The sequence below is a fragment of the Notothenia rossii genome (assembly GCF_949606895.1).
Source record: "Notothenia rossii genome assembly, chromosome: 8".
NCBI lineage: Eukaryota > Metazoa > Chordata > Actinopteri > Perciformes > Nototheniidae > Notothenia > Notothenia rossii.
Window position 1 is genome coordinate 45,131,029 of NC_136906.1, and position 109,005 is coordinate 45,240,033.

The following is a 109,005-nucleotide window of genomic DNA, read 5'->3' on the forward strand; positions in this document are numbered from 1 at the left end:
CTAACATTACTTTTTTAAATATATGTTTTTTAGATAACTTTACTGATTTTAGTTTTTTTCTGCAACCAAGATACTTTTAGATACAGTTTGTTGTCTGAAAACTTTACAACAGGTAGAATGTCAATTACTTTGTAACAAATGTATTTTCTTAAAGACTGCGACTCTAAAAGGCAAGTTTATGATTTTAACACTTTTTTACCGACAATAGGCAGATTTAGGCTTTTGTCTCTTGCCAAGATACTTTTTGACACACTTTGAGGTATGCAAAAAGTTAAAACTAGAAAAATCAAATACTTTGTCTAAATAGCTGTTATTTAACACTAGAACTAGCACCCTCTGTTGTTAACAATTGTCAATATGAAGTCAGATTGAAAAAATCGCCAGAAAAATGCCATTTATAACTATATCCGCCAGCGGGAAATATTTACCTCATAGAAAATGCAGCGTAAACATGACGTGTTGCTATTGCAACACCTTTTGTCTACTGCGGTTCCTTATAGATAGATAGATGGATAGATAAATTGATAGATATATTGATAGATGGATAGAGATATAGACAGAAAGATAGATAGTTATAGATAGTGTAACATCTTGGAGAATACAAGATCTTGGATGACTGAGCTCACGTTGACGACGTAATGCATGTGTGCAGGTTACGTGCCAGTTGAATAAAGATGGACACTCGGAATGAGAGAATGAGTCTGCGTCGTCTGTTTATGTAGACAATTATATGTCCATAGAACAGAACATTACAGATAGATCTATAGATAGTTATAGATAGATAGATAGATAGATAGATAGATAGATAGATAGATAGATAGATAGATAGATAGATAGATAGATAGATAGATAGATAGATAGATAGATAGATAGATAGATAGATAGATAGATAGATAGATAGATAGAGAGATTTGTACCTAAACAAAACACAAGTCTAACACCAAGCGTTTAAATCAGCACTGGTAGCAATATTTTATACTTCATGTTATCTGCACTTTTCATATGAAAAGCTGAGAGTCCACAGATTCTATTGGTATAAGTTTCATCCCTGTGCGATCAAAACTCACTGTTCTGCATGATAAATGAAAGAACATTGTACCTTGAAAATCAATAGCGGGTACATTTTACGCGTTGGGGGTTTTAGGTATACAGCGACCTCTGCCGGTTCTAGTGTTAAGAATGTGACTCTTAATGGCAGCTTTTTTATTTAAGTAAGACAATCCAGTTAAACAATGTGGTTTTTGATGACTTTACTGATGTTTTGCTTTTTTCTGCTACCAAGATACTTTTGGATACAGTTTTTTGTCTGAAAACTGTACAACTGGTAGAATGTCAATCACTTTGTAACATTTATTTTCTAAAAGACTGTGACTCTAAAAGGCAAGTTTGTGATTTTAACACTTATTTACTGACACTAAGTAGATTTAGGCTTTTTTCGCTCGCCAAGATACTTTTAGACACACTTTGAGGTATCCAAAACCTTAAAACTAGAAAATGAAGTACATTGTCTGAATACATTTTCTTTAAAGGCACTTTTTGATTTTAACGCTATTTCAGTGGAACAATCCAGTTTTGTTAACATCAATGCTTTTTTCTCTTTTCTTGTGTTACTAAGATACTTTTAGACACACTTTGATGTATGCATCACTTAACAACTTGTAGAATATGAAATACTTTGTAAGGAATTTGGTTTCTTTTAATGGCCGTTTTTTAAACACTTGTTCAGTTAAACAATGGTTTTTTTTTCTGATAACCCTACATATTTTAGTTATTTTCTGCTACCAAGATACTTTTAGATACACTTTGATGTATGCAACACTTAACAAATGGTATAATATGAAGTACTTTGTAAGGAATGGGGTTTTCTTTAATGGGTGCAAAACTTTAGAACTGGGTAAAATATTCATTAATTTGAAATGAATTTAGTTTTTTTATTTTTATTTTCAACATAATATTTGTACACAATGACTTTTCCATATTTATTTATTTTCTGACAAACTATACTTTTGACTTTTTCCGTAAAATCATGACAAACTATTACTTATTCTTACATTTGACCTCTTGCTGCTTGGTTGGAAATGATAGATGAAAAAGCTACAAAGCTTAAAGAACTTTTTTTTAAACTCTCAATTCTACAGATGACTCTCCCCATTCAACGCAATAAGTCCCACCCTCCACTCAGCAAAGCATCTAAAACTAAGGACCCCACTAAGACGACCATTGAAAATTAGCCATGGATCTGAGAAAAACCAAGACTCCCCCCGCGAGTTGCAGCCAGGAACAAACTCCTGGACTACCATCATCACCACCATTCTGGACACCCAAATCTTGCAATACTACTGTTGCTGATTTTGCTCCTTGGGCCAAGACGTCTCTGTTTATGGACACAGTGAAATCAGTGTTGGTTGATATTGTGGAGAGGGTGATACATCGGTACAGAGAAGAAATATGCAACGGATGCCGAGTCAGTCACCCCGGCCAGAGGCAACACGATTGTCTGAATGACATGCCCGATTTTTTCTTCAGAAACAATTACAACGCGTTAATGAAAAGACTCTGGCTCACCGACTTCATTACTGAGATCGACCAGACTCTTATTGATAAAGAAATGTTCACGGATGATTGGAGGATCCAAGGCGCTTCGGAGGCTTTTCTGCACAATCTAAAAAATTGCAGACGCATTTATTTTCCTCACAGACGACAAAAAAAGTCCAACATTATATGATTTAAAATAAAAACAATAATCGTGGCTTGATATTGAGTAAAAACATGTTTTTATGAACCCCACAGCTTCTTCCAAGACCCGAACGGACAAAAAGACGTGCTGCAGGCACGAAACATACTACCGATAGAAATACATTGCTTTTAAAATCGTTCTGTGTGACACGAAAAAAAGGGGAAAATCGTGTTGGTGAACACGAATCAATAGATTAAATGTCGTGACTATAACACGAAATGCCATGAGACTGAGTTGACATGCTACAACTCTTTGTAAACAATCTGATTCACCTGTCTCCACCTCCCCAACAAGAACGAAAATCTGACAGCATGTCAAATGTTGGTTTAGCTGTTCTGCCGGCATCTCCACGGACACTTTGACCGCTACGTACACACAAAAACGGGCGAGATGAGAAACTGTCACACCATTGGCCGAAGGAATAATGGAGCGAAACATGTGAAAATAATACCATGAATCTAAATATTCCCTCTCATTAATCATATATGAAGAATTAATTTGCAAAAATTTATAAAAATCTTACAATGATACAATACATACAACTTGTGTTTTGTTGTGTAACTGTAAAAATGACGAGGTTTATGAACCTTGAATCATGTTCATTTGAGCCGAAATGGGCCTTACCTAACAGCAATACCAGACAAAGACATGGAGATAAATTATAAGAAAGTCTCAGAAATTGTAAAAGTTATTTTTTACTGTCTTGAAAATTCTGAAATGCGATTGTTTACATAATATTACATTTGATATACTGTAGTTCACCACACGTCCTGCTGGGAAGATAAGAAAGTAATACTTTTGTAGAAAACATTTTGAGATATGCATGAAACAAACATCTAGCAATAAATGAACAAATATTAGGCAAAAACTATGCAGAAATAGGATGAAAAAAAGATCAATGTCATACACATATGCAGAAGAGATATTCGGAATAAAGTCTGTGGTTTAATTAAATTTGAGTTTAAATAATAACAGCAAGTTCAGAATGAAATGCTATAAACATTGTGGAGAAAAAATAAACGAAAAGCAGTCTAAAAATAACCTAAAGTCTGCTATAAACAGTCATGCCATTTTAATGTCATTAAAAAAGATACATTGGAATGAAGGCAACAGATGTGATTTAATTGTAATAAAAATATATATTTAGGGGGGAGAAAATATGTAAACGCTGTCGAAGTTCCTCATATCAAAAAAGGCAATTTTGGTTCTGAACAGCATCTAAGACTTGTAACTCATTTGGGTTAGTCGAGTCACGCTGCTGTGGTGGAGGAACAGGGCTCTACACATTTACAACATCTGAGGTAGAGGAAACACCATGGACTCACAAAGCTCTCCACAATCATCTGCCAGTCAACACAGACACTACGCCAACAGCATTAACACTCTTTCATTCCACTACATTTTGGTCTTCACTAGAATAAATCAAGGCTTTAGGCAAATGCCCGTCAATTACAGCATGACATTCTCCACAGAAACCAACACATAAATACAGTGTGAAAACATAAAACAAATCCCTTTCTATTAACGGCTAGAACCTGGCACAGAGATAATGATTAACTGCCTTCACTGACTGATGGTCACAGTCAATGATTAGTCACACTCATGTCCTCACTTCCACTTATGCTTCAAATGATACCATACTGTAAATGTGTGATGGCCTTTTTTAAGGTGGTATGTTTTTTGGTCCTTAAAGAGGACGCGAGCAGGTGATGACTTGTATTGACCTTGACAGTGTCATCTACAGAGCAAACTTCATGTTCTTTATACAGTCCCCTCCAAAGCTATTGGAACAGCGAGGCCAATTGCTTTATTTTCGCTGTACAATGAAAACAATTGGGTTTGACATCAAAAGACGAATATGAGCCAAAAGGTCAGTATTTCAGCTTTTAACTCCAGGTATTTACATCTAGATCTGTTAAACAGCTGAGAAGAAAGTACCTTTTCTTTAAACACACCCATTTTCCAAGTGAGAAAAAGTATTGGGGCAGAGACTTCAAATAGTGTGAAAAGTGAATAATACTTCGTATTTAGATGCAAATCCTTTGCTTGCAATAACTGCATCAAGCCTGCGACCCACTGACATCACCAAACGTTTGCATTCTTCTTTTGTGATGCTTTTCCAGGCTTTCACCGCAGCCTCTTTCAGTTGTTTGAGGGGGTTTCTCCCCAATAAAGCTATTGGCCTCGCTGTTCCTATAGTTTTGGAGGGGACTGTATACCATGAAACATATGAGACTTTACAACAAAGGCACGACATTGTGAATCCATGTCACACGATGAGACTGTAAACTAAAATTGTACTAAATTACAGAGAAAAAACATTCAAAACAAACCTCAACACTGGTGGTTAACAAAGAAATGCTGCTTAATGTCAATACTACAGCCAATGAATAGACATAGGGTGTTTCTCAATGTCGAGTGCGCTTGCTTGGTAGCACATGTCTTCCGAGTCACTTGCTTCAGAAGCGAGGCAAGAATACTTCCTGGCATTCGGAAAACGAAGAGTGGAACAGGCGAGCAAGTGTGCAGGTGTGCGTCATATGAGACATTTTCTGCCACAGATTTGGGGAAATTGGTCAGTGCGCAAAGCATTGTGGGGATTTTAAGACCGCGGAGTCTACACATGTGCAGCCTCGAAATTTCTCCAAACGAAGTACGCCGGGCTCGGTAGAATTTCAAGTATGCTGGAGATTGGAACAGTACTTCGGCGGCACTCGATGACGTAGTATGCTTGAAATAGTGGCTCTGGAGCAACTTTACTCGAGATTGAGAAACACCCATACAGTCTACACAAAGAAAATGCCAATATGTTTCCAATGAATTCACGTTCATATCTGAACGCTTGGGTGTGTGCACTGGACAAGAGTCTTTATTGTTAAAGGAATGGTTTTAAGTATGGGGAAATGAGCTTACCTTTGCTCCTCGCCGAGTAATAGTCCGGCACTTGAACCTCAGGAACATCAGCACTAACATCTTTACATTCATTTTGAGATCAGACACACTGAGCCTTAGAGAAGTTCCTCCAGCTGTTCCCAGGCTGTTTGCTAAGCTAAGCTAACCTTCTGGCTTTATATAATAACATATAACAGAGTGGTACTGTTAGTACTATTGTGGAAGTGTTTCTGTTGAGCTTTCTCTGTCACAGTCAGGCCCCCTAAAACCTATGTGGGCCCCCCACTCCCTGTATATTGGGTTGGTAATAGTTAATCATTCGGTTATGCTTATTCCATATATCACAATATGATATAGGAATAAACACCATATAAGCTTGATATAAACTGAAATGATGAGGTCACACACACTGGGGGACATCATATATTAAGACTCTTTAAGGCCCCTATCATTTCAGTTTATGGCGTACATACACAATTACCAAACTAATGTGAAACGAATTACAACAAGCTAACTGTGACATGGTGAACGCTGAACCTTGAGGGTCTGGGGCCCCTGAGGGTCTGAGTGGGGCCACACATAGCTACTGGATCCAGTCAGCCCCCACCCCACACACTCTGCCTGGCCCTTTGAATTCTATGACCACATCAACCCCAGTATTAAATGTTGGCTCTAAGACGTAGTTAACAGGAGATGATAAAGATGGCGGCTTCAGGACAAAAAGTGTTTTTTCTTCTAAAAACTGATTGTAAAGAATGGCCTGAGTCTGCCTTTCCCTTAAGACTGCCACATCTGTTTTTGGTAGATACAGTGTCTTTAAACTTTGACATTACATTCGTAATAAGCACAGCATGCCTTCTTTCCCTTATGAAAATATGAAATGAGCAGTTTTCTCAAATGTTCTGTTGTTAGACTAGCTCAGTCAAACGATCTAATGCATAGTTCTTCAGGATCACATTCATGTGGAATTGGACTTCACCTTGGATTCTTTCTGATATGGTTCAACACTTTGGTATGTTTTGGTGCTGATCCAGCGGTTCCTGTGTCTCTGTCAGTCTGTCAGTGGGAAACTTAGAGGACAGACTCGCCAGTTTTTCGTCTTGCCTCTTGCTCCACCTTCTCAGGCTCCATCATCCTCTGAGTGACGTCCTGCTCTTTGTTCAGGGCCTCCTCCTTCTCCCTCCTCTTGCGCCTGGCCTCCACCCAGGGTATCAGACACAGCATGGCCCCTCCAACGATGGGGGGGATACCTGCCAGGTAGAAGGCCACGTCGTAGCTGCCCAGTCTGTCCCTCAGGAACCCTAGAGCAGAGACAGAGATCTTCTTATGACTACTGAAACACCATAGAAAGAGCTGCAGCAACACACTGCTTCTTCACTGAGTGTAGCCTGTACATGGGTTATCTGCAGGGATACGTGTGTCTCCGTTTAATTTATATTCAGCATCCTGGAGTTAGGCCTTGTTAGGACTGGCTCACTTTATGGCGCGTTTCCATTACAGTTTAGGAACTGGGGTAGTATCTATAGTAACGCATTGTAGGCGGAGCCGTGACATCATCTTCAATGAGAACCCCAGAAAAACAACATCAGCGTGGAAACGCAACCAAAAACGGGCCCCGCACGGCTCGGCACGCTTAAAGCGAGCTCCGCGCTGTAGTGGAAATGTGCCATAAATGCACTAAATCCCCACACTTGAATTACACATACAGATGTAGCACTGAATTTCAGACTCCAGCTTACAGCTTCCTGCCTACGACCTGCCTAAAACCAGTATAGAGAAATGTTAAGCCCTCCCACTATTTTCCAAGAGGGCGTTGCCAGATTTTCAATTTCAGGTTTTAACCAGGAGATGGCGCTTCATTCACAAATACAGAAAGACAAGTTTCATGGACTTTCAGTTGTGTTTGGAAGAGCATTTGAACACATCAATATTTTAGATCAACTAAAGTATATCTAATCTTGTAATTCAATAATATATAGTCTTTATATATTAAATAATCATAATTATAATGTAAATGTTTACATTACACTTCTTTATTTGTTATGCTCATACTTTTACCTTTACAATCGTTTGCTTTAAAATGCAGTATATTTTTTGTATATTTTTGTGTTTGGATCCTCCTGCTCCCTTTCGGACAAATACTGTATGATTTATTATTATTATTAATATGAAGATATTATCAAGATAAGATAAGATAAGATGTTACTTTATTGATTGAACATTTTAGTTTAGAATGTGCTGTCCCACGGTAATTCAGAAGGCTCACATGTCACATTCCGACCATTATTTAAAACAATAGGTGCTTTCACACCTTCTACAGTTTGATTTGTATAGAGGGAGCTCTGTGGCTGAATGGCCAGCGATTAGGTGCGGCGCATTTATCATAGGTGATCAGAGCTAACTGCCTGCCGTCAGATTTCATTTAAAAAACAGATCTGATTTTAAGACTACTTCTGCGCTCATAAAGAATGATAAGAATAAAAATAATGCGTATTGAACTGGTTTCATTAATTAGTGAGTTTATTTAACACTAGAACCGCCAATCGGGTCAATTTGTGTGATGTGTGTTGTGTGTGAGCAATGTAACTTTTTTTCAATAAAATATTAAAGACTCCCAGTCCGTGACTTTTCCTGAAAGTGTGTTATCTAGCACCCTATGTTGTTAAAAATGGCATTCTAATAGCGGGATTTGAAGGTTTTAGGTAGGCCTATACAAAAACCTCTGGCGGTTCTCGTGTTAAGGTAATTAGGTACAGTAGAAACCCTTTTTTATCAGTAACGAATTTAGCAGTTGAACATAAAAGTCAACTAACTGAGGGTCACTTGCAATGACAGTGTTGTGTCTAATTGTAAGCTTGTCACTCAGAGTAACCTACAGTTAATTTAGCTGCTGGAGAAGAAAGATCAGGGGGGGAGGGGGAGAGAGAGCTGTGGTTGATGGGCCATTAGTTGTGTAAATACACAGCTGAGAGCTGCCGTTTCATTCAGACTGTTTAAAAAACTGTAACAACGGACAATTTTTCTTAGCGGATGCATGTCAATTTAAATCAATACAACTATTTTTTAAATCAATACAACTATTTTTTAAATCAATAAAAACATTTTCTAAATCCATAAAAGCATTTAAATTAATATTGGGAGTCATGTCGTTACTTTGTTGAGAATGTGGCAGTGTAATAAGCGGGATCATTTGCAGCGACTTGTTCCTTATGGGGAAAATAACACCCGTCATGTGTGTGTAGTAGAGGTGTGTGTGGTTAAAACACTTTCATGAAGTGAAGGAATTTCCTTCTATAAAACAGCTGTGGGCAGCAGTGAGTGTCACGGACATGAATTCATAGATCAAGGCAGACATGGTGCACACACTCTCCTGTCCTGCCAGGCGACACGCCCGTTCTAAGCCGTGTCCCTCACTCCTCACATCCCAAGCTGCATCCCCACAAGTGTATTATGTTGTTACATCGTTTCAGATGTTATGTTTCAGTTGTGCTCTGTCTATGTTCAGTGATGCAAACTTGTCACCTTTCAGCGAAATTCGCCGTTTTGAATCCAAAATAGGTCGTTTGTGTGATTCATGTAGATCTGCGATAAAAATATTTTTAGGGTATGGGGGGGTCTGGGACCCGGAGTAATCTGCGGCCGTGAGCTGTTATGTGCCATCATGACACGCATGGTGTTCTTTTTTATATATATTATAATGAAGTGCGAGCTATGTGCTCGAGTCTTCCTGCCTGTCGGGTCTGCTCATGGTGGATGTATAATAAGGCTCTGCTGCTCCGACATGATGGTCTAGCTTCAGCAGCTACATTACCTACGGGTGCGTTCGTTAATATTAACTTTGCGTCCGGAGTCACTGTGGCACAGACTGGACCGCTGGTGAACAGCTGTTAGAACGGGCCGTTCAGGTGTTAAGAGCAGAGCTCCCTGTTGGAACGTCAGAGCGTGATGTGAACTGAAAAGTTTTTCTGTGGCAATATTATTTAAGGAATCGTTGAGCTAGCTAGCTAGCATACATTGTCACTATCTGCTAACGTTAGCTTTAGCCTTCTGTTTCTAATAGTTTTTTTCATAGGCTATAAACAGAGGTGGTATAAGTATATAAATTGTACTTGAGTAAAAGTAGAAGTACTCAGATCTTGTACTTGAGTAAAAGTAGAAGCACATAGATATTGTACTTGAGTAAAAGTAGAAGTACTCAGATCTTGTACTAGAGTAAAAGTAAAAGTACTCAGATCTTGTTCTTGAGTAAAAGTAGAAGTACCAGAGTGTAGGAATACTCTGTTACAGTAAAAGTCCTGCATTCAAAATGTTCCTCAAGTAAAAGTAGAAAAGTATTCTCATCAAAATATAGTGAAAGTAGCGACAGTAAAAGTAGTCATTGTGCAGATTGGTCCATTTCAGAATAATATATATGATATTTTTTATAATGATTGATCATGAAAGTGTTCTCAAAGCTGGTGAAGGTGCAGCTAGCTTGAATGACTTTGTATACTGCAGGGTAGCTTGTGGATTTGCTCCAGGTGGAACTAAAGTCTGAATCAACACTTGATTATATTTCACATCATTCATCCACATCTGTAAAGTAACTAAAGGTATTAAATACATGTAGTGGAGTAGAAGTACACCATGTACCTCTGAACTGTAGTGGGGTAGAAGAACAAAGTAGCAAAACATTGAAATACTTAAATAAAGTACAAGTATCTCAAAATTGTGCCCAAGTATAGTACTTGTTGAGTTTATGAACTTAGTTACTTTACACCATGTGGCTATAAAGATAGAAAGACTAAGCCTTGCACAGAGGCATGAAAAAACATTTTCAAAATGCTCAACAGTGCTGCCAAAATTATAACTGACTGCTACACAATTTAAAATAAATGCTTTTATATATTTTTATTAGATGTGACTCTTTGGCGTTTCTGTTATTATTAACACTGCTGCTTTAGTTGTTCTGACTGCTAAAATCCTCTGTCATTCCGTGGGGTGGGGGAGCCGGGGGCTCGGATCCTTGTCACCTTTTTCATACCTGACGAGTTTGCATCCCTGTATGTTAAAAAGCCTCAGTCACCTTAATTCATGTAATAAAAACATCTCAGGTCAGTAACACTCATAGTTATGTGCAATACCATGTTCAGCTATGTTACTATTTATAATGTTATTGTTGTTACATCAGAAGATGTACATACAGATGTAGCACTGAATTTCAGACTCCAGCTTACAGCTTTCTGCCTACGACCTGCCAAAGACCAGTATAGAGGAATGTTAAGCCCTCCCACTATTTTCCAAGAGGGCGTTGCCAGATTTTCAATTACAGGTTTTAACCAGGTGATGGCGCTTCATTCACAAATACAGAAAGACAAGTTTCATGGACTTTCAGTTGTGTTTTGAAGAGCATTTGAACACATCAATATTTTAGATCAACTAAAGTATATCTAATCTTGTAATTCAATAATATATAGTCTTTATATATTAAATAATCATAATTATAATGTAAATGTTTACATTACACTTCTTTATTTGTTATGCTCATACTTTAACCTTTACAATCGTTTGCTTTAATATGCAGTATATTTTTGTGTTTGCTTCCTCCTGCTCCCTTTCGGACACATACTGTATGATTTATTATTATTATTAATATAAAGATATTATTAAGATAAGATAAGATGTTACTTTATTGATTGAACATTTTAGTTTAGAATGTGCTGTCCCACGGTAATTCAGAAGGCTCACAGGTCACATTCCGACCATTATTTAAAACAATAGGTGCTTTCACACCGTCTACAGTTTGATTTGTATAGAGGGAGCTCTGTCAGTTTTCGAATTACCCATTTGCTTTCGGGGAGCCCTATTTTTCAGAGTACATCCTGCTACTAAATATGTCACACGCACGCTCTGTTGACGGCGCAGCAGCGCGGATGCGATCAATTGCTATAAAAACACTCTTCTACTAATACAGATGGTGTCACTATGACGGCGGATGTGGCCGTTGTTGAAGCCTCTTCAGGCTCCGCATCGGCAGGCCTCTCCCTCGGTGTGGAGCTGTCAAGCTTGACCCTAACGCCGCTTACAGCCGGCCAACTAAAAGTTGTTTTCCGTTCACGTTGTCATTTTTAGACTCCTTCGCTTCTTTGCTTGTGAATCCAAAAGCTGTGACGCTTGGCTGTTTTCGTTTTGCCATATTTTTTTATTACACAGCCAGAGTTAAAAAAATATCAATATGAACATTTCAAATACCGCGCCGGCATCACCGCCATAACCATAGCAACGTAAGTAAGAATGCAGCGCCGCCACGTACAGATGGCAACACTCAGACATATTCACAAATATAAAACAAATATTCAGAAACTGTAATGAACAATAACTATTATTTATTTCAAGAACTGTTATTTACAGAAACTCAACATTTCTAATCTGTGTGACACAAATATGCACGATTGTTTTGGGCTCCCCCTATTTATCTCAAAGTCAGCCTTCAGGGGAGCTCCCTCCCTCTTCGGAGGAGCCAAGCTCGCCCTAGCTCCCCCCCATTTCGAACAGTGTCTGTGGCTGAATGGCCAGCGATTAGGTGCGGCGCATTTATCATAGGTGATCAGAGCAAACTGCCTGCCGTCAGATTTCATTTAAAAAACAGATCTGATTTTAAGACTATTTCTGCGCTCATAAAGAATGATAAGAATAAGAATAATACGTATTGAACTGGTTTAATTAATTAGTGAGTTTATTTAACACTAGAACCGCCAATCGGGTCAATTTGTGTGATGTGTGTTGTGTGTGTGCAATGTAACTTTTTTTCAATAAAATATTAAAGTCTCCCAGTCCGTTACTTTTCCTGAAAGTGTGTTATGTTGCACCCTATGTTGTTACAAATTGCATTCTAATAGCGGGATTTGACGGGTTTAGGTAGGCCTATACAAAAACCTCTGGCGGTTCTAGTGTTAAGGTAATTAGGTACAGTAGAAGCCCTTTTTTATCAGTAACGAATTTAGCAGTTGAACATAAAAGTCAACTAACTGAGGGTCACTTGCAATGACAGTGTTGTGTCTAACTGTAAGCTTGTCACTCGGAGTAACCTACCATTAATTTAGCTGCTGGAGAAGAAAGATCAGGGGGGGAGGGGGGGGGGAGAGAGCTGTGGTTGATGGGCCATTAGTTGTGTAAATACACAGCTGAGAGCTGCCATTTCATTCAGACTGTTTAAAAAAAACGGTAACAACGGATTATTTTTCTTAGCGGATGCATGTCATTTTAAATCAATACATACAACTATTTTTAAATCGATAAAAACATTTTCGAAATCCATAAAAGCATTTCAATTAATATTGGGAGTCATGTCGTTACTTTGTTGAGAATGTGGCCGTGTAATAAGCGGGATAATTTGCAGCGACTTGTTCCTTATGGGGAAAATAGCACCCGTCATGCAGATCAGGATCCCTCCGCCACGCTTTGGGATCCTGATCTGCCGACGAGGCTCCATTAAAATATAAATATTTTTAGTGAATTAGTGAGTTTATTCACGTTAATAACGTTTTAATGAAGTTGAATACAGTATATTCATATGTGTCAGTAATTTCATGTCAATTCGGCGAACATAAGCATAAATTATCGTGGTGAAGATGATGATTAAATTAGGATTAAAAATCGAGAGCCGGGCTGCATTTCCTCCCGTTCGTTTTTTTCGACTAAACAACATTATTTTGTTAAATATCAACATGGTGATGTTTTGTAAATGATTACATGTCTCTTATTTAGCACAGTAGTATGATATCCCTGACATATGGATCTTAACAAAGTTCCGCTGTACATCCAGCATACTGTATCTCACTTTATTTCACATGAGCTCCAGTGTGGAACCCCACTGCACCCCCTGGTGGATCAATGATCCATTGCAGCTGGCTTCATTATAATTACATGTATCTATCACGGGGGCAGTCTCAAGTCAAGCTGGAGGTTTTCCCTTGAGCGAGGGCAGATCACGTACCAATCACGGCCCTCGCGTTTCAAACTGTCTGAAATGAATCGCTACATCTGTAGTGGATAGTCAGTGTGCTGTGAGTATTTACTGTATATCATATGCAGGGGGTTATAGAGCATTAACACAGTTTTAGAGTATTCCTGTGTTACCTGCGATGGGGGGCCCCACAGTCATGGGCACGGACATCAGGCCCAGCAGGAAGCCGATGGCCTGGGAGACATCTTTGTCTCCGACCAGCTCAAAGGCGATGGGGGCCATGATGCAGATGAAGCAGCCGTCAAACAGTCCCATCAGCAGGCACACGGCGATCAGCCCCCCGAAGATGTTGCACAGAGGAATCATCATCGACATGAGGCCGATGACAAAGAACGAGGCCACCTGGAAGGACACATTCTTACTCCATTATTCAATGGTTTATTTCTCTTTATGTAGGACATTGACATTTATTAAGTGTCCTTGAAAGGTTGCAGTTTCATTTCAAGTTCAAGTTAGTTTGGATTTCAGTGAGTTTTAGTATCACATGACCTTCACAAGTTTAGTTTTAGTTAATAGTGTAATGTAATATGTAATCTTCAAATAGCCTTATCAGTTGGTGAGTACAGAGGTGACCAGCTCGGCTCGGTGTGTTTCCCTCACCTGTAGGTACACTTTGTTGACTCCGTTAACGTAGTCTGCCGCTCTGCCGAAGATGAGACGGCCCACACCAGATGTGATGCCGATGCACATGAGCAGAACTTCTTTACTGGCCTCCTTTCCAAAACGCTCCTCCACATGCTTCATCTGGGGACAGTTAGGAGAAGGATGAGCACAGCTGTGGCATGGCTCTAATCCAATGTGACACTTAAAACAATGTTAGAAGTGCACAAAGAAACACCACAGGGCTGAAGACAAACATTCAGCTTCATATGTTTGTATTTGTCTTAAGATGTTAAATATCTCTGGATAGCTGGGTAGTAAAGCATTAGAGGTGAAAACACAGGTAAGATGAGCCTTTTGGAGTGGCAGCAGCATGAGCATGTCCATGAAGAAGAACGTTGACCAAAAGAACTCAACATCGGCTCTTATTCCTCTGCAAGCTGCGGAGGTTCAACAGGGACTCCAGGATACTCTGCAACTTCTACAGGTGCTCCATAGAGAGCATCCTGACCTTCTACAGGTGCACCATAGAGAGGATCCTGAAGAATCCTGACCTTCTACAGGTGCACCATAGAGAGGATCCTGACCTACAGGTGCTCCATAGAGAGGATCCTGACCTACAGGTGCACCATAGAGAGGATCCTGACCTACAGGTGCTCCATAGAGAGGATCCTGACCTACAGGTGCACCATAGAGAGGATCCTGACCTACAGGTGCACCATAGAGAGGATCCTGACCTACAGGTGCACCATAGAGAGGATCCTGACTCTACAGGTGCACCATAGAGAGGATCCTGACCTTCTACAGGTGCACTATAGAGAGGATCCTGACCTACAGGTGCACCATAGAGAGCATCCTGACCTTCTACAGGTGCTCCATAGAGAGGATCCTGACTCTACAGGTGCACCATAGAGAGGATCCTGACCTTCTACAGGTGCACTATAGAGAGGATCCTGACCTACAGGTGCTCCATAGAGAGCATCCTGACCTTCTACAGGTGCTCCATAGAGAGCATCCTGACCTTCTACAGGTGCTCCATAGAGAGGATCCTGACTCTACAGGTGCTCCATAGAGAGGATCCTGACCTTCTACAGGTGCGCCATAGAGAAGATCCTGACCTTCTACAGGTGCACCATAGAGAGCATCCTGACTCTACAGATGGTGGTGTAAGCTGCACAGAACATCACCAGGATGGAGCTGCCATCCATGGAGGACCTCTACTCCCAGCGGCTCAGGAAGAAAGCCCTCAGGATTATCAAAGACCCCCATCACCCCAGCCACAAACTGTTCTGTCTGCTGCCGTCTGGCAGGCGGTACCGCAGCATCAGGACTCAAACCACCAGACTCAGGGACAGTTTCATCCCACAGGCCATAAGAAACACCTGAGCTTGCAACTTTTTTATTGTTTTTTATTGTTGTTTTGAAAATGTATACATATTTTTTTAACTTGTAAATTGCAGTGTTGAGGAACCTGCAATCTGAGTTTTTCATTCATTACATAACTATACCGTAGTTGTCTATATGTAATGACAAGAAACCTTAAAATCTTGAATTTGAACCTCGTTTTTCTGCGCTGATTGCCCTGTATAATATTGTAATTTTATATTTGGTTTGAGGGCGTTCAACATGATTTAGTTTTGTGAAGGAAGCGGTTTTTCTCAGATTGTACACAGACCCACATTTGACATTACAGTGCATGCTGAAGACCATTCTCTTGCATGGATGCTCACTGTTTTGCATGCATTTATCAGAAGACAGGCTGTTTATGTCTGTGAGGTCTTGAGTGTTTGGAAGTGTGAGGGCTGTGCTGTGGTGTGTCCGGCAGCAGTGTGTTGTTATCAGAACTGTTATCCAACACATGCCACCTTATCTCCTCTGTGTGCAGCCGCTGTTAGATTCCACTGCAGGCTGTTAGGAAGGCAGCCCAGATGCTTTTCACATGTTACTTGCTGTATGTGTCTCCAGAGTCCCAGTCTGAGAGGCCCTGAGTTTGAGAGCCAGTGAGAAAAGAAGGGCCCGCTTTGTGGAGCTACTTCTAGCTCCAGGCAGCAGCATCAGGACACTGGTTTTCTCAGAACTAAGCTGGGCATTTCTGCAACACTCACCCACTGCATACATTTCCCATGAAACCATTGAGCTAAAGTACACGCTTGAACTACAGTGACAGTGCTTGTTGGTAGGACCTATCCAATGTTGGTTTGGGTCTTTTTTAAATGATAGAATTTGACAAGAGTTCTCTCTCCGCGCAGTCCAACACAGGTGTAAACAGTGATATGATATACACATGGGATTCTCCTACTGTGAACTGTCAGCAGTAAAGAAAACCTGTAGTTGCTGTGAAACACACATAGAAAAAAAACGAAGTCAGCAAATGGCACATGGCAAATATACTTTTTTAGGCTGCTTTAATAGTGTGTGTTTTGGGGTTGATTAATTTCTCTTTCAGAGCCCCACTGTGCTGTTCTCTCTGCTTAGCTGTTTAATGGTCACTGAACCCCCCACCGACTCCAGCCTGCCGGGGCTCCTCACTAAACACTGAAACAAAACCTCTCGAAAGAAGAGGCAGCTTTCTAAAACAATACCGTTCTGATTACTGATACAAACTGACTGAAAGAAGGGCGGAATGACGAGCTCATGTGCCGTTCTTCAACATGTGAGAGGTGTGGCAAGGCCCTTCAGTCTGAACAAGGCCGTACCTGAAGGCAACATCTTAGATCAGCAATACTCTGAAAATAATGGGCAGGTGTGTGTGTTTGTGTGTGCAAACAACCTAGATTGGACTTTACACTTTTGCATTCTTCCCATACGCGCTGCTTGGTTCGTAAAGACCTGTGTGGGGGGGAAGCCTCTAAAAGGCTGCACTCAGCATTTCTAATGCAGAGAAGGCGTGAGCAGTGCACCCAAACAAAGGACAGACTTCCTGAAAAGCAGAACAATATGCTGTTTGACACCACATGTTATTTCCTTCTTCTCCTTCCCATGCAGTGTCACAAGACAGAGGCCAGGCCTGCAGGGGTGGGGCTGTGTGTCGGGTGCTGGAGCTATAAAACCATGGGTGGTGTTGAGGCTGCAGCTGAGGCCCTGTGGTGTCCCAGTCTGAGTAGCAGACACATGAGAAGTGTCGGGAAAACACGTCTTTGGGACCATAACAGAGTCATCATGTCCAGTTAAACAGTCACCTCCTGAGCCCCCCAGCTCGGCTGCCCAGCCCTCCCAACATGTCTCTCCAATATCATATGTTCCCATCCAATGGGCCAAATGAAGGGAGGTTTAGGGAAAGTGACACCTGTTTACAGAGCTGGGTCCTGGCTGCAGGTTGAGCCTTCCTGTGATATTTGGTTATTTGATCAGAAGAATACAGATCAGTACCTGCTGCTGCTGCTGTGACGTAGAAACACTGAGACTCATGAGAGGCCTGCAGGCTGAGCGTCTGCACACTGTGAGGACATTAGGTCACTTCAAAATGAAAACTGTTTCGGGTTATTCAACCCAAATTAAACAAATGCTAACGGACATTGGCACAGAACTCAAGATAAAAGTACCTTTATTACTTATCGTAGTTGCACATACAAGATATCCAATTAAAGCTGAGGTTCCACAGATTATTTAGGTATATAGTATCATCACTGAGTGATCCGAACTCGCGACAGGGGAAGCAAAGACAGACATCACAAAACGTACCTTTAAGTAGCTTCTAGGGAGATCGTCTCACCGTAGCTGTCAATCTGATCAAAAGACGTGTTCAATGGCATTAAAACGAGAAAAAACGCGGTTAATCCATAGGTTTTTAACGTCTCTCTATAAAAAAATTATTTCATTAGATTCCATTGGCTCTGACGGTTAGAAAGATATGTCACATGTCAAAATCCAGCAAGGGGGGCCAGAGATATGGAAAATCCATCCAAATGGCCCCAGAAGAGTTTTTTTTGTGCTAAATCTGTCTAAAAAGGTCAAATATCACTTGTTTTGCATCAATTTTGATACAGGGTACTTATTATATGTTGTACTTTGGATTCCTAAAGCTTTTAGTCTACTAACCCATCATCCAAGGGTAGTTTTCACTATAAGTAAAAAATACTTTTTGGACGGACACTATAATTTACAGTTTTTTACCATGTTCAATCTGAATTTTCTTTAAAATAAAAAACATCTATATTTATTCTGACTTTTCTACATCCAACTCACAGGTTTATCATTACTTTGAGAAAAAAGATTATTAATTTAACCCTTTTAGAAGGGAAGATATGGTCATTTGTTCTGGGAATGTCATTTTCGAGCCTGAAACCTGAAAAACAGGCTCGGGGTTTAACAGGTTAAAATGTTATGTAAATGAAGTTTGTTATCTGACTATCAGCTCATGAAATAAGAACAGGGGTATCATGCTTTGTTGTTTCTTGCATAAAAGATTTCAAAGTGTCTTTTTCTTACAAAGTTGTTCCTAATGGACAGAGACTTTCCCTGAATTCTGAGGTACACGTCTCATGGTAACACTCCGTACCATGGTTGAATGCCAGCAGGCTGGGGCTTAGACTTCTCCTCCTCTCATCTTTCACTTTCATAAATCTCAGGTTGCTAGTGTGGTTTTTTGACATCTGTGTTGTTGGAGCTCCCTCATTTGGTAACCCTAATTCCTTCCTTGTGCCAATAAACACATCCAAAAGACGGGATAAGGATACTGAGAAATCACACCATGGTATTCCTCTGTTGGCATTGATCTGCTGTTTTTCATCATCAGTGACCTTTAGCCCAGAGAGTGTGGCAATGATACCCAGCAACAACACAGAAACACACAGTGTGTATGCAGCACAGAGAGAGGAGAGCAGAACAAACTCACCAGGTGAACATAAGGCACAAAGTAGCCGTAGAGGGCTGCTGGGATACCGAAGGCCCAAATGCGATATCCCAAAGACTTCCAGATATGAATGTTGAACATCTTGCTCATGGGGGGGAAGCGGCTGCCGGTGCGGGTGTTGCCTGGTTTGACGGGCAGCAGGGGCCTGTAGGTGAAGCCAGCCAGCATCAGCACAAACATCAGGATGCAGAGGACCCTCATGGTGTTCTGCAGGCCAACCCGCTCCAGCAGACCTGACAGCACGAAGGGCAGCGTGATGGTGAAGAGGCTGCTGCCCGCCGTCACGATGCCGTTCACCAGACCCAGCCGCTTCTTGAAGTAGTGGCCCAGGATGACCAGGCTGGGCTGGTAAGCGAAAGAGCAGCCAGAGGCGAACACAATGCCATAGGTGAAATACAGGGGGCCCAGGGACCTGTGGGGGGACAACGACACACACACAAGTTACATCACTGTCTTAGCAATTTTGATTTTAATAAGTGTTCCTCAACAAGTTGTCATAGCTGTAACAAACAATGATACATGTTGGAAAGGTCAAAGACTCCAGTGTGTGTGCTCCAGGGAAGCTCCAGCATCAACATTATTAAGTCATTGTTTTATTATGGTTTGTCCTTGCTATTTCATTATGTGCACAATCAAGGGCTGTATAAATTTTAGGCCGACAAAACTGAGGCTACTGCTTCTTTCTGAAGCTATTTAGTGCCAGTCCCCAGGTGGTTGATATAGGTGTCCCATTAATATTAACATTAGGCCCCCTGCTCTTTACTCTATACAGAAAAAAGAAAAAAATGTTCCAAATGAGCACAGCAATGTTTATTTAATACTGACAATAACATCTTGTATGCCATCAACCATTCTGCAGATTAGAGCTTTGTAAATGTGTTTTCAGCCCTCTATAACTGAATTGTCTTTTGATGTAGTAAAAGGGGATTTTTATCTGAGGAAGACTTCCTGAAGACATGAATCTGTAACTCTGCCAGCAGGAAGCCCGTTGATTTCACGAGTGTGAATTTTGTCCACTTAGCTTTTCAACAATGGCAAAGGACATTGAACAGCAAATAAGTGATTTGGGTCTGATGGAGAAGGTCCAAATAAATACAGAGTGGTGGGTTCAAGTGGTTACAAAGTCCTGTTAGGGGTAAATAAATCTTAGCAGTGAAATCACATGACTAAGAAATGTTGCACCTTACCCGCTGCAGAACTGTGAGGGGGTTGTGAACGCTTTTGACAGCAAATTGATAAGCAGTAATTAAACCGCTTTATTACTTGTTTATTGCACCTACGAGTGACAAAGTAACGGTTGAACACTTGCAGCCTTGTTGGGATCACACATTTCTGTATGTGAGTGTGAGAGTGTGTCCTCACGTGTAGACATAAGGGATTCCAGGAAATGATGAACAACTAAGTGTGAGGTGCAGAGCCTCTTACCCACTGAGACTTGATACAAGTATGAACACATGCTCAGCAGCAAACAGCAGACACACACACTCACAGACTGGCTGGAGAAGCAATAAACAGCTAATAAAAGGTGATAATATGTCATATACGAGTGTCTCAAAACGGGACCAAAGTTTAAGAATCAGTTAATATACAGTATATAGGAACTAAGAAGGATGACATCAATCTGATAACCGAAGTTACTCACTTCCCCATAAACTTGAGGGAGTGAGGGTCATGTATATTTTATGAAGTGAGGACACACATTTGAAAATCTTAATTTCTTCCTTACGTGACAAATGAGCTGGCCAGCAGGCCAACCAGCCCAACAGCTGCCCCCCCCACTGCCGTTACTCTGCAGCCGAGGATGTCGGTGAAGACGCTGACGATGGGAGAGCAGAAGAAGATCATCCCCATGGAGAGGGAGCCCACCCACGCTGCAGGAGACACACACAGTGAGGGGTTATCATTTCATCACGCGCTGCAAAACTAATTCACTGTTTGGATTGCATCCACATGTCTTAGAAACATACTGTGCATGTGATCAAGCCTTGAATCTTTGAGTCTTGACTCTTCGAGCGAACAAAATAGATTGTTTTTATTGCGTCTGAAAAAGAGAGCTGGGGCCTCATTTATAAAAGGGATATACGCTCAAAAAATGGCGTACGCCAGTTTCTACGCAATGTTTGCGATTTATAAAATACTAACTTGACGGGAAAACGTGTGGTCCTCCACGCAAACTCTAACCCATGCATACGCACTAAGCACAAAAACGGGAGAGACGAGAAACTGCGACACCGTTGGCAGAAGGAAGAATGGAGAGAAATATGTGGAAATAATACCATAAATAAAATGTTACCTCTCATTTATCATAAATGAAGAATCAATTTTTCAAACATTGATCAAAGCCAAATGATTAAACAAACGCCTGTTTGCGACTCCTCAGTGCACACAAACACATAACTTGGATAAATAAATAAATACGGAAATGTTATTTAAAACTACCTCGAATATGTTGTGTTAATGTTATGAAATGTTTTCTCATAAATGATGCGGTAAGCAGGAGGACAGAATTACGTCTAAACTGACGCCGTTTTGCATTTCTATAGGTTGTAGATACGAGCATGGTTTTATATACTATCATGTTTCATCATGTTTTACGCCGTTTGCTAAGACTTGATAAGTCGCTCATAAAACACAGGAGGTATGGAAACTAAGAACACCATACGTATGTGGTAAATTGTACAGCTAATATAACACAACACATTACTTGTATTTCCTTTAACTGGTGGATATAGAGTTGCTGCAGTGGAGACGCTGCGCACAGCTGATCGACAGCTGGGACACAAACCACCAAATACGAAAACATAATTCAGATCCAGTCGTCATGACTCCATTCCGGAGGGATTCCCCGATCATTTCTTACAGTTTCTCATCAAGGGGGGGGTCTCCTGTCCCCGGTACAAACACACTGCCTGAGGAAGGTTAGGCTATGTGTATTTATTTTGTCATTAACCTTTTTCGGACCACTTATTTATTTATTTTGGTGACGATCCGACCTCCATGCTGCTACTCTGGTCCAAACTGCATCCACCAAACAATATGATTTATCTCGACCTCCCCAAAATAACCAAAATCTGCCCACAAAAGCTGCACCGCATTTCGAGTCGATTGTGATTTATAAAGGGAAACCGGCGTAGGAAGTGCCGTACGCACTTTCCTCGCCGGTACGCAATGTTTGGTGAATCGGAAAATGTCTGAACATTTCTGTACCTATTTTTTGGATTTCTACTATGTGAGCAACCTTCCCACGTGAATCCTATGCATGGCGTTATAAATGAGGCCCCAGAGCTGCTCTGAGTGCTTCATGCTTACTCAGCAGTCTTCTGTGAGGCGAAGGTTAAATACTGCAGCACACCTCTAATGTATGTTCAGATATTCAGGACACATTTACAGCAATCCAGATAGGGATTCTGAGATAGTAATAGACTGCTTGATCATTGTGAAATCTATCAAACCAAAGTAGAGGGAAACAGGGTAGATAACTGGAGGTCAGTTGTGCCTTCAGTTATCTACACACTCTGTTTCCCTCTTATCACAAGTTCTTTTCAGTCCCTTACACAAACAGGCCGGCACGTATGTGCTGACATGCTGGGAACACCACATGTCTCTGAACAAATGAATCATAAATAAAAAGCTTTCAGATACATTGTTTCCGGCTTTATTCTTATCAAGAAAAAACAAGCAAACATGAAGATGTGGAGTGGAAAACAGGTAATTATGCTTACAAAACGCACAAGTACACCAGTACTGCACGCCCTTGTGCCTGTTGACCAGTCAGACTTTGGGACCACTCATAGGTCTCCAATCAAATCACACATCCTATCCTAGATAGTATCACAACTCAGGTAGGATTGAAACTCAGTGCATGTGACACAGAAGATGTGTATTCTCAATGCTGCAGCAAGGTCAGAGGAAACCTGTGGGAAATACACAGCAGCTGCAGTTCGAGTGTATTGTAATCAGTTTTTAGGTGAGTAACAGGAGACCCCTGGATCAAGTTACAGTGTTCTGTCTTTATTCTCCCTGAATCCTCCTAACCCCCATGCTGGAAGAGTATTATAGCTTTCAGAAACCCCCCTGCTACCGTGACAGGATCAATCCGACTGCAAGCAGCTCTCCCTGTTTACAGCTGGATACCTTTGTTTTAGTGTCGGCACACATTTCATATGTTCACATTGACAATATGAACATGCTGATGAACATTTTCAGCATTTCAATGTGTTAACTTTTGCTAGCATTAGGAACTACACATGGGGCTGATGGGAATGTCATTATTCATGGCATCATCAAAGTTGTAAGAGATTATCATAAAGGGATCATGAATGTCCAACTTCCAGTGCAAACCAGGAGTTGTTGATACATACGACATACACATGTCAGCCTGCTGGTGGAAAGGTGAGTGGGTCACCAGCTCGTACATCATCTGGGTGCTTGAAAGTCTGTACATCATTTCACAGTAATCAATTGAATATTTGGCATTTTATACAGAATGTGTTTGTAGGTTTGTAGATCAAAACCAATGCCAGTAAAAGTATTTACAACTGTTAATTTCAGGTTTATTTGGAGCTTTCCCAAACCTCTCTTCTCAGGTTTATTGATCTGAGTTTTATACAATGCACAGATGATAACGTTTCAGTGGTTGGATACCCACTGGTCTAATTTCTTTATGGTGGATATACACCGATGAGCCAAAAGTTATGACCACTGACAGATGAAGAGAAGAACAGGGATTTCCTTGTTAGAATGGCACCTGTCAGTGGGTGGGATATGTTAGGCTGCGAGTGAACACTTTGTCCTCAAAGCTGATGTTTTGGAAACAGGGTAAATGGGCAAGCGTGAGGATGAGGGGACTTTGACAAGGGCCACATTTGGATGGCTAGACAACTGGGTCAGATCATCTCCAAAACTGCAGCTCTTGTGGGGGGTTCCCGGTCTTCAGTGGTCAGTACCTACCAAAAGTGGTCCAAGGAAGGAAAATCGGTGAACCAGCGACAGGGTCATGGGTGACCAAGGCTCATTGATGGGCGTGGGGAGTGAAGGCTGGCCCGTGTGGTCCGATCCAACAGAAGAGCTACTGTAGCTCACATTACTGAAACAGTTAATGCTGGTTCTGATACAAAGGTGTCAGAAAACACAGTTTTCCTGCTGTCGCTCAGTGCCTGCTCTGCTTTAAGCCCACACTCAGTCAAAGCCTCTCAGGATCTACTCCAGACAATGCAGTCAGAAAAATGTCCCAAATTCAATGGGGTCCACTGTGCCTGGCCTCATCTTTGTGGGGATAACAGCAAATATGTAGCTTTAAGCGTAAAGCTACATATTGTAATAAATGTCAGTGAACAAGAAGGGCAAAGATTCCCTCAAGGATAACAGGAAATTGCGGTTTCATCTGCTGGCTCTCTCGATTTAAAGGCATTTACGCTTCAGACAAAAAGGAATTCCAGATTGAAAAATGTAATATCAGGATTCTCTCTGTCCCAATGACATCCAGCGCTGGCCCCGGGCCTGGACTCTGACAGACGAGCAGAGAAGCCCTAAGTCGTCTGTCTGCTTTGTTAAAGACTCATTGTTGGAATCCCCTCCGCTCTGAACCTGCTCACCCCACAGTGACTGAACCTACAGCCATGAAAATAAAAGCAAGGAAAGTCTGACAAAATGCAATAAAGATGACAGCTCTGAGAGTTGGAGTTACATTTCGTTTAGGTGTCCAGGAGCGAGCAAAAGTCCTGTCAGCTGAAATCCTGCTGTTTGAGTCTTATCCCAAAAAGCACTATCAACTGTTTCATTTGTCAAATCAAGCCAAATATTCATTTATTTTAACCAACTATGGTCTAGAACCACTGGCTAAAAACATCAAATGAGTATGTGAAGAAAAGAACAGCCCTCAAGGTTCCCTGATGACTTCCCTTCATTGAGTCAATAAAAGAGGGCTGCATTGAAGCAGCTGGTGGACAAGTTAGCTATTAACCAAAGTGAATGGAAAGAACTCATGGACAGGACAGGCATACTTGGATCGTATTGCAGTGGTGTGACCATTTTCCTGGCCTGGTCAAACAAACAGCTTGTCCCTGCAGCATATTCCACCGACCTGTTGAGCAAAGATGCTCAGGCCAACGTCTAGCTCCAACAGGGAGAATAAAGTCAGGCTCCATTTCATATCAGAGACCACTTTAAACTCTGGCTGTTACCCGAGAACAAACACAAAGCAGGGACGGAAGCGTGTCAGTAAATCAACTGCTCTCTGTCAGGATCTCGACTAGGGCTGTGCATCTTCACTGGTCTCACGATTCGATTCGATTACGATTATCCTGTCAACGATTCGATTCAATTCAATATCCCGATGCATCACGATGCATCACGATTCATACCAATGCGTTGCATCCTCAATTTTCTATATTACTGCACATGGCTTATTTTTCATCAATGCATACATGCAGTAAATACATAATGAACTCTCTTTTTATTATTTAGAAAGTGCTTCAGAAATCAATAACATAAATGTCTTGACATTAATTTATAAACCAAAATAAATGAATTGTATAGGTCTAGCCTCCCTATATCTGTGTGTGAAGTTGTTCCATCCTCAAAAACAAAAAAATAATGCTTCTGCAGTCTAGCTGCAGCTTCTAGCAACGGCCTTCTGTTAAAAAAAGGACACTGAATGTCCTGAATGTGGCATCACACACAGGACTTGAGTCTGAACACAGCAGACAACAGGAGTATTTACAATAGCATATACAAACAAAAATACTGCATGTGGGTGCACACTTACATTCTGTCTTACTGTTACATAAATCCCATGAATGTATGAGATTAAGTTAGCTTCATTATATCTCAGTGATTAAGTGAATAATAAAGTTTCTATCAGGTTACTATCAGCCTGTCACTCATTATTTTCAGGAAGGGGGCGGGGTTTGGAGGAACGGAGAGGAGACGGTGATCGCGGAAGCTTTTTTCCTCCGGCCTTCACAAACTTTACACATGTATATATCGTCTGAAAATTGCTAGAGGACATTCATACTAGACCCTCCAGAAAAACGCGATCGAATTTACCGCATAATCAGCAAAATGGCGCAGATTTTTAAAAGGCCGCATATTTATCAAAAGGCCGCATAATCCGCGCATTTTTCCACACAAAGTTGAGGGAAAAAAAAATTAACTCGTGAAGTAGTGATGATGATGATGATGACGCAACGTCATCAGCTCGCGCATCACAGAAGGTAAACAACACCGTAGAGTGAACGTGTGGAACTCACACGAGAGAGAAAACACCAAGATGAAAAAATCTGATCCATCTCATTTACCGACGAACATTTCTGCTAAAGACCGGGCAAAGCAGTACCCCGATGTCTTTCACAAAAGTTGGGGGAGACTATTCTGCACCCCGTGCAACTGTGTGTTGGAGCATAAGTCTTAGAGAAAATCGACGGTGACGACCCACTTTGATTCATTCAAACATTCAAAAATGCTTTCTGCTGCTGCGGACAAGAAAGCCAAACAACTCACGTTCACCGAGGCATCAACCTCCAAAACCCTTTCGAGGGCCACAAGAAACAAAGTGAGTAGCCTACAAGATTGAAGCTGGTCAGATAACGAACGAGTGAATGAAAACAGAATGAGGCGGAGAAGTGTGTGTGTGTGTGTGTGTGTGTGTGTGTGTGTGTGTGTGTGTGTGTGTGTGTGTGTGTGTGTGTGTGTGTGTGTGTGTGAGTGAGAGTGATTACAATAGCCCAATTGCTTTTACAATAAATAAACATTGAATGTGTTTAATTGAATAGGAAAGGGGTTTAACGTTAGTGGCAGGTTTTCTGTGAGAGAGAATAAATAAGACAGCCCAATATTTAAAAAAAAATCTATTCTTTTTCGCAACTTTCCGCATATTTCACAATTTCACCGCATAAAATCACATAAAAACCCTGCATGTTTAATCGCATAATCAAGGACTTTAGCCCGCATAATCAAGGATTTTAGCCCGCGTTTTTCTGGATGGTCTATCATACTCTGCAATCCAAGACTTAATTAAATCCACCAAAAACCTGACATGATTGTAACGCGATTATTTTTGAAAAACATAAATCCCTGTGTCTCTGAGCCGCAACGACACGGAGTGAATCAGAGCGGGTCTTTCTGCTGTTGGTTCTGGACTGGTGTTCTTGTGTTGGTGGATAAAGCAGACTGCTCCGTGTTTGGTATTGCTGTGCCGCTGTCACGTCTGTTCCCTGATCTCTGCGTCACCGACCGATTTGATATTAAAGTGACAGAAAAAAAAACGTTATAGTAAAGCCGTGGCCGGAAAATCAGGAAGCAACGTTACTACGCTATAATCGATTATCTTCCGTCACTGCATCGATACCGAATCGTCCACGTCCGCATCCCAATGCATCATAGAAACGATTATTTTCAACACCCCTAATCTCGACACAAACTGATGAACCCAAATGCACGACCCAGAGACAAAGTCTTGAATTTAAAAAAATGTAATTTTAATTTCACAGATCAGGTAATCCTTCTTAACAGAGTAGGTACTGGAAATAACAAAAGATGCTCACAAGGAGGAAAAAACTAGGCATAACAAAAAGAGAACTTAAGAAAAACTTAAGCCTACAAAATTAACAAAAGAAACAAAACCTGACATGAGTGAAAGCGATCCTTTCTGAGCTGAGGCTTGGCACGACCATTCGGAGAAACAAACAAGAGAAACTGACACAGGACAGAGGAGAGACAGGACTATTTGAACATGAGGTGAGTGGGAACAGGTGGAAACAATCATGGGTGGGGCAGACACTGATGATGGCGGGAAAAACACACAAGGGGAGGAAGAAACAGGGCCTGAAATGAAAGACAAGAGGTAAGTAAAAAATAAAACAGGAAATGGAAAACGAGACATGACAATAAACACAGAGACTGACTAGAGATGAAGAACCTAAATAAACAGACATGACCAGACATGAAAAAACATGAAAATGACAGACATAATACATGAACATAACTAACACATTTGACGAGACACAACACTCTCACTGCCAACAGCCCGGAAAAAGGTGCCACCACTTTTACACCAAACATTCTGCCATCACCTTCCTATAACAATAATGAGACTGACTTTTTAAATGATGTCTTGCATTGTACATACTGGTAAAATATTTGTTTAGCTTAATATCCATTAATGCCAAAGCTTTGCCTTGCAACCTATGTCTCACAGATTGCAGTTTTGAGCAAAGAGACAGACAACAGAGCTTCCTTCAGTAGACTACCATGAGGAAAACCTCGCCCTAACCAGGAAGTGAAACTTCTAACGAATGCATTTTTAGGTTACACCATAGGCATTTTTTTAAATAGTTATTTTTTATATTGTATTATTTATTTAATTATTTATAATCTGACATTCTAAACATGTTGCCATGGCAGAATCCTTTTTTTATATTTGACCTGACAACTTAATTAAGCCAAACATTTACATTTTATCTATTGTATTGTCCCATTTGAACTGCCTCACCATCTGTCAGACAGACGTAATGATTTGAGTGCTGTCAGCCAATTAGAGTAACATAGGAGACAAAGAGAGCAGCTAGAGGAGCACAGCTTCTGTTAGCCTCTAGAGATGTATCTTCTTCCTTTTCTTAATCAGCAACAGATGACACATTTAATATATAATCCCAAAGCTACGGTTTTGCTCTGACTTCAGGGCAACGGGGCACAATCTAAACTAGGGCTGCACGATATTGGAAAAAACTGACATTGCGATATTTTTCCTTCCCTGCGATATATATTGCGATATGAAAAAATAAAGGAATTGAAGAAAATACCGTTTTTTTTGTCCGCAAACCATCCCTTCTTGAACTTTAATGCTATACAATTGGTATTTTTTTAACGATATTTGACCGGATGAAGGATTTTAGTCATGGACTTCTGGATCTTAAGTTATCAGAGCAACAAGCTGAGCTAGCTCGGTTATCCTGCTGTGATCTGATCAAGAATGATTGTGATTGGTGGTTTGCTGTGCATGCAGAGCCTGCATGTCACTCACTCAAGTACCTTTTCCTTTTGTAGCAAGCAGCAAAATAATTGTAACATGACATGTTTGAGTAAATTTGCATACTTAATATCGCACGTCCTAAAACATTTTGTTAAATTGACGCACGTCCTGCGATGTGAATATCGCGCATGCGCATAACGCGATTATCGTCACGACACGATATATCGTGCAGCCCTAATCTGAACACATGTAAATGATGAAAAGGAACTGTCGTCTAACACAAGGGAATAAGGAGCAGAGGAATTGGAGAACCTTGGGTTCCCCGACTGGCCGGCAACCTTGTTTCCAACTGCTCGTCTCATAAAACGAAAAATTGAAACCGCCCTTCTTACAAAAAACAAAGCAGAGCGGGCGGCAGGGTTATTGGGTTTACAAGCTGTGGCCCACGTTAGGCTGAACATGTTGGGCACAAAGCTGGGACTCATTACTTTTTTTTGGTACATTTTCATATAAAAGAAAAATTATACCGAATGTCATTGAGTAGTCAAATACATACTGTAGATGACTACTCTTCTGCCGGGGGTCCTGCCAACCCTATGTCCTGTGCCGTCGGAGGTCCCGCCGACTACTCTTCTGCCGGGGGTCCTGCCAATCCTATGTCCGTGCCGTTGGAGGTTCCGCTGGTGGTCCTGCCAACTCCATGTCCTTTCCCGTTGAGGGTCCCGCCGACTACTCTTCTGCCGGGGGTCCTGCCGACCCTATGTCCTGTGCCGTTGGAGGTTCCGCTGGAGGTTCCGCTGGGGGTCCTGCCAGCTCCATGGCCAGTCCCGTTGGGGGTCCCGCCGACTGCTCTTCTGCCGGGGGTCCTGCCAACCCTATGTCCTGTGCCGTTGGAGGTCCCGCCGACTGCTCTCCTGCCGGGGGTCCTGCCAGCTCCATGTCCATTCCCGTTGGAGGTCCCGCCGACTACTCTCCTGCCGGGGGTCCTGCCAATCCTATGTCCAGTTCCTCTGGGGGTCCCGCCGACAACTCTTCTGCCGGGGATCCTGCCAACCCCTTGTCCTGTTCTGTTGGAGGCCCCGCCATCACCTGTCTCGCCGGGGGTCCTGCCAACTCCTCGTCCTCTTCTGTGGGGGATCCTGCCGAAGCCTGTCCCTCCGGTTCCTGTTCGGCCGACACCGGGTCCTGCTCGGCCTCCGGAGCTGTCTGGTCTTCACCCTCGAGCCCGGCCCCCTGAGAGCTGCGGTCTTCGCCCTCGAGCCCGGCCAGCTGAGAGCTGTGGTCTTCGCCCTCAGGCCCGGCCCCCTGACTCTTCCTGCCGCTGCCTTCGCCCTCATGCTCGGCCCCCTGAGTTCGCCCGCTGTGGCCTTTGCCCCACCTTGGACTCTGCCTTGCCCCCGGGCCGTCCGCCCGAGTCCCCCACCTTTGACTCTGCCTTGCCCCCGGGCCGTCCGCCCGAGATCCCTTCCGGGTCTTCCGCTGTGCTCCTGGGCTGTCAGCCCAAAACCCGTCCTCCGGACCCCCTCCACCCTCCCTGCTTGAGGTTTTGGACTTTTGTGGGGGGTTTTTTAGGGACGTCCCTTGAGGGGGGGGTTCGGTCAAGATTCTCATGTTATGTCACGTTTGTAGTTTTGTATGTCTGGTTATGGGTGTTTTCCTCATTGTATATTGTCTGGTCCTCCTTCTTATGTTTTCCCCCTGTCGTTAGTTTCCCTGGTGTGTCTAATTGTCTAATTGTGTTCACCTGTCGCCCTTGTGTTTCTCCTCCCCTGCCTGGCTGTTTCTCGTCTTGTGATTACCCCTCTCTGTATTTAGTCTTTTCTCTTCCTGTGTTCAGTGTTGGTTCATTATTTGTCGTTCCCCTTCATGTTGGTCACTGTCACCTTTGTATTGGATGCTACCTGGTACCTGTTTTTGGATTCTTGTTTTTGTTCAGCTTTTGTTGAATAAAGCTTGCCTTTTGTTTCCTTTTGAAACCAGCTTCCTCCTCATTCTGCATTTAGGTCCTATTTTTCCCCAACCCTGACACAATCTTCTTTAAAGAGTTAAAGGGAACCTATCATGCAAAATGCACTTTTTAATGATGTGGTTTTCAGAACAGGATGGCGTTTTATCACAACCACATTGTTTTTCAAGCTAAGGACCCAAAATCTGCATTTATCTAACAGGGCTTCAAAAGAGGGGTTTGAGCAGTATGAGGGATCTACAATGGGTGATCTGTTTGGTATTTTGAAAAAAAAACTTCACAGACATGTTTTTTATAGCTATGGTCCTACAATATCATTTTCCAATATAGCATAACAGGTCCACTTTAAGTCCAGCTTGCACTTCTCCACGTGTGTGATCAATGGCTGCAAGGCCTTACTGGGACTCATTACTAATGTCCCTCCTGGGGGGGCTGCAGGTCCAGAAGACAACTCCAAAATCACTTTGGTCTGCCCTGAAGTTTGCATGACTTACCAAAACAGAATGCTGGCTGGAAATGTATAGTCTGGACTTGAATGTGACTGAAGAGAAACTTTTTAAAGAAGCTTTGAAGAATTGACATTGGTTTAGTGATTCTTTGAACAATAATTCAAGTGTAAAGTAAGTGACAGTTTTAGAGTGGGGGATAACAGTTACTGACACAGGTCTATGGTTTCAGTAACATCCACGTCTTTCAAGTCTGATAAGATTTGGCATGAGGGACTGACATTATTTCAGCCAGAGTAGATGCCTGTAGCTGAAGCCTGACTCCTGAGCCTGGAAGCACCTGAGGATATTCTTGCTACTATTCTAAGCTCAATCTCCAGCCCCTTGACATTCTGTAGACTTAATGTGGCCTTACATTACAACAAGCTATCCTGTTAAAATATGAACTTACAGCTGTTGCAAGAGGCCCGTCATAACCTTAAGAGGGCCTCATGGCACTGCAGATACACATCTGGCTGGACCATATAGAAGCATTACGATACAGCAGCTGGAAGACGTTTATACTAGGCTGCTCCATTGGAGGCCGGGGGGGTCAAGCGCACGCCAATTTGTGTGCGCTTGCCTCCCATGTTCTACTTTTTATTTATTGACTTACAACGAGAACCAATACAATTACTATGTTCAAAATACAAACTCAGGTTTTTAAAGAATGTATAGAATAAATAAAACAAGGCAAAATTAAACATGCTTTATTATATGACCTAAATCCAAAAGCACTTTTTTCTGCTCAGGAATCCAAACTCATGTCCTTCTTGTGTTTTGTGGTCACACAGCACAGGAAGTGAAACCTTATGCCTGGCATATGTTCTCAAAAAACAAAAGTTGGGTAGCAGCCAGAGTAATTTATGGGTTTGCCTAACACAGAGAAACAGATGCATGTGTGGAATGGTTTCTCTCTGCAGCCGATAAAACAGATCTGTATGAAAAATGTTAAATGAGAATTGTGGTGAGCTTGTGAGGAGAGGGAATGGGGTGTTGTGTCAGGCTGCTTGGTGATTGGGGGAGCTCTTCGTCCACCCCCTTTCTAAGTGCACAGTATAGGTGGGCTCCCCGCCCACATACGCCTCACATTTTGATTTTACTCAATTTCTGCATAAGTGTAGCCTGACTGGTATCTGCCTTAAGAATTGAGAATAACGCAACATCAAAGATTTACACACATTTACCAACTATAGACAAAACATGACTTTAGATGAAGACATTTCAAATAATTTCTTAAACATGTTCTCTTCACAGATCCTTATTGAGTATGTGTTGCTAAAGAAGAAGCATTTAGCACCCTTCAGTGTTACCTCATTCACACCAACGCAACTCCGGTTCAAGCTCCGTGCTAGAGCTTTTCAGTTTCAGAACCGGTTCTTCGGTTTAGCTCTGGCTCTTTTCACACCGCCCAGAGTCCGACTGGTAATGCGTCATTGCGTCATCGTTTGCGTCATGACGTAACCGTTTGCGTGCCTGCTTCATAAAGCTAAACCGCGCGGATGAAATCAGTTGCATTAATTTCTAATGGCTCTATCTGCAGCTTTTCCGGAGTCATTTCTGTGGTTTGGATTATATTCCTATAAAAAAAAAGTGTACTCGTGTCAATAAAGGTTTTTTTAACACAACTGCTTCCGAGGTCGGTCTTATTTCTTAAGGTGGACTGAACCATGAGTGTGGAGTAACGTTGTATCTTTCATTTAAATGAACTGTAACCTTCACCCAGGTATGTAACAGCTGTTTTCAAATGAACACGTGAAGTAAAGTTTAATATTTATAGTTTTATAGATTTATAATGAGTTATAATGAGAGGTGATCAACGTGAATGCTCAGGTTCCACCTTAACACGCAGACACGTTGCTTCACCATGAGCAGAAACCTTTATATATACAGTCTATGGCAGAAACACTGAAACTCTGAAACTCTTGTTAAGTTTCTCCATCGTTGTGTACAAACTGGATAAAACGCAGGCTTTTTGTTGTTGTTCAGGAGTTGATCCTGTTTCTGCACCCGCCTCGACGTAAGCGTGACGTATGCGGTGCTTTTGCTTTGGCCGGACAATTTTTTGCGGTGTGAAGAGGAAAAACCTGGTGCTTTTCAAGCTCCAGCTCTGAACCGGCCCTGAAACACCGTTGGTGTGAATGAGGTATGAGTGTGCTAAACCAAAACCCCGAGCTGCAGTCAATTGATGATTCTGAGAGGTCATCACTTTGTTACCATAAAGATATTGACAGAGAGCAAACAACTGTGTATGTGTTTATGTCTGTAAGAAATCCGACAACTACCATAACAACTGAAGCTTATTAATAACATGCTGACAATAATGTGAAACGGCACACCCACACTCAACAAGTAAAATAAGTGTTAATAAGGCATACAGATGGTGTCCAGTGCAGCATTGTGATCCCGCTGCATCTTGTTATCCTGTCAGTGTGTTTTCATATGCTGAGCTCTAACAGTGGAGAGGAACAAGGACAGTGCCAGCAGGAGATTCACATAATACATATATTTCATTCCCACTGACTGTGGGCTGTGGGCTCATGTTAGTGCTGCTCTGCCTCCATCATGCTCTTGGCTTTATCTCCTGACAGCCTTCACCTAAACTCAGGTCGAGGCTCACAGGCCTGTGATCAAATACCCTGTCAAATATTGACCTGTGTATGCTAATTACTTTTCAAGGTATTAGGAGCGTTTGAGCCATGTCTTTTTTTTGTCTGATTATTTTACTATTTGCCGACGCAAGGTGGCTGTTAGAGCTCCTAACTCAAATCTTTAAAGCCAGTGTTAAGATGTAATGGTAAATGGGCTGTACTTATATAGTGTTTTATCCAGTCTTCAGAATGCCTCAAAGTGCTTTACATACTTTACATGTGCCACCTGCTAAGGGAAGCTAGCATTCTGTTGTTCAAAATGTTTGTTTTTGTGTTTAAATCTCCTCATGGTTTATCTTAAAGAAGCCTTTCATCGCCCCAACCAGCTAAGAGTTAGGTAATTAAATAACAGTGAGCTTAGTGGGCATTATAAAGTCACCAACTGCCTTACCAGTACAGGAAAATAAGAGTAAACTATACAAACTACATGCACTTCATATGATGAATTATAAACTAGAAACTTCCCCACCCAAAGAGACTGAAACGTTCCAGTGCCTAGTAGGAGTATTGAAAAGCTGTAGCTGTCTTGTTGAGGTACAAAGGCCTAATACAGTTATTTAAAAAGAATATGCAGTAACTTTAGAATGACTTAACTGATCCTGTTTACTGCTGCTTACATTCTTTTACACTTAAAACTCTGGAATCTACAAGTTGATCCAACCCTTAAGAAGTAGGTGAAATAGACCTACAATCTTATCTAACCATTTAATGATACAATTATGTTTGGTGGATAAGGATTTCATGCATTGCATAACTTGAATGTACAAAATGTCCGTTTATATCATAAGTTATTTTTTTTTTCATGTGGAGGTAGTCTATGCAGATAGTGATCCACAGCAGCACGTGAGTTTGGATATGAGAACCAGAGGCGTGTTGCAACATGTGTGTAGGTATGTCCTCTGGAGCTCTCACACAAAGCGGTTTTCAGCGTGTAACTGTTAAAGTCGCACCGCCAGACAGCACTGGTTCTCAAACTTTTTCTGTCAGGCCCCCCCTTTGGAGAAAAAAAAAAGTCGACCCCCCCAACATAAATAGTCATGTAATGGGCCAAGTTAACATTTATTAAAATACATCAATATGAACGTGAGCATTCCTTCAAAAAAATGATAGAACAGTGATAATAAAACAATGCTCCATAAGTCTGTGTGCTCAAACAAATAAATACATAATACAATTGTGCAATCCCTTTGCTAGAACAATAAGTTATAATACTTGTCCACCTTGCAATCTGTGCAAAAAAATGAAAAGAAATAAAATGCTGATATTTGGCAGAAAGTGTGTCTTCTTATCACAGCATTAGTGGCTGCAATGAGCCTGTTTGGCACTGCACATTTCTTCAGAACGGGGTTGCAGGCTCAGTGGCGGCGCCAGAGATTTATTTTGGGAGTGCTGTGGGGTAGCTTGACGTTTCATAGAGGGTGCTCAAACATTTAGGGTTTCCCATTAATGTGCCAGTCGCTACAGTGGAATGTTCTACTGCAACACTCCCCACGCAAATACACAGTGTACCCGCGACTGTTACAATGAATTATGATCTTCAGTCATAATTCAATCAGTTAACTATTTTTAGGGTGCAGCTATATGTTTTATTTATTTCGAAGTGGGCCCATTTTAATTATATTCATTTTCTTGTAATGTGCAGAGGACTCCCCAAGTGCTGTGTTGATTTATTTTAAAGTATGCCTTTTTTTATTTTTAGAGGTCAACAGTTTTCTATAATGTAATAAATTATAAATGCAAAGAAACTGTAGTTTTTGTTTATGATGTAACAATAAATACAACTTTATAAGCTATCAAGCTATCAAATATGATTTGCGGCTCCAGACAAAAAAAGATTGGTGGAAAAGGGGGAAAATGGCTCTTTTGGTGAAAAAGGTTGCAGACCCCTGAGTTAGGGCCAAAGCGGTTTCATATCTTAAGAGCAGACCGACCATCCGACATGTCTGAGATAAAGACCCAGGGTGAGGGTTAATGTGCCAAAAGCAGGCTCCTAAAGTGCCCTTGGCAAAGATCACCACACTGACACTCCTGCTTGGGGAAGAACAGTATCTGCTCTTCAGGGGCTCTTCATTAACATTAGTTCCTACTACATTACCCAATGGAGTATGATCAGAGGACGGACCCAGGGTCTCAAGGGTCTTTCTGTCTTAAGATTTCTCAGAGTCGGGATGCTGGATAGCTCAGTGGTTGGAGCTGGAGCCCATATGCGGTGAACGCTGTCGAACATTATTAATGTCCTCCCCTCTATCCCCTCTGGCCCAGAAAATATATTTAAAAAAATAGGTTGGGCTCCAAAAACACACGATTCTACATTTCCCATGATGCAACATAACTAGAGATGTCCCGATCCGATCACGTGATCGGGGATCGGAGCCGATCACGTGATTTTCAAAAGATCGGAATCGGGAGAAAAAAATCGGGGATCGTGATTTTCTTTTTTTTTTTTTTTTTTAAATACTTTTTTTAAAATTTTGTATTCAATGTTACAAAACAAAAATGACGATGTTCAAGTCTTAAAGTCATCCTGAGGCCTTAGTTTTGGTTTCAAATTACACAACATCATGTATGTGTTGCTTCTTTGGGGCTTGTTTTCATAGACCTGGTTGCTTATTTCTCTCAAATCTGGCAACAGAGTGGGCAGGGCGCAGTGTCTAATTGTAGCAGTAAGCTAACGAGTACTGAAAGCTTTATTTTGTTTTGATCCAATGCTGCACAACTGAACTGATCCAATGCTGCTGTGAAAGAAAGAAGCTATATCCATGTTGGATAGAATATCAAATTTAAATAAAAAAATAACCTTAAGGGACAACTTGAATGCTTTTTTTTTTTTTTTCTCTTAATGCATTGCATAAAGATCGGATCGGGAAAAATCGGTATCGGCAAATTGTCAAAATCAAATGATCGGAATCGGATCGGGAGCAAAAAAAGGTGATCGGGACATCCCTAAACATAACCTTTCATTAGACCTTTCCTAGTAATTGCTCTTATCTTTCAGCTCCACAGCACCAGTCTGTCTCGTCATGAATATTGAGGGTGTGATTGGAAACCCAATATGAAGCACTACACTAGAATGAGGGACAAAGCTGTTGTTCCAAGAGTTACATTTAACAATCTGTTGGTTCAAATGAATGAAAGAATAATATTCCCATCAACATTTAATATGAAGATGATCATGTTTTTTCCACAAAAAACATTGACAGTGGTTAGGCACATACCCAATAAAGATTATGATTGTCTCATTCAGTTCTATTAGTTAAATATTTCCCGAATGAAAGGGATCCATTTTAAATTCATGATGTTTATCAAGCCTTTCTGACATCTCCTGCCTCCTTTGCTTTTCCTATACACCGGAGCCCAACTTCAACAACCTGATTAATGCCCCCCCTCACGACAGGAAGACCTGCTGAACACCCTGGTCATCTTCATAAGCACATCATGTTCTCTGGGAACACACAAACAGGTTCGGGAACACACGCAAACTTATGTGCGCTTACATCAGGAAAAAACAGGGCAGAGCAGGAAATGCATGTTATTGTCATCAGAAGAGCAGGCTAAATGTAATAAACCTGTGCCTTTAAATCCTATACACCCTTCTTAGATTTTAATCCATCTAACACATTTGATTTACATAGCCCAATGTCACACATTTGTCTCAGGGGGCATTAAAGTGTGTTCCTCTGTCCTAAGACATGTCCTAAGACACCCCTGCACTGTACAAGGAAAAACTTCTGAAGAAAGCCCACAATTAACGGGGAAAAATGTTAGAGACCTCGGGGAGAGCAGGAGGGGGTCCCCCTTCCAGGACGGACAGAAATGCAATAGAAGTTGAGTGTAACGTTTTAAAATACATTTGCATAGACAATCCAACTTATAAAAATGATGATGTGAATAGACATTCAAAAGTTGGATCCGGAAGGATGTTATAAACCTTCCAGGTGCCAACAAAATGGATAAGGTAGCCTTCAGGCAGGACCACAGCAACAGGCACAGCCACGACTCCTGATCCAGAAGTTCCCTTTAACTGGTTCCCTGCTAGAAGAGAGACACAACACTGTGGGGACCATGCTCAGGATGGAAGGCAGTAGCGTGATAGAGAGGACATGAGAGGAAATAGGAGGAAGTCCCCAGACAGTCTAAGTCATAGGAGCTGGTTCAATGAAAGCCTGGGCCAGCTCTTACTATAGTCCAGAGGCTCCCAAACGTTTCAATCAGGCCCCCCTTGGGTAATTGGAAGTATTTTCGAGCCCCCCCTAACCCGGGTCCCACCTAGATTGGTAGGATTAATTGTATATAGATCCAACTATGTTTTTACATGTTATTATGGATTGAACATGAACTAAAGTGCTTGTATTTGCAGATGTATTTGTATGTGCACTGCGAAATATTTAGGTCTGATTGAAAGTAGTAGGCCTACTTTGTAGTACATTTTTCAATTGAAATCTTTTATGAAATATATTAGTCTACATTAACTACTATTTGTACTGCAGGTTGCAAATAATCACTTCATTATTTCATTCCTATTCCACACATAGCCTACCTATCAATGACTTTTGTGTAGTGGTTAGTATCGTGAAGATTTTACTCGATATACTGCTTATCGATCCGGTACTTTAACCATATATTTGAATCTGTACTTTTTGCTATTTTAAGGGAAAAACTAAAGAAATTCAGGTTCAGGTTCTTTATTTGTACAAGGGATCCATCCTGACACACTCTAAAAACAAACACAAACAACAGACACATCTCTAATAAAAGGACTAATAAAAAGTAAAACTACACCCCGCTCCTTCAAATCTCAAAATATTTCAAAAATATTTAAGAAGAAAAACACTAGTACAAACACTAGTACAAACATGGACATTCAAAATTCATAATTAAATCAATAAATCAATAAATAGGCCTCTGTGGGACACTCCTATGATGTGTTAATTTGTGCAATAGCTGCTGGGATAAAACTATTTTTATACCGCTTCGTTCTACTCTTTGGGACAACTAACCTCCGGCCCGAAGGAAGAAGCTTACATTCTGAATGCAGAGGGTAGGGGTCATGGTCTAATATGGAGCTGGATAACCGCTGTAACTGCCTGAGGTACAGGGTCTCCAGGTTTAGCTGTGGCTCACCTATCAGTCTGCTGGACCACTTCACGATCTGACTCAGAGAGTTTCTGCTCTTTCAAGTCAGGTTACCAAACCATGACATTAAAGGTCCCATGTCATGGCCATTTCTACTGATCATAATTCCATTGTTGAGGTCTACTAGAATAGATTTACATTGTTCAATGTTCCAAACTCACATTGATTTCTCATACAGTATCTCTGTATAGTATGTGTATTCACTCTCTGTCCTAAACGGCTTGTTGGAGCTCCTGCTCCCCCCCCTATGAGCCCACTGTGCTCTGATTGGTCACTGAAAATCAATGATCGTGTCCTTGGTTTTGCTTATGTTCAGTTGTAGATAGGACTCTCCACACCACCTGACAAAGTTGTCGATGACAGGGCCGTGGCTGGTCTCATTGTCCTGGAGCCTACTAACAATTACAGAGTCATCTGCATACTTTAAAATAGTCCTATTTTCCCACCTACTTTGACACATATTAGTGTAAAGTGTAAATAATAGTGGCGAAAGGACACATCCTTGTAGGGAGCCAGTAGAGGAGCTGACTTGATCACCTCATTTCAGACTCCAGCTTACAGCTTCCTGCCTACAACCTGCCTAAGACCAGTATCAAGGAATGTTAAGCCCTCCCACTATTTTCCAAGAGGGCGTTGCCAGATTTTCAATTTCAGGTTTTAACCAGGAGATGGCGCTTCATTCGCAAATACAGAAAGACAAGTTTCATGGACTGTCAGTTGTGTTTTGAAGAGCATTTGAACACATAAATATTTTGGATCAACTAAAGTATATCTAATCTTGTGATTCAATAATATATAGTCTTTATATATTAAATAATCATAATAATAATGTAAATGTTTACATTACACTTCTTTATTTGTTATGCTCATACTTTTACCTTTACAATCGTTTGCTTTAATATGCAGTATATTTTTTGTATATGTTTGTGTTTGCTTCCTCCTGCTCCCTTTCGGACAGATACTGTATGATTTATTATTATTATGAAGATATTATTGAGATAAGATAAGATGTTACTTTATTGATTGAACTTTTTAGTTTAGAATGTGCTGTCCCACGGTAATTCAGAAGGCTCAAAGGTCACATTCCGACCATTATTTAAAACAATAGGTGCTTTCACACCGTCTACAGTTTGATTTGTATAGAGGGAGCTCTGTGGCTGAATGGCCAGCGATTAGGTGCGGCGCATTTATCATAGGTGATCAGAGCTAACTGCCTGCCGTCAGATTTCATTTAAAAAACAGATCTGATTTTAAGACTATTTCTGCACTCATAAAGAATGATAAGAATAAGAATAATGCGTATTGAACTGGTTTCATTAATTAGTGAGTTTATTTAACACTAGAACCGCCAATTGGGTCAATTTGTGTGATGTGTGTTGTGTGTGTGCAATGTAACTTTTTTTCAATAAAATATTAAAGTCTCCCAGTCCGTGACTTTTCCTGAAAGTGTGTTTATGTAGCACCCTATGTTGTTAACAATTGCATTCTAATAGAGGGATTTGACGGTTTTAGGTAGGCCTATACAAAAACCTCTGGCGGTTCTAGTGTTAAGGTAATTAGGTACAGTAGAAGCCCTTTTTTATCAGTAACGAATTTAGCAGTTGAACATAAAAGTCAACTAACTGAGGGTCACTTGCAATGACAGTGTTGTGTCTAACTGTAAGCTTGTCACTCAGAGTAACCTACAGTTAATTTAGCTGCTGTAGAAGAAAGATCAGGGGGGGAGGGGGGGGAGAGAGCTGTGGTTGATGGGCCATTAGTTGTGTAAATACAAAGAAATCAGAGCTGCCGTTTCATTCAGACTGTTTAAAAAACGGTAACAACGGACTATTTTTCTTAGCGGATGCATGTCAATTTAAATCAATACAACTATTTTTTAAATCAATAAAAACATTTTCTAAATCCATAAAAGCATTTCAATTAATGTTGGGAGTCATCGCGTTACTTTGTTGAGAATGTGGCCATGTAATAAGCGGGATAATTTGCAGCGACTTGTTCCTTATGGGGAAAATAACACCCTTCATGCTGATCAAGATCCCTCCGCTATGCGTTGGGATCCTGATCTGCCGACGAGGCTCCATTAAAATATACATATTTTTAGTAAATTACTGAGTTTAGGCACGTGTGTGTGTGTGTGTGTGTGTGTGTGTGTGTGTGTGTGTGTGTGTGTGTGTGTGTGTGTGTGTGTGTGTGTGTGTGTGGAGGTGTGTGTGGTTAACACACTTTCATAAAGTGAAGGAGGTTTTCCTTCTATAAAACAGCTGTGGGCAGCAGTGAGTGTCACAGACATGAATTCATAGATCAAGGCAGACTGGTGCACACACTCTCCTGTCCTGGACAGTAGGCGACACGCCCATTCTAAGCCGTGTCCCTCACTCCTCACATCCCAAGCTGCATCCCCAAAAAGTGTATTATGTTGTTACATCGTTTGAGATGTTATGTTTCAGTTGTGCTCTGTCTATGTTAAAAAGCCTCAGTCACCTTAATTCATGTAATAAAAACATCTCAGGTCAGTAACACTCAAAGCTAAATGTGCAATACCATGTTCAGCTATGTTACTATTTATAATGTTATTGTTGTTACATCAGAAGATGTACATATTGGAATGATTTCTTAGCTTACAGTAGGCTATGTTTTACAATGTGTGTTGGAAGGATTTATTAAATTACTATGAATATTGTCATTGTTGAAGGCTTTTAGAGAAGGGTGAACTATAAGCCTGAATTACATAATATTTGATACCTAAAAACATAAAAGCCACAATAAATAAATCACAATTATTCTAGTTCTTTTTACCTCCCGTATTGCTTTCAACCCACCAGCTTTTATGGTGTTGTTACGTCACTAACTGTAAGCTTGTCACTCAGAGTAACCTACAGTTGATTTAGCTGACGGAGAAGAAAGATCAGGGGGGGAGGGGGGGGGAGAGCTGTGTAAATACACAACTGAAAGCTACAGTTTCATTCAGACTGTTTAAAAAACGGTAACAACGGACTATTTTTCTTAGCGGATGCATGTCAATTTAAATCAATACATACAACTATTTTTTTAATCAATAAAAACATTTTCTAAATCCATAAAAGCATTTCAATTAATATTGGGAGTCATGTTGTTACTTTGTTGAGAATGTGGCCATGTAATAAGCAGGATAATTTGCAGCAACTTGTTCCTTATGGGGAAAATAATACCCTTCATGCTGATCAAGATCCTGCTCTGCCGACGAGGCTCCATTAAAATATAAATATTTTTAGTGAATTACTGAGTTTAGGTACGTTAATAACGTTTTAAGGAAGTTGAATACAGTATATATTCATATGTGTCAGTGATTTCATGTCAATTCGGCGAACATAAACATAAATGATCGTGGTGAAGATGATGATTAAATTAGGATTAAAAATCGAGAGCCGGGCTGCATTTCCTCCCGTTGTTTTTTTTGACTAAACAACATTATTTTGTTAAATAAAAACATGGTGATGTTTTGTAAATTATTACATGTCTCTTATTTAGCACAGAGTATGATATCCGTGACATATGGATCTTAACAAAGTTTCGCTGCACATCCAGCGTGCTGTATCTGACTTTATTTCACATGAGCTCCAGTGTGGAACCCCACTGCACCCCCTGGTGGATCAATGATCCATTGCAGCTGGCTTCATTATAATTACATTTATTTATCAAGGGGGAGGTCTCAAGTCAAGCTGGAGGTTTTCCTTTGAGCGAGGGCAGATCACGTACCAATCACGGCCCTCGCGTTTCAAACTGTCTGAAATGAAGCGCTACATCTGTAGCACAGATAACATACCTGCAGTGTACACAACAGGAAAAAATCTATTCCAAGCCTGTCTTTGAAAATTCTGAGCAGCAGCTGACCACGCCCCCCTGCAGAAGAGGGGGGTATGAGCCGGCGAGAGTCACGTTACCATGTTTGCTGTGATTACGAGTGTGGAATAAACATGTCATCTCAGAGCAATGCATGTGTTCAAGCATATTATCAATTTGATCCAGAAACTGACCCTGAAGCAGCGGAGGTTTTGGTGGAGGTGCAAACATCTCGGTTGCAGCAGGACGTTTCTGAATGGTTAGTTGACAACATACTTGTCAACCCTCCCGATTTTCGCGGGAGACTCCCGATTTCATTGCCCTCTCCCGGTTTCCTCCCGGGGTCATATTTCTCCCGCATTTCTCCCGATTTCTGACAAAATCAGATTTACACACGACTGTTTCCGGTTTCCACTCGGACTTTAATACAGCTACACCATTGTTCGGTTTCCATGGTAACACGTCTCTTTAGTAGCGCGTGCAACTCAAAGTCTGAGAGGGTGAGGCAGATATTCACAGAAAACAGAACAAGAATCGACAAATACTCTACTCTCTGCTCACTCCTTTCCTGTAAAATACAGGTCCAGCCCACACATATGCTCCATCAAGGACGGTGCTACAAGCCGCAAGGCAGTGCACCTACAACTACAATAAGCATGTTAATGTTAATCTAACAGCTCCGGCGATCCACTAGCACCCCCCCCCCCCCCCACCCCCCCAATTTTGCATTTTGAAATGCTCCCGATTTCTGAGGTCTAAAGATTGGCAAGTATGGTTGACAAGCTGTTGTCCCTCTCTGTTTGTTACGATGCTTGCTACTTATTCCGTTCATATTTTGGCTAATTAGCAAGAATGCAATGTGTCCAGCAATAAGTCTCTGAAAGGCGGGGAAAAGTTGTTTGGATAGAGGCAGAGCGCAGCGGCAGGCAGGCAGAGAGGAGCAGGCTGCGATACATGTTGCATGATAAGTAACTCAACTCTTCAATCCGACTTTAGTTCCACCTTGAGTAAATTCACAAGCTACTAATCTCTGCTACTTTTACTTGTACAAGCAAGCTGTGAGTACTTTTCCCACCTTACAGGTAATTGAGGCAACAGAGTTCCTAGTTAAGGCAGTGGAAAAATGTGCATTTCTCCAACTGAATATGATGCCTTTTGGCCTGATGTTTGGACCGATTGCCTGTGTTTCCGCACTTACGCGAAAATGCTTATGTCAAATGAGCATTGTCCACACACTTTTGAACGCTCCGTGCTCTCCATTAGCGGCAGATCTCTGTTACCTCATTCACACCAACGCAACTCCGGTTCAAGCTCCGTGCTAGAGCTTTTCAGGTTCAGAACCGGTTTTTCGGTTTGGCTCCGGCTCTTTTCACACTGCCCAGAGTCCGACTGGTGCTGCGTCATTGCATCATTGTTTGCGTCATGACGTAACCGTTTGCGTGCCTGCTTCATAAAGCCAAACCGCGCTGAAACCCCTCACAGCTGACACCGACAACAACAACAATGGCCGATTGTGCTCCAGCTTCCTCTGTACCTCTTCAGAAGACCAGATTCCCAGTGGTCTCTTCAGTGGACCACTGCTGCTTGCTAAGTTTCTCCATCGTTGTGTACAAACTGGATAAAACGCCGGCTTTTTGTTGTTGTTCAGGAGTTGATCCCGCCCCTGCCCCTGCCCCTGCCCCTGCCCCCGCCTCGACGTAAGCGTGACGTATGCAGTGCTTTTGCTCTGGCCGGAAAACATTTTGGTGCTCGAAATGAACCGGATTCTGGAGCTAAGAGGCTGCTCCGCTGCGGTGTGAACAGGAAAACCCGGTGCTTTTCAAGCTCCAGCTCCGAACCGGCCCTGAAACACCGTTGGTGTGAATGAGGTATGTGTGCACGGTGCTGCAGAGGCCCGCCCCCCGCACACAGACGAGAGAGATATTTTACATATTCGTATTCTCTGTATACTGTACATATTTGGTCGGTTTTTAATTTTTTGGGGGAATCTCGATAATTTGGATTAATCAGATTACTTATTCATTTGAAAAATAAATTTCCATAGTTTAGGCAATTATTTTCCCCTTGTGCTTTCTATATCCAATGGTCGCAACATTATTCACGCTAGTCGAAATCAGCCAACCGAGGGTACAAATATGGCCACTTTATGGTTAAAACTGCTTTTTCCTGAAAAAGTCAGTAATTGATTAAACATCCTTGATAACCCTTTAAACTAGGGATGTCCCGATCACCTTTTTTTGCTCCCAATCCGATTCCGATCATTTGATTTTGACAATTTGCCGATACCGATTTTTCCCGATCCGATCTTTATGCAATGCATTAAGAGAAAAAAAAGCATTCAAGTTGTCCGTTAAGGTTATTTTTTTATTTAAATTGGATATTCTATCCAACATGGATATAGCTTCTTTCTTTCAAAGCAGCATTGGATCAGTTCAGTTGTGCAGCATTGGATCAAAACAAAATGAAGCTTTCAGTACTCGTTAGCTTATTGCTACAATTAGACACTGCGCCCTGCCCACTCTGTTGCCAGATTTGAGAGAAATAAGCAACCAGGTCTATGAAAACAAGCCCCAAAGAAGCAACACATACATGATGTTGTGTAATTTGAAACCAAAACTAAGGCCTCAGGATGACTTTAAGACTTTGAACATGGTCATTTTTGTTTTGTAACATTGAATACAACATTTAAAAAAAAGTATTTAAAAAAAAAAAAAAAAATCCTGATCCCCGATTTTTTTTCCTCCCGATTCCAATCTTTTGAAAATCACGTGATCGGCTCCGATCCCCGATCAAGTGATCGGATCGGGACATCTCTACTTTAAACCACTCCAAAACTGGCCAAATCGGCCAAACCATTTTTAAACTACTGCCTGCAGACTATAAAACCATTCATGTAAATGAACGCATCTTATGCTAATTGTTCAAATTGCCCAACATATGCAAGTTAGAATCCGGCAGTATAACATTTGGGGTACTCAACTTTCCGCGTTCACACTGCTGGCAACTAGACTAATAAGCTTTATGGAAAAGAAAAGTCTTAAGCATACTCTTAAAAATTGAGGGGGTTTCTGCCGCCCGACCACAAACTGGAAGCTGATTCCACAGAAGAGGAGCCTGATAGCAAAAGGCTCTGGCTCCCATTGTACTTTTAGGAGTGTAGGAACCACTTACAACCGTGTGTTCTTGGAACACTTAGTTATGTATAATATATGTATTTCAGAGGGTACATTAAACAAACAGACCCATGGAAACAGCTTTGTGTCCAAACAATTGCAGAGTTTTATAACCAGGCAGGGATGCCATTGTTCAGAAGAGAACGTTATTTTATCATCTCCTAGATTGTCTCACATAAACAAAGCCTTGCAAAGGTATGCAGCGAGTTGAACAATGAGGGAAACTTGAACGCCACCACCCCACTGATTACAAATCCTTCGCCTTCAGTCTGGAAGAATACCATTCGTGAGAAGCGAAGCTGGGGGCTAAAAGATATCGGCTGCTAGTTGACAGCTTTAGGTGATGCAACTTTCACATTGGATTCCACGCATTCACGTCAAACAACCGTAAATGATGACCTTTTATAGAACTTCCATAAGTCATAGAGACAGGACCCAGAACCAGAAGCTGCAAACACAGATGAGACAGCAAAGTGTTGAGACATATGAAAGACTCTGGTAATAAGCAGGAACAACAACGTTCTTCTATTGAACTGTTCTGGACTCTATCCTGACTGGGCCTGATATTTGAGCAATTGTCACGAGTGATTAAACATGTTCTGACATATTCCAGCTGACTCAAAACCCTAAACAGAGCTGCAGTCAAGAGCGTGTTTGTCCAGATCAAATCAATTCCAAACGAACCAGGTTCAAAGGTTTGGAGGCCCCTAAATGATTACATAACCAGCTGATCTGAACCAACTGCAAAAAAGGCACACTGCGTTCTTTTTATGGCAAAACCACCACTCTGCATACTACCTGAAGTTATGACATATTACACTTTTTTACTTCAATTGCGTTTTTCCCCCTCATTTTGCTCATGATCACTGTGATTCTAGGTTCACAGGATTAAAATAATCATGTTTAAAAGGGTCATATTGTGCTTTTTTTTTTGGCAAAGTGGAGCTCTTCCAATGGGGGGAGGGGTTATTCCAATAAGCCTACATGTGACATAGAAAAATTTGCCAAATCTAAATGGCATGTTGAATCCCAGGTTTTCAGCAAAAACTGTGGGTGGTATTTTGTCACAATTTGAGGGTTAGTAGGTATGAAACCAATCAAGACAGAGTTAGTTTGACATGATCTGTCCCCTAAAAGGCAAGGAGAGATTAAGGCCTTCAAAATTTAAATTCAGTCCGTTTAAAGAGTACAGTTATCACTTGAGAACCTGATAACCCTCAGTGGAAGCTGCATAGGTGGCCTCAAATCCATCTGCCATGCCTCCTCCTCCTCACATTCCCATGGCCCAGTTGTCTCACTTAGGGGAAGACATCATTCATCAAGACAGACTGCCCATGAACTCTGGACTTCGGAGAGGTGGGGTTAGAGTCTACATAGTATATCCATGTCAGCCAGAGTTATAAGAGCAGCCAGCCATAATAAAATAGTTGCATGTGTTAAACAGTAGGTAGATGTTGTAGACTGTGAACAAAGTTCAACACAAGGGGCAAAGAGTGCCTCATAGCCAGAGTGGGGTTAGTGTAATAATATTACTTTTGTCGGTAACGGAGTAATGTAACGTGTTACTTTTAGAATTCAGTAATCACACTACAGTTAGCCTACTTACATAAAGAATTACTAGATTCTCCCTTCGACAGACAAGCGGGATTTCTGCCGCAGGTTTATATTTACGTAAAATGTGCGAGTCCACATGCAAGGGCATAAACATGGCTGAGTCAACAGCGATAACTTTCGAGGGGTGGAGGTATGCCCATTATTTTGAGTTTGTCCGAAGAAAGGACAGGAATGTGACGGTGAGGTGCAAACTGTGTCCAGGCCAGAAGCTGTTATCCACTGCTGCAAACACAACGTCAAACCTTAACAAGCACCTGCGAAGACAACATGCTAACGTGAAGCTAATAGCTAAGGAGGACCTCCGAATCCAGAGAGAGGATGTCGAGTAAAGTAACGAGTAACACTGTAGGTGCGCCGCATTTGCGCTTCAGATGAGGCTCCCTCCGCAAATTAAGCACCCTCCGCAGTCTGCGTGATCTGCCTGTAGGGAGGGGCGGCCCTGCGAATAAAGTAACGAGTAAAGTAACGAGTATGTAATGCGTTATATGTATATATATTACTTTTTTTTGAGTGACGACAAGCAACAAGCAACAAGCTTTAATTTGTCTTGAAATGTAACTTCTTTTTTTTCTTTTTTTTTTCAAAATCTTTTTATTGGCTTTTTGACAGACATCACAGTTGCAATACATTAGATACACACGTAGAGAAGATGGTCTGTAGGAAGACTAAATAGTTACCCCACCCCCCCACCCTCGCTCACCCTCACCCCTATGGGCTATGATCACATTATAAACAAGACATCAATCAAAAAGTTACAAAACACCAACATAAAAAAAATAATAATAAAAAAAATAAAAGGGGATAAAAATGACATGAAATACGAAGACCAATAACTGAAAATTACATAAAAATACAGATGCTTCTTCATGTTATTAGTCAGTAAAAATAAATACCAGGGAAATAATGGTACTGCAAGTTACATGAGGAAACAGAGAAGACAAACAAAGCAATGGTCGATATATTAGGGAGATAAGGAAAGGGGGAAGTGAAGATCTCTTCCCCCCCCCCCCCCCCACCGGGTTCATTCACAACTCATCAGCATCAGGGTTGATTGTCAGGTCATTGATTAGCAGTAGTAAGGGAGTCCAGGTCTTATGAAAGAGTGTCAGGGATCCTTGAAGTGAAAATCGTATCTTTTCGAGATTAATACACTGTAATAGTTCCTGTATCCACCTGTCATGTGTGGGCGGGGAAATGTGCTTCCACTTCAGAAGAATGGAACGCCTGGCCAGCAGGGTTGTGAAGGCAATGACCCGCTGGGTCGTGGTGGGCATGTTCTGTGTTGGGAGGATGCCGAACAAGGCAGTTAGAGGGTTAAGGGGTATGGGTGTGTTAAGGGCCTGTTGAAGGGTTTTGAAAATACTAGACCAGAATGCATTCAGGCTGGGGCATGACCAAAACATATGCGTGTGATTGGCAGGAGATTGCTTGCATCTGTTACAGGCATCGCTTCTAAGAGGAAATATTTTGGCTAGTTTAGCATTGGTAAAGTGAGCCCTGTGGAGCACCTTACACTGCATTAGACCGTGCGAAGAATGTCCCTCCACTTACTGTCAGATATGTCTACACCCAACTCACCCTCCCAGGACTCTTTTACAGATGTAGTAGAGGCTAGGTCAAAGGAGGCAAGTTTTCCATAAATAGTAGATACCAGCCTTTTTTGGTCACAATCAAGGGTGAGAAACTGGTCAATTCCTGACTCGGGGGGGCGGTTGGGAAAATGGGGAAATTGCTTTTGAGCAAAATGTCTAATTTGGAAGAAGCGGAAAAGATGACTATTTGGCAGGTGATATTTGGCTGACAAGGATGCAAAGTCAGAGAAAACCCCATCCTTGTAAAGATTACTGATTGTGACAAGCCCGTTACCAGCCCACATACGGAAGGTGGGGTCCGAGCAGGATGGGGAGAATGAGGGATTATTTAGTATTGGAGCTAGGATTGAGGCTCTGTGTAAGCCATGTTGCCTTCTGAATTGAAGCCAAATCTTAATAGTACTGGTAACAATTGGGTTGACTGAGATTTTGTGCGTCATTACGGGAAGTTGGGAGCAAATCACAGAGTGTAAGGAGCTAGAGGAGGAGGAGATCTCCATGTGAACCCATGGTGGGCTGGAGTTAGGAGTCTTGGGGCCAATCCAGTAAAGGAGTCGGTTAATATTAGAGGCCCAGTAGTAGTGACGGAAGTTCGGGAGTGCCAAGCCACCCTCCGACTTGGGGAGCTGAAGAATTGATTTTTTAAGACGGGCGGGTTTATCATCCCAAATGAACGCATTTAGTTGACTGTCAAGACTGGTGAAAAAAGATTTATTGATGTAAATTGGGATATGCTGGAAGAGATATAAGAATTTCGGCAGAATTACCATTTTAATAAGATTGACACGGCCAACAAGGGATAAGGGAAGGGAAGACCACCTAGATAGATCCGATTTGCATTTAGCTAAGAGTGGTTGAACATTTTTGGGAAACAGATCTTTAAAGGAGCTGGTGATGGACACCCCCAAGTATCTGAAGCCATCTGATGCAATATTAAAGGGAAAAGCGGTTGGGGGGAGTGTCTTCGCCAGTTGGTTTACAAAAAATAGTTCGCTCTTTTGGAGATTTAATTTGTAGCCTGATAAACGACCAAACTGCTCAAGGATTGACAATATAGGAGGGAGAGAGGACACAGGATTGGAGACGTATAGGAGAAGGTCATCCGCGTAAAGGGAAAGTTTGTGAACTATACCATGACGAGTGATGCCCTCAAACCCATTATGGCCTCTGAGCCATATAGCTAGAGGCTCGATGGCTAAATTAAACAATAGGGGAGAAAGCGGGCAGCCCTGGCGTGTCCCACGTTGGAGAGGGAAAGCAGACGATTGAATGCCATTTGTGTTTACCGATGCAGAAGGTGAGGCATATAAAAGCTTAACCCAAGAAATACATTTTGAGTCAAAGCCACATTTTTCTAAAATGAAGAACAAGTAGCTCCACTCCACCCTATCAAAAGCTTTTTCCGCATCGAGTGAAACTATGACTTTGGGGACATTGGACGGGGGCGAGAAAATAACATTAAGTAGCCTCCTGGTGTTGAAGAAAGAGTGTCTCCCTATCATAAAGCCTGTTTGGTCAAGCGGAACTATAGAAGGTATCACGAGTTGGAGGCGGAGGGACAAAATCTTAGCCAGTATTTTACAATCAACATTTAGGAGAGAAATTGGTCTGTAGCTGCCACAGAGAGTAGGATCTTTATCCTTTTTCAATAGTAGAGAGATGGATGCCATGGACAGGGTTTGAGGTAATCTGCCTTCTTTAAGGGAATCATTATACATCCTTGCTAGAATTGGGGCCAAAAGAGACGAATATGCCTTGTAGAATTCGACTGTGAAGCCGTCCGGACCAGGGGATTTCCCATTTTGCATAGATTTGATGGCTTCCTGTATCTCTAAAGTGGAAATGGGGTCCCCCATTCCGCCTGCGTTAACTACGTCAATTTGGGGGAAAGTTAAGGAGTCAAGAGGATTTGGGTTTATTGTGCCAATTGTGGGGCATTCAGAAGTGTACAAATTATTATAAAATTCAAAGAAAGACTTGTTTATTTCAATCGGGTCAGAGACTAAATTGCCTTCGGGCGACTTTACTTTGGGGATTAATCTGGAAGCGTTAACTGCCCGAGCCTGTTGAGCCAGAAGCCTCACAGCCTTGTCCCCCTGTTTCAAAAAAGCGCTGCTTAGTTTGCCTCAGTTGTCTCTCCACTACGCTCGTCATTAAAAGGTCATGTTCCAAATGTAATAATATGCGTTTTTTATATAAGGTTGGTGAGGGGGAGAAGGAATACGTTTCATCAATTCGGAGAAGTTCTTCCAAAATTGCTGACAGCCGAACCCTTTCATCCTTTCTTAGTTTGGAAACATACGATATAACCTGCCCACGAACATAGGCTTTGAGAGCCTCCCACACTGTTCCACAACTTACGTCAGCAGTGTCATTCATTTCGATATATAAACAAATCTGAGAGTTAACAAAGTCCTTAAACTTGTCATCTGACAGCAGGTGGGAACTGAACCTCCACAACTTAGCGGGAGTAACACTAAGAGGGAAGTGGATGTCAATTGATACAGGGGCGTGATCTGAGGTGGCTATAGGATGGTATTGACACGCGCTGGCAAGGTGTAGCAAGCTGTCATCAAGCAGAAAAAAATCTATTCGCGAGAATGTGTGGTGGACGTGTGAGAAAAAAGAGAAAGCTTTACTTTGAGGGTTTTTAAATCTCCAAGGGTCTGAGATTCCTAATTGTGCTGCATAATTTGAGACTACATTGGCGGATTTTGAGAGAGTGCCAAGTTTAAGGGATGACCTGTCGAGATGCAAATCTTGAATCAAGTTAAAATCTCCACCCACGATTATGCGATGATTGTCTGCGTTCGGGATTTTAGCAAAAAGGTTCATAAAGAATTGGTCATCATCCCAGTTGGGTGCGTAAACAGAAACCAATTACAGGCATGCCCTGCAAGACACCTGAAACTATGACGTAGCGGCCATTATTGTCGAGAATAGTATTTGTTGGTAGGAACATCACACTCTTGTGAATAATAATGGCAGCACCTCTGGCTTTACTAGAAAATCTTGAGTGGAAGTAATGGCCCATCCACGCCCGCTTGATGCGAAGGGTGTCAGACGTTTTAAGGTGTGTTTCTTGTAAAAATATAATGTCCCCTTTAAGATGTTGCAATCGAGTCAAGACCTTACCAATTTTAATAGCTTTGTTCATTCCTCTGGTGTTCCAGGAGATCAGGCACACACTTCTGCCAGCAGTCGTCATACTGTTAGTCATATGGGGAGTCTAATGAAGGTGGTCTGAAAACGTTGTGCTTCCCGAGGACTGAGGGGAGAGGAGTGGTGGGGGGGAAGAAGAAGACCGGGGAAGGGAAAAAACAGTACAAAAAAAAAAAGCGAAGGCAAAAATAGACAAACCATAAACAAAACACAACCCATAAACCCAAATGTGACCATACCCGGAGCATCGCAAATACAAACCCTGACTGAGCGCTATAGCTCAAAGCTCAACAGCAGAACTTATCTTCCGGGGTCCCGTTCCCTATACTAAAAGCGGGAAGCCCATTGTAACACGGAAGAGTATCAAGTGAACAAACAAAACAAAAAAAAACTCAAGTGTATATATATATATGCATAAAATAGCAATTATACTAACATCCATAGATAGGTAAACAGCCTACCAATATAAGCATAGCAGGGGGCAATAAGGCACTGACATAGATCTCAAGTAACATACATAAATAAAATAAGGCCCAGAGATCAAGTAAAACAAAATAGAATTGCACTTTAAGGGTTAAAACCCATAGAAGGAATCAGTTCAAACAGCATTCAGAACACTCCAAGTACCTGGGTCCCATGTAGTGTAAACAGTAGCAGGTACATTCATGTTCATTGCAATATCAGCACTAGGCTTAAACTATCAGTGCAAATACCAGAGCGGCCAAAGTGCATGTACAAAAAGTGTCCATGAAAGCAGAATACAAAAAAAAGTAATAATAGTCTCTTACTAAACGTCCCATCAGACGCGTGAGACTGATTCAGCGTCAGGACGAATGGATGCTATGTAGCATTTAGCCTCTGCCACCGAGGAGAATCTCTTCTTACCTCCCTCCTTCGATACGATGGAAAGCCTCGCAGGGAACAGCAGGGCTGGCTTGAGCCCTAGGTTGTAAAGCTCCGCCATCACCTCTCGGTATTTGTAGCGCTGTTCCATCACTTCGGGTGCGTATTCCTCGTAGATGGCGATGGGCGTACCTTGGTATTGTAGCTTGCCTCTCCTGGCCCGGGCCTCACGGATAATATTCTCTTTCTGCTGGTACCTGTGGACGCGGATGATGACCGGCCGTGGCCTCTGTCCCGGCTTGGGCTCTTTGGTGAGTGAGCGGTGGGCCCTGTCGCACTCCGGCGGCGAATCAAGGACGCCCTCACCAAGGACCTCCATCAGCAGCTTCGGGAAGAATGTCGAGGGATGAGGGCCCTCAATGGATTCTGGCAAACCGACAATTCTTATATTGTTGCGCCGGCTGCGGGACTCGAGATCAGTGACCTTGGCCACCAGTTTAGCATTGCTGTCCGTTAGCGTAGCACAAGTAGCCTCCAGGGCTAACATGCGTTCGTCCTGCAAGTTAGCATTGGACACGAGCGAAGCAATTGTCTGCCCGTGGTCTGACACAGTCGCTTGGATTCGGTCTAGTTTGGCTTCAAGTTGAGATGGCAGACTTAAAGTCGGCAGAGAGAGCTCTACGGTGGTCTTCAAGGAGGCTAGCCATGTCCGCCATGTTGAGATCGTTGCTAGCTAGCTCGGGGCTATCGGTCCCGGTGGTTTTTTCTTTTTTGTTGCTTTTCGCCGATTTGGGCGGCATACTATGGTGGCGTTGTGAGCGGAATAATATTAATGTTCACTTGAATGTAGGTTAAAGAAAAGTTATGGGCTTCAGAAAAGTTACAGCACAAAAGTTTGCGGGAGCAGAACTACGCACGTCTCTACTCCGTCATGCCCAACCGCTTGAAATGTAACTTCTAACCCACAGGAACGTTAAGGTATCTTGCAAAACAAGTGAAAGGAGATGGCACAATGGTATACATGTTTCTGTAAAAAATGTGGCTATATTACTTTCCACCACAAGTCAAGAGGATGAATGAGCAACTTATGTCAGTGTTGCTGCAACTTGTGTGGTGGCCAAACCAGGTTCTGATGATGTTGGCTTATAGGGACATTATCTTAAGAGACTGAAGAGGCTGTAAGTCCATGGCAAGTCCAATAACCATTTCACTTTGCTCTATTCCCTGGTTATTTGGGACATTGGGTTCATGTCATGAATGATAGCATTTAAAGGTAGACAAGCAGGAAAAACACAAAGGAAATGCAGACATCTGTACTGCATGGTCTAAATTGACAAAGTAATATCTGTCCCCTAACTTAACACCACCGACTGAATCATGAAAGAGCATTTTCGTAGTCTAAACATGGTACCTTGAACTGTTCAGATTGTATACGATTTAAAAAGGGTTTCCATGCAGTTCTACTCCAACTGTTCATCACACACACACACACACACACACACACACACACACACACACACACACACACACACACACACACACACACACACACACACACACACACACACACACACACACACACACACACACACACACACACACACACACACACACACACCGAAGAACAGATAAGGATTCTCCATGTGACCTTGTCCTTCACTCTGAACTCATGTGTGGTCAACAAATGTGACTTAAAACAGAATGAGGTATCAATGATGTTAACCTGTCACGTCCTGCAGCGCAGCACGAGGCAGGAGGACGTCCAACAGTCTGGTCAACAGGAGAGGAACCTTCCTGAGGGGCAGGGGGAGATAAGTGCGGCAGCATTGTGAGGACCCTTCCTGAGGAGCAGGGGGAGATAAGAGCTGCAGCATTGTGAGGACCCTTCCTGAGGAGCAGGGGGAGATAAGTGCGGCAGCATTGTGAGGACCCTTCCTGAGGAGCAGGGGGAGATAAGAGCTGCAGCATTGTGAGGACCCTTCCTGAGGAGCAGGGGGAGATAAGTGCGGCAGCATTGTGCCCTACTCAGGTCATTCACAATCTCTGTGCTCTCTGAACACATGATGCAAACTGCTGGTCTGGCCACAGGACAGCAATACCACCCAGAACATAATACAGCCCGGTCATACCGGTGTTGTGTCAAATTATGCACGTCCCCGTCATGAAATGCACCCTCTGGCCTGCCTTAAAAAGCACCCCCCCCAAAAAAGATGCTTCTATTAATCCCACCCTCAAGCACTTTGGAGGGTATAGTTGTAGGACTAGTACCAATAAATGGAGCATGTGTCATGTATGTGACACGTTTATTGTCAGAGAGAGCAAGGGGTGCATATCGTTGCAACCAGGCTATTCATAAAAAGCACAAAATAAACACACCCCACACCCCACAAAATAAAAATAAATTATATTAATCCCACCCTCAAGCACTTGATGTAAAAATCAACAATACATTGTAAAGCACAAGTACAAGCAAAACTATGCAGACAGGACGTCACAATTAAATAAACATATATTAAATAAAAAATTAACTGAAAAATAAGTGACGAATGAATGCAAAATCCAACCCAACCCAACCATCAAAAAGACGACATAGAATAGCGGACTTTACGTTCAAATGCGCGTTCCCGTGTCAAGGGGTGCATTTCACAACGGGGTGCATAATTTGTGCACCTGTACCAGAGTCCTGCACGGGTCTGATTTTCAAGACCCGCTCCCGCCCCGCACCCGCGATGTGCAATACCGAACCCGCCCCGCTACCCGCACATATTGCCAATTAGTTCCGCAACCCGACCCGACCCGCCGGCACAAGATCCGCAACCCGACCCGAACCCGCATATATAAGCAGTGAAAACGTGCAATTATTAACACACGCAGTTGCATATTTGGCTCAAAAAGCCTCGGATGTTGGTTATTTTCTGCATCTAGGATGACACCAAAAGCCTCCCAGACGTTGGATTTCGCTCTTGAGGAAGAGTTATTGAAAATGCTGTATTCTCCGCTAGAGAGTTTCACCTCAGCCATTCAGAATGTGGCGCGCTCAGCAGCAGATAGATGCGCTGCAGAGGTTATGAATATGCTCAGTCCCGCGGGGGAGAGGTCTGAGGATTTAAACATTAAACTAAATTATTATTATTTAAATATATTTATTATGCAACACACGCAACCCGACCCGCATCATCTTTGTTTTACCCAGAACCGAACCCGGAAAAAAGCGTTTGAAAAAATACCACCCGCAAATCACCTTTTTTGCGGGTCACCCGTCGGGTACCCGCGGATACCCGACCCGATGCAGGACTCTGACCTGTACACTCATGGTGTAGCAGAAGCAGGAGGGGAGTCCCCGCACACACTCTCTTTTAGTTGATAATTTCCTCTCTCACCAGGAAACAGTATATTGTATGACTTGTAGCTGGCGTTAGCTAACTCGCACATTTAAGCACACTTACTTATGTGGCACAAACGCTATTGTAAAAAGTGCACAACAATGCAAGATAATTTATTAGTACACAAGTGTTCTAGCGTGAGGAGGTTAAACGCCCCCGCTCCCCAAAAAAGGGTTTGGCGTTGGTCTTCGCTGTAAGCCCCCTACCAGAGGACTTGTTGAATGGCTATATGTTTTAATACACTGAGGCATGCTGAAGTTAAAGCATTGCTCGTGGAGGTTACACCGCCTGCGTTGGTGGCCCTGGGAGGGGGTCACTAACCTGTCTTGAAGCGGAGGTCAGCGTCGTCCTCGGAGCCGAACTCCCGGAGCAGCGAGAGGAAGAGGATTCCAAAGGCGTTCTGGATCCCGAACACCGATCCGTTACACCACATTGCGGCCAGCATCACCACCCAACCCCAGCCACCCTCTGGGTGCACGAACTCCACCTCCTGAGCCCCCGCGCTCGGCTCCGGGACGGTCACCTTGCTGTCCCCGTTCTCCTTCCTCTCCTCTGCTAGAGCCCCGGCGGGCTCCTCACCCCGCTCCGCTCGGTCTTCTCCTGGCATGTTGTCGCCTTCTGTCATTGTCTTTACGTCGGGGAACTTCTACTGATGATTAGTTAAAGCGGACGTATGGGCTGAGCTCAGGTAGAGTCACAATGGTCCGGGCTGTGCTGCAGGAGCCGAGTCTGCTGTCAGTGCTCAGAGCTGCTGTTGCATTATTATAAATAGACGGCGGGGCGGGGCTCCAGGGAATCCTGCAGCTGATTGGACGCCGTCATTCCACCGTGGCAGCCGAGTATTGAAGATACAGAGGAAATGTGGCTGTAGACATACTGTATCTGACGTGAACGACCAGTAATACAAATGAATATAATGTACAGCATAATGTCGTCCCCTTCGGCAGCTCCCCCACTGCAGAGATGAAACTCCCTCCCCTCCGCTCTCCCTGCTATAAATAGACTCGCCGATACAGATGGACATGAGAGGGATATGTGCAGGGAGATTATAAAACAAACGTAACTGGAAACCAACCCAAGTTATTTGACAAATATACACTTTTTTTTAAAAAGTTGATACAATTACATTATATGTAATAATGACATCAAACAAACTAATGATTTCAGTTATTCGACATAAAAAAAGGAACTGTTATTAGGAGGAACAGCAAACGGTGGTGCTCATCTGATTGACTTTGGCCAGAGATTTTCTTTTGGGGGTTTTGAGGCTGACAAGTGAGCGGCCCGACCAAAGTAAGGAGGCAGAGGCAGAACGTCCAAATACAACCCGGTGAATTTATTAATCATCGGAACACGATTCACAGTCGTATTAACCAGTAGCATTTCCTCCTGGAGGCCAAGGGAAGCCAGGCTTGCCCTGTTTTTTCGGACAGTAGTTATCATTTTAATAAATGTAAAAAACACTTAGTTTTGTTTCGGTAATTATTCTATGATGTGTGTTGCTGCCACCTCGTCCCCATTCTCAGGCGCTTTCACACCGCAGTACTTTTCCCACAAAGGTTAATCAGAACTTAGTTCATGAGAACTCTTTAGTTCTTGGCGGGGGCGGCGGCAGGGGGTGTGTGTGTCTACAGAAGGTCCAGTTGTGATAGACACGGTTCGCCACTGGCATATACAGTAGGGATGTGCATCTCCATCACTGAGGCCGATGCGATGCGCATCTCGGTACGTTGCCACAATACGATACATTGTGTGTGTGTGTGTGTGTGTGTGTGTGTGTGTGTGTGTGTGTGTGTGTGTGTGTGTGTGTGTGTGTGTGTGTGTGTGACTGTGTGAGCCTGTCCCACAGCCTGTCCCCTCCCCCCTTCCTGCCATCTTATCAGTAGACAGAGGGGGGATGGAATTTAAAAACAGTTACCTTACACTTGTATTGTTCTCTCTAAAACACATTGTCTGTAAAGTTCGGGGAGACTGTCTCCCCCTTCCTGCCATCTCTCTGTGTTTGCTGTAATGCCAGTAGACAGATTGGTGGAATTAGTTTAAAACAGTCACCTTACACTTTAGTTGTCCTCTCTAAATTAGATTTAAGGTTTTTAAAATGATTAGTGTCAATTAAGGGCTATTGTTATTTTGGTTTATAAGGGGATAGGAGTTCAACTTTAAAAATGCACAGGATCATTCTAATAAGAGTGAGAGGGCTAATGAGCCAGCACCATACTTCCTCTCTGCGTTTTCTTGACCTGGATCTGATCTTGAAAAACTCTAAGTACTTTTTATTTTTATTTTATAATATCATGTAATTGGTTAATGTTGCTTGGTGTGTGTTAAACAGGATGGGTTAAAAGCAGAGAACACATTTCACTCTGTGTGCTGTGTACTCTGTGTGACCATTAAAGAGGGTTTCACCACCCCCCCAATTCTTCTTCAACACCCATATAACAGAACTGTAAACATATTTACTTTTTCTTTCAACATTTATTTGAACAGCAAGTTGTTAAATATGTTCTTTATTCTCGCGTCCAGGAGAGAAGCTTTAAAATGAGACTAAATGGAGTCTCTGAAAAGATTCAAATGGGATACTTTAATTAAAAAAGGCGCGGTAGTGTTACAGACAGAATATTGTTCCGTCAGACAAACAGCTGTGATCTGGTTCTCCTGAGCAAGAAGACAGCGGATCTCTCCCCCGGCGCTGCTATATATATCCTCTGCTGGCTCCTCCCCGCCAGCCGGCTCACCTCGTCTCCAATGTCCGTTATTGCATTTAAACAGAGGATAGGTTCTTTTCACATTCAATATATGCTTAACACGCCGTTTCTCCTCATATTCTCTTTCATCACTTTTCATTTAACACATTCTAAACGCTGTAATCAATACTCTAAACAATACTTCTCGGCTCGTTTGGTTGCCGGTCATTCCGGATGTTGTCACATGCTACTCTCGTCTGTAAACAATAATGTATTCAAATAAACTGTACTTTCATTTAATATTCAACATGGTAGTATCTCGACATCTATCGTTGTAGTGTTAAATCAGTAGGTTCCGGTTTTCACCACACCAAGTCATTTCGCTCCTCAATTCACCCCTTAGGAAATCGTATATTAGCCACATGCTACATGCTAACCGGAGATGTAGGATTTTCAGAATAAAAGCTTAACTGCTTGTGCACAAGAATTTCTGGTTTTTCAGTATAAAAGAGCGTTTAAACTGACGGTATGTTTAAGCTACATTATACCATCAAAACATTGATTTTAATTTCTAACAGTCCCTCCTTACACACCTAAAAGGTGTGTATAATACTGAAATCAATGAGTTCTTCATCTGAACTTTGCATATTACATATCTCATATTAACAAACATACAATCAAATGGAATGGTTTCACAGCCGGCTTTACAAAAATACATAATAAATTCTTGTCTGTGTTCAAACATAAAAGTTTTCCCTTGTGTATAACTTCTAGTGTTTACATTCAATATCATTCTTCAAAATAGCAGCAATGGCTTGGTATCAGAACATTTCTTCCTCCCTCCTTTCACAGAAACCGTTCTCATACCACGCTCAGTGTTAAGGCACTTGTTTTTACAAAGTGAAAAGAAACAAACCATTTTAGAATAGCAATGACTTATACAACATGAAATCTACCATATTAGAATAGTATAAAATAATAATGTCAAATACAATGGACTATCTTAGAATAGTGTAAAATTAATTGGAATAATAAAAATATACTATCTTGGAATAGTATGAAGTAAATTGAAATGGATTCACTCCATTTTAATTTTGCTCACTTCTTCACATGATATCATTTAAAGAATCACATCGGCTGGACATTCATTGATCAATCTCATCTCCGAACATCCATATCATTTAAACTAACTCATCATTGTCATCCACATCTGTATACGGGGTGGGTCGTCTTGTTCTGCTAGCATTTGTAACTGTCTCCTCCTGAGAAATTTACCCTCCCTCCTTTCATACCATTTAAGGTATGAAAGTAATATGTTCTCTAGAAGGGGCCGTTGTGCGTTCTACTCTGGGGTACGGCATTCTAGACAGTCATTTCTGGGAGAAGATTTTGGTCAGTTACAACAGTTGTAGAGTTTCATCACTTAAAAGTTCCTACTCAGTACCTTTGGGTGGTCTGTTCTAATGCAGTGATAAAGTCCCTGAAATGGTGTGAAAACCGGTGGAATATCAATAACTCATTATACCAATTTATTTTCAATTATGGTCTACTTAAATAACTATGCTAACCCCTTTTACAGTGTGTGGAACCTTGGGTGCCCGAGCATGTGATAATTACTCCCTCCTTTAACAAGGATTTTAAAAACAGAAGTCATTTCATTAATGGTTTGTAGTTTAATTCAGGAATTTACACCTATGGCAGATATGTTTCTCCTTTAAATAACATCTCTAAAAGTCAGGTCATCTGGTGAATGGATGACCTTTAGGAGCTGGTGGCGCTTGTCTTTTAAAACTCATACTCTGGTGCCGTGCGCTCCCTCTGAAGCTGCAAGTAAGATTTAAAACATCTGCAGGGTGGGTTGAGCGACCCCTTCTCCCTAAACGATGTTTGTTGTAACAAATATGTACCATCACAATGAGTGATCCAAGGCCCCGCATGTATTACTCCCAACTACATTAGTTTTTTTTTTAAATTAAACTTTGCTTTCGCTCTTTGCCCAGTGTCATTTTAAAACTCTACATCTTGGACGAAAAACAAATGTTATTTCCACCTTAATCTTCCCTCCTGAGGTAATAACCATGCTACAATGGAGAAATCAATACTCTAGATTGGAACACCATCTTTGGCTTGGTACTAGCTCTACCTTTAACATTTTCCATACAAATAAAGATTTGTTTGCTTTTATAGAGTGGTTACTAAAACCATCCCTTTAAACTGTAGGTCTATACTGTAACAAATTAAATCTTACCCAAATTCACACATGAATAAAAAAAACTCTTAAAGAATAATTTGTTCATATGATGAAAAGATTGAATAATCTGTTCTACCCTCAGTGTGTTTTTAGGGTTATTTAATAGTTTCCTCTTTTTTCTTTATAAATTCACCAATTTATTAATTCATGGCTGATAAATCTTTTTCTTTACGTATTTCTCGTTGGTGAATAAGTGTGTTTATGTGTAAACTCACTCACTCCCGTTTTCCCTCTCTCCCCCTCTGGTTGTCAAGCCACGACCCCCTCACATTCTGCCGGACCATGCCAACTCCTCCGTTCTTTCCTCTCCTCCGTCCACCTTCTCCTCAGTCCATCTGCTCTTGGATCCTTCCGCTGTAACTCTCTTCAGTGTCCCATCTGCTTTGCTTTTCATCTCCTCCTTTACAGTCTCTACTTTGTTGCATGGAGGGCGTATTCCGCTCTCATGTCCCACACTCTGCTCTTGTGCCCAAATCTTGTGGCTCAGCTTGGAACTTCATGTCCTGTGGGGGACCGATGAGAGTGTGCCTTTTTATGTCACCTGGTTTTGGTTCTTGGTGCCTCAGGTGGAGATAGTTCTGGATGCAGCGTTGGAGTTGTTGGTTCAGCTCTGGTTCTCTGTCTGTTCTATGGAGGAGGAGGAGTCTTCCGTGGTGAGGTCTTTTGTCTGCTTGGACGATGGGGTCGTAGCGGTCTGACAGGCGGAGAGAGAGAGAGAGAGAGAGAGATCTCGGGAGGCATTACGTATAGTTAAATTCTAACACACTGAGGTAAAATAAATCCAACCTTTTCCACTCTATTTTCCTAATCTTACTATCCATCTTAGTTGTTAAATGCCATCTAAACACAATTCATGTCTACTAATAATTTTACCATATCCCTAAACATTGCCTTCACCCACTGTAACATGTTTATTCCAATTAACTCTTTCAGGAAACCATTTTCTTAAATACCTAGATGTTTCAAGCACCACATATTTCACACTATAAAAGAACGTCTCCATATTTTCTCCATCACTTTAAATCTCACTGTTATTTAGAACCGTAGTAACTTTTGTGACTGGACATATCTGCAATGTCGCCACTATCTGCTGGGGAATCTTGTTCATAGAGTTTGTACGTACAAAGCTTAACTTGTGGGTTAGTAGCCTGTGTCTAACAATCATTTTCAATAATTGTGCTCAGGTCACCGATCGGTTGTTCATAGCTTAACAGGGGGTGTTTCTGGTACAGACTAAAACATGGATCCAGTGTATTTAGAGATTCCCCTAATCTGTAAATCCCCATCACTTACATATCCCAATCACTTAAACCCATCTCATCATTTGATACAAGAACTGCATATAAGGGGGTGAATCATCTTGATTATAACCGCCTCTTGTTTGGGACCGAGTATTTCTAACTCCTCCTCTTGTTGCTCAGCTGATCTTTTGGCTCTGAGGATAAGTGAAAGTCTCTGAAACACAGCTGGAGTCTTGTTAGTGATGTGGGCATTCTATGAGTGAACTAATGGATCCATGTCTTACATAATATTGTACTCCCCTTCCAACCAGAAAGGTGCCAAGTGTAATGAGCACAATCAACAATGCTATTCTGACTCTTATCCCTAGGGGACCCCACAATTGGTTTGGCTTTGTTCTCATCATCTCTATTTTAAACCTGGTTGTGTCCGTTACAGAATTTAAATAATGAGTACAAAAATAACATAACAAATTGGACTCTTTTTACAGATGTAAAACAAAAAATAGGTATTCACATTAATGTACAATCTATAAAAATCTATAGACAATTTGTCTTTTGAGCTGTTTCTATCTTTATCTTATTTCTATTTATTGTTTTGTTCCAGCTCTGCCAAATCAGTCCTAACTCCCAATAATGTTCTGGAAGTTGCCAGTGAAGGGTGACAATGTGTGAGGTGGTGTGGTTTTTGCTCCTTTTTCTTTACCTTTAAACCGGAGCGCGTGTGAAGTTTGTTACAACCTTTCACGCTTCCGTCCACCGGGGATCAGCCCACTGTCTTTTGTGAACTTTCACCCTCACCCAATCACCTGGCCGAACAGGAGTCTCTTCTGGTGTCTCGTCTGGTATCTCTGTAGTTTTCCTAGCCTGCTGTGTAGACAAAACTTGCATAATATTACTCAGAGTTCTGACATATTCATCCACTTCTATTTGTCTAATATCTAAAACTGGACCACTCCCTCCTTGGAGAAGGCCCGAGCTTCGGCATACCTCTTGTTGACTACATGTTATTATTTATTAACTACAACGTCACTGAAATCAACATATCTGTATAATCATGACACTCCCTCCTTTGAGCATAAAATGCTCAATTAATATTGCAATGATTACCCTATTCTGTACAGGACATGTAAAACTCATAACGTTGCATTAAATAAATATAACTTCTCTGTGTACCCACAAGGGGTACAAAAATATTGTATGATTTATGGTTTTCTGATGGTATAAATGCATATTCACTATAAAAAAAATCAGCAATTAGCACTTCTAATAGTTTACTTGTTTCAATAATGGCTTTTGTAATGGTATTATGCGTCATCGTTGCTGCGAAAAACAATACCTCTGGTGTCGCTAACTCTAGGATTAGAGGATTGGTTGACACTGCTGAACTAACATATGATAAAATAATATTTCTCCAAACTGGAGGGAAAATATGAACTATTCTCTCAGAGAGTGACCTGCATGAAGGGCTGGTGCCCCTCACTCAAATGAGATATTGCCTTACGCACAACACCACAAATCAGTAAAGTTACTCAAGAATAAATAAATAAAGACTGATTCTTGAAACTGTTGATTGACTGGAATGACATAGGTGTTTGTAGCATGTCTCGCTGAAGTTGTCTATCTCTAGGCATAGTTCTTAATGCTTGCATTTCGGCTAATCGTTTGTGTTCCTCCAGCAGCTGATTTGATTGAATCGTGAGCATTCTTACTCCGTATTCCAATTCTTGGAGACTTCTTTCTGTGGGGACTCCTTCCAATTCCAATACTCCTCCCGAAATACCAAAAGTTGGGGCTTGTATTGAGGGTTGAAGGAGAGTTTTATTATCTGAAACGTAGGGAGGAGGTTCTTCAACCAAGTTAGGATAGAGCTTTGGAGTTTGGATTACTGGTTCTTCCATTTTTTTTTTTTTTCTTCTTCTGCTTGCGAATTTGCTTCTTTGGCGACGCACATGTTTGCCATCCCACTAGCAGAATACTTTAAATGGAACATCAGACTTGTAACTTGTGCTTTCCTTATTTCGGCTTTGTTCATAGCAATCTTTGCAGGTCCATACCAAGAGGGTTGTCCGGCTTTGATCCATGCTTGTTGTTCTCGCAGGTATTCTCCATTTTCATGGTCAATTACTGCTTTTCTATGGGCTTTCGTTGGTGCTGGTTGATCATCAGCTGGATACAGTCCTCTTGTTTGCCATTGTTCCAACAGTTTCTCCATGTGGTTCCATGTTTTTTGTCTAAGATTTGGAGCTGTTATGGCATCTGATCTGATTTTTACCCTTTCCTTGATATCTGCAGTTGAGCCTGGCCCTGCGTCTAGTCTCAACTTAGTTTGTTTTGGTGACATGTTCTCTAATTATTTATTAACCTATCAAAGATGAAGCACTAATCTTCTGACTAGCACCTTCGTTGCTGTTCGTTTTTTTTTTTTTTTTTTTTTGCTCAAAGTTTTATTATTTTTATAGATTTTTTTTTTTTTTTTTAAGGTAAAATATTAATAAAGTTAATTAATATATAAAAAATATGCAAAATTAAATATGAAATGTTAAAATAAAGTTGTACCGTGTATGGTTTTGACTTTGAAATATGAATTTGGTTCAAAATCACAATGTTATGGTGTTTCCGCTATTTGGGTAATAATTCTGTACTACCACCAGAGTGCGCTATTTTAAATTCCAGCTTAATCCACTAGGGAATAGCTGTTTCAAAACTGACTCGTTTTTGACAAAGGAGAAACGTAGTTTCCTCAAAAATATCTTTAAAATAGGAATTTACACTATGGTTAAACAACACAACACATAACCGCCAAAACACATTTGCAAAGAAGAATATTCACAATGTTATGGTGTTTCCGCTATTTGGGTAATAATTCTGTACTACCACCAGAGTGCGCTATTTTAAATTCCAGCTTAATCCACTAGGGAATAGCTGTTTCAAAACTGACTCGTTTTTGACAAAGGAGAAACGTAGTTTCCTCAAAAATATCTTTAAAATAGGAATTTACACTATGGTTAAACAACACAACACATAACCGCCAAAACACATTTGCAAAGAAGAATATTCACAAAACCGCCAATACACATTTGCCAGCAGAAGTACTTCCAATAGTTCTAACTCTAACAAGAAGTATGATGTTCTTTAGAAGATGGAATGCCCAGCCTCAGTGTGTTAAAGCAAACAGAGTACTTCAATTAGCATTTCATGAAATGGTGACTGCCGTGGCTCACCGTGAACATGAGGTCAAGACAAAATGGCAACTGGTTTTCCAACCTTTGACCTGAAGAACAAAGGGATTTGAGAAAACACCTGGAGTTGAAATTGGTGAGGTGATATTTTGTCTAGTAAATTCAACACACAACACTGTAGTTTAAAATAACATTTCCATTTAGTTTACAATGATAAATGGGCCTCATACCCTTACGTCATAGCCCTCTACCCATGTACGTAAATGTTTTGACTTTAAGAGCCAGTATGGTCATTTCTTCTGTTTAAACACGCTATTTATGGGACAAATAGGACGCTAAGCAAACACAATTAGAAGAATATCGTCTATCTAACGCACGAATGTCGCACTTCCTGCCGTAATCCACAACGCAATGTCTTGAAAAACAGAATGGTGTAACCACTGAGAGCTTCAAACTACTCAGGCCTTTCCCTTGAAATAGGACTTTTTTAAAACAGCCTCACGCTGTTGTTACACAAAACACTCACTCCAATAACCTTAGCTTCAAACTTTGGCTGTGTCTTTGCCTCAAGCAGTCCCGACTGCTTAATGGCCTAAAACCATTCACGTAAAACGCCACAAAAGATAGTGATTGGCCTCTAGCCGACATGTACTAACAGACAAACGAATAGCATGCAGGGTTAAATAGAAAAAAAGAAATTGAACTCACCCTGCCTGTAACAAAGCAACGCCACGTGGTAATGCTACCAATATTTATCAATTTAGGCTTGTTTTAACTTAAATTGCACAGCTATTTTCAGGATCCGCTGGCCGCCATCAAACACACAGAACTAACATTGTCCTACATTAACTATTGAAGAATTCGATATAACAGGTTTCTCCATACCTAGTTGATTTGAGCTCTCTGTGTGCTGAACGGATGCCAGCGGGTCCAGCAAGCAGCCTGCTGTAGTCTCTCCCGGTTTTGCGAGATCCTGGGCTAGCTCGCCAATTGTTAAATATGTTCTTTATTCTCGCGTCCAGGAGAGAAGCTTTAAAATGAGACTAAATGGAGTCTCTGAAAAGATTCAAATGGGATACTTTAATTAAAAAAGGCGCGGTAGTGTTACAGACAGAATATTGTTCCGTCAGACAAACAGCTGTGATCTGGTTCTCCTGAGCAAGAAGACAGCGGATCTCTCCCCCGGCGCTGCTATATATATCCTCTGCTGGCTCCTCCCCGCCAGCCGGCTCACCTCGTCTCCAATGTCCGTTATTGCATTTAAACAGAGGATAGGTTCTTTTCACATTCAATATATGCTTAACACGCCGTTTCTCCTCATATTCTCTTTCATCACTTTTCATTTAACACATTCTAAACGCTGTAATCAATACTCTAAACAATACTTCTCGGCTCGTTTGGTTGCCGGTCATTCCGGATGTTGTCACATGCTACTCTCGTCTGTAAACAATAATGTATTCAAATAAACTGTACTTTCATTTAATATTCAACATGGTAGTATCTCGACATCTATCGTTGTAGTGTTAAATCAGTAGGTTCCGGTTTTCACCACACCAAGTCATTTCGCTCCTCAATTCACCTCTTTAGGAAATCGTATATTAGCCACATGCTACATGCTAACCGGAGATGTAGGATTTTCAGAATAAAAGCTAGTTAAGCTTTTAAGCTTGTGCACAAGAATTTCTGGTTTTTCAGTATAAAAGAGCGTTTAAACTGACGGTATGTTTAAGCTACATTATACCATCAAAACATTGATTTTAATTTCTAACAAAGTGGAGGCAAAAGTGACTGCACCCAAAACAATAAACCTGCTAGCTAACTAGCCTAAACTCAGTAACAGAATGTGGGCAACACGTTCTTCTCCACAGCCGCGCGACCTCTGAGCCAGACGTCACTTCCTCCTTTTCTATCCTATGGGTACAGCCGTACAGCCACTCCCCCTGAACCCTGTTTCCCTGCCAACCCCCCACTACTAAACACCTCACACACACACTACTGAAAATTAAGCCTCACACACACACTACTGAAATACTTTCACATTCACTACTGAACACCTCACACACACACACTACTGAAAATGAACCTCACAAACACGCAACTGAAAACATTTTACTGAAAGGTTCTTAGTAGGGAATGTGTTTCACCTGTGTGTGTGAGAGGGGGATTCTTGCTGTAACGGAAGTCATTGTAATGAAACGGAACTAACACAGAACAATGCTGCAGTGATACAGTGGCGATAATGCTCGTCTGGTTGCAAGTTAAAGAAGATGAAGAAGAACGAAACAGAAGGTTCAACTCAGCATGGATTTATAGAGATACGGCACCGCAGCCGTAGGCTGGACCCCGGGCCGAGCGGTCCACAAACTGAGACGGTCTGGTCTATGGAGGTGTTCTTGTTTACATCACCTGGCGCAGCTCGTGAGGTGGCCTAGCAACCCGCTAGCAACATGCACAGCTGCAATAAGCTAACTAAGCCGAAATTGAGCCAGAACCTTTCCTTTTTTTGTTTTACCATTTATTGAAGTGATTGATATTTCAGGCTGAGAGGACAATGGCCTGTTAAATATGGTTGATTAAGCTGTGTACTTCTAGCCGACAGTTATGTTAGCATTAGTTAGTTAACAGTAAGTAAATATAAGACTAACCTATGTACTCCAGCTAGCCGGCTAACCTACATGACTAACCTGTTGCTCCCGGTCTGCACGTTTTACGTTGCTTAAGGTAAGTGAACATGAAACTATTCAGCAAAACTTTCTATAATAATCTAAGATATTGAATTTTGGGATATTACTTGCATAAAAATCTATAAATGCCTTCAGGTTTCTAAAATACACAACATGTGGTCAATGCAACAGTGGATCCAGCAAAGTTTCACATTTTTGCATGATTTTAGTTATTGATTTGTTGCTGTTACTTAATTATACTTGTAATAAATTGAAGTCAAGCTTAGTTAGATGAAATGGTATCTAGTTAGTGCTCTTACCTGCGTGCCTCCTCCACAACCAGACTGTATTAAAACTCTTAATCACCAGTTATATCTACTTTAAACAATTAAAAAGTCAAAATCAACTACATTTATTGATATACCAATCTTTATTTTTTCGGGCCTCTTCTTCTTCTAAATTAAACTTTCCGACGTGAGATATTGAAATACAGTAATAGTTTTGTCTATTTAAAAAAGAATGAGCCACCCAACAGTTAACTTCATATTTCTTATTGTCTAAAGCATTTATTACACACGTTTTCCCCTCTCATATTCACATTGTGGATCAATTGAGACAGCGTGGTGTCCAGAGAGCTGCAGAGACTTTGGGAGAAACCTCAGTGTGAAGGATGGTCTGTGGGTTTGGCTGGAGAGGACTGGAGAGGCAGTTGGAGCGGTCTTTCTCTGGGAGGAGGACCAGGCCTGATGGAGGAAGACCAGGCCTGATGAAGAAACCCCCTAACTGCATCTGTGAGCCCATACTTGGCACAGCGGTCACAAACAAATGATGGTCCTGTTTGACTTTGTGTTCACAATAGTAGTTGCTTAGTGAATGTCCTGTATTGGTCTTTAATCTGATATCAGCTTTTCATTTTCTTCTTGCCCCTCTGAGAAAACGGTGAGGCAGTTGTGTCCTTCAGGTATGTCCTTTCCTAACAGAAATTACACGAAACATCAAACATATGACATTATTGCAGAGCAAGTGTGTTATTTATGAAAGAGGTTTGTTTATTTAGCGGCTGTAGAAATAATGTTTTTAGTTTTTTTTATGTGTTTTTTAAATTCATCACTTTGTACTACAAAGATAATCAGATTATGAATAAACAGTCTGCACTTAATCAACATTAAAATTAGTGTTAATTTCGTCAGCTATTTTTTTATTTAGTTTTAGTCTTAGTCCTGTGTTAAATTTCCTTTTTAGTCATATTTAGTCACCTTCATCCTGTTTTTATTTAGTCTTATTTTAGTCAACTAAAATAGTTACTATTTTAAAATAGTAACTATTTTAGTCAAGATTTAGTCGACTAAAAGTCTGAGAATTTTTGTCATATTTTAGTCAAAGAAACTCATTATTTTAGTCTACTTTTTGTCAATGAAAACTGTTGAGTCTTTTTTAGTCATCAGATTATATAGAACATTTCAGTCAAACTAGTCTAGCCAAAACCAACAATTTGTCATTTTAGTATATAAATAAATAAGATTATATCTTGTCCTTATTTGATGAAAAACACAGGTTGAATGATTAAGAATGCAGCTTTGCAGAGAGTATCTGGTCAGGTTTGTGGTGTTTTTACCACCTGTGTTCTGGCCACATTGCTTCCCTTCCCAGGGTATATGCAGAAATCCTGGGGTCAAATTTAATCCCTTTTAAGACCTTTTTTAAGACCCTTTCCATACATTTTAAGACCTCATCGCAACTTTGAGTTCTAACCGGTTACATTGGCGACACACTTTACCTCACATTGACTATATTGATTGTAAGATAGCACAACTAAACAGTGCAGACAGACCACTGAAGCCTTCTCTGCACATGAACTTCAACCTCTCTGTGAAGGTCAGGTTTAATGCAGTATAATGCTTTGTTGCTTCTGTACTCTGTGCTCTTTCATTCCAGTAAAACTCCTCAGAAAACATTAGAAACCAGTATTTGAACAATAAACAAAACAATTGACAAAACTTTGAACTATGAAATATATTAAACTTTGGTGAGCTTTAGCGGGGTAATGCCATATTGGGGCTCCCTCACAAATACCCAGGGGTTAAATTGGGCTGGGGCTGTCCGGGGCTAAGCCCTGGCACATAGGACGATGCTCTGACGTCATCACCCTCACACATTTGTCATATGTTTACAAAAAATGATATATGTTAAGACTTTTCTCGTTCTTAATATAGACTATATTAGGGTCAATATGTGTTTACTTTACTTTAAAATAGCAGATCTCTGTGACCGGATATAGTTTGGCTTAGACCCCGCCCCCGGCCCCCTTGAGGACGCATACGGTAAAACGCATACGCAAACGCAAAAAAGTCTTCCGTTCACACGCATTCAATTCATTAACGTGTCCGTTCACACTAGACCGCTGCAAACGCTGTAGTACATATGCCAGGCCTGTAAGTGGCGCTGCTGCCGCCACAAAATACACCAAAAGCAGCGAAGAAGACCCCGGAGCATGGTTGCCATGGTTGCCCTTCTGTTTATTCTCCGCGGTGGACGGCGTGTTCTCCTGCTGTATATCTCTCAGGTAGTCCATGATGAAAAACACCCACCTCTCCGCCTCTTCCAAGGAACGAGGGGACCGTGCGGCAGAGTTTCCATTAAAAAAAAAATCCGCCGGTCAACATGTCCGTTAAAGTTGAAATCTTCCGTACAAAATTCGAAAAGTGCCGATCAGAGGTCTTCTTTGTTAATTATTGAGCTTTAAAACAAATTGATAACGACTCTGTTCTCTGTATAATAATTTGTAATAAACGGTGCCTGTCTCTCTTTTCATCCCCCTCTTCTGACAGCCCAGCAGCAGCAGGAGACGTGGGGAGAGGGAGGCGGGCTATTTCATCGTTATCAGAAAATGATCATATAGGGCAGGGGTCGGCAACCTTTTTGATATGAAGTGCCATTTAAAAAAAACTATGTTATCAGCGTGCCAACAATTGGGGAAGCAGTGTGTGGACCTGTCAGCGCAACTTACATGATGCCGAATTTAACAAACACATTTAAATAATTGGTTTAAACGGCATAATAATAAGGACGATCGTCCGTTCTGTGATTCTCCAGAGCACTAGGGATGTGCATCTCCATCACTGAGGCCGATGCGATGCGCATCTCGATACGTTACCACGATACGATACATTAACGATACCTTTGAAACACCAGGCGATGCGATACGATACGATTCACCCCTGTTGCGATACAGTTCGACACGATTTGATTCAACATTATGCGATTCGGGGCGATACGATGCGATTCAACACGATGCAAAAATAATGATACTTCAATATGGTACGACAGAGGATTTTTGTTTTATTCCTTATATGCAGCAAATCATACATTAACAAAAAAGTGCTTTACATATTTGGTACTGCACATCCCATCATGCCGTTTATTTTTTTACCTTTAAAAGCTCTCCAGAGTACAATTGTATAACACCTCACAGTTAAACAATGTAAGGATGCATTGCTCATGATTAACAATGTGCAAATAACAGCTACCATAGAGCAATGCCCATACAGCTGCCAGCCTGATGTGCTTAACACTCAGAGGCTAACACACCAGTGAGCAGAACGCATTGGTTTCTATCTGAACAATAAAGACAACAAATAACCTTTCACAAACAGGTATTTCATAACTGCTTACAGTAAGGAAGACATTTAAATTATTATTGGCCGTCACAGGCTACTGTAAGCTAAACACCTCTCTCTGACAGAACACCTCACTGAGTGATTTAACTCATATGTCTCACTTTCAGGTTTCTCTTTTCAGCCGCAGACCCCATGTCGCCTCTTTATGTGCGTCGCTAAGTTCCTCGTACTACTTGTGTACTTTAAAGCGGCTCGGCATCGTTAACAATTTGCGAGTGATTTTTCAAGTTGACCGTCTGTAGTAATAGTGCCGCGCACATATACCATCAGGACGTTACTGATGGGGTGCGGCTGCGGAGTGATACTGTGTGTATGCAAGTCCGCATCTAGGACGGATCTATGTATCATGGCTGTAGACCTGTTAAGTAATAAAGATACCTCATACAAAGGTCTACGGATACCTTATTACTCTCCATGACCTGCGGTCAACTATATAGCATAAATGACTATTACACCGTCTTTCTTGAACAATCCGAAGTGTTGCCAAACGTTTGATTTGTAGGTATTTTTCGCTGCGCTGTGTTTCTCTTTCTCCTCAACTTCCGTGTGTGTTGATAACTGAGACTCTCGTTCTCCGTAGTGGCGAAGCAAATATCAAAGATCGTCTCTGCTGAACGTTGACAAGATAAGGGGATTTTATATGAATGAATCGGTTTTTTACCGATGCAAAGACGCTACCCAATCGATGCATCGCGAGTTCAACCCAAACTGTAGCCGATGTGCACTCTTTCAACCGGTGCACTCGCATCTTGAACGTTTATGCCGGTGCACCGATGCGAATCGGTGAATCTTAACATCTCTACAGAGCACACATGTTATGATATTAGAGAGAGAGAGAGAGAGAGAGAGAGAGAGAGAGAGAGAGGTGTGGCTTGTGCATGTGTGTGTGTTGATGGCAGAGCGAGAGTGAGGGAACGTGTGTATGTTTCTGGAAATGAAACGAGGCAACAGAAAAACTGAGGTCTGTGATGTATTTTGTGAAACAGAAGAACAACTAAATAAATGCAACGGCATCCCAAGAAGAGCTCGCCACTCTCCAGTCATTTAAGCTAAAGTGGGTTATTGAACCTGAAGCTTGTTGCTTCTGCCCTCCTCGACTACGGTCTGGGAGCCGACAGGAAAGTTCAACACACAGATGGCCAGTCCGCCCCTTTGTAGCATATTATTTCGATGAGAGATGAGCAGGTCGCCACTGGGCTTTCAACTAAAAAAAAAAACTGCGGCATTTGTACAGCTCCTTATGGGTAGTGCAATTAGTGAAGTGCTTTCCTCCGTGGTGAAACGAAACCACGGAGGAAAGTGGCAGAAAGTCACCTGGAGATAAAGAGAGCGGGGCTGCGTTGCGTGCATGGCTTCCTTCTGCAGGTAAAGGGGAGACGTGCTCTGGCGGTGGTCTCGTTCAGGATCCGAAAATACAATTTAAATATGTTGCACTTATTCCACTTATTCCTAGTGTGCCACTGGTTACGGTGCCAGGGGTTGCCGACCCCTGATATAGGGCTTACACACGGAGCCGTTGGACCCCCAGAGCGTTGCGTATATGGCGGTCTACCCACCTTGGGACCCCCCCACCACAGAGCGGAGCAAGGCAACGAAACTTAAAATAAGAAGCTGCATTTTACGGCGCGCTATGCATGGGGCCGCCTTGAGGGGGTTTCCCGACATGTCGTTTCAGTAAATTAAAGGGTGTTTCATGTTGTCGTTGCTGTGGGACTTCTTAATACCTTGGAAAATGCCGTTTAATACTTTTTAATAGCCTTAATTTTCGCTAAATTGATTTATCAACTTTTAATACTTTTTAAGACCCCGCGGACACCCTGCCTTCGGATGAAACAATGCATTCACTTTTTTTTCTACGCCTCATTGTAGCGAAAATAGGCCCATATATCACAGTTTCTTTCCATAGCCGTGGGAACATGTTTCAAATGGGGGGTGCTGTGGGGATGACACCAGGGCCGGTTTTGACCAATTTGCTGCCCTAGGCAAGATTTTAGGTGGCAATGAAAAACCTCTACAAAAGACTAATACACTACAAAAAGAGAAACGTATTGATATGGTGGACAGCTTATATAAAAAGGCTTCAAATGTATTTAGTATTGCATGAACATGTTGAATTGGGGGGTGGACTTCAGATCCTCTAAGGGGGTCCGGGGGTGTCCCCCCGGGAAGATTTTTTTAACATTTTAAAGTAAAATACTTCAATCTGGTGCACTTTGAGCGCCCAATTACTAGAGACTGATCTAGGGGATACAACTCTAAACACCCATGTGAAAAAGATCGGTTTATATGTGAACTTAACCAATAACCTACCATAGCCAATAACAAATAAATGTAGGCTAACTTGTTTTATTTTTGTGGTTCATTTATATCTTATTTTACCAGTTAACATTTATTTATGCATATTTTTAAATCTCTCCAGTTTTAAACAATATTTTTGGTTTACTGTCCTATAGTATACATTGGAATGATTTCAAACCTGTTTTTATTTATCCTAATAATTATAAAGGTGTCCCTTTGAAGTATTTGCTTACATAAATTGTGATCAAAACGTTTGAGACCCACTGAGATAACTTAGACTAAAGTGAACTATCTAAACCCTCAGAGTCCTTTACCTCACTGAGCCTCTCAGTCTGACAGGACAGAACTCTCTCTCCACATTATTGTAGAAACAGCTTCTTATATCCGTTAGCGCAGCAGAAGCTAACAACAATCCCCGCCGGTACATCTTGTGGAAGTGCAGATCCTCTGTCCTCCACCAGGGGGTGCTGCAGCACCCTCAGCACCCCTACTTCCCACGGCCCTGTTTCTTTCTCCCAAGCAGTGGTGGCTTTAGACTTTTTCGTTGTCAGTCATTTTGACGGACAGGATTGTAACATTTCCGTCATAATCCATTATTCCCCGTCGAGTGCACAATTTATCACTCACTCGCGCTGACGGGGGGGTATTCGGTTAGCGCGAGTGCGACCACTGCTCCCAAGCCCTGTTGTTGCCATTTTATTTTTTATTTTAAATAAGGTTAGTTAGACCATGAGTTAGACCTGAGTCTTCCTGACAGTTCACATTGTGCCGCTGCCCGTTGTAATTCAAATGTACCGCCGCGCGCAGCACAGAGACACACACCTGCTGCCCTGCCGCAGCACCGGAAATAGAACTGCTGGGAGAAAAACTGACTATCAGAAATGTAACGTTATCTTTGATAATATTTCGTCTCCTCATTTTTCGTCAACGAAAGTAAAGTGAGATTTTGGTATAGTTTTTATTTAGTAAACTACATTTTCATCTCGTCACTTTTTGTCAACGATATTGCATGATGATTTCGTTGCAGTTATTGTTCACTGCCGTCGGTGCCGTCTCGTCATCGTCTCGTTTTCGTCATGGAAAAAAAGGTCGTTGACGAACATATTTCGTCATAGTTTTAGTCAACGAAATTAACACTAATTAAAATATCTTATTATTAAATAATATTCAACTCGGTTATCTCACTGCAAGAACCACTTTTACCACGTCTTTTACGGACAATATGTAGAGACAAATGGTAGTAATTCTCACAATGTAAAATAATAATTGCCTTAAATACATCGAAATGTGAAAGCTGATTATAGTTGTTTCTCAATTCTTTGTACAGTATGAAAGGAATCTTTGTACCTTTGAGTCCATGCTGAAGTTCACTGATGTTAGGAATAGGTCTGTCTCTCGTGGTCAGCATCCTCTGGTTTGTCTGCATCACTGCATCACCTGGACACTTTAAACCAGGGGTCACCAACCTTTTTGTCACCAAGGGCTACTTCAAGGGTACTGAGTAATACGAAGGGCTACTTGTTTGATACAAACTTCCTGAATAACATAATTGCACGGTTCACCTTTAATGATAATATTATTATTAATAATAATCAGAATACATATTAATTTACTGTATGTGAAGGACTGTCTGATCACATGTTAATGTTAATTATTCCTCACAATAATTATTAACAATGATTTACCATTGCTATAGCAACCCCATTGTTTTGTTATGAAAATGTATCTATATTTATACACATTCTTGCGAGATCTATCAGGGGTCGTTGTAATGCTGCGTTCACACCGGACGCGACTTCGCTCTAATCGCTCGAGTTTCACCGCTGCCGCCAGCTGTGTTTACTCGCATCTTTCAAACAAGACGCGCTGGCTCGGGAGCTACAACCAGTAGTCGAGTTGAGGGGGGATGGGGGGGATGGCATCCCCCTTAGGTATTAAAATGGTCAAAACCATCCCCCTTATGAAACGGCCATCCCCCCTTCCCATCCCCTGTTATTTGATCAATTAATGTGGAAATATTGCCAATGTTTAATTTTCAACATTCTACATTTTATATGTGCACGTCACGTGCCCCTCGTCCACATTATTTTAGCCGCTAAAATACTGTTGACGAGGGGCTCGTGCACATATCACGATCACGAAATTGATGTTAAGTCAGTCAGCGTCAACGATAGCAGCGCAGCCTGTGCAAGCATCATGGCCAGTAAGCGACAAGGACAGCTTGACCTGAGGGACTACTTCGGCTTTAAGAGGACAAAAAGTACCACTGAAGGTAAGTCAAGAATACTTTTGATATGTCACCAAATGTGTAATCTCTGGACAGAGGCGATAACAACAGAGTTATAGTTTGGGAGCTTACGTTTTTTTTCTTGTTAACTAGCCTAACGCCAGGCAGCTAGTACTAGCTGCTATAGTAACCAACGTCAGGTTAGACCTTTCTTATATTCACAAAGTTAATGTCAGATTTGATTTCTTTTTCACATGGAATATCTCGCAGGGTTTCCCACAGCTCTTTACTGCTTAGGCGACCGCATAAGCAACACACTTAACTAGACTAGACATGTTCAGTCGGGGGAAAAAATTAAATGTAATTTAGGATGAGGCAGAGCAAGCTAGTGTACAAGCAGAGACGACAGGGGCAGAAGAACACAGAGAAGAACAGGTGTCGTTGACGGTTCCTGAAACAGCCGGTGAAGTTCAGTTAAGGATGGTAGATAGTCCAAGTTTGGGATTCTTCAGTATGAAAACTGGTTCCGAAAGAACCCATTTGAATTAAGGTTCCTGGAGGATCTTTAGGCTGATTTTGTGTATCAATTCGATGATCATGTATCCACTAGTGATTTAAGCACTTTGTTTGATAAGCTTTCCATTCATTTTAGTGAGATCATATAATATAAATTAAGTGTGAAAATTGCACCTTTAGTCAATGTGAGCGACCAAAATGTATTACTTAAAAAGCTTTAAATGTGATGCATGCCTCCGAATCGTGTGATAGCGGCTTCTGGTGGTTGAATGTCATCGCTCTTATTTTATATGAAAAAAAAACACAACTTGACAGTAGGCCTACTTCACTGTCTGCTCATTCTAACAAAACCATAATGCCGTTGTTTTCTTCATATAGAGGATAATCATGGCGAGGAAGCAGGAAGGAGAGCAGAGGAGACTAGAGCTGGAGAAGGAACAGGTTTGATATTTCTAAATAGACACTTTTCTTTTTCGAAGAGGGGGAAATGTAGCTAATCCTACCAAGGGGGGGTTTTAACAGATTTTATGTTTTTGTGGTAGAAAAAAGAAGAGAGGAGGAGGCAGAAGCCTAGAGCTGCAGAAGGAACAGGTTTGATAATTCTAAATAGACACTTTTCTTTTTCGAAGAGGGGAAATGTATCTTACCAAGTGGGGTTTTAACATAGATTTTATGTTTTTGTGGTAGAAAAAAGAAGAGAGGAGGAGGCAGAAGCAGAGGAGCCTAGAGCTGCAGGAACAGGTTTGATCATTCTAAATAGACACTTTTCTTTTTCGAAGAGGGGAAATGTATCTTACCAAGTGGGGTTTTAACATAGATTTTATGTTTTTGTGGTATAAAAAAGAAGAGAGGAGGAGGCAGAAGCAGGGCGAGATAGTGTCGATGATTCTGACCAAAATAACCAGGGAGATAATGAGCAAGATATCCCTGAATGCTGGACATCTACCAAGTTCAGGGAGAAAAAAAAGTATTATCCATGGCTAATATGTCAAAGCAAAAAACTTGGCTGCCTAACCTGCCAGAAAATGAAAGTGGTTGGGCCAAGTACAGGTGGGAGCAGCCAGTTGCATATTGCTGAGGAGTGGTCCAACGTTAAGGTTACAGCCTATGGTACAAACCGAGCAGCACAGCTGCAGTCTCTTCGTAAGAAAATACACAAGCATAAAATGTCAGACTATCACCAAGCAGCTGAGAAAACCATGGAAAAAGCAAAAGAAAAGACATTGGAAACATTGACTTCTGAAATGCAAAGGGATCACTTCTTAACTACTGATAGGGTATTTCGTACAGTTTACAAGATTGTGAAATCTGGAAGGCCTTTCACAGATCTACCGTCCGATATTGATCTGCAAGTCTTGAATGGACTAGACATGGGAAGAACTTTACATTCAGACTATTCCTGTGCAACAATCAGCCAACACATAGCAAATGAAATGCGAAAGAGAGTAGTTGGAAAGGTCCTTCAAAGTGGAACAAAACTTTCTGTTATGATAGATGAAGCTACAACTGACAGTAAAAAATCAGTATTGATCATTTATATTAGAGCGAGCTTAGGGATGAGTGAAGAGCCCCTAACATTCTTCTTGGATCTAGTTGAGCTTTCTGCTACCAATGCAGGTGAAATCTATCAAGCTCTAATGAAAAATCTGTCACATCATGGCTTCTCTGAAGCTATTCTGAGTGAACGCTTTGTTTGCTTTGCATCAGATGGAGCTTCTGTAATGCTTTGAGGTAAAGCAGGTGTTGCAACCAAAATCGTAGAAAAGTTTCCAAACGTAATGGTGTGGCACTGCATGAACCACCGTCTTGAGCTGAGTGTTGGAGATGCTGTTGAAGAAACTGTAGGGATGAATGACTTCCAGTTTTTCTTTGACAAAGTGTACAGTCTCTATCATGCATCGGCCAAAAACCGCCGTGAGCTCACTGAATGTTGTGAGGAACTTGCTTTACAGTGTCTGAACATAGGGAGAATTCTCAGCACTAGATGGGTGGCATCCAGTTACAGGACCATTAAAGCTGTATGGCAGCAGTACCCTGCAATCCACAAGCACTTTTCCAATGCCTCAGTTGATCCTAAAAGAAGTTCAACAGAGAAATGCATGTTCAGTGGTTTAATAGATCGCCTTTCTAATGTCACCTTTGTGCACAATCTTGGAATCATGTATGATGCTTTAGAAGAGTTGTCTGAATTCTCTCTCTCTCTTCAAGACAGAAACATGACGCTCCCCAAGGCTGTAGCAATACTCAGTCGGCAGGTCCGTGTGTTGAAGTCCATGGCAGAGCAGCCTGGACCAGCGGCAGAAGTGGCTCAGACTGCAATCGGTTTGAAGCTATTCAAAGGGGTGCCACTAACAAATAATTTAAGACACAGCAGAGAAATAAACCACCAACATTTTTTTCATGCTTTGGCTGCTAAAATTGAGACAAGAATGGGATCACTGCCTGGAAAACAGAGAAGCAAAGAAGAGTACCAGAGCTTTCTTGACAATGTCAAAGTGCTGCAGCCATCAAACTGGCCAGATGTGTGTGGTGTTCGTTATGCCGAAAAGGAAATACAGGAACTCTGCTCCTTTTTCAAGCTTGATGATGGCAGACAAATTCAGAGAGGAATGAGGGAATATGTTGATATGGTGAAACTCAAAACTGTTGATGAAATGACACCACAAGCACCAGAAGAGCTAAAACCCCTCCTTCAAGCAGTGAACACACTGGTCATCTCCACAGCTGAGTGTGAGCGTGGGTTCAGTCAGATGAACATTTTAACCACAACTAGAAGCACGCTAGAGGTAAAAAGTATGTCAGCCTTGCTTTTCATCAAGTGTGTTGGCCCTCCACTACAAATGTTCAAACCAGAAGTTTATGTCAAGTCTTGGCTTCAAAGTCATAGCTTGGCTAATGATCTGAGAGCAAGAGCCCGGAAAGTTGTCATTAAAAAACATGATTATGAAACTCTTTGGAAGATCCTATGAGATACTACAGTATAGGGGAGAATTGGGTTGGTAGCCATTGAATAAAACTGTTTATTTGTATTTGTATATCATATTATATGTATTATTTTCAGATTTTGTAAATAGTATATTTGTTTAATCCATGTTCTTGCACTTGAATTAAAATGGACTTGACTATAGAGGATTCATGTTCAATGTTTTGTGAGGTTTTGTTTCAACATTTAATGGATGAATTCCCAGTAGATTTATAGGTATTGTGAGTGTGAAGTTGAAGTTGAAGTTGCACTTGCACCCGGTGGGAAAATGTGTCCTCTGCATTTACCCTAACTATGTAGGAGCAGTGGTAGCCATGGGACCAACTCTAATTCTGAGGTGCCTTGGTCAAGATCAATGACAGGAGTATCTGACACGTAATATATCCATAGCATGCAAGTTGTTTTACAGTAATAGAATATAATAATTATCTTTGTGCTTAAACACTAATCAAAAGGGTACAACGTTGGTCTCCCACCAAATGCGCTGTCATCAGATCAAATTAAGGGCCCTTAAGGCAGTCAGCACCAATCAACTACCCTGAATTGCAGGTTATTTTTTGTTTTTAATCTCCGGGGGGGGGGGCATGCAGATCCACCATCCCCCCTGGCTTTTTTTTTACAACTTGACCACTGGCTACAACTACAACAAAATGAACACATTTTACCGTGATTAAATTGTAATACACGTTTCTAAATGATGCCGAAGTAACCGGTTAGTAAAAACCATGAATTAATGCTTGACAAGACTGCAGACAAGACGGCAGGCGAAAAACCTTTTTAAAATGCTTGTTTTCTGAATGGAGATTGGGTCGACCAGGCTAAGCTAACGTTGTATATGCTCATTCCACACTCATAACAACGGCCTACAGACATAAATAAACCAGCGACTGTATTCGCCATGACACAGACAGTCTGTGGTTTGTACTTGTTTAACTTTTGTCCAGTTTCTGAAAAGATATGAGGAGCTGTGATCTCTGTTTGCTAACTGCTAACAGCTAACTGCTGCTGTTTCTGGTTGAACGTCAGTGGCAGGCTGAGATCCTCTTCTTCTTCTTCTTCTCTTGCTTTTGGCGGATTGCAAACAACTTAAAAGGTGCATACCGCCACCTACTGTACATGACTATGCATCATCACATCATTCCAACTCATTAACCTATGTTCTAATAAAAATAAAAATAAAAATAAATTAATAAAACCATTAAATAAATAAAACAAAACAAAACAAATCTATATTCTTTCCCGACCTAATGTTAAATTCTTTTTCCTACCCCAGTTTCACTCAAAAATTTAAAAAGTGCCTTTCTGGTAGCTTTTACTCCCTCTCCTTTTGTTCCCAAAACACCAACCAAACTCCACTCCCTCTCTGCCTCTAAGACTTTAGCCTTTAATTGTTCTCTTTCCGCTTTATAGATGTCACAATTTAACAATATATGTTCTACATCTTCTTTTACTGCACAGTTCCCACACTTGTTACTGTCACTTTTCCCCATGATATACAGCGTACTATTCAAAGCCGTGTGATTTATTCGGAGTCTAGCCATCATGATTTCCTCCCTTCTGTTTCTTTCTTTATGAATATTAATTGTAATTGTATTTTGTACTTTGTGATAGTCCTTGCCATTCTGGTCTTTCTCCCACCTTTTCTGCCAGATCTCCATCCCTTTCTTCTTAATGACTGCTTTTCCTTCTCCTTTACCAAGTTGAACTGGTAATGTTATTTGCTTTTGTAGTGCACTTTTTGCTAATCTATCAGCACACTCGTTCCCTTTCACCCCCTCATGTGCAGGCACCCAGCAGAACTGCAGATCTATGCCGCTTCTGTGCAGTCTTAACAGGCTATGATTCAGTTCTATGAGAATGTCTTCTCTAGTAGTTGTTGTTGATTGTATGCTTTGTAATATGGACAATGAATCTGTACATATAACCACCCTATCTGGTCTGACCTCTTCAACCCACTGCAATCCTATTATTACAGCAAGCATTTCTGCTGTATACACTGATAATTGATCAGATGTTCTTTTTAAAATAGATATTTTAAAGTCTGGGATGTATATGCCAACTCCAACACGCTCTTCCTTGTTCTTAGAGCCATCTGTATAAATGTGTAGGTAATTGTAGTACTTTTCGTTCAGATACATACTTGTTTTAATTCCCACTTCATTTATTTGCCACTCTTTTTTCCTTTCTATGATATTCATATCTATGTTAGCTTCTGGGAACAGCCATGGGGGAACACTGCTAAATGGAGTTGCTTTGGCAAACGTGATATTCTCCACTCCATATGCCCTCGTTCTTTCCTTACTCGTCCAGCCAAACCCACGTCCCTGGAATTTTGCATATTCCCAGCAATCCTGTAATATTCTGTTTGAAATATTTTCTTCTCCACTACCTTGTAGTCTGACCCAGTATGACAGAGCAAGTTTCTCTCTTCTGATCTCCAGAGGTGTCTCTCCTGCTTCTATCAGAACTGCATTAATAGGGGATGACTTTATTGCTCCAATACACAGCCGCAATGCTTTATATTGTATTCTGTCAATTTTTAAAAGCGATGTTTTTGCTGCTGCTCCATATACTATACAACCGTAATCTATTGTGGACCTCATAATTGATCTGTAAATGTCTATTAATGCTTGTTTATCTGCGCCCCAGTTGCATCCAGCTACAGCTCGCAATAAATGTAATACTTTTTTGCATTTTGTTTCCACTTGATTAATATGCATTTTCCATGTGTATTTGCTATCAAACCACAGTCCTAGGTATTTGAACTCATTCACCTTTGTCATTGGACGCTCATATAGTGTTAGCTGTTGGCCATCAATCTTGCGTTTGTTTGTAAATACCATGTAGCATGACTTGCTTTCTGACATTTTGAATCCCCAGTTATATGGGCTGAGATCCTCACCACTGCTTTGTTTGTGTGTGTGTGTGTGTGTGTGTGTGTGTGTGTGTGTGTGTGTGTGTGTGTGTGTGTGTGTGTGTGTGTGTGTGTGTGTGTGTGTGTGTGTGTGTGTGTGTGTGTGTGTGTGTGTGTGTGTGTGTGTGTGTGTGTGTGTGTGTGTGTGTGTGTGTGTGTGTGAGTGTGTGTGTGTGTGTGTGTGTGTGTGTGAGTGAGTGAGTGTGTTTGCGGTGTGGTGATGAGGCCCATGATCGTAGCTGCTCATGCTAGCTTGTCTCAGCTAAAGGTGGAACGGAGATTTGGTGCGTGGAGTTCAACTCTGAACCTATCTGAGTTCAATTTCACGCACCAAATCTCCATTTCACTTACATATGTACATACAAAATGTGTGCTTTTAAAATGTTATATTCAATATTGTCATTTTAAAAATAAAAATGTATTCAATAATTTTTTTAGACGGAGCTCCATGGTGACTTGTGCTATTTTTAGAACATGCACGCGGTCGACCAATTTCCCCCCTGCGGGCGACTTGGTGCCCGCGGGCACCGCGTTGGCTACCCCTGCTTTAAACAAACAGAGATATCAAATATAACATATATATATATGTAAAGTAACAATGTGTTGGTCACAGACTTTTTTTACACAAATGTCATGTGATAATATGGAAGCCCATTTCCGCCACTTGAACAAAATAAAATCCCCATGAAAAGGCATAATGATGAGATAAAAAAGTCGAAATAATGAGATAAAAAGTCACAATTATGAGATAAAAAGTCGAATTAATGAGATAAAAAGTCATAATTATGAGATAAAAAGTCGAAATAATGAGATAAAAAGTCATGAGAGATAAGAAGTGCGCATGCGCTGCAGTGGCGCTGTCTTCAAAGGTCCCTTCATCACCTTGCTGCTCTCCACCATGCAAACGGCATCTAGTCCTAAATAAGGTGTAACTACTCTGGTCTTGAAAGAACATTACAGTACGCATCGAACCGATGTCCACAATCACGTTTATTCTCTTCTTTGCACAATCATGAAACACAGTGAAAACGTGTTTGCCTAGTAGACCAGCAATAGAATTACGTTATCACATCGTTGACACTTTTACCGCACCCAAACACAATATAAACATCCGGGGCAAGAGGTCACATGACTTCCGGAAAGACAACTCTTATCATTTTTACAAAATAAAACCACACAACAAGTAAGCCCAGATCAGAGGCATCTCTTCGACGAGAGCAGAGGATGGAGCTCAAGGAAGACCAACAAAGACAATCAGAATGTGCAGAGGCTTTGTTGGATCTACTGCAGACAACCGAGAGCCCAGAACCGACGCAACCCCCGTCTGACAGCCCACAACCAGAGGACACCAGTGGGATATTAAATTACCAACAAGGTAAATTAACCACCAGCATTATTATTAAATATTACAAATGTGATTGTCAGAAAATCAGTGCAAACTTTGAATTAGGTTTAGGTTTAGAAAATAGAGTACTGACTTGAGAATCTGCAATAATTGGAACAGAGAACTTGCATGTGTGTAAAAAGGTTGTCAAAAAGATAACTTCACAACAATTCACATTCATATTTGACTATTTTAAATAACTAATTATACTTGCTACTGCTATATTGTATGCAGATGCAGGATGCCAGACTGATTTAACGATGGAGGACATCAAGAGGATGGAGGATGTTCTGAGACAGAACACAACAGAGCTGGGAGATCTTCGGACAAAGGCACTGGATACAAAGTTCAACCAGGAGTCCTTTGAGAACAACGAAGAGAAGACAAAGTTTTACACCGGGCTCCCCAACTTCTTAGTTTTACTTCAGGTTTTTCAACTGTGCGAGCCCTACATCACCTGTGGCCCTATGTCTGTGCTCTCCAAATTTGAACAGTTCATTTTAGTTTTGCTGATGCTGAGACTAAATCTCTGTCTGAAAGATTTGGCTTTCAGGTTCAACATCTCTCTCTCCACTGCTTCTAGAATTTGGCATAAGTTAATTGACATACTTCATGAGAGTACAGAATTTATAATTGAGTGGCCAGAGCGACATGTACTTCAAGCTACAATGCCAATGGGATTCAGACAGGCATTTGGATGTAGAGTTGCTGTGATTGTTGACTGTTTTGAAGTTTTTATTGAGAGGCCCTCTAATTTACTAGCTAGAGCACAAACATGGTCCAACTACAAGCATCACCATACTGTTACATTTCTGATTGGTGTTGCTCCCCAAGACTATGTCACTTACATATCTTGTGCCTGGGGAGGAAGAGTTAGTGATAAACAGATCACAATACAGAGTGGGCTCCTAAAAAACCTGTTACCTGGAGAAATTGTCCTAGCAGACCGTGGGTTCGATATTGGCGATAGTGTGGGATTTTACTGTGCTTCACTAAAGATGCCTGCATTCACCAGGGGGAAAAGTCAGCTGTCAGCATACCAGGTGGAAGAGACAAGAAAAATAGCTAAAGTGCGTATTCATGTCGAAAGAGTCATAGGATTAGTCAGAAGAAAATATCAGATTCTGCAAAGCAGAGCTGTCAATCAATCAATCAATCAATGTTTATTTATATAGCCCAATATCACAAATGTTACATTTGTCTCAGTGGACTTCACAGTTTGTACAGAATATCAGTATGACAATACGACACCCTCTGTCCTTAGACCCTCACATCGTACAAGGAAAAACTTCCAGAGAAAACCCCACAGTTTAAAGGGAAAAATGGGAGAAACCTCAGGGAGAGCAACAGAGGAGGGATCCCTCTCCCAGGACGGACAGACGTGCAATAGATGCCGTGTGTAAATTGAAAAGATAATACATTTGCAACATAGGTAGTCCAAATGTTTTGAAATGCATGTGTGTATAATAAGAAGATGAATCCACGAGGATATCCATCCAGGACTTATGATCCAGGACCGCAGCCACGACTCAAGATCCAGGACTCGCAATCCATGACACAGGACCGCAGGATCATCCATGACTCCGGATCCCGGCGTATATAGACACCAAAAAGAAAGAAATTTGGGGAAGCTGGGTTAATCGGAACATGAGAGTACACAGGTATAGACAGAGAGAAGGAAGAAGTAAGATGTCCCCCGACAAACTAAGCCTATATCAGCAAAACTAGGGGCTGAATCTAATCAGCCCTAACTATAAGCTTTATCAAAAAGGAAAGTCTTAAGCGCACTCTTAAAAACGGATAGGGTGTCTGCCGTCCGAACACAAACTGGAAGCTGATTCCACAAAAGTGGAGCTTGATAAGAAAAGGCTCTGGCTCCCATTGTACTTTTAGAGACTCTAGGAACAACCAACAACCCTGCATTCTTGGAACGCAATGCCCTAGTAGGACAATAGGGTATAATGAGTTCTTTAAGGTAAGATGGCGCCTGCCCATTAAGGGCTTTGTAGGCGAGAAGAAGAATTTTAAATTCTATCCTGTGTTCTATAGGGAGCCAGTGTAAGGCAGCCAGAACAGGAGTAATGTGGTCCCTTTTCCTAACTCTGGTTAGTACACGAGCTGCAGCATTTTGAATCAGCTGAAGCGACTTGACTGACTTCTTGGTACACCCTGATAATAAGGAGTTACAATAATCCAGCCTTGAAGTAACAAATGCATGGACTAGTTTCTCTGCATCGTTTTGAGGCAAGATATGCCTGATTTTTGCAATGTTACGTAGATGGAAGTAGGCGGTCCTTGAAATTGATTTTATGTGGGCGTTAAAGGATAAATCCTGATCAAATATAACACCAAGATTCCTTACAGTCTCACTGGAGGCCAAATTAATGCCATCCATAGTTAATATATCTTTAGATAATTTGTTTCGTAGATTCTTCGGGCCAAGTACAATAACTTCAGTTTTGGTCGTGTTTAACATCAAAAAATTTAAGGTCATCCACGTTTTTAAGTCCTTGAGGCAGTCTTGAATTTTATTTAGATGATTAATTTCATCAGGCTTGATTGATAAATATAGTTGAGTATCATCCGCATAACAATGAAAGTTTACAGAATGATTCCTTATAATATTGCCTAACGGAAGCATATATAGGGTGAACAAAATAGGTCCAAGCACTGAGCCCTGTGGCACTCCATGGCTAACTTTGGTTTGCATGGAAGATTCATCGTTGACACGTACAAACTGAGAGCGTTCAGATAGATAAGACCTAAACCAGCCTAAAGCAGTTCCCTGTATGCCAACTAAGTGCTCTAGTCTTTGCAATAGGATATCATGGTCGATAGTATCAAATGCAGCACTAAGATCGAGTAAGACAAGAATAGAGACAAGTCCCTTGTCAGAGGCTATTAGAATGTCATTTGTGACTTTAACCAGAGCTGTCTCTGTGCTATGTTGTGTTCTAAAGCCAGACTGAAAATCTTCAAATAAATCATAGTTTCTTAAGTAATCACACAGCTGTTTTGCGACTGCTTTCTCAAGAATTTTTGAGAGGAACGGAAGATTAGAAATAGGTCTATAGTTGGCTAAAACCTCTGGATCGAGGTTGTGCTTTTTAAGAAGCGGTTTTATCACTGCTACTTTGAATGATTTTGGAACATAGCCTGATAATAAAGACATATTCATAATATTTAATAAAGAAGTGCTAATTAATGGAAAAACTTCTTTTAACAGCTTAGTTGGAATCGGGTCTAAGATACACGTTGATGGTTTAGAAGAGAGAATCATTGAATTTAATTGTTCAAGGTTTATGGCTGAAAAGCATTCTAGTTTACTATCTAGTGTAATATTATTAGAACTTACGTTTCCGGGAGCTGTTGATAACACTATACTGGTCAAAGGCAAGAGGTCATTGATTTTGTTTCTAAGAGTAACAATTTTATCGTTAAAAAAGCACATAAAATCATTACTACTGAGTGCTATGGGAATAGAAGGCTCAGTCGAGCTGTGGCTCTCTGTCAGCCTGGCTACAGTGCTGAAAAGAAATCTTGCATTATTCTTATTCTCATCTATTAATGAAGAGTAGTATGCTGCTCTCGCTTTACGCAGTGCTTTCTTATATTCATTGAGAGTAATATGCCAAATTAAACGAGATTCTTCAAGTTTAGTGGAACGCCATATCCTTTCAAGTTGTCTCGACTTTTGCTTTATTTTGCGGGTTTCGGCATTATGCCATGGAGCTAATCTATGTTGTTTTATTTTCTTCTTTTTCAAAGGAGCAACAGAGTCTAATTTTATTCGCAGCGCATCTGTAGCACTATCAACAACATGATCAATTTGGGGTGGTGTACATTTTGTATAAGTTTCCTCCCCTACATGCAGACATGCTATCGAGTTAAGTATTGGTGGAATCTCTTCCTTAAATTTGGCTATAGCACTAACAGATAGGTTTCTGCTGCAGGAGCTTTTGGCTAATGCTTTGTAGTCTAGTAACAGTACTTCAAAAGTTACTAAGAAATGGTCGGATAAAGCAGGATTATGCGGTTCGACTAATAGTTGCTCAATTTCAATACCATAAGTCAGAACAAGGTCAAGAGTGTGATTATAGCAGTGGGTTGGTTTATTTACACTCTGACAGAAACCAACAGAATCTAATATAGAGTTAAATGCAACAGTAAGGCTATTTTTATCATCGTCAACATGAATATTAAAGTCACCTACGATAATTACTTTATCTGTTTTAAGTACCAAAGCTGATAAAAACTCAGAGAATTCTGATAAGAATTCTGAATAAGGACCTGGTGCACGGTACACTGTAACAAATAAGATTGGCTGCAAAGTTTTCCAGGTCGGATGCGTAAGACTGAAAATGAGGCTTTCAAAGGAGGTATAATTTAATTTTTGTTTAGTATTGATAAGTAAACTTGAGTCAAAGATTGCTGCAACTCCACCTCCTCGGCCCGTGCCTCGGGCAATATGAGTATTGATATGGCTGGGTGGAGTGGCCTCATTTATGCTGACATATTCTTCATGTCTCAACCAAGTTTCAGTGAGACAGCATATATCAATATTATAATCTGATATTAAATCATTTACCAGTATTGCTTTAGATGCTAGAGATCTTATGTTTAAGAGACCACATTTAATCTTCCTGTTTTGTTGCACTGTAGTAGTTGTTACATTTACTTTTATTAGGTTATTATGTATGACACCTCTATTAGGTTTTACCTTAAATTGTCCTTGGGCAGACACACACACCGTTAATATTGGGTATTTTATTGGGGTCGGGATTCCTATGGATGACTGCCTAGGAGAGAGCGCAGAGAAGCGTGTAAGACTGCGACTCTGCCTCCTGGTCTCAACTCCAGTTTGTCATGGATTAAGTCCACAGAGCCCTGAAATGTTTGCCGAAATGAGATTTGCACCTTCCAAAGTAGGATGAATGCCGTCTCTCTTAATCAGACCAGGTTTTCCCCACAAGGCTGTCCAATTATTCACGAAGCCCACATTGTTTGCTGGGCACCACCAAGACAACCAGCGCTGAAATGATGACATGCGGCTATACATGTTATCATTGATCAGATTGGGGAGGGGACCAGAGAAGATTACGGTGTCCGACATTGTTTTAGCATAACTACACACCGACGCCACATTAAGTTTGGTGCATTCTGATTGGCGTAAACGAACATCATTACCACCGACGTGAATAACAATCCTACTGTATTTACGTTTATTTTTAGCCAGCAGTTTAAGATGCGCCTCAACGTCGCCCGCTCTGGCCCCCGGAATGCATGTGACTGTGGAGGCATCGGTCTCTAAATTCACGTGTCTCATAATAGAGCTACCAATAACCAGAGTTGGCTTCTCAGCGGGTGTCTCGCTGAGTGGGGAATATCTGTTAGATACGTGAACGGGTTGGTGGGGACCTGCGGGTTTCGCGTTATGCCCCTTCTGAACAGTCACCCATTCTCCCTGCTGCTCGGGAGTTGCCGGGGGACGGCTAAGAGGAGCTACCTTTTGCCGGTCCGCACCGGCTAACATGGGCTTTACTGTAGCTGAGTTATTGTCTAAGATGCGGAGCCGGGCTTCTATGGCTATGATTCCCGCCTCCAACCTAACAACTATACTACATTTAACACATGTATCGGTACCAGTAAAGGAGGTAGGGGAGTAACCAAACATGAGACAGTTAGAGCAGGAAATAGCACCCGAGGGTGGGGAAAGAGCCATGGCTAGCTATCAAGCTAAAGTAGCTACCGTTAGCAAACCCGAAAAGAGTGTAGGCAACTGTGGAGTTACAGTCGCTAAGAGAAGGAGAGTTTGTGAGTGCTTAAGCTGTAGTAACGTGTGATTACAACGTCAGGCAGTTGCCGTGATCAAGAGTTTTAAAACGATCGATTAAGTTAAGATAACAAGCTATCAGCAACAGAACAGGCACACGGGATACCCGGAGATGACAACAACAACCGGAAGTTACAACATGCTTACCGCAATAGTGGTCCGTGTAGCTGTGACCATAGAGCACATGCTAACAAAACCAGGTGAGGCACTAGCATTAATTGACAAGATTGGGGTTATTTGCTGTGCCTTGTCTAATCTGTCAGTGTCTGTCGTCCCATTGGAGTAAAGTCATGTAGCTGTAGTCTTGTAAATAAGAAACCATGTATTATTCAGTATCATTTAATCTTTTCAGTAAACATCTTTTTGTGTTCAAACATCTTGTGTTCAAGTCTTTTCAGTAAACATCTTTTTGTGTGTTGTAAATTGTGTAGCCCTAATCAATATACAACTTTCATCTACATTCAGGCTTAATTCATTCAACAATATTCTAGAGATGACAATTGGTCTGGTGACGCTCCCATGTATGGCCATTGAGGGTTATTGTAAATAAGAAACCATGTATTATTCACTCTTCTTAGTATCATTTAATCTTTTCAGTAAACATATTTTTTACAATAGCAATATATCACACAGCCCTACTTTCTCTAGTGAGTGTGGTCAGTGAATATGAAGGTACTGTAATGCAGGTTAAAGAGCTGCCACTGTGCAAATAATAATGCAACAAGGAGAGAACGACAACTTCCGCTCACAACAAAGTCTTCTGTCACCATGGGGCAGCCAATCAGATCCAAGGAACAGATGAATGGTTCGGAGGTTTTTGGATCTATTCCGGCGATCACAGGCTCGATGTAGTATGGCCCAAACCTGATGCATGACATATTTACTATTTATGCAGGTATTTGTGCCTACTGTAAGCAGCTTAAATGTGGACATGGGTCTATATTAAGTTCAGTGCACTCACCTCTTCTTGTACAACAGGTTGGACACCATGCTCATGAAGGTCTTGGGTTTGATCTGGCGACCCTCCTTCAGCTCGTACAGGTTCAGTCTGAATTTAAGCCTCTGGCATCTACACACAAGGCAAAAACGTCCATCAATCCTCAGATATTTACATTGAATTCAGTCATCACAAATCTAACTTATTTCAAAGCTATGGATAGCAGAATTTCTAATAACGTTTTCTCCCCTATTTATTAGAATGCATAGTAATAATATTCAACTAAAACACTTTTGTTGTTGGTATAAACATTATAGGTGTAGTATTGTACTTGAAACTCCAGGCTTTCTCTAAATGAGAAGTCTTACTTCGTCTAGATCTGAGAGTTGTAGCTTTATAGAGTTGTAAATCAATCCTGTCATCATAGTACCCTGGTGTTCACAACTGTTTAGTCACTTTGAGAGAACAAGGTGGAGGTCTACACACTCACACTGTCTGAACATCAGTGGCCAGTCCTGCCAGCCCAATATACAGCTTATCTCCCATGGGGAAGATCTTCTGTAAGTCTGTGGTGACCATCTGAGCCTGGATGCCAAACCTCCGGTCCGCTGCTATCGCCACACAGCTCTTCCCTCGCATGGCCTCGCATGGCCCCTTCGCATGGCCCCTCCGTTATAGGACATAATAGACTGGATGAAGAAGGAGAAATGTAAGAAGAGTTAAGTTAGTCAGAGCTTAAACCATTGATAGATCAAACAACTGATTAAAGAGACAAATCAAACTATTTAAACATAAAGCTAATTTTTAAGCACATTCATTGAAATAAAAATTAAGTTTAAGTTGAGGCCCTTCTATACAGCATAACATGTAAAGAATATCCTAAGAATATTTATTATTTGCAACATGCAAATAAGATACTGAATAATGTTGTCCTCAAAGTAAATGACTGAAATCTACGTATTTCATTTAAGGACCAAAAACATGACTCAGGGTTATTTCCAACCACCCAAATGTGTAAACATGGAGCATAACGTTCATCTAAAATCATTTCAACGATCAAAAGAAATAAAAGTAAGATAAAAATAAAAAGTGTAGTTGTAGAACATTATTATTGAACCAAAGTCTTTATTATCCCGCGTTATACATGTTTAAATGTAATGATGTATAGTGAAACCTTGTTGCTGGGTTGGTGAAGTTGTTGCAGTTGTCTGCTGTCAGTGGACTCACATTAACAAATTGCTGACTAGCTTAGTAGGTTGAAGCTTTAGCTAACCAAACTAGCAATGTCTAATTAACCAAACGTTAGCTGATGTTGACCCAAACGCAACATCAGCCCTTTAAGTGAACCGGATTTATTGAATCATAATGCCATTAAAGTGAGTTCGGGGAATGATTGTAAAAGTTAAGTTAGCCTACAAGACACAACGTTAGCTCGTGTGCAGCTAGGTAAGCTAAGTATTTAGCATTGCAGCTATGCCCCGGCTACCATCACAATGAAATGTTTTGTATAATTAACTACAACATTGAATATATTGAAACGTTTAGAGTTGTGAGATTGAAGTTACTTGCAACCCCAAACTTAAAATATGTTTTCATTGAATATTTGCTAAGTTTAAGCAGGACGGAGAAGTCTATAAGCTAGCTGGCTACCAACATTAACTTAGCCATCTCTTGTAACTGTTACCCTTAAATACTAGTTACATTTGACCATTTACCTAAAAACACATTGGCATGTGATCTAATGTCTGGTGCTCTTACCATTGTGAGTGTGTTGTGATTTTTTCACGATATCTGCGGCGTGCAGGTTCATTTAATTGTTTGACATAGTCGGTGTCCTCCATGATTCCTGCGTTGATGAATGATTGCGTTTTCACTTCCTGACCTCCACTTGAATTTCGCGCGTCATAGAAGTCACGTTACTGAAACCAAGCTATTGTTCTGCACGGACATTTGAGTGAGCCGGACTTCCTGTTTCCGCCGGTCTTCGCTTCCCGGGCTTGAAGTGTTTACATGTGTTTGCAGATGCTTAATAAAAGTCTAGCTTGTACCTTCGATACCCCGCCTCCGACTCCCGTCTCTCGGCACCACAATGCAATGAATAAGCTTAATTGTCACAGAAGCGCACATAACGTCATATATCTAATATTTAAACAAATCATTTCCTTGTCCCTACAGCATTGGCTACGCTACTTTTCGTCCTTAAATGCAGGCATTAAATTACATGTTCACGTTCTGCTGCCACAATAAGTCGGTTTATCCGGCGTAATGATAATAAAATGCTTAGTAAGTATTGGTAATAATATTAATGAAAAAAACAACGTTTGGGTTCGTTCGTTTAATATGATGAACGTTAACCAGTAAGCTTCAATAATCAACTCCAGCTCAACAAACCATATTGCAATATCTACGTTAACGTTATTTCTGGAACCAACTGGAAATGTGAGATTCATATTTTTCAGATACACAGATCTTATAGTGAGGTTAATCTCATACAGTACTCTGCTCTTCAACACTAATGTGACGCTAGCTGTCTGCATCATCGAGCATAGCTATTTTAAATTAACAATAACAATGCATACAGTTACCTAACTAGCAAACTAACTAATGTACAAGCATGACCTTATTTTACCAACCTCACCGAGAAGCCTTTTGTTCTACAGTATAATCCTTCTTAATGTTTTACACTTCTCTATTATGTTTTAACTTGTATGCTACGGATAGCATCGTTAGCAAAGATGTAGCTTCATCTCGCTTTTTAACTGAATAAAAAGACAAGTAAGAAATAAAGTGCTTGAATTTCACTTACCGAATAAACATTCATGGACGGTCTGTTTGAACCGCAGAGCCATAAGATAAGTGCGATATTTCAATGAAGAATACTCCACCAGGCATCAACACAACAAACACGTCCGAGTAGCAGCCTGGAGCTAATGAAGCTAACGGGGCTAGCAAAGAGACCACTAGCAGAGCAGTTTGGTACTTCCGTTTCATTACAATTACTTCCGTTTTTATTACAATGACTTCCGTTACATTACAATGACTTCCGTTACATCAAGAATCCCCTCACACACACATAGGTGAAACACATGCACATTCCCTACTGAGAACCTTTCAGTAAAATGAATGTGAGAGTATTTCAGTAGTATGTGCGTGAGGTTAATTTATAGTTGCATGTGTGAGGTTTAATTTTCAGTTGTGTATGCGAGGTGTTCACTAGTGAATGTGAAAGTATTTCAATAGTGTGTGTGTGAGGCTAATTTTCAGTTGTGTGTGTGTGAGGTTAATTTTCTGTTGTGTGTGTGTGAGGTTAATTTTCAGTTGTGTGTGTGTGAGGTGTTCAGTATTGAATGTGAGAGTATTTCAGTAGTGTGTGTGTGAGGCCAGATGTTTTCAGTAGTGTGTGTGTGAGGTGTGCAGTAGTGAATGTGAGAGTATTTCAGTAGTGTGTGTGTGAGGCCAGTTGTTTTCAGTAGTGTGTGTGTGAGGTGTTCAGTAGTGAATGTGAGAGGATTTCAATAGTGTGTGTGTGAGGTGAGTTTGAATTTTGGCCTACACGGCCCTTCATAGAAATCCATACCTCAGCTTCCCTAGCCAGGAGGCGGTCTAGCGCTCCCGAACCTCCGCCACTACTACTGGGCCTGCAATATGAATAAACTCCTCTACTGGGCTTGTAATATGAATAGACTCCTCTACTGGGCCGGCTGCAGGTCTCCTGACTCCTACCCAGTGTTGGGAAAGTTCACTTTCTACATGAACTAGTTCAGTTCACAGTTCACACATTTTAAAATGAACTAGTTCAGTTCATAGTTCATAATTAAAAATGTTGAACTAAAGTTCATGGTTTCAACAATGAACTAATTTATAGTTTATAGTTCTTTTTTCAATACGTTGCTGCGAGCTATTATTTGTCAAAATGATTGCCACAACCCATATAGAACCACAGACAGCAATCAAAATACTGGCATTTCCATAACGCTTTACTGCCGCCCATTCAGTCCACACTAGTAGCAGCTGCAGCTTTCATCTCTACAGTATATTTTCAAAAACATGAGGAAAAACGTGTTGCTTGAATGTTCTTTATTAAGTATAATAATCTAAATATACTTAAAGTACCAAAAGTGAAAGTAGTCATTGTTCTCAATGTGCCGTTTAAGGTTTGCTGTCGACGTCGTCGATGTACGGACTAGCTTCAAACCGGGCGGACACAGTTTACAGGCAAACGTTAGATTTTTTCCGTCTGAGTCAGTACTGACTTTAACGTAAAACTCTTTTAAATGCTCATACGCCGACGCCATAGAGTCTGACTCTGAGCGAGTGCTGCTGCAGCTGCTCTCGGCTTCGTCCATACTAATTCATTAATTCATTCAATGCTCGCCGCTTCCGCGGTTCCACATTGTTTGTTGTGAGGAGTCTGATGACATATATTTAAGTGCGACAACCAGGGGTGACAGGCGCGTACGCGTCACTGGCAGCTTGCTGTTGCCAGATTGGGTGGTTTTCCGCATTATTTTGAAGCCTGTTTACGGTGTGTTTTAACTGGGTTTTCGGCTGAAAGGCATATGAAATCTGGCACACTTTTGAACGCCGTTATAATACAGTGCTGAGAATGAACGCACTTTTGAACGCCGTTATACAGCGCCGAGAATGAACGCGTTCTCAATTACGTTCATCTAGCGGAAATACAGTACGTTCAGTTCACGTTCGCCCAAAATATGAACGCGTTCATGAACGATCGTTCATTGAACGCGTTCAGGTACATCACTGCTCCTACCCACCATGGGTTCATACTGAGACTTCCTCCTCCTCTGGTTCCTTACACTCTGTGATTTGGTCTCAGCTTCCCACAGTAACCCACAACAATGCCCGACTGTTTTGGACATAATATGGTCTTTGTTTACATTAGCAAGCATGCTAACACTCAGAGCTAACGCAGTACTGGAGAGAGCACATGTGTTTAAAAAGCAGGAAATAAAAAAAGAAACTCACCTTCTGGTAAAGAGAGAAAAAGCATTTGAGCCTCAAACTGTTTCAGAAATAATTCTTGATGTGGTTTGGAACATGATGGCTTTAATCACGGGAGCATTAAGCTGAATCTGCTATAATTCTGAGCAGGCATTTGCTCCACCTTCTCTTTTTTTTTTTTCAGGCTAAGGACACCAAACCTGCAGTTCTCTAACAGGGCTAAAACAGAGGGATATGAGGGATGTCTAAAATGCCGACCCAGTCTCATGGCCTTTCGTGTTATAGTCACAAAATTAATTTAATCTATTGATTCTTGTTCACCAACACGATCTTTGCATTTTTTTCGTGTCACACAGAACGATTTTAAAAGCAACGTATTTCTATGTTTTGTGCCTGCACCACGTCTTTGTGTCCAGTCGGGTCTTGGAAGCTGTGTGGTTCATAAAAACATTCTCTTACTATACCCTAACCCTAACCCTTTTATTTTAAATAGTATAATGTCGGAGTTTTTTTGCCGTCCGTGAGGAAAAGAAATGGGGCTAAACCTAACCTCACTCTCCCTCCTGTCTCATCTCCCTCTGACCCTCACCTCATTCTTTCTTCTTCTCCTCCCCCCACCACCTTACTCCCCACCTGGCCCAAACACAAACCTCCCACTAACCCCCCTCTAAACTGACTCCTCACCTCTCTTCCTTCCCTACCTCTCCTCCTACTTCCTCAGGCCTCTGTACGTCGGGGGGGGGGGGGGGGGGGGTTGTGGCGGGGGGACCCGAGGCACTTTCTCAGTCCCTGCCTCAGCGCACTCTCAGAAGCCAAGTGCAGGTTGAGATTCATTTGCTCCCCCAGACCGTACTTGACCATCTGGGAGACGATGGGGCTGGGTCCTTGGTCTACCCCTCCGTCTTTCCTTCCTCCCCTCCCTATTTGCCACCCTCCCCACAGACAGCAGATACCCCCATAATACAGACACCTACCTTCCTCTCCCGTCTAATTTCCGTCTCTTCACCTCCCTCTCCACCCTCCATACAGCCACACAGCAATGTTGCTCTCCCCTGCAGTAACACTATCTCCTCTTTTCCACCTCCAGATCCACATAACAACCAGCAGAGCGAGCCAGAGCTGTTTGCTGTGGAGACCCTGCAAACCACACTGAGCCCTGAGGTGGATGTAAACTTAACATCAGTGCAACAAGTCCTCCAACTCATACAACCAAATATACCGATTGTTCAGGCCCAATTATGCCGATTGTTCAGGCCCAATTATTACGACCAAATATGTCGTTTGTTCAAGCGCTTAATAAGTCCATGCTCCCGTTGAATGCAAACGTTACATATGGTCGTTTGTTCACAAATAACCCTCTCTGTAAAATCCTAAATTGTAGGATAGTTTGGCCATTAAAACGCTTTTTGATTAGATTTCTAGCAAGAAGTGTATATTGTACTTTTAGAATCCACGTGCAGTCGATATGTAGGATCTATAGTTTGATAGATATTACGAAGATGATTTGAGGTATGCGGCAGCCTCCATGTAAAGTTACGGGTTGAAAACAGTATTTCCGGTCTCGACCAGTGTTGGGCAAGTTACTTTAAAAAAGTAACTTGTAATAGTTATAGTTACTGCTCTCAAATAATTAACTAGTTACTTTATTAGTTACTAAATTATAAAAGTAACTAGTAACACGTTACTTTACTTTAAAAATAATAACAATACAAATACAAGTTTTTGTGTTGTTCTGTGGCACTTCATTATGAAATGTAGTAGAATAATAAAACACAAAAGATATGTTTAGACATTTTGACAGGCATCTTTATTGTAGCCTCAACAATCAAGTTGACAATGCTTTCTGCACTCTAAGAAACGAAATATGGATGTTGTTTGCATTCATTGTTTTTTTATATTGAAACTACTAAGTAAATGCACTTTTTACAATTAAATCAAGGGACTTTAATTGCATTTATGTAAAAGTTAAACGTTTTGGGATTACATTACCATGTTGTGTTGTATTTAAATGGTAAAGTTATTTAAAACGCACTGATTGTCCCAAAGTGCTTGCCGTACTTTCTCAGCACATGCGCTGTAAGACCGGGGACATGCGTAATTTGGATCCTGTGACTTTGAGATGTGGCGGACAGAACCGCATATCTTTCCCTTTCCTGTGCCATCCTGCGATTTCATGGTAAGTTTCTTAAATATTAACATATATTAAACACAAACGGTCCCTGAAACACAAAAGTTGATGTGTATTTTTGATTTCCCTGCTACCAACTGTATACTTTGATGATAGATTTGAAAAGCGGTGCAGCCTAGCTAACAGCTAGCTTAACGGTCTCTTTTTAATGATGTTCCCTTGCACTTAAAAGTGTTAGAATATGTCACAAAAGAGGTGGAATGTCAAGCTTTGTCTGTAGAAGTCTCAATCGTTATGTATTTAATGATTTTAGCTTGATGTGGTTTTAATTAGTAATGTCAGCTTAAAGGTGGGGTAGGTAAGTTTGAGAAACCGGCTCGAGATACACTTTTTGTTATATTCCATGGAATGCTCTTAACATCCCGATAGCAATGAATATCTTAAGTGCTTTGACAAAAAATCCATAAAAAAAATTAATCTGTGGGACCCGTAATACTGTAAAAAGTACAACCAATCCGTTTAGGATTGGATTACCGCCCTGTCTGTCAGCCTTCCATCTCGTGCACGCACAAATGTATCTTGTGCCCTCATTGGTCGTGCCGTCATTGGGCGTGCATTGCAGCAGTACTTCAATGACTCGCCAGCAACAGACGGCCACTTTCAGCATGACAGAGTTAGGTTCAACATCGTCTACTCGTCGCAAAAGAAAAAATTTAACGGAGCAAATTAAGAACAAAAAGAAAGTGGAAACTAGGAGAAGTCAAACCAGAGTCAATATTGGAGTTGCTTTTGAACGATGGCGACTACTGATGCAACACACAGAGTTGAAATCTGACGCCATGGTCGCCCTTTTTCTCTTGGACAGGTAATTATCTGTTTTGTATGGTTTACAATTCCCCTGAACTATATAGCCAACCTAAGTTTTAGCAGCTCATTTGTAAAATACTTTAAATTGCCAACGAGTATGAATTGTGCTATTTTTAAATACACTTAGCTTGCCTCGCCTTGCTTCTCGCATAGACATAGAACGTTTGTTTTTTATACATAAAAAAGTAAGTGAACATGTAGGTAGCAGCCAGTAGTTTGTGAATGTATATGACAAAATGCTCGTCTTTATCAGTTTTGAACAGGACGTGTGGTAATGTAGGTTTTCTATGCCTTTCTGTAGTTACGAGAAAGATGTATCAAGTTCCACACCTGTGAAACCTGGATTCCCGAGACACCCACCCCCCGCCGTTTTCACCATTTTGTCGGAGGAACTTTCTGACCGTTAAGTGTAAAATTATGCTTATTCTAAGGGAACATCACGTAGGCTAACTGTTTTCATTGATCGGCAATATGTAAATATTTGCATATGTTTTGTGTCTAGCTCGTTTGTTTACGTGCATAGCGGTGCTCCTTGGCACAGATACATTAGGAAAAAACACATGTTCACAGCTCTACATCATGGCATTGCTCATACACCTGGGGTGAACAAGTAAAATCAAGGTGTGAGCAATAGAGAGGCGAAGTCACGCCCATCTACTTCCGGTCCATGGGACCCCGGAAGCGAAAAATTATACATTGAATTCAATGGAGAGAGAAAACGTATCTTTTGATCCCGTTTGAATTGTGCCACGAACTACACATATGATGTTTGTCAATCTTAAATAATCATTTCCATTAGGCTTGGGCGGTATGACGGTATTACGGTATACCAGGGTATTTCGAAATACCGTCGGTATGATTTTCAATACCGTGACGTCACAGACTGTGCGCCAAATCACAGATGCGTTTCATTCTATTACACTGACACGGAGTTTTGACAGGGACGACATTGGTTGTAATGCACAGCACGCGCCAGCAGAGGGCAGGGGAGGGCAGTCCGTCTTTCCCGCTCTCAGAGCTCAGCACAGAGCTGAGCTGAGCAAGATGGCGTCAGTATTTGCCGGCCCCGAACTCGGACAACTAGTCGAAAAGAAAAATGCCTCTGCGCCTGTTTGGGACTATTTTGGGTTTACTCGTCGCCAGTGACTTCATCCAGCACAACGAGAGACAGAGGCACTTCTTTGGGAATGTTTAAGACGGGGTGAGTGAGTGTTGACATTTTTTAATCCTATGCAACTGGTTGATGGTTTTGTAGTCGAGGTCGGACGGTTCTAAAAACGAAAGCATTTACGTGCTAAACATTCACGCGAGTAATCCAATTAATCAAATGGAAATAAGGTTTTTAACACATGCACGGAATAATATTGCCAAACTAGTTAGTGAATATAGCAAACTTTATTCAATAAGTCAAGTATTTACTCCCGGAAAATGTTTATGTATGATGATATATTGTTAACTTAGCTCACTATGGAAACAACGTCGGACATCTACAAACGCGTCCTATATCTCAAAATGTGCCATTTGCACAATGTGTCATGTATGCAGCCCTTGTTTTGCACCTACGCGCACGTCGCGGCACTTTGCGAGCGTCTACCGGCTCGGGCTGCATTTTACACCGAACATATAATATACCGTTCGAAACATCTATTTGCCCCGAACGCCACCTCACTCAAGTCGACCCAAGTCATACCGTCAGTGGCGGCTGGTGGAAAATATTTTTGGTGGGGCTGCTGATATAGTGAGTAAAACATTTTTTTGGGGGAGAAATTACCCCTTAAATTGGGACTGATACCGTCATATACCGTATACCACGGTATAATGTCAGCAAGGTATGACGGTATGAAAAAAATGATACCGCCCATGCCTAATTTCCATGTCAAAAAAGTCACATTTTGTCGTAAAACTGTTGAAATATAAGACTATGAAAAATACGCCACTACAAAGACTACAAATCCCAAATCCCATTCTGGGTCGCGTATGTGATGTCACAGGCGATAATGCTCCAAGTGGTTGCGACTCGTAAATTAAAGCGAAGAAGAAGATTTCATAACTGATTTATTCCCTCCAATAAATATAAGAGATTGCTCAAATAAATTCACTTTTACAAGATGCCTGTGTGCTTTGTACCATGTTGTAATCACAAAAGTGATTATACCACTTGCTCGTTCTATCGCTTCCCGTCTGAGGAAAGGACCAGGAGTCGCTGGATCAGACATATCAGGTAATATCATATGTAATATACATGTTGTGCATGGAACACAGTCAAGTTCGCTACCTAGCTAGTAGCGACGAGTAGCGAGCACGTTAGTTAGCATTACATTACTTAGCCTTGTCATTTTTAGTAGCCTTACCATGAAGTTATTATTTTATTACATGAAGTACACCAAAATGTTAAACAGTAAGAGTAGTCATCATGGTAAGTATTTTGTGAAACATTTGAAGAGTAGCCTACTGCGCCCTCCACCGGGTGCTAAGGAAGCAGTTCAGGGAGAGTCGAAGGAAGGCAGGCAGGCAGGGAGCTTTGCATGACATTCTTCTGGACGTGTGTCATTGTGATGACAGTGAGGGTGAGTCAATCTGTTTGTTGGAAAGACAGTAGTTGAGTGATTACTGAGAGAAAATTATTAAGACAGATAATTATTCAGTGTTGTTACTTTAAAGTGTTGTTACTGACCTTTTTCTCTTTTATTTTCTTTACCTCACCTGTAACTGCTGAGACCCTGAGGAACATGCACACTGACCTGCTCTGGCAACCTGGTTTTCACTGTACGTAATAGTATTTTGTTATGGTATATTATTTATATACATCAAAGGCACAATGCATCCCCCAGAGACACACATGTATTGAGTGTGATATTTTGCATTGGTCATGTGAAATCATCTTTACACACTAGAAAACTGTAGGAGCGGCAACTTGTTTTGAAAATTGAATTTGTAATATTCGATAATAAAGTTGATCTGTTGTCTTTATTCTTCTCTCTTCCCAGCTCCATCCATCACCGTTCTCTGTTCCTGCAGGTCCTGCTTGCTAATCAATGCTTTATTTTTTTACACAATTACAAATAAAGTCAATGTATTGTATGACATGAAGTTGTGCTTCATTCTGAGTACAATAATACATTCATTCTGCCTTCAACTGCAAAATGATTGTGGACTGCACCGACATCCATGTAGCTGCCCCCCAGTAAGATGAACCAAGCAAAGCTGACACTCAACATACAGCTGTGCTCTTAAGTTGACATGAAGAATTTGTGAAATATTGGTAATTATTTGGAAAAAATGACTGACGATGCAGAAAACTTTTTTTATTTAGGAACAGTGGTCAGGTGAAGCATTTATCACTACATATGTGTCACACTTAAAAGGCCAAACACACTGTTTGGCCTTTTAAGAGCTCTGTCTCACTTCCTCACTCTTGGTCCTCTTCTACCTGGAAATAAAGACAACTAAAACACACACAAGCTGAATGTTACAAGTGCTTCACAAGATAAATAGAAGAGTGCAGACTGTTTAAACTATGGGTAGGGGGACTATTTGGCAGGTTTAAATGATTGTTAGAAATGAATTATATAATTTTCTCATTGTAGACGAGCAGACAGGGAGCCAGATGAGAAAAGCAGAATATGCAGCTGCCATTTTCCTCATGGAAAAGAGAAAGGGCCAACTGTATTTGAGTGGACCAAAGGGAAAAGGAGCTTAGCGGTTAATCAGTCCAGCGACCACAGCTACAGCAAAGGGCCTGAGTCTGCAGAAACTGACCCCGAATTCTCCAGCGTGCAGGCCGCAGACACCGAACCTGGAACCTCCAGTGTGCAGTCCAGTTGTTCCGCAGACCTGGCAGGGGATACTATTATATTCAGCAGCAGGCTTACCTGATGATGTCATCCGTATGGAAACAGGGCTTCCTGATCAGGCCATGTTTAAAAGGGTGGCGGGGTTGGTGGAGCGCTTTGAGGGCTCCATTGTGTATTACGCTGGATGGAAAGTGGAGTGCATCCTGCTGGCAGACCAGGTCTTCATGGCCATGATGAAGATCCGGCAGAATTATCCTCACCTGCACCTTGCACAGCTGTTCCACTGCAGTACCGCAACAGTGGGTAATGTGGTGAACACCATCGTCCATCTGCTCCACAGGTTGCTGTTCGAAAAAATGATGTCCACTGTGCCCAGTAGTCAAAAAAACCAAAACAGCATGCCTGCTGCTTTCCAGTTCTCTGCCTTCAACTGCAGAATGATGGTAGACTGCACCGACATCCACGTAGCCGCCCCAAGTCAGATGGACCAAGCCAAACTGACGTACTCCTCCTACAGAGGGATAAACTCCTTCAAAGTGCTCATCTCTGTGGCCCCAAATGGAGTCATCAACTTCTGCAGCCAACTCTTCCCGGGCTCTGTGTCTGATAAGGCCATTATGCAGCATTCAGGCATTCTGGAACATTTAGTGGCTGGCGACCTTATCCTGGCAGACAAGGGATTTTTAATTTCAGATATTGTGCCTGCGGGTGTGATTGTGAACATTCCCCCTTTCCTGAACAAGGGTAAGTTCACAGAGAGTGAGGTGAGAGCTACCAGGGAAATAGCCAAGAACAGGATCCATGTGGAGAGGGCAAATGCCAGAATAAAGGAGTTCAGGATTCTGGACCTGATTCCTTGCCACCTCAGGAACACTGCAAATGTGCTGGTACAGCTTTGCTGTGCCTTGGTGAACCTGCAAAATCCCCTGATAAAGGAAGTAGCCATCACCCTCACCGTTGACTAAGCCAGGGGTTCCCAAACCTTTCAGCCTGCGATCCCCGGGGGGAGCATCCAGCTGGCCCGCTGCATCCGCGGAGAGGGCTTAAACTGCTGAGACCAGCCCAAAGTCACACAACGGCTCTTTTAAGAGCCACCTACACCTTTTTTAAAGAGTTACAATCCTAAGTTATTATAATGATTACACTGGTTCATATTTTCCTCAGTTTACTGAACTGTGATGCATGAAACCAGAAGGGGAATTGTTGAGGTTTACTGAAGTTACAAAGACATTAATAGATATGAGTATAACAGGTCAGTGTAAAAACAAGCTTATGTCAGTCATGAATCATTCAAACTATTTATATAACCATGTAATACAGTTATGTAGTAGTTCAGTAAAAGTAATTCTTTATTTATATGTCTTAAATATCCTTTATTTTAGAGGGGCCTGAGACTTAACATGTTCATTGCCCAAAACTGCACTGTAGTTATTGTGCATGTGACAATAAGGCCTTAATATTAGGGCTGCACGATATCAGGAACACATAACACGATAACACTTACAATATTTGAACAAAAACGTATACATGCAGCATTATTACTTTTCCAACAACATGGGATTTATTGTTTATTAGTTAAATATCGTGTGTGTGTGTGTGTGTGTGTGTGTGTGTGTGTGTGTGTGTGTGTGTGTGTGTGTGTGTGTGTGTGTGTGTGTGTGTGTGTGTGTGTGTGTGTGTGTGTGTGTGTGTGTGTGTGTGTGTGTGTGTGTGTGTGTGTGTGTGTGTGTGTGTGTGTGTGTGTGTGTTTATTTACATGTCCTCTTCCCTACTGGCCAACACAGGGAGCATATGCTGAGTGTTGAAGTTATCCAGGAGGAGGAGATTTCCATGCCATGCAGGGTCTTTGGGGATGGGGATGATGATCGCCTCCTTTGTGGTCCACACAACAAAGTAGCAGAGACTCCGGTCTGTGATGTGCAGCTGCCCTTGGACCTGGTGCCAGTATGGTTGATTCTTCTTGAGAATGTATGGCCCACCCTCCTCACGGAGACAGAAGGATGGTAACTGGACTGCCTCCGCGATGGTCATGTTCCTCTGGCTGTGTGGACACTTCACCTCCAGCAGGGCAGATGTCTGCACAAGTCCATCAGGTGATGCTCCCAAAACACCCGACTCACTCACAAATAGACCAGAGTCGATCACTGTCACCCGATAGGCCTGCACAAAAGCCTTCACCCCTTCGGCCTCGTTTACAACTCCCCAGTTGACAGCCATGACTCCGTCTAAATTGTACTCCCCAAGCACCCTCTTCATGAGGGACGCTGTTAAATATGTTCTTTATTCTCGCGTCCAGGAGAGAAGCTTTAAAATGAGACTAAATGGAGTCTCTGAAAAGATTCAAATGGGAGAGCAGTTGCAGTTTTCAAAGGAGGTTGAACAATGCTGGCAGACATACACTCGGGCCCATACAGAAAGGTAAAGAAGTACCTGTTTATTCAAAATCTTCAATAGATTACATAGTGAACAATAGGAGTGTGTGTCTGTCTGGTAAGTTGGACTCCTGAGAAAGACTGCCTAAATTTAAGTTAAAACAAGCCTAAATCGATAAACATTGGTATCCTACCACGTGGCGTTGCTTTGTTAAAGGCAGGGTGAGTTCAATTTATTTTTTTCTATTTAACCCTGCATGCTATTCGTTTGTCTGTTATTACATGTCGGCTAGAGGCCAATCACTTATATAGGTGTCTTTTGTTGCGTTTTACGTTTTACGTGAATGGTTTTAGGCCGTTAAGCAGTCGGGACTGCTTGAGGCAAAGACATAGCCAAAGTTTGAAGCTAAGGTTATTGGAGTGAGTGTTTTGTGTTAACAACAGTGTGAGGCTGTTTTAAAAAAGTCCTTTTTCAAGGAAAAGGCCTGAGGAGTTTGAAGCTTTCAGTGGTTACTTTATTTCTGTTTTCAAAAAGACATTGCGTTGTGGATTACGGCAGGAAGTGCGACATTCGTGCGTTAGTTAGACGATATTCTTCTGATTGTGTTTGGATAGCGTCCCATTTTGTCCCATAAATAGCGTGTTTAAACAGAAGAGATGACCATACTGGCTCTTAAAGTCAAAACATTTACGTACATGGGTAGAGGGCTATGACGTAAGGGTATAAGGCCCATTTATCATTGTAAACTAAATAGAAATGTTATTTTAAACTACAGTGTTGTGTGTTGAATTTACTAGACAAAATATCACCTCACCATTATTTCAACTCCAGGTGTTTTCTCAAATCCCTTTGTTCTTCAGGTCAAAGGTTGGAAAACCAGTTGCCATCTTGTCTTGACCTCATGTTCACAGTGAGCCACACGGCAGTCGCCATTTCATGAAATGCTAATTGAAGTACTCTGTTTGCTTTAACACACTGAGGCTAGGCATTCCATCTTCTAAAGAAAATCATACTTCTTGTTAGAGTTAGAACTATTGGAAGTACTTCTGCTGGTAAATGTGTTTTGGCGGTTTTGTGAATATTCTTGTTTGCAAATGTGTTTTGGCAGTTATGTGCTGTGTTGTTTAACCATAGTGTAATGTTCTTCCTATTTTAAAGATATTTTTAAGGAAAATAAGTTTCTCCTTGTTAAAAACGAGTCAGTTTTGCAACAGCTATTCCCAGTGGATTAAGCTGGAAATTAAAATAGCGCACTCTGGTGGTAGTACAGAATTATTACCTAAATAGAAGAAACACCATAACATTGTGAAGTATTATTTTAAGTGTTATAAATAACACATGCTTGATCGCCAAGACAGAATTGCAAGTGGTTTCTAATTATCAGAGAAGAAACTTTACATAATACTTTTTCACACACCAATTTATTGAAGCTAACACAAGTGGTGACATTAGCATAATTTCATACATTTCGGTATGCACTGTACACAGGAGATTTGGATTTGAACCATATTCATATTTCAAAGTCAAAACCATACACGGTACAACTTTATTTTAACATTTCATATTTTAAATTTGCATAATTTTTATATAATTAACTTTATTAATATTTTACCTATAAAACAAACAAAAAAATTCTATATCTAAAAAATAAATAAAACCTTGAGCAACTTAAAAAAAAGAAAAAAAAAAGATGTAAAGTTCGGACGAACAGCAACGAAGGTGCTAGTCAGAAGATTAGTGCTTCATCTTTGATAAGTTAATAAATAATTAGAGAACATGTCACCAAAACAAACTAAGTTGAGACTAGACGCAGAGCCAGGCTCAACAGCAGATATCAAAGGAAGGATAAAAATCAGATCAGATGCCATAACAGCTCCAAATCTTAGACAAAAGACATGGAACCACATGGAGAAACTGTTGGAACAATGGCAAACAAGAGGACTGTATCCAGCTGATGATCAACCAGCACCAACGAAAGCCCATAGAAAAGCAGTAATTGACCATGAAAATGGAGAATACCTGCGAGAACAACAAGCATGGATCAAAGCCGGACAACCCTCTTGGTATGGACCTGCAAAGATTGCTATGAACAAAGCGGAAATAAGGAAAGCACGAGTTACAAGTCTGATGCTCCATTTAAAGTATTCTGCTAGTGGGATAGCAAACATGTGCGTTGCCAAAGAAGCAAATTCGCAAGCAGAAGAAGATGAAAAAAAAAAAAATGGAAGAACCAGTAATCCAAACTCCAAAGATCTATCCTAACTTGATTGAAGAACCTCCTCCCTACATTTCAGAAAATAAAACTCTCCTTCAACCCTCAATACAAGCCCCAACTTTTGGTATTTTGGGAGGAGTATTGGAATTGGAAGGAGTCCCCACAGCAAGACGTCTCCAAGAATTGGAATACGGAGTAAGAATGCTCACGACTCAATCCAATCAGCTGCTTGAGGAACACAAACGATTAGCCGAAATGCAAGCATTAAGAACTATGCCTACAGATAGACAACTTCAGCGAGACATGCTACAAACACCTATGTCATTCCAGTCAATCAACAGATCAACAGGTGCAGATCCAGGAAAAATGGCCGCTTATGAGAGAGCGGCAGAGCCTATCTTCTCTCTTCAACCACAAACAGCAGAGGAAGACGCACAACAACACAGACGAGAAGAGGCACATAATGACAGATATGCTGAAGAAAGAAGAAAGGCAGAAGAGGCACATAATGACAGATATGCTGAAGAAAGAAGAAAAGTAGAAGAGGCACATAATGACATTCCGGGAAATGATGGAAGACAGACACCAGAACCAAAATGATGAACAAAGAACTCGGGGATGGGAAGACTCTCAAAGAACACGCCGAACAAATTACTCTCCTGATGAACAAAATTACAGAGGACAAGGACATGGAGAAGACAACGACAGTGCACATTCTCAAACCAGCAGACACTCGGGATACCCCGAACACACACAACAAGGTTTCAACACACCCTCAGGGAAACACAGAGGTGACGAAATCAAACAACAAACTGTGACAGGATAGCTGAAAGACTCAGGAATACCGCACATAGCGCCATGCCATTGATAGCAGCTGGAAATGGAGGATTTCAATACCAATCATGGAATCACAGGGACATGGAAGCATTAGTGGCAAGACTACCTCCACTTACACAAGGAGGTCAGAAGTGGGTGAATGATCTGGAGAAATACACAGTCCAA

The 109,005-nt window shown here is 41.4% G+C and overlaps 2 protein-coding genes and 2 long non-coding RNA genes across 6 annotated transcripts; 1 reads left to right on the forward strand and 3 right to left on the reverse strand.

Moving 5' to 3' along the window:
- Positions 1-3,414: 3,414 nt before the first annotated feature.
- Positions 3,415-57,704, reverse strand: slc16a10 (solute carrier family 16 member 10). Its single transcript, XM_079644988.1, has 6 exons — positions 57,199-57,704; positions 20,813-20,957; positions 19,069-19,498; positions 14,235-14,378; positions 13,748-13,976; positions 3,415-6,930 (listed from the first exon to the last, which is right to left on the reverse strand). Exons 1-6 carry the CDS (start codon positions 57,500-57,502, stop codon positions 6,701-6,703), a joined length of 1,482 nt encoding a protein of 493 aa, XP_079501114.1. The 5' UTR covers positions 57,503-57,704; the 3' UTR covers positions 3,415-6,700.
- Positions 57,705-59,438: 1,734 nt separating this feature from the next.
- On the reverse strand, positions 59,439-66,840 carry LOC307016811. Its single transcript, XR_013801910.1, has 2 exons — positions 63,757-66,840; positions 59,439-62,506 (listed from the first exon to the last, which is right to left on the reverse strand). It is a non-coding gene; the product is annotated as an uncharacterized lncRNA (long non-coding RNA).
- Positions 66,841-69,306: 2,466 nt separating this feature from the next.
- LOC307016807 (proteasome subunit beta type-3-like) lies at positions 69,307-94,690 on the reverse strand. 3 transcript variants are annotated; one of them, XM_079646136.1, is made up of 5 exons: positions 94,471-94,684; positions 92,155-92,353; positions 91,689-91,796; positions 91,477-91,591; positions 69,307-69,868 (listed from the first exon to the last, which is right to left on the reverse strand). In XM_079646136.1, exons 2-5 carry the CDS (start codon positions 92,301-92,303, stop codon positions 69,797-69,799), a joined length of 444 nt encoding a protein of 147 aa, XP_079502262.1. In that variant the 5' UTR covers positions 92,304-92,353; positions 94,471-94,684; the 3' UTR covers positions 69,307-69,796. The 3 variants fall into 3 exon arrangements, with proteins under 3 accessions (XP_079502262.1, XP_079502263.1, XP_079502261.1); XM_079646135.1 differs by lacking the exon at positions 69,307-69,868 and adding an exon at positions 84,483-85,255 and having other exon boundaries at positions 94,471-94,690; XM_079646137.1 differs by lacking the exon at positions 91,477-91,591 and having other exon boundaries at positions 94,471-94,681.
- LOC307016812 lies at positions 76,220-78,054 on the forward strand. The gene is made up of 2 exons (XR_013801911.1): positions 76,220-77,142; positions 77,992-78,054. It is a non-coding gene; the product is annotated as an uncharacterized lncRNA (long non-coding RNA).
- Positions 94,691-109,005: the final 14,315 nt, after the last annotated feature.

Coding starts and splice junctions, on each gene's coding strand:
- slc16a10 (XM_079644988.1), bottom strand. CDS start 57,502: ATGACAGAAGGCGACAACATGCCAGGAGAAGACCGAGCGGAGCGGGGT. Junction 14,379..19,068: donor TTGTGCCTTATGTTCACCTG/GTGAGTTTGTTC, acceptor AACTGTCCCCAG/ATGAAGCATGTGGAGGAGCG. Junction 6,931..13,747: donor TGTGGGGCCCCCCATCGCAG/GTAACACAGGAA, acceptor TCTCTGCTCTAG/GGTTCCTGAGGGACAGACTG.
- LOC307016807 (XM_079646135.1), bottom strand. CDS start 92,303: ATGCGAGGGAAGAGCTGTGTGGCGATAGCAGCGGACCGGAGGTTTGGC. Junction 91,592..91,688: donor AACCTGTTGTACAAGAAGAG/GTGAGTGCACTG, acceptor GTCATGCATCAG/GTTTGGGCCATACTACATCG. Junction 85,256..91,476: donor TGGTGACAGAAGACTTTGTT/GTGAGCGGAAGT, acceptor TTGTTCTCAAAG/GACTCCTGGTTGAACTTTGT.